Source organism: Phocoena phocoena, chromosome 18, assembly GCF_963924675.1.
Source record: "Phocoena phocoena chromosome 18, mPhoPho1.1, whole genome shotgun sequence".
Taxonomy (NCBI): Eukaryota; Metazoa; Chordata; class Mammalia; order Artiodactyla; family Phocoenidae; genus Phocoena; species Phocoena phocoena.
This window is the reverse complement of record NC_089236.1, coordinates 75,217,444-75,361,622: the sequence shown is the minus strand read 5'-3', so window position 1 is coordinate 75,361,622 and position 144,179 is coordinate 75,217,444. Positions and strand designations below refer to the sequence as shown.

The 144,179-nt window shown below is 42.8% G+C and overlaps 2 protein-coding genes across 4 annotated transcripts; both read left to right on the top strand.

The window, feature by feature from the left end:
* Positions 1-54,342: 54,342 nt before the first annotated feature.
* On the top strand, positions 54,343-79,928 carry ARGLU1 (arginine and glutamate rich 1). Its single transcript, XM_065896207.1, has 4 exons — positions 54,343-54,915; positions 63,048-63,273; positions 65,555-65,638; positions 79,091-79,928. Exons 1-4 carry the CDS (start codon positions 54,569-54,571, stop codon positions 79,253-79,255), a joined length of 822 nt encoding a protein of 273 aa, XP_065752279.1. The 5' UTR covers positions 54,343-54,568; the 3' UTR covers positions 79,256-79,928.
* A 6,940-nt stretch (positions 79,929-86,868) lies between these two features.
* On the top strand, positions 86,869-130,198 carry EFNB2 (ephrin B2). 3 transcript variants are annotated; one of them, XM_065895962.1, is made up of 5 exons: positions 86,869-87,070; positions 109,812-110,095; positions 126,320-126,412; positions 127,138-127,251; positions 128,973-130,198. In XM_065895962.1, exons 1-5 carry the CDS (start codon positions 86,949-86,951, stop codon positions 129,359-129,361), a joined length of 1,002 nt encoding a protein of 333 aa, XP_065752034.1. In that variant the 5' UTR covers positions 86,869-86,948; the 3' UTR covers positions 129,362-130,198. The 3 variants fall into 3 exon arrangements, with proteins under 3 accessions (XP_065752034.1, XP_065752035.1, XP_065752036.1); XM_065895963.1 differs by lacking the exon at positions 126,320-126,412 and having other exon boundaries at positions 86,949-87,070; positions 128,973-129,361; XM_065895964.1 differs by lacking the exon at positions 127,138-127,251 and having other exon boundaries at positions 86,949-87,070; positions 128,973-129,361.
* The last annotated feature ends 13,981 nt before the right edge of the window (positions 130,199-144,179 follow it).

Genomic DNA, 144,179 nt, shown 5'->3' with positions numbered 1-144,179 from the left:
CGCACCCCGTCCCTGCCTAAGGCTGCCCCACGTGCTTCTCCTAATGAGTCTGGCCAAGCTGAATGCAACCTTTTAGAATGGGTCCTCCCTCAGTTTTTGAAGCACCAAATCTTACTTTCTGAAGCAACTGTGAAGACGCTACCCTTCCCCAACCCTTTATTTTGAGCCCTTCAAGCCAGCTTAACCAGCATTTCATGGAGTCCTGTGGCCCCAGATCTGAATCCTGACCTTTTCACTTTCTGCCCAGGTGATTTGGGGCAAGTTATTTAAGCTTGCTGGGCCTCAGTTTTCCTATTTAAAATTGGGGCTGATAATAACAACCATGCAGGGATGTTATAAGAATTAAAAAGCGTGTACAGGGCTTCCCTGGTGGTGCAGTGGTTGAGAATCTGCCTGCTAATGCAGGGGACACAGGTTCGAGCCCTGGTCTGGGAGGATCCCACATGCTGTGGAGCAACTAAGCCTTTGAACCACAACTACTGAGCCTGCGCGTCTGGAGCCTGTGCTCCACAACGGGAGAAGCCGCGATAGCGAGAGGCCCGCGCACCACAATGAAGAGTGGCCCCCGCTTGCCACAACTAGAGAAAGCCCTCGCACAGAAACGAAGACCCAACACAGCAAAGATAAATAAATTAATTTAAAAAAAAAGTATGTACAAGCAGCTGGCACACTGTAGAATGGCTGTTATTAAATAATAAGAAAATAAGAAGAGTAAAACGGTGTTTTGTTCTTACTATGACCCATACAGAAGTAAATGTTCTCAACCTGACTATTCCTGAGTTGCCCTCTAACCACAGATAAATCATACTGCTCTTTCATCCATCACAGGAAGACCCAGACACATAAGGGCTCAGGTAATTCGAGTGTCACTCTCACGGTTACGATCCCAAACTCCCCCAGGCATGAACATGCCCGTGAATTTAGTTTATCTTTTTTTCAAAACCAAGTGAATTTAGCCCAAACCGGTTTAATAAAGAGAATTTTAAAATAGTAGTGTATCATAACTCTTTTTAAACAATTAAGTTACTATTTAGCCTTTGAGTAAGTAAAAAAAAAAAACGGAAAAATGTGAATCTACTCTTTCAAAATAATAAAACTCTGCCTTTGTTTTGTTTGTTAAATTAACTCCCTTCTTCTCAAACCCTGGGTCAGCTCCTCCTGGCATTTGGGAGAGTCCTATGTATCATTCTGTAGCACAAGCAGCCCATTTTCCAACGGGCCCATTTCTGAAAATAGACTTTAACGTAAACACACAGCTTTCCCAGAAATCAGAACTTAAATAAGAAAAACAAGACTGGTAGAATTTCTTCAGCTCCTCAGCTTTTCCTTCTCCCTTCCTGCTCATTTGAGGAAATGAGTTGACTGCAGGGAAACCACAATGGCCTAGTGTTCATTTACCTTCACTGAGGAAAATGAAGAAAAACTCAACGTGGTGACTTTCTGTCATTTATTTACATAAACAGTGTAAGAGGGGTGGGGGCTTTGTTTATGATGCTGACGGTCATTTCTATATTGGCGCTAAACTTGTGATTTGGGTTCACTCTACACTTGTAAAACCCCCTTTAAAAGTCATCTTACTGCGTATAGCTTTTTACCCCTGGCTAAACAGAAAGCTTTCTTCCTCATCAAAGTCTGAATCTTTTGATTTCCCTAATCTCCTGCTTGTTCACGGTCTCTGCATACACAAGTAAGTGACGTTCTCTCGTGTCTATTGAATCTCTTCAAACTCCAGGAAATGTGCTTTTTTATTTCATTCTTTGTCCCTAGGGACCACTGATAGTGATTGAATTCTGAAGCAATTTGGGTGATGTAGATGATTCAGGCCCATTTTTATTACTGCTTAAAATTTGAACTAAAGATTCGATAGCTCAGAAAAACAGCTTGATATATGCATCTGACCTGAATGTTTATGGTGTCTTTTTACTGCCTTATTCTCGGCAACTCTGTTGAGCCCTTCAAGCCCAGCCGAACGTTGGTGACAAGTTTCTGAGGAGCCTCTTCAGCCCTGATCTTCGGACATCTTTCAACGTGATTATTGGTGGTCTATTAGGTTTTGCAGAGAAATGTTGTGATAGTAGTCTTATTAAGGTTATGTATCAGTTTTAATTAAATGCTGATGTTGAATATTAATCCATTTTGTACAGTAGAAAAATGGGAAAATATATCATCCCATTCCTCAGAAATAACCAGCCTTCGCATACGGGCATAATTTATTCTAATCTTATTTGTCTATGTTTCCTACATGCTTGAGGTCGTTCTTTATATACAATTTTATATCCTACTTTTGTTTTGCTTAAAAATCATATCATTAGGTAGGTCATTAAACATTCTGCACAAACTTTTTAATGGTTACATGGTATTTCCTCGTATGGATATACCTTACGTTAATTATCCAAAGTGGATGCTTGGGTCATTTCTTACTTATATTAATACTGCCATAAATATCACTATTCATACGTCTCCATCTGCACTTCTAAATATTTCCCTAGGATATCATCCTAGACGCATAACTTCAGGATCAAGGGATTTTGGATTTTAAGGGTATTTCCCCCCCACATTTAAAAATCTGAATGACTTCTGAGGTTTGATAGAATGTGGTATTTCACAGTTGTGAGGGAGAATACACAGCCCTGCCAGTTTGAATGTGAAAACACTTAGACTCTATTGTAAAACATTATAAAGTTCTATCTAGGGAGTATCCAGTCTCTGTGTATATTTCTCTCATCTACATGTGTCTCTTCATTTCTCATTGTCATTCTGTTTGCACAATTGTTCAAAATTTTCTAAAAACTCAAGTTAAAATACATATAATTTTTTTTTAACCATCTGGTAAATTTAATGAGGAAAAAAAACACAAAAGAAGCAAAATTAGGAGTGGAAACCACAGAAACAAAAATGTAGAAAGTAAAAAGGGCATTCATGTCTTTTGGCATTCTGGGATCCACCACATTATCCATCTCCATCCTGCTTTGGGGGACTCAGTGCAGAAAAGCCAAGGCTTCATGAGCCACACAGGCCTTCCCACTGACCTAAAGACCATCCCCATCTTAGCTCAGCCGGGGAGATTTGCTTCCTAGATATTGCTGGTTAGCGGATCCTTCCAAGGCAGAGGTCGCTGTTGGAAGGAAGATGGAAATTTGCATAATCCTGGGATGTTGTAGACACAACAGTCCAGGAGTGGACTATAAATCCATATAATTTTTGTTAAAGCATTTTTGCATGATATGGAAGAAGCTTAAAGTGGTCATCTCTGAATAGATGAACAGAGGAGGGTGAAAAAGTGAGAACCGGACTTTTAATTTACATCTTTCTGTATTATTTGAACTTTCTAACTAAGTGCATGTATTAGATTCTTTAAATATCAACGGGGTGATGACTACAAGTTTCTTTTCATTCTTTCTTTTGGCTTTTTTATTTATTTTTTTTGGCTGCGCCATGTGGTTTATGGGATCTTAGTTCCCCGACCAGGGATCAAACCCAGGCCCTTGGCAGTGTAAGTGTGGAGTCCTAACCACTGGACTGCCAGGGAATTCCCTTCTTTTTTATGATTTAAATAAAAGATAAATTTTGAAGAAATAAACAAAATTTTCTATCATCCAATTCATAATGAAAATTATTAGTAGAAAAAGTCAACAAAATGTTAAACTGTTGACAGTTAAAATTGTTCATGGAAAAATATATTATTGGATAAAAATATAAATATAAAATATAGAATCTTCTTAGTTAAATGAGATGAACAAAATTTGGCAGCAGAAATCTGTACTTAGTTGAATAAATGGCCAAGAAATAAAACTCTAAGTGTATAACTGGTAAAATTTTATTTTTTTTTATATCTATGTAGCTGAACATCTTCATGTTTATTAGTTTTTATATTTCCACTTTTAAAAGTTGTTCATGCCTTCTGTTATTTACATATTAGGATCGATGTCTTTTCTTATTGATTTGCCTTATTTTTCATATTACAAAACTATGAACTATTCATTTGAAATGTTTATTGCAAATATTTTTAGCCAGCTTGCTTACGAAGTACTAAAATGACTGCTTTGCCTATTGCATCATTGTCACAGCTATTCCTCCTAAAAGTTCCAAGACTTTCAGCCACATTCATTAATTCATTCACAACTCAGGATATTTATTTAGCATCTATCTCGTCCTATGTAGATATATGGTACCTTTAAGCAGTGGGCATCTGAACGCCCCTCCAACTCTGGCTACAGTCCATTTCCCAAACATAACAGAGTGTCAAGTGTGTCTTAGTTGCCTAGGGCTGCCATAACAAGGTACCACAAACTAGGTGATTTAAACAACAGAAATGTCTTGTCTCACAGCTCTGGAGGCTAGAAGTTCGAAATCAAGGTGTTGGTGGAGTGGCTTCCTTCTGAAGGCTGTGAGGGAGAATCTGGTCCATGCCTCTCTCTTAGCTTCTGGTGGTTTCTTGCCAATCCTTGACTTGTAGAGGCATCACCCCAATCACTGCCTTCATCTTCACATGGCGTTCTCTCTCTCTGCATGTAGTCTCTGTGTCCAAATTTCCCTTTTTATAAGGACACCAGTCGTACTGTATTGGGATCTAACCTAATGACCTACTTCTCATAAGGTCACGTTCTGAGAGTGTCCATTGTTATGGAAAGAACAAAATACGCGTGCATGTACAAGCCATGAAACATAAACTGTGTAATTTCGGTGATTCTGCATACACATTAATGCTCTTAAGTTACATGTGAAACTGGCATTACGGAATATTGAGATAATGATAAAGTTCATGTTACTGATTTAACATTTAATCTTTACTTAGAAGGGTATTAAATAGCAAATTAAAAAGTCACAATAAGTTGGAAGAGAGGATGAAAAAGTGTTATATTTTAATACACTAAACAACACCATTTTCAGACATTTTTAACAAGGGCTGACATTTCTATTTTGCACTGAGCCCCACAAATTATGCAGCCTGTCTAGCAGAACAGCCCCATCCACCACAAATGGTCCCAACATATACCCTCCACCACCACAATGGGACACCCAGCACCAGTGGCTCCAAACGCCGAACGTTTGAGCTGCAGCTCAGATGCACTGGGTTTCTATCAGCGCCCTAACAAATTACCACATGCACAGTGACCTGAACACCCCAGTGTATTATCTTAGATCCTGGAGATCAGAAGTTCGACATGAGTCTCACTGGGTTAAAATCAAGGTGTCAGCAGGGCCAGGTTCCTTGCTGGCAGATGGAGCGGAATCGGTTCTCTTGCTTCTTGCAGCTTCTAGAAGCTGCCTGCATTTCCTCACTATGGCCTCTTTCTCCATCTCCAAAGTCAGCGATGGAGGATCAAGTTCCTCTCGTGTATCAAATCTCTCCTCCTCCTTCTTCTGTCTCTTCTTTCTAACCCCGTCAGCAAAGTCTCTCTGATTTTAAGGACTCATGTGGTGAGATTGGATCACCCCAGATAATCCGGGATAATCATGGCCCACATGGTATCCAGGGACCTAACCTCCCAGGCATATCCACCTCCAGTGTTCATGGAAGGGCAGCTGCTTGGCAGGACTTAGAGAACACCTTACAACAGGAGAGTTAAGGAGACGAGGGCTTTCCTTTTCCTGACTGGGTCATACAGGAAGACAAAGCAGGTGCCGAGAAAATATACGGTATCTGCAACAGCATGTGAGTTGGTGGAGGGAGAGGACAGAGAGAGAAGCAAGAATTACACATGATCCTGGTTCCAAAGCAACATCATATAACACAGCAGGAAAACAGGTTGAAGAGACATGGCCCACCATCCCTACACTGTTGCCACCAACCCTCACAGTTCACTGCATTTGTAATCTCTTGCCATACTCTCAGTGGAGCAATTAACTTGGTTGCCTTATTTTCCCCAGTGTCAGATTTATTTTTCTTTTGCCTTGTTAGACACAATAATCATGTCAGAGAGAGATTAAGACACTACAGAAAACATAAATTCACATACAGCTTTTGATTTAAGGCAAAATGGAATTTTAAAATCTGGATATTATTGACGGGGATATTAAATTTGGTGGTTGTTTTCAATGCAGTTTAAATTGCTATGGAGGCATAAACAACAACAACACAACCAAAAAGAAAAAAGATTTTCATAACACCTAAAAAACAGGCTTGTGATCTAGGCTTGTAGCCTAAAACTTAATTAACTCTGCTGTAATATAGCAAAGGCCATGCACCATGCGCTAAAGAAATCAAAAAGAAAGGGGAAAATTTTTATGCCTACAATAGCAATAGCATGTTTATACTGGTAATTTCTGAGTAAGCAAAGCGTGAGAATCAGAGAGTATATTCACTTTTAGTTGGCACATATTTTTTGAAGAAATAGAATATTTTCAGCTAGAAAAAATAGCATGCGACGATTGAAAAAGAAAATGACTCTAAATGCTTTCATCCAAAGCTCTAATTTTCACACAACCTAGATGAGCTACACATATGATAACAAATGTTCTATTGGGGAAGCTGGTGAAGGCAGAAAGAGAGAGACAACTGGACAGCATGGGGAGTTTGGTTTGCTGTTCAGTAAGCAGATATGCGAAATAAAATATCAGGATTAAGAAAGAGAAGAATGGAAGATGGCCATCCTACTATCCTTAGGCCACCAGGAATTCATGGGAGTAGATTTTATTTATATGTAAAGGTGGACTCTTTCCTGGGCTCCAATCAGTAAGTCAACATAAAGCCTTGCATTATGCCAAAGTTCTCTCATCCTGCCTGGGGTGAAAGAAACCCTGCTCTCCGGTTTCGTTTCTGACCCGCCTGGTGCAGCCTCCCCAAGATGAAGGCCAGTGTGGGAGGCTGGAGGAAAGTGGATGCAGAGACCAGCCTGGGCTGTTCCAGCCCCACAAGTTCTTCCCAGCTGAGCTTTGACTGGACGCTACATGTTCAGCGTCCATGAAAGCCCTTGACTGGCAATAACACCATCAGGACCAAAGTTGTTATATTAATAAGGTGGCGCTGTGGGGATTCCCAAGAAGGGGCTGGAGAAGAGAATGGCGTTCAACCCTTTTCTCTTCGTGGGATGTGTCCCAGAGTCATGACCGAGCACACACATGGGTCCGAACAAGGGAGATGCTCCCAATCAGCGTGGACGCCGGCACATCACAGCACCAAGAAGGGGCCCTGAGACCCGCTTTATGTGGGATACTTTCTGATTTATTCCTTCTTGCGAACTTGACTTCCCTTACCCCCTTTTCCCAGAGGACTGCTCTCCCCAGGAGACAATGAATAATAAAATGCTGTCCCTCCCAGGACTTATGTGGACAACCAGGTAAAAGGTTAAGTCTCCAGAAGGTTGTAGGAGGTGCGCCCATAGCAGAATTTCAGGTAACAGATCATTTTCATCAGGTGGTCTTTTCAGCACCCCTTCAGATGATACTGTCTAGTAATCATCGCCATCATTTTGTCTTGTTTTGCCGCTTGTGATCCATTTATACACACACGATTTTGTTTGATCAGATATTAATCTAGCAGGTCTTTTTAAAGCAACTACAGGGCGATGGAAAAAAATAGGACACCGTTCCCTCCTCCAAGGATCTGACAGTCGTACAGGGGAAACAGGTGTGGGCTGTGATACCAGGCTCGTTGTAAAACACGCATATTTTAGGTCCACTGTGGAACTGGTGCCAAGGAAGCCCTTCCTTCAGACTGGGGCACGTATGATGGGGAGGAGAGAAAACATGGGGGTGGAAAGCTTGGTGCCAAGAAAATGCAATAGCCCAGGGTGGAGAAGCAGAGTCACATGGTGTGTCTGGGGAAAGGCAAGTAGCCCTAGGTGCTTGCAACATAGATAGAGGCATAAAGTCAAAGATGGCATGACAAAGGTGGTCTGGAGCCTAATTAGGAAGACTTGACTACGACGCCAAGCAACATGATTTGACCCACTCCACAAATATCTTATCTGCGTGGGCGAGACCCCAGCATTCCCTCTTCCAGACGGCGAACCTGAGGGCCAAGCCACACAGCTGGAGCGGCAGGCGTGGCCCTCAAAGCTAGGCCTCCCTTCTTCTCACAGGCTGGCCAGGCCTGGGGCCTTCTGTGCCGCTTACCCTCTGGGCCAGTCAACTCAACTTCACATTTGTCTGCTGTGGGGTGAATTGAGTCCCCCCAAAAGATACGTTGAGGTTCAAGCCCCCGTACCTGTGAATGTGACCTGATTCGGAAATAGGGTCTTTGCAGATATAATTCAGGTGGAAGTTAACATGAGGTCTTGCTGGCATAGGACAGGCTGTTAATCCAATACGACCGGTGTCCTTTTAAGAGGAGACACAGAGACCAACACAGAGGGGACAACGCCACGTGAGGAGAGGCACAGAGAGGGGGCCACGAGCGAGGACAGAGGCAGAGGTGGAGCGACGCAGCTGCCGGCTGAGGAACACCCGGGGTGCTTCACCATCAGAAGCCCGGACGTGGCTCTGTGGCGCTCTGATTCCAACGGCTCACCTCCAGAACTGTGAGATGAGGCATTTCTGCTGTTTGAAGCCATCCCGTTTCTGGCAACAACTTGTTACAGCAGCCCTAGGAAATCAATACCACGTCCAGAGCAACTCTGGTGCAAACGTACAGCTCACTGAGTGTCTGGCTTAGTTCAAGGAGAGAATTTATAGAGAACCTGTAAGGATGGACAGGCTTCCCTACCCCCAGGTAATTCAAATCCGGATTCACCTCGCCTTGCAAAAGGGCCAGAGTTTAATGCTCACCCTTTCCCGGCTCCAGTGGCCGTGGACTGGCTTTGCTTCCCCAGCTGTTCCCATCCAGAGTGGGATAAATGTCAGTGAAGCACTCTCCAAGAGGGTAAAATTGGGCCAATCCCAGGCTCATATAATTTGTGAGAGCATTTGAAACCAGACAGAGAAATGCTTGACTCAAACATTTGAAAAGAGACTAAAAGGTTCACCTTTCTCTGCCCCTCTCCCTCCTCCAGTGAAACGGAGAATCAGTGATTCCAACTGCCTGCTGTTTACACATAAACTTTATCCCAGAAACACATTTTGGAGTTAGTAAAGCTATGAAGATGCCAGGACAGAAATTTAGAAGGCAGAAAGTCAAAAAAAAAAAAAAAGAAGAAGAAGGCTGACTTTCTAAAAAAAATACAGAAACCAATAACAAGGTTTGTTCTAGAATTCAAAACAGCTTGGGAGAAAGCGTCTTTGCCAACAGTGGAAAACTCAGTAAAGAGACGGAACAGAAGAAAACTCTAACCAGATGAAGAAAAGAAGGACAAACGGGAGAGAGGAAGGACACATGGATCAAGTATGTGCTGCATCCAGCAACACCCAAGACGCTCCCAATTGGTCACTTATTTCACTCTCAGGAGATCAATATTATAGACTTCACTTTACAGGTGAGAAAACAGAGACAGAGTTGGACTTCTCCATCCCAGTCACAGAGCTAATGAATGGAAGAGGTGCATTTCAAACTCCTGACTGAAAATCTAGTGTTTTCGTTTGTTTTTTGTTCTTCATTTTTAGGGTTTTTTTTTTTTCCCCTCAGAATTACCCAGGCAAGGCAAGAAGAGTGGAATTTGGCATCCTGGTTGAAACACATCAGTACATGAGATGAAAACTCAGAGGAATTAAACTGAAGACTGTATACATTGGTTTTGTTTTTCTTAAATATGGATGATGAGAAATGAGAGCTTCCAGTAAAAAACAGAAAACTTAGTTTTGTCCAGATATCATTGTTCTAAGGCAAGCGTGCATAAACCAGGCAGTAATGCAAAAGGGGAAAATCTGCTGAGGAAAACAAGTTTTTTTGCCTGCCTTTGAATCTTAAAATATTTGGCACAAACCTTGAGAATAGTTCAAAGATATTTCCTACCAGCTGTAAGTTAAATATTAGAAGTGAATGTCCTCATTGTGAATACAAACATAAAGGAAGAACATAAAACTGTCAGTTTCAAGGAAGATTGTATTTCTCGTGCAGCTGGTACCTTATGAAAGAAGCATGAACCCCGTCCTTTTCTTCGTCCTCATATGTGACCCTTGTGTCGGGGTGCCCATGGCTCAAGCAAGATGATACTTTCTAGGTTTGGAACAGTTTGCCTAACTCAGAGCCTGGCGAGAGGGCAGGACATGAGCCGGCAGGTCATAAACACCGGTATTTGAATCTTCACGCTGCCACGCTCTGGGCTGAGGTAGCCACAACCTCTTTTTCTAAGCACCCTCATCCACGAAATGAACATACTGTAGTGCTGCTATAAAGACTAAACTAGAGACTTTGTGTAAAATACTTGCTGTCCTTGCTTGGATGGTGCCCTCCCAAAAAGCTACGTTCACTTCTGACCCCCAGAACCTGTGAGTGTGACCTTATTTGAAAAAGGGGTCTTTACAGATGTAATTAAGTTAGGAATCTTGAGATGAGATGACCCTGTTTTACCTGGGCAGGCCTTAAATCCGATGACAAGTGTCCACCTAGAGGCAGAAGATGAGAAGTCACGGACGCGGGGGAGAAGCCCAAGGGAAGACGGGGGCAGAGACGAGCGATGCAGCCAAGGAATGCCTGGGGACCACCAGAAGCTGGAGAAAGCAAGGCACGATGGTCCCCTGGAGCCTCCAGAGGGAATGCTGCCCTGCTGCCGCCTTGATTTCAGACTTCTAGCCTCCAGAAGTAGGAGAGAATACATTTCTGTTATTTTAAGTCACCCAGTTTCTGTTAGTTTGTTAAGGCAGCCCTAGGAAACTAATACACCTGGAAACTTCTCAGTAAAATGTTTACTCTGTCCTCCCCTTCCTTCCCTTCCAGCCTGCGTGGGGCCCACCCGTGCAACTAGGACACAGTCCCCTAGTGGACAGCCTGCCATGCTCCCCACTTGCATGAGAGAGGAGAAATCAATAGCGCCCCGTTGTACCGGGGCATCACCACAACGAGCAGAAGCCCCGTCATGCCTTCAGGAGTACTTCCCACCGTGATGTGTGGTCCTGTGGGGCAGGGGGCGGGGGGAGGGAGTGTGCAGCCTGTGACACACACTGCAGACAACCCGTAGGAGAGAGTTCTGCCCGGCATCCAGCACTATCTACACACATGCAACGCCTGCGTCAACACTTTTTAATCTTTCTAAGAAGTTTACGAGGCACATCCAGCCCCATCTTACAGAGGAGAAAACTGAGGCCCAGAGAAGGTGAATAACTTGCTCACAGAGACAAAGCCAGTGAATGCCAAAGCTAGGCAGTTTGTGGCCAGCCATTCTGATTCTGGAATTCATGCTTTTAACCACTATATTCGTTTCCTGTGGCTGCCCTAACACACTGGGTGGCTTACGCAACAGAGATTTACTGTCTCACAGCTCTGGAGGCCAGAAGTCCGAAATGAAGATGTCAGCAGAGTCGGTCCCTTCTGAGGGCCATCTTTTCCCCATCTCTTCATGCTGTCTTCCTGCTGAGCATGCCTTTGGGTCCAGATTTCCCCTTTTAATAAGGACACCAGTCATCTTGGATTAGAGCCTGCTCTAATGACCTCATTCTACCCTGACTACCTCTGTAAATGTATAGGATCACACTCTGACGTACTGGGGGTTAAGATTTCAACATAGGAATTTTGGGAGAACATAATCCAGCGCATCACAGCCTTGACACCGTACTGGCTCTCATAACCGAAAAATGAATGGATGAGAAGGTGAACCGCCATCTTTCCTGGCAGAAGTCACCAGCTCCGACGCACACCTCCCTGCTCATTCTGCGCTTACTGCACTGCGGTCCAAGCGGCTGCTAAACCAGCAGATGAGCCAAGAGCATTCGGTGGATGTGAGTACAGACCACTGGAATCAAATCCTCCTGGCTCTGACATTTCTTTAGTGTGGGACTTTGGGGGAAGTTTTCAATTTCTGAGTTGAGCCTCTGTTTCCTCTTCTGATGAGAAAAAAATATAGTCCCCACCTCATAGGGCAGCAAGAGGATGAAATAAGAGAGCCCAAGGAAAGCAGAGCGCCTGCGGGGCTCCGTGATGCTGGTCCTGTCCCTAGCCACCGCCACCTCCCGCTTTCTTCTGTAGCACACTCTGCTCGTGTCCTTTGCTGTCCTCTTCCCTGGGTGGGTCTTAGAACTCGCCACGGGATGAGGGTGCCCAGCCTGGATTTCGCACAACACGTCTTCCTCATCCTTTTCCTCCCTTTTTACATCAGTGGGAATTAAGACTTTCCCAGGAACCAGTCTTGATGGATCAGAGTAATGGCAGGTCTGGGCATGAGCAGGGCTGAGCAACCAAAGGCCAGCTGTCAAATTACAGGGTCGAGGAAAGCAGAGAGAACTCAGACTTGACTCGAGCCAGTGTCTCCATCCAAAGGGACACAACTCAGCTGTACTTTCTAGGCTCCTCATTTGATATTTACAAATCCTGTGAGATTCACAAACCAGATACTGTGATCTTCAGCTTAGAGAGAGTTTTAAGTGACTCATCCAGGGCTGGTCCAAAGGCAGTGGCCAAAGTCAACAATAGGACGAATGCCACGGGAATGGGGAGACAGAGGGCAACACTCAGCTTGGTTCAGTTGGTTTCACACACATTCACTGAGAATCAAGGAATCATTAGACCCAGTGCCAGAAAACAAGGGCCCGGAGTAGCAACAGAGAGGTGTCTCTCCCTGCTCCCAGGAAGAGGGAGCAGATGTGCGGGAATTTCGGGAGGGAAGTGAGCACAGGGTTCAGTGGGTGACCTGGAGTGGGAGTGACTGACCCAATCCAGGGGTCAAGGGAAACTGCACGGAACCACTGGCAACGTGGTAGAAATGTGAGGAATGCAAGAATTTCCAAGCAGAAAGTGGAAGAGGGAAATGGAGACAATAGTGTGGTCAGTCTTTGAAAAGAAAGGAAAGAGCCACAGACCCTGAAAAACCATTCGTTTCTGCTAACTGGGGAGCAAGGCGGTAGAACCCAAGCTGTCATGGGAGCGGGGGGCCAGACGACAGAGGTTGCCTGCCTATCGCCTGCCCCAAGTGAGTGTTATCTGGGGGTCACAGGAGCCAAAGGTGAGTGATGGGCAAGGAGGTCCTGGGAGGCCAAACAGGGGAAACCAGGAGAGGCTTCAAACATCTTGCATCGGACAGCGTTTCCTAGAAATGGGCAGAGCTCTCTAATTTGGAGCTCAAGGAAGGATCCTGCACTGGAGAGTAGCTTGGTTTTATAGCCATCTTAGTGACTCATTCCTGTAGCCTTTATTTCATCAGTCAGGCAATCAATTAGAAAATTTCGATCTGTGTTATTTGCTTTAGAATAATATGGTAGATTATCAATACCTCTTAGCATGTGTTTTAAACATCAACTATCCATAGTCCAGAAAAGTGCAAAATAAGTACTCTAAATTTTACATTAATTTTCAAATCACCTTCTGAAAATATTATTTACCAATGATTTTGAAATACCTACAATGTGGTCTGTTTTATGTACGCGGGCTTTATCTTAGGGAATAATCTAGGTCATCTACTTTAAGCACCACAGTAGGAAATGTATAATTTGTATTTTATTGTTTTATTAATAAGTCTATTCTCCATAAATTGTTTTATTAGATCTTACAGTAAAGGGAAGTTGCGACAAGCATCATTTCTCACTGTTCTCTACCGACAACATTTTAAGTCTTATTTCTCTCTACTATGATTAAAAATATACAAATGATTTCATTTATTGAAAAACTAAACTATGAAATCTAAATAAGTAAAAAACTTTCAATTATTATCATGCTAAGTTTGGCAAATATCAATCCCAATGTGACATCTATTACTCGGATTAATACGTTGTGTCTATTTCTGAAATTGTCTGTTGTATCAGATTATAATCGAGCAAATCTTTGAGAGAAAGGTTTGTGTGTGCTGTGTCTTCTTGATGAGAAAGGCATGCTCCAGAGACTCACTTTGGGATGTTTTAGCAACGCAGGTTTTGCCATCCCATGAAGGGCTCTGTTCAGATGACCCCAGAGGCGCCCCTTTCTCCTGGGTGGCCTGGTGGTGTGCGGCTCAGTGCTCCTCCAGGAAAGACTTCCCAGGTGGACTGTGGAGAGTGTGGACAGCAGCCTGGAGACCTGCAGGACCCACTGCTGCTTTGACTGTGGCCCCGCTCCTGCAGTAGCCCTCAGCCAGTGGGCAAGCCCCCCATAGGGATACCAAGCCCCACTAGTAAGAAATCTTTGCTCCAGGGTTCCATACGTGTTAATATGTTTTCACTTCTTTCTTACCGCGAGTTTGTAAACTCCACGAAAACAGGAACCACACCAATTTTATTCACCCGTTTTCGCAGCAGGAGCACAGCTCTTGGCACCTAGCGAGTGTTATGGACTGAATGTTTGTGTCCCCGCCAACACATAAAAATTCATATGTTGAAGCCCTAGCCCCCGCTCCTGCCACAATGTGGTGGTATTTGGAGGTGAGGCCATTGGGAGGTGATTAGGTTCTGATGAGATCATGAGGGTGGGGCCTCCACAGTGGGATTAGTGCCCTTATAAAGCCTTTCCCTGTCCCTCTCCCTTTCCGTGCGCTTGCACCAGGGAAAGGCCTTGTGGGACATAAAGAGGAAGAGGGATGGCACCAGAACCAAACCTTGTCTGCACTCTGATCTCGGACCTCTAGGCTCCAGGACCGTGAGAAATAAATTTTTGCTGTTTAAGCCACCCCGTCTATGTCGTTCCAATAGCAGCCAGAGTGGACAGCTCCGCACTGGATCATCTGACGACTGTCACAGCTCCATTGTGGTCTGCAGCTCTTCCTGCCCCACCCTGCTTGCCCCCTCTTACGCAAGTAACAGAGCTCACTGCAGTGCAGAGGCCTGCCTGTCCAACCCTGCACAAGTGGTGTCCCTCCCCCAATAAACCTAACGGCACTTCTCACAGCACCCTTGAAAATATTCCAGCAGCTTTCGGTCAGGATGACGATCAAAGTCAAAGCATGGCGGGGTCTGGCATCCCTGCCCTCCAGCCTCACCCCTCTCACCCCGTTTCTGTCTATCTGTGCTGCTGTATGCGCCACCCGGTGTTGGCACACATGGCTCCTTCTCCTGCACTCCTCTGCTTCTCGTCACTCCCTCTTCCTGCAGTTAAACTTTCACTCTCCCTTCAGAGCTCAGCTCAAATTATCCCCCCTCAAGAAAGCTCACCCTGACTTTGCTGATGAAGCAAATTCTCCTATTATTCATTCTCTTTTTTAAAAGTTTTTTTTTAACCTGTGTTAACTAATTTTGTTTAACTTTTTATTTTCTTTTGGAATATACCTGATTAACAGTGTTGTGATAGTTTCAGGTGTACAGCACAGTGATTCAGTTATACATTTTCCCACTTAGGTGGGAATACAGAATACTGAGCAGAGTTCCCCGTGCTGTACACTAGGTCCTTGTTGGTTATGCATCTTAAATATAGCAGGGTGTACGTGTCGATCCCAGATGCCCTAACTACCCCTTCCCCCACACCCCCAACCATAAGTTTGTTCTCTAAGTCTGTGAGTCTGTTTCTGCTTTGTATCATTTCTTTTTAGATTCCGCATATAAAGGAACCAGTATCTCTTCTTAGAAACACTCCAGTTGTTACTTTGATGTTCATCATTACAATCAGTTCCCTTAGCATTTGTTTCTCCCACTAAGTTGTAAGCTCCCAGAGGGCCAAGGGCAGGGCTGCTTGGTCCTGCCGTTGCTGGTTTGCTCACCATGTCGTCTCCAGCATGAGGAGCGATAGCTGATCCTAATTAGATGCTCAAACAGCATTTGCTGAATAAGTGAACGAATAAAATTGTATAATAATCATGAAAAGGCTGAGGTTCCTCCATGCCAAGTGCCATGATTAAAAGATGAGAAAATGTTGTTTGGTTTCCTTTCTGTGCTTTTGCAAGTCTTTTTCCCAGTTTCTCTTCCTGGAATCAGTTAATAAAATGAACGAGTATGAGAGCTGAACTCTGAGATCCAGCCCTAAACAAAGTGCAGTATTTGTAAACATTTAACCCAGGACACCATCCCAAAGAGCCAACGTTGGCGTGAATCGCAGCCATGTGGTATGGACCTGTGGGGAGCTTCTTTGTGGGTTTTAATTGAATTGGGAGTTGGCGGTCCCTCCCTACCACAAATAGAAATGTTTTTAAACCTCCAGAAAACTTCCACGTTTGAACCAACTCTCAACTTTCACCCCTTCCTACTGCCAAGTTCAGAAGTGAGAAAGTGCCTCATGCTTGACCCCCAAAACTCAATTCTGTCCTAAACTGGGCTTTTCTATCCAGTACGGTGGCTAAATAGGTCAGCCATTGACTTAAATTTCCCATCCCCAAGTCAGCAGTATTGAACTCATAAATCCGCAAGGAAGTATTAGCAATTCAGAAAGAATGAACCATTTCAATAGGAACGCATTTCTTTCTTCAGCCTCAATGAGGAATCAGAAATGCCTAACATCAGCAAGGCTAGTGAGGCCCATAAGCCCATAACCTGCACATCTTTTCAACATATGAGGAGCATGTGATGTGAAGAAAAGGATGAAACTTGTAAAGATCTTTATGGCTTCATGCCCCTAATAATAAGCTCCATGCAGGCAAATATTTTCACCTGGGTTATCCATAGCCTAAAACAGTTCCTGGCACATAACTCAATAAATATTTCTGGAATGATGAATGAGTGAATGGGCAAATGAATCAAACACTTAGTAAGTTCCAGACATTTTTTCTAAGTACCTGACATGTAGCAACTCACTTTATCCCGACGACCACTTTATAAGGCGGCCACTATTGCTCTGTCCATTTTCGGATGAAGAAACCAGAGAGAGAGGGGAAATACCTTGTGCAAGGCCATCAAGCTTGAAGGTCGCTTTAAAGGGTGGGCCTGGTCCCTGCTATGGCCAGACCACAAAGCCAATGCTCTCCCAGGCAATGGGCCCAATTCACACCATCAATGACACCCTATAGCTCCAAGTCTATGTTTCCACGCCATTCTGACACCCAGTCCCATACGTCTTCCCAGATTTCTAGGCGTGGAGGACACTAGCCTGGCACATCCTACTACCACCCAGTAAAAGGAAAGTTTGTCTACTAACGTATTTTCTCTGCTGAGCTGAGTTACCCACCTGCGAAGAGTTCTATTATGCAGAGCAGGTAGGGGCGACAGGTCCTCGAGGCTGAAGGAGGAGCAGCTGCCTTTGCCGAGGTCTGTTTTACATATTTGATGGCTTCACTAGGTTGTGCCTGTGAAATGGGATCACTGCTTCTTTTTAAGACCTGAGTAGTTATGGCAAAGCCCCGGGGCCTTCATCCTGATCTTGCATCCATGCCATTGTCTCCGCTCTTCAGGATAAAGCATCTCCCAAAGACAAATGCCCTGTGTTACCCCACCCCTTCTTGTAAAAGGACTTCTGCCCTCCTAATCTCCCCAGCACAGATGACAGCAATGGTGACCTTTAACAAGAACGTACAGAAGGTTCACGGTCAGCAGAGAGATGGAACCATGTGTCACAGTCACTCCTGGAACTGGGCACTCAGACCTGCAGGCCCCACCAGACCTCAGCATTCCTGCCCAACCCGGGGTGCCCAGCTGAGGGCAGTCACTTCTACCTCCATCAGTGGAAACTTTGGTGGCTCCAAACCTCCGAGTCCCAGAGAGGTTTCGCTCTCCCAGTCTCAGGCTCTCCTCAGTGAGAGCAGCCACAGCTATTTCCCCCATGGTGGACCCCGTGGCCCACCCGCTAGTGTCTACCTCAGAAGGCCTGTACCAAACAATGACAATAATTCACAGAGCAATACCCAAAGTCTGTCTGATTCAGTTTTAAATAACACCACGTGTGGGAACCCGCCAGCCCAATTCCAGAAACTGTGCTGAGCCCAGTTCCATGGTTTCCATGCCATACAAGGGGAGAAAACACCAGGCCTGCTGGTCGCTCACACCAGGGTCCAGTTTTGCAACGTACCACCTAAGCGCTTAGGGAAGAACTCTCTCTCACTCTCTCTCTCTCTCACACACACACACACACACACACACACACACACACACACACCCTCTAAGAACAAGCAAGGATTTTCAGATATAGAGCACTTTAAATCATGGTTCAAGAGGGAGGAAGAACATTATATATGATTCTGCAACAACACAGTCTTGGTAAAGCCTACAATTGACATTACTCAGCAGAACAGTGATCCACCCGCACAACACACCTGCCTTCACCTTGTGCTGGGCGCTCAGCGCTGTCCAGATATCGCACCCCCTCCCCCTCCCAGCTCACTGGGCTCTCTGCTCTCTGACCTGTTTGGTGTACAGTGGCCTCTGAATTCCAGTTTGGCTTGGCCAGTGAGGAGTCCAGAGGGAGACTGGGAAGAAAGTTAAGATTTTTATCCCTCCAGCCCCCTCCCCATGGGGTCCCCTGGAGCTGGCTGTATCCCTCCATCCTCCAAAGGCTATTGTCTTTTCATGATTCTCCCAGGTCCCCGTAACTACCTCTCCCCTTGTCCCTCTGGGTCCAGGGGTGGTGACAGATCTGTTTTATCAGCACTCCCAAACAACCCACCCACACCTTTGTAAATGGTCCCTTTAGTCAACCCTTCCTGAATCACCCTAACTTGAGATGCCAGCCGTCTCCTGGCAGGACCACTGACTGACACAAGGGCTTTTCCGGAATAGAGCTGTATGACTGAAAGAGCTGGACATATTCAAGCAAACGACGAGTCTTCTAGTAGTTTCTGAAACTACCAAGTGCTTTAAGTTCCTGGAGGGTAGCATTCCTACACCCTATCCTTTCTCCCCTTCTGTCTCCACCCAACACTTGCTTCCTCGTGCTATAGCTCGGCTTTTGTTCCCAAACACAAGAAAGAAAAGTGTCTGAAAGTGAACAAGTCTTGGCACCTACAGGCAAAATATATTATTATACTTGTTTTCCTATGAGCTGGAAAAGAAACAACATGAAAAGAAGAGGAATGTTATTATGAGCTGGACAACCTCCATCCTGGCCTTTCTAGGCTGATGTTTAGGACTTATTGCTTTAGAGTTTCTGTTTCATAGAGAACATTGGCTACAGGCGTATTTCTTTCCTTTCTAACCACTTTCTTTTTATATATTATTAAACACTTACCCCTAGGCCAAGGTTCTATTGCATTTTTAAATTTTAAGATTTCTCAAATGATTTGAAAATGTCCATTTACAGCAATGTTAAAAGGGCCTATAGATATTATAATTATGGTACTCTTAACCAAGGAATGGTAATTGGCTGTCTTGTGAAATACCCTTTTGGGATTAGGGAGCTACATGCTGTATTGAGGAAATAGTCAAGAGAATCAGGAGTAAACAGTGAGATAGATGCAGAGCAGAAGTTTGGGACAGGGTTGGGGAGGGAGGGTTCTAGGCTCTCTGTGGGTCTGGTGATCTGGAAGCAGACTTGGGCTCGGTGTCTGGGATAACTGTCTGCTCTGACCGAACGTGGTCTGCAAGTATACGTCTCCCCGTTTGTCTCTCGGTGGGAAGGACAAGCTGGTGGCGGACACAGCGGGGAGGAGCCTTCTGCTTCCCTCTGGGGGTCTTCCGTTCTCCGGAGAAGGTTTATGCAGGTGAGTGTCCAGAGCGCCCAGGGCATTGATTTCCCACTGCCTGGAAACCATGTCTACCCTACTATTTTCTGTGCTGATTGATTGGGTTCAATCATCAGAATGGCCTCAGAAGTCACTAACATGATCTTTGCCTCCTTAGTTTTCAAGAGACTGATATCACCTCACTCAGTGATAGGGTCCCTCAAACCTCCCGGTTCTACTGGGCCCTGTATGGAGCGGAGGTGGCATCAAAGCCTTCACCACCACCACTGCCACTTTCCCTTCCCACTAAGGCAGAGGAGCAGGGTGGGAGGCAGCGAGGAGGAGATGGAAATACTAGGATGGCAGGATGAAAAGCGGTCTGGAGTGTTCATCCCACCGACGGACTTGGAGAAGGGCCCTGGTTCCTAGTAAGAGGACCTAAGTTCAAGTCTGCAATACTTAAATTCTCCAGACTGTCTCTCAGTAGGAAAGTAAGAGACACTGTCGACATCCCCGGGCTGATGTGAAGAGTAAAAGCAAGAGGAGAAATACACAGGTGTCTGGCACAAGGACCAACAGGTAAGGAACATGCTGCAATTTAACAGAATAACGTTAGAGAGTGTGAATTTGAGTCTCGCAACTCTTTCTTTTTCTTATCCCGTGAAATGCCTATCATTTCCTCAACAGGGGTTTTCTGGACGTTTGGTCTCTGAAGGAAAGGACTAGAATACAGCACCCTCTGTGGACACCAATGCGGTTTCAGCGGCCAGTGATGTGGCTCCCAGGAAATGCTCCAGCTCTGCTCTCTGGCAACTGCCATGCATAAAAAAGGACAGAAATGCACTGGGCAAGACGAGAACGACTGGGAAGATGGAGAGGCCCCAAACCACAAAATATGAAAAACGGATGAAACACAGAGGCTAATTAGCCTAAAGAAAGGGAAACTCTAGAGGAGATTACTAGGCACCTTCGATAGTAATAATAATGATAATCCGTTACTGAGTCACCTCTGTATGTCTTATACACATTTCCTCGAATATTCACAACCACCCTGTAAGTCAGGTTTTATAATCAGCATTTCACAGAAGAGAAGACCGAGGGTCCGAGAGAATAGGACCCTGTCTGCCCACAAATCCTTCTCACTCTACCCACTGCCTCCCTCTGAGAGCTGACTGCTGTCATAGAATGGAAAATAGGCCTGTTTCTTTTCAGGTCTGAGGCATATAACTAGGAACAATGGGTGGAAATTACAGGAAGACAGATTTCAGTTCGATAGCAGGAAGAACTCTGTAACCCTGGGGTTGTTCACAGGCGGAAGGCGCTGACTTTGGAGACTCAATTTCCCATCGCTGGAGAAATCTGACCATTGTTTGGAAGGGGGTTTCTGGAGAGGAGAATGGAGTAGCAAAAGCACATCTACATTAGATGACTTTTAAGGATCCTTTCCACTCTCCAAAATGTGGTCAGCCCATGAAACAATCAATTCCCAAGATCAGAGGAGAGAGGGCATCTTTGCTTTCCCCGTCATGTTCTCTCACAATGACTGAGCATTAGCTCTGATATTCCAGGGCTCTGGGGAAGAGCTCCCCCATGTCCGCCACCTCCAGCTCATCCCATACACTGAAGTACCCTCGATTCATGAGATTTCAAGTCCTGAAACTGAGCCCACTATCTCAGCTCGTGTGTGATCTTAGCTGGGAGGTGTCCTGAGCCCTCAACCCCGAGAGCAGTTACCACCTTCCAGGCTCTTTAATCCTTACAATCATGCATTTGGGCCAAGTAATTTAATATCTCACAAAACCTTAGCAAAATAAGGTGAAATATAACATGTAATATAGAACAACTTTCTTGCACACAAAGCTTTCTAAAGAAGGCCAGCAAACGTGTTCTAGACATCTCACAAAGTTCACATTGTATTGTGAAACTCTTTTGCGGTACGTGGGCCTCTCACTGTTGTGGCCTCTCCCGTTGCGGAGCACAGGCTCCGGACGCGCAGGCTCAGCAGCCATGGCTCACGGGCCTAGCCGCTCCGCAGCATGTGGGATCTTCCCGGACCAGGGCACGAACCCGTATCCCCTGCATCGGCAGGCGGACTCTTAACCATTGCACCACCAGGGAAGCCCTGAAACTCTTTTTAATGAAGCTGTTATTATGCTACAAGAATGCAATAAAACATCTGAAACCTGAAATTTCCTATTTTTATCACCGCCTGTAAAATTTTCGAAAGGGCCAAAACGATTTGTTTCAAAATGTGTACAGAAATAATTGGATTGAGAGTTTTCATGCCAATTTTCCATTTGGAATGAAATCTAGAGACTGTTACTTCATAAACCACTGCAACTATGAGCACAAAATGAAAAGGGTAAAATATTATGGAACACAAGTATAATCAAACATAACATATCCTGGAAGGAACCACTGATTTACCATCTCCCAGTGTGGGGTTCAGCACAGGGACCTCTTTTATATCACAAAAGTGTTCACAAATAATTGGTTTTAATGGAATCCCCTAATTACTTCTGGAAAGAGAAATGCTATATACATGAACCTCTGTATGTGAACACATAATACTAAAATACTAAAGTGCTAATCCTACATTGGTTCATTTTTAACCACAATAGCATTCTGGATTGTTCAGAAGGATGATATACCAGCACCCTTAATTTTCTCTTTGCAACACAAATACTTATTCCCTTTTATAAAACTCTGGCAAAAATCTAACCCTTGGATGCCAAGCAAATACATTTTAGCGTACAAATTGAATATAAGAAGTTTGTTTCAGATTGTGATTTGTTATAACAGTCCTGCCAAATGGCCAGAAATTAATCGTGTGCCCAAACGTGTAAGTATTCAGGAAGATGTTACTTATCTCGTGATTTCAGATTTAATCTTAATTTCAAACCTTTCTTAAAGTCATTCTTGAAGATCAGTCGCTTAGGAAACAGACAACCCCCCCCCCTCAGTTGCAAATCAAGTCTCTGGTTTTGGTGGGAGTCCTTTCCAAAGCATTCATCTCTGTCAGTGTATCCAGTGCACTGTCTTTCATGAATCGCTTCCAGAATGAAGTAGAGCAATTCTGTTTACCATCTGGCTCTCTGAGCAGAAAAGTTTTTTTCTGTGTGAAAATATAAAACTGATCTGCCCCCTAGTCTAGACATATATCTTTCCCAGGGCATCATCCATCTTCTCATCCATTCCAAATGGATAGAATTTTAGATGGACCAGTATCAGAGGTGAAAGGAAGAGAATCTTATTTCATGTGTTTACTTAAGTTGTTTTCAAAGAACATAGGAATTGGAATCACTTTTTTTTAATTTTTGCGGTATGCGGGCCTCTCACTGTTGTGGCCTCTCCTGCTGTGGAGCACAGGCTCCGGACGCGCAGGCTCAGCGGCCATGGCTGACGGGCCCAGCCGCTCCGCAGCATGTGGGATCTTCCTGGAACGGGGCACGAACCCGTGTCCCCTGCATCGGTAGGCGGACTCTCAACCACTGCGCCACCGGGGAAGCCCTGGAATTACCTTTTTAAGAGCACCACCATCCCTGGGAACCGGCCCAATATTTATTTTTTACTATGTGACAATTGAGCATATTTCCAGAAATACAGTAGAAAACACTGCATAGCGGAGGCGTCAAGGGTCTTATTTAGCTGTTGCAGATGTCGGTGGTTAAAACTACCCAGGCTTTCACTGGCTGATCTGGAATTAGATCTCCTTCCCTTGGTAACAGTTCTAACCACACAGGTTTATGCTAACATGCTAGATAAAATCGCAGTTGGAAAAAAAAAAAAAAGCCCCTACAACAAGAGTGAGTTTGATCTCTCTTTAATTGCTCTTTTTTTTTTTTTTTTTTTTTTGCGGTTCGCGGGCCTCTCACTGTTGTGGCCTCTCCCGTTGCGGAGCACAGGCTCCGGACGCGCAGGCTCAGCGGCCGTGGCTCCCGGGCCCAGCCGCTCCGCGGCATGCGGGATCTTCCCGGACCGGGGCACGAACCCGCGTCCCCTGCATCGGCAGGCGGACTCTCAACCACTGCGCCACCAGGGAAGCCCAGCCCTCTTTAATTGCTCTTTCAATTCAATGGACTGTCTGCATGTACAAAGTGAGTGTGGGTTTCAGTCGTGGACTGGGTTTTTTCCTCCATCTTTCTTTGGTCCCCCCAGAACAATACGCTGTGCAGTGACAAGCACAGTCAAGGTCACAGAGCATGAGTCTTCCAGCTCCTACTGCTGTGAAATTTTTAGATTGGTCATTTTTAAACACTTAAACCACCAAGAAAAAGCTTTCTTAAAGAAATCTTGTCTTTGTTCTAAAAATAGTAATTGATAAAATTGGTGTCCATTGGGGGGTAAAGAGTATTCTTATCTCTATCATGCAAACTCAAAAAAATTGAGGCCACCCAGATTCCACCTAACTCATCTGCTTAGAATCCTGAAGGATAAGGTAGCATTCTGTGTGCTAAATCAAGCTTCAGTGAAAGACTATCCTTTTAGGATTGACTGATAATCAACGGGCCCTAAAAGGTCATGGTCGACCCACTGCAAGGATCTGATCGGCTCACGCTTCCGAAGCCCAGACGTGCGCTCCTCCAGCTGGAAGGGCAGCTCCAGAACGTGTGCTAAGGTGCCTGCCAGGCTGGAATCTGTCCCCTTGCTTACTCTAGGCGAGTCACTTAACCTCTCTGAGCCTCCGTTTATCTGTGCAGTGAATATTATAACAGTGCCTACCACGTAACGCTGTTGGGAGGATTTAGCGCGTTGACACTTAGGTAAATTGAAGAATAAACGTTCTTTCCTGAAAGACTTGGACTGCTGACGTTTTGGAGAGAGAAATTTTCATAGAGACTCATGAAATAGAAACTTTTAAAAGTGGTGCCTGAGGACAGCTGAAGGGAAAGCTATGAGCTCCTATTCACCCCCTCTTTCCATCTCCTAGGAGGCTCCCCCAGCCTCTGTCCCCACTTCTCATTCTGTTCTCTAGTTTCCCCGAGGCATGAAAATAGACCCAGCTCCTTACAGAACCCTTTCCCCACCTCTTCCCAGTGGCTCAGAGTTAGGCTTTTAGAGATTTAACAATGGAAAGGAAAAAGAGCTGATAATTCATTGATTCTAATGACATCTGCCTATTGATATGAGCGTTGCTCAAGGTAAGTGTATCATTCAGACCTCGTGACACAAGGAAAAACTTTTAGCCACAGAAGGGTCTTCCTAATCTTCTTCATACCATACGGCTCACCCCACTTAAGACTGTCAGCCTCAGAAATACAGACATAACCCTAGTGTTAACAGTTCTCTTTCAGTAAACTACTTGATTGCACTCAAAAGGGCAGTCAGTATGATCAATATCAGTCTTACAGAACCAATTTCATTCACATCGCAATTCAGATATAAACGTTCAGATAAAAATGTTTTTATTTTTCATCACTTGTGTTGAAAAAACACCTAAGAGGCTCCACTGCATAAGTTACAAAGTCTGATTTATATAGCTGTAATTTTTCGTGTGTTATTTTTTTGTGTGTAATCAAACAATAAAGAACAAATATCTCACGATTTCCGACGGGACTGTCTGTCTGGTTCAAATAAAAGTTGGACCTCCTCTGAGTGGTAAATGTTTGTCTTTCTCTCGTTTCAGTATCTTTTCAGTCTGCCTTGGAGCAGGGGCTGTTGTAACCAGGGCTCGGTTACAAGCACGGGTGATTTACCGTGCTTGCCGCTAGGGGGAGCCGAAGGGAAGACAGTGACCAGGTCTGCGAAGGAGGGAGGTGAGCCGCAGGTGATGGAAGCTGTGCCCAAGCCAAGGGGAGAAGGGGCGGCGCCAGGAGGGGCAGGAGCCCCGGCTGGACATCAGGGGCACTTAGGAAATCATTAATCCGTGTCTTCGGGTTAATGATCAGGTGCCCCCATAAGTAGGAAAAGCAAGGCTGCCAGGGGCTTCCGTTTCTGAGCCGAGGGGGAAATCCCTCTTCCCACTTTCATCCGTGCTGACCAGCGAGGGGCGCAGGGAAATGCGGTCACGGGCTCCTGATAAGAACGGGGATTTTCGAGCAATCATCAGCCACGACGTGGAACCCGCCGAGAACATGCTTGGTTTCGTTTTGGTGGTGTTTAGTGTTCCTCCTTAGCACAGGTTCCTTCCATAGCCTCAGTGAGGTGGAACTGGGGACGGGGTGCCGGGCTGGGAGGGGACAAGGCTAAATGTAGAGCTGCAAATCAGCCCCAGCAATGGGTTCAATAGGAACCTGCACCTGTGGCTTCAAACAAACGAACACAAAAATCTCTCCTCCCAAAGGTCATGTCCTAGTCAGCCTTTCCCCAAAATCACGGCAGAAGCTGCTGTTGAAAGGGATCGTTAACCGTCTGGGTTCAGTCGTTGATATGAACAAACTCGCTGAGGCCAGCTGGGCTTTTGTCACTGTGGCTCACAAGGGACATTGTTCCAGCACAGGAGGTCCCAGGGGGATAAGGGAAGGCAGAGGAGACAGGGAAGGAGGAACCTAGGCAGCCGGCCGGGCCCTGCAGGAAAAACCGACCCCAAACAACTAAGTCCAAGGGCAGGAAGGCCGTCCTCCCCGCCACACATCCCCCAGTCAGCCTTCACGGGGAGGGGCGGGGAGCGGTGGGCAGAACTTGTCTCCACGGAGTCTTTTGTGCCATATTAGAATCTGAATCGTACCCATAAGACAATGGGAGACCTTTGCTAGCTCTGCCATCATTCTATCACATTATTCTAATTCTTGGCATTGCATTTACCACTATCTCATATTGACTTATCGGTTCGCTCAATCCTTTATTCATTTCTGTGCCGTAATTGCCTGTATCTCCCCACTGAAATGTAAGCTCCACGAGAGCAGAAACTTTATTTGCACCACTCAACCACGGCAGCCCCAGAATATAATGTAGGCAGGACACTGCAAGTGTTCAGTAACTATTCCTGTGTGAATCAAAATGTGTATTTGAGGAACTGTCCCCCAGCAGCAGTGTGGGTGATGGATTGTGATTTGGGGGATAGAAGGATGGAGCAAAATTGGAAACTGAGACAGGAAACATGCATGTAATGTACCCCATGTCCATTCCCAGGTGGGCTGAGACATCCATGCTGGGAGGCGGAGCCTCGGTCCACAGCGTGCAGGGCAGGGAGGCACTTAAGGCCGAGTGGGAGGAGAATCAGGCAATGCAAAAAGTGGGCAGTCCAGAGGGGCCAGGTGCAAACAGAAGTATAAACCAGGGGGCAGGGAACCCTGGGGACCCAGGCACGGGGCTAGCTAAAGCCAGGGCACTAGATGTCATGCATCTCCCCTTCCCCCAGAGAAATGTAAGTCAAAGAAGAAAAAGCCTGAGTGGAGCCTGGGGAGAAGCAATGCTTAATAAGGGCTGGACGGGTCAACAGGCGTTTAAAAGGGGACAGTGGTGGCTACAGTGATGCCAGGTCCCCCGCATCGTCCCCCAGCTACTGGGAGTGTTGGTGGCTCTGGGCCCTCTGCTGAGCCCCTCTCTGGGAATTGGCCCCAGTGAAGGGAGCCGCCCTGCCCAGGCTCACGGCATCCAGTGACTGGTCCATGGAAGGAGACAGCGGCCTGGAGCTCCCTCGTGGTAGGCCAGTTCTAAAAGGCCGCCCCAGGGCTTCCCTGGTTGTGCAGTAGTTGAGAATCTGCCTGCTAATGCAGGGGACACGGGTTCGAGCCCTGGTCTGGGAGGATCCCACATGCCGCGGAGCAACTAGGCCTGTGAGCCACAACTACTGAGCCTGCGCGTCTGGAGCCTGTGCTCCTCAACAAGAGAGGCTGCGATAGTGAAAGGCCCGCGCACCGCGATTAAGAGTGGCCCCTGCTTGCCACAAATAGAGAAAGCCCTCGCACAGAAACGAAGACGCAACACAGCAAAAATTAATTAATTAATTAATTCCATAAAGACAGGAACCATATCTATGCACTGTTCACAGTGGTATCTTTGTTACCTAGAACTGTGCTAGGCATTATCTATGAATGAGTAAAAATGGAGCCAAATTAATTACAGTTTATATTATTACCATGCTTTCATTCCAACAAATAGGTCTTGTTTTGAATTCAAATAGTTAAATGAAAGAAAGAAAAAATGGAAAGGCTGTCCCAGCTCAGGCTCCAGTGGGACCGCCGCCGGAGGCCCTGTTACAGCCACAGCAAAAGTTCAACTTCTGCTGCTCAGGGTTACTTCTGTTATTCCTCTCTAGGCAAAGACACCACGGTCACTCCTCAGGAAACTTGTTTCACACAAATCTTCATCTCCACATCTGTTTCCCAGAGAACCTAACCTCAGAGAGTTGGTGCCAGGAGTGATCCAAGGAAATAAACTCTAAAACAGAATTGTAGCACTGGATCATCCACCTGCCAGCTGGAAACAAAGCCCCATCCCTGGAGGTGGGTGAGGCCCTGACAGTCCTCGGCTTGCTGGAGAAGCACTGCTGTTAAAACCTTCACTGGTGATGTTGGTGATGAACTGGGAGACAGGTGTACATGAAACTGAATTGGCTATGACAATGGTGAAGCTGGGTAATGGGTACGAGGAGATGCATCTATGTATTCTCTATTTTGCATATATTTAAATTTTTTCCATAACAAAAAGTTAAAAAACAGAAAGGGAGTGGATATCAATGAATACTATTTAGGCAGCAAATATAGAAAACCAGGAAACCAACCTTTTCTGCTTCTCTCAGCAGCTCTGTCCGAGGCATTGGGGATGCAGCATTGAACAAAACAGGTGAAAATTCTTGCCCTTATGAAGATTCCATTCTAATGGGGGAAACAGACAATAAACAAAATAATTGGTACTGGGAAACTGTTTTTGTGCACCTGTGTGTTGACCCCCGCTTTCTCTTCCCTCCCCTAAGGGCACAGGTTGTAGCCTTGAAAACAACATAACTGGTTCAGAGATCAAGGCAGTGCAGTGAAAGTATTCTATGAAAGTACGAAGATCACAGATTACACAAATAAGTTTCTCTCTGGCCATGCTGTTATGTACCCCTTAACCCCTAAAGTAGAAATACAGTTTCCTTGTCCTCAAATCTAGCAGTACTTACAGCCTGGAAAGAATCACCTGCAGGGAACCCAGTGCCAATGATGCATTCCACTGGGTTAATTTCTACTATAGCTCTACAAGATGCAGAGTGACTACAGCAGCTCCACACCCTACAACCTCTGTCATTCAAGTTGGCTGGAAAGACCACAGTCTCCTTCCCCAGATACTAAGCAAAAGCTCCGTTCTGTGTCATCAGCTCTGACTGGGTCACGTACCCTAAACCAATGATTGGCATCTGATGAATAGAACGCACCGATTGACTTTAGCTGTCTTATGCTCCCTTCCCGAGCTGCGGGTGGAGCCTTGCTCTAGGACTAATCGCACTACGAATGGCAGGGTTTGTTTTGACAGTTGCGTTGACAGGACTTGATGATGAGTTTTAAAGAAATAATAGAGCAGTGATTTTTCAATGGGGGTGCCACCACTCAGAAGGGAGTTTTAAAAATTTGTGGGAGTGTTTCTGATTGTCACAATTATTAAAGGGAACTACTGGCATTTACTAGGCAAGAGCCAGGGATGTCAGATATCCTGCCTTGCACAGGGTAGTTTGCAAAAATAAGATAGCTCTGAATCCTGCATAATTTCCACGTATCTCAACCAAAATTATGCCTGACTATATGCTCTACAGCAACATGGGTTGCAAAGAGATTTGTTTTCTATAACACTATCGCCACCCTGATCCATATCACAACAAAGAAAATTATTTTGTCCCAACACTTACAAATAGCAAATAACGCTGAGCTCACTTATAAGATTACCATACTTCCTCATTTTTCCACTTTAACAGTCTGAGTCTGTAACTTGTCTTGACATGTTATCAACTTTCCCAGTTCAGTTTAGGATATTTCCCTTATCCTCTTAGTTTACACCCTTGTGAGAAAAAAACTACAGACTATGAAGCCCCTCCAAGGTTTTCCCTGCTGTCGTCAGGGAAGAAGGGGCCTCATACAATCAAATAGGGAAGACAGGACATACTGATTCCCAGCAGAGAAGGAAAAAATGCAGCTATAGTCAAAGATTAGCACATATTTAAGGGGAAAAAAATTATTTCAAAGTATTGATAATGTGCATTTTTAAAAGATTTTAGCATTTGTCCAGGAAAACATTTAGGTTCTATAAACAAACCACTGTGCTTGTCCAGGGAAGTAAAACATCAAGGATCTCATTGGTCATTAAGTTTTTAAACTTAGAATATATGGTGTGATGATCACTGGGCTATAAAAGGGATGATTTTTGTCAACATTGGAGTCTTTCTGGTTTTCCTAAAACTAGTTTGTAATCTAACATTGGTTATAATCGGTGTGTCCACTCACATCTCTGCTCTTTTCCACTCCTGAACTTTCTGTTCTGAACAACTTCTGATCTTACTTCTCTTAAATCCAAACGATTCCCTAGAAACAGATGCAAAGCATCTGACCACTTCATCATGGAGTGTTAGTTTCTACTAATGAGTAGCTCATTACCCTGAAATTTAGTGGCTTAGAACAACATTTATTATTTCACATTTCTCTGGGTCAGGAGTACAGGTACAGCTCTGCCAGTTCCTCTGGCTCAGGGTCTCTGATAAGGCTGCAATCAAGGTATCTACTGGGGCTGCCGCCTCATATGGAGGCTCAACTGGGGATGGATCCACTTCTAAGCTCACTCATGTAGTTGTTGCAGGATTCAGTTCCATGCAGGCTTTTGGACTGAGGGCCTCAGGTCCTCACTGGCAATGGGCCAGAGGTTGTATACATAATTTGTTTCAACACGGTCCTCTCTATATGGCTGCCTTGGAAGTAGCATCCCATCAGTTTGCTGTATTCCATTCATTAGAAGCAAGTCACTTGGTCCACCCCATGCTCAAGGGGAAGGGATGAAACAAAGGGATAATTTAACTGGAAGCCACTTAAGAAGCTACCTACCACACAGCCCAAGTATTTACATATAGAAATAAATGTCCCCATTATAATTGCATTCCTTTTATTTCTCTAATTTTTTATGGCTAACACATCTTATTAAGACTCAACTAGGTATAAATTGTATTGTCAATGAATTCCATTGTTGAAGGGAAAGAGAGGACTGCAAAATATTTGCTATAAAAAGGGGGGATGTCGAGTGTGCCAGAGTTGGGAAATACTATCCCAGATTATGTATAGTTCTAACAGGAACGAAGCATTAGGCAGGGAGAGATTGACAATGGAGCAGAGAGAGGGAACAGAAACCCCTGAGAAGACAGACGAGATGGGAATCAGAGCATGTCAAATGGGTTGGATTTTGGTAAGTACAGAAAGATATGTGTCAAAGAAACTCAGAGGAAATAGGATGATTACTTTCAAATATCTGAATGGGCAACCTGTGAAAGAGGAGTTAGATGTTTAATATTGCCCCAATCGGTAGAATTTAGACCAGTGAATGGGAATGAGAAGGTACAACAATACATGAATAGAAAAGAAGTGATGTTTACCAATCAGAGCCATCCAGAGATCAACTAGGCTGCCAGAAAGTGGGCTTAACAAACCTTACTGCATGTTTGCATTGGATCCATGCCACATGATGGAAAGATTAGAACAGGAAGTGGCTGCAATAAATGTCCATTAAGATTTCTTCTAACCACAGGTTCTTGGACACTCTGAAGTGTCATGTGCTAAGAGACTGTTTTGTGAAGACATCTGTGCTAGGCCCTTTGTGCATTCTCAAGGAGCGTGTTGTTTAGAAGAAGAGAAGCTTCATCTTTTTAGTTTATGTCCTGCTTCTATGGAGGCAGAAGTCAGCATCTACTCAACGCTCCAGATGTTAGAGGGCAGAAGGTACTGACTAGCCCAGCAACGATACGAGACAAATGGACTGAGTCCATCGGAGGCCTAAAGTAAGTGATTCCTTCATTCGAAGGTGTGTACTGAATACCTTCCATGTGCCAGATCTGTGTTAATTTTTGGCCACTGTGCTAGAAGCTAGTTTCAATTTTCATAGCAAGCTATCCTCATCTGAGTGAAACTAGGTCAGGGAGACAGGAGGACCTAAGCAGAACCTCTTAACTAGCTCCGAAAATATCAGACACATGACAGACTGGCATCTTGGCAAAGGCTAATTATGACAGTAGGAAAAGTCTCATATTTGACACAGATGTGACAGCTTTCCTTTGAACATCCAGTGATGAGGCATGTTGGGCTGCTAGGAGCTGAGCCTGAGAAAGGATATCTGTTCAAGAAGTTTATTTAGAGCGTAACCTTGGGAGAAGGGTTAGGGTTAGTACAGGAAGCAGGACACAGCAGGAGGAAAAGCTAAGCAAGAATGTCCCTCCGCTGGAGATGAGCCCACAAGGAGGCTTAGCGGGTGGAGACACACACAGTCTGTCCTACCTTGAGGCCATTAATGCCCCTGTGTCGCTAGGTCAGGGGCCACAGTCCATGTGGGTTTAGAAACAAGAATATCACTCATGACCTTAATCAAAGCAGGCTGGGTGGTGAGGTAGGAGCACAGACTTACTGAGTGTATTCAAGAAAGAGAATGGGAAGGGAGGAATTGCAGACAGTGGGGGTGGACAGCTCTTCCAAGAAGCACTACTGCAAATGGGAGCAGAGAAATGGAGTCGTAGCTGGACAGGTACACAGGGTCAAGGGGGTCTTTTTTAATGGAAAAATTATGTCCTGTTCTATGCTGATAGGGATAGTCGAATAGAGTAGAACACATGAGGATGCCAAGAGAAAGGTGAGGTTGGAGGGAATCAAGGGAGGGGCAGCGGGAGCACAAGTGGAGGGTGTGGCCTTAGGGGTAATTCACCTCTGGGAACAGGGGAAAAGCTAGACTATAAGGGCATATATTCATATGAACAGGAGAGAAGGGATGGTGATGGGAGCCTCTGGAAGTCCTCTTCTGATTGCTTTTAGTTTTCCCTGAACTAGAAACCATGGTCGTGAAGGAAAATGAGGAGGACAGAAAAGGTGTTGGAGGTTTGAGGAGAGAGGAGAAGGGGTGAGGCAGTCACCTGGAGAGTGAGAAAGTAAATAGGGTGAGGAAATTCACGGTTACTAAGTAACTTTACTAATTCAAGTCGTTTTCAGTCGATGACTTGAGATTCCCTAGGTATACAGTCTGAAATCACGACTTATTGTATTCTTTCCATAACACAGTATGTCCTTTATGTCTGTTCTGTTCTTGTTGTACTCGCCAGAACTTCCAAAACACAAAGTTCTCTTGGTTTTCATCTCCTAAGTGTCTCTCATTCTCCTCCCTTCTCTTCAACTCAACAACCGCCACCTTAGGACAAGCTAACATGTCTCGCCTGGACACTACAGTAGCCTCTTAATTTACTCCTGACATCTTCTCTGGCCTTCATTCAATGCATCCTCTGTCCCAAAGGCTGAGTGAGTTTTCCAGCACACAAATCTGACCCTGTCACCATCGCTATCTCCCCACGATGGTTCCCACTGCTTTTTAGCTGAAGACCCTGAACCAGCTTCTCCTCATGTCCCCAGCTTCATCCCACTCCTCTCCCCTCACTCTGTGAGCTTCAGCCACACCAGCCTTCTCTCGGCTTTCCTCAAGCAACCCCACACCCTTCCTTCTGAAACACTCTTGCACCTTCCCAACTTTGCTCAGTTAATGCCGATGCATCTTTCATTTCTTGTAAAACATGAACGGGAAGTAAAGAGAAATGGGAAAGACACTGAGAAGATTAATATATGATGCATTAGAGTTTTATAAGTAATCGAGAGAGAAAGAGTGAAGAACAAGCAATGTTTGGAGATGGATTAACTGAGAACTTTCCACAAAGACATCAGTGCATATGTTCCAGTATGCAGCAAATACCAACCATGGTAAAAAAAAAAAAAAGAAATCCAGACCTGGTCACACTATAGAAAAATTGAAGAACACCAATGACCAAGAGAAAAACAGATTTCAAAAGAGGGAGAAAACCCAGACAAATAAAGACAGATCACCCTTAATGGAGTGGCAATTAGACTTGTAGGTGATTTCTCAATAGCAACAATGGAGACCAGAAGACAAAAGAATGATACTGTCAAATAAGAGCCATCAGCCTAAAATCGCAATCCAGTGAAACTATCTTTTAAGAACAGGGGCAAAGTAAAAGCATTTTCAAAGACTGAGAATTTGCCACTGGCAGTCCCTCACGACAGGAAAGCCTAAAGGCAAAAGAAAGTGATTCAGATGAAACATCTGAGATAAAGAAGAAATGAAGAGCAGAGTGGTAATAAATAAGTGAATAGGAAAACTGGCAACATAAAACAACACTAGTGATGACAGATAGTTGGAAAAAGAGGTTAGAGAATGAATCTTCTAAGTCCTTATATTTTGCAGGTGTAGGATAAAGTTATTGATTAATTTTAGACTTTGACAATTTAAGCATGTAACTGACAATTTAAGCATTTAATTGGACCTCTAAAATTTCAATCTTTGTATTTTAACTGGAGCATTTGTCTCATTTGCATTTGAGTAATAAATTAAAGCTTAGGACTTCCCTGGTGGCTCAGTGGTTAAGAATCCGCCTGCCAATGCAGGGGACATGGGTTCGAGCCCTGGTCTGGGAAGATCCCACATGCCGCGGAGCAACTAAGCCCATGCGCCACAACTACTGAGCCCGCACTCTAGAGCCCGCGAGCCACAACTACTGAGCCCATGCGCTGCAACTACTGAAGCCTGTGCGCTCTAGGGCCCCGTGCTGAAACTACTGAACCTGCACACCTAGAGCCCGTGCTCCACAAGAGAAGCCACCTCAATGAGAAGCCCTCGCACTGCAATGAAGAGTAGCCCCCGCTCGTCACAACTAGAGAAAGCCCGCACGCAGCAACGAAGACCTGACGCAGCCAAAAATAAATTAATTAATTAATTTAATTAAAGCTTAGCTGTGAAATGCAAAATTTTGAAACATTAAGGGAAATATGGAAGATGTTTATGACCTCGAGGTAAGCAAAGATTTTTTTAAAACAGGTAACAAAGACCTATCATAAAAGACATGATTGGTAAATTTGGTTATATTAAAATTAAGGACATTTGTGCATCAACAGATGCCACAAGGAAGGTACAAGTATAAGACATAAAGTGGCTGAAGTTATTTACAATACATATAATACCATCAGCACCATAGGCTATAAAGAAAAAACTCCCATTACTCAATAAGAAAAGACAAACAAAAAGATGTAAACAGGAATTTTACCAAAGAGGAAAGTCAAATGGTCAATAAACATTTTAAAAGGTGATTAACCTTATTAGCAATATGGTAAATGCAAATTACAACCACAGTGAACCAGCATCTCATATTCAACAGCTGGAAAAAGTAAGAAGTCTGATAATGCTAAGATTGTGAAGGGTATGACCACTGTCCTGTGGGGTAGGTAAGGGAATGTGGCTTAGAAACATCACACAGGGGACTGCTGAGGTGCTAGACACAGATTTCTAAATATATCTTATATTTATATAGATAAAATATATAAATATACATATAAACAAACATTTGTTTTACATACTCTTGAATGCATATTTCACAATATAGCTCACATTTTAAGAAGTGAAAAGTAGATACAAACTATCAATACTATATATAAACTAGATAAACAACAAGGTCCTATTGTATAGCACAGGGTACTATATTCAATATCTTGTAATACTTATAATGAAAAAATATGAAAAAGAATATATATGTATAACTGAATCACTTTGCTGTACACCAGAAACTAACACAACACTGTAAATCAACCATACTTCAATTTAAAAAAAAGTTTTAAAAGTGAAAAGTAAATAGCAACTGAGAAAGGTACAGCAATACATGTGGACAACATTTTTGTTTCAAAAAGTTTTGCTATGAAACCACAGAGAAATGGCGTTGCAGCTAGAAGAGCATGACAGGTCCATAAACAGTCCTTTTAAAGATGGGCAACAAAATAGCTAGTTTGAGTGCCCGTGGGAATGAGCCAGTAACACAGGAGAAACAGACGATGCAAAGCAGAGAGACAGAGTAACTGCAGAAATAAAAGCCTGGAACAGGCAGGAGTGGGTAGATGGTGCAGATCGTAAAGGAAAGAGCTTGCCCTTGAAAAACAGCAGCCGTGTCTTCCTCTCGTAACAGGATGCAGGGACAGATAGGCTTGTAGCTTTGGTGAAGGGAAGATGAGGGATTTCCCATCCATCCAGTAGCTTGGAAGTCAAGGTTGGAGGCTAAGAGAGAGGGAAGCAAAGAGGAGGGGGTGTAAGAATTTCAAGAAGAGTTGAAAAGTAGGAAACATTTTGGAGAATGTAGCAGAACCATGAGGGAGTGTTGAGGGCTCAAGCTGTGGGGCTTGTGGTCATGAATTTTCATTGAAACCCTTCCACGTGATATGTAATTTTCCCAGGTAACTTGTAACTCCTGGTAGGTGAAGGTGCAGAAGAGCTGGAGAGTTGGGTCCATGGATTAACCAGGGTTGAGGGTGGCTGTAATCAGAGTCAGAAGTTTGTCATAAATTACAATAGAGGCAAAAGGATAAGAGAATCGAGCATGTTAGCAAGAGAAGAAGGAACTGAAAATGGAGTGATATGGGCGTGGGAAGGTCAAAGAAGTGGAGTTCTCGTGTGGTTCGAAAATTGTTGGAGAAGATGCCAGAGCAAGTGAGCTTGAAGGAGGTGAGGTGGTACATATGATGCCTGAATGAATGAACCCATTGCAAACTGTCCTCTAGCTTGTAAGCTGCTAGAGGGGGTTGGTGAAGAGGCCCCACGATCACCCCATGAGAGCATCCTTAGGGATTATGTGCTAAACGGCCTCTGGGAGGCCAGAGACTCATCAGGAGAACTGCCAGGTGGGCTAAGTCAAAGGTGGGCCTCAGAGCTGCAGACGGATGGACAGGGGAGGTGGCTAGAGCTCTGAGGAGCAGAGAGAGTCAAACGGTCGATGCAGAGTCCTGCTGGGGTTCACGCAGTAATGATGCCCGGGATGGGACAGAAACAGGAGTGGAGCCAAAGGGGCAGGAGCTGAGCACACAAAGAACGAAGCAGATGCTCGGAAGGAAGGAGGGAACGCGGCAGGAGTCTGACGTTTTGCATGAAAGGTGTTGGATGCCTCTTACTGCAAGTGTCAGCCTAGGTGCAAGGCACAAGGTCAGCGTGAGCACTCATTCCCTCAAAGCAACTTCTACTGGAATCTCAAGACACTGAGAACTGCTCTGGAAAAGTAAGGTTTGGAAAAGGTAAATAGTAGCTCACCTAAAGTGGAAAAGGGGCATCTGTTCAGACGTGGGCAGAGGGGAGGATTTGCACGAGGGGCTTTGTGAAGGTCAGGGAGCATCTATGGCAAAAAGAAAATAAGTCCTGAGTTTTCTTTTTACTTTTCAGATTCAAAAAGAGTGAAAGAAGTTAATATTTATGATTTAGTAAAGTTGTAAAGCAATGAGCATTTCTGTGTGTGTGTGTGTGTGTGTGTGTGTGTGTGTGTGTGTGTGTGTTTGCCACTGAAATCGATCTACATCAGTTAACATTAATGGAGTAAGTCAAACAAGAAGCCAAAGGAAGTGTCATTTATACTCTAGGGCTCACTGCTGAGCCTTGTTTACTCCTGATGCTTGAGATCTGAAGGTTTTCGCAGGCTCAGTGTCTCCCTGCCTTATCATCTCCTTCTGCTCTCACTGTTCATCTCCCCAGCCCTGTGTGCCCCCTCCAGTCCACAGCTCCCCTGGGTGGTCTCCTCCAAAGCTATGATCTTTGCTAACACCTGCCTCTTTATGATTCTTACATCCTAACTCCAGCCCCAAACTCACCCCTGAGTCCCAACCTCCTGGGTATTAAACTACCTACTGAAAATCTCCATTCATGTGTCCACCAAGCATCTCAGACTCACTCTGGCCCAAAGGAGGACCTTCACTTCCAACATCTCCCAAAGACTGCTCACGCATTTTTCTATCATTGTTCCTCGAGATTCCAACCCCCAGAGCCTAGCTCCCCAAACCCCTGAAGTCTTTTCCCGCTCAACATCCTGTCATTCGTCAAGGCTCATGAATTTCTCTTACTTAACATCTGATATTAATTTATTGAACATTAAAAAGTATTCACCCTCACTACTAATCAAAAATGCAAATCAATGGAGAAGGAAAAACAGACCACATTCTCATCACCCAGTTTGAAAACATGAAAAAGATAGTCTCTGACGTGGTTAACAGGCAGTGAAATGAACGCTTTCAAGTGCCACTGATGGGAAGGCACCTGGCAAGTGCATCACACATCTTTAAAAACACACCCCTTCACTCAGTCACTTCACTTCTTGAAATCTACACCAAGGAAAGAAACTGGCGGAAAAATGTAAGTATTCAACTACAATTAGCTTTACTACATTTCTGAAACAGTAAAAACTTATAAATAGCATAAAAGCCTAAACAGCCTAAATGAGGGATTTGTTAAATAAACTGTGGTACATGTGTGATTTCTTCACAGCCATTAAGAATAACTATATAGGTGTGCATTTTATTGACACAAATGATACCCACATATATTTGAGACATGAGGAAAGGTTGCAAAATAATATATAGTTTCCATCTTAGTTTAAAAATATATTAATGTATATATCTAAACAGAAAAAGATACTCTAGGTACTGTGTGCAGCTCTTACGTAAATTATTTCAAAATAAAACTGCTAAAGAAAAAAATCTGATCTGTTGACGACTTCTCTGCTAAAAAAGCATATGAACTCCCCAAAGTTAAATCTCATTATCAGCACATAAATATGTAAACTATGAGACCATAAAAGGACGAATGTAAAACTGTAATACCTATGATTCTGGGGTCAGCACCTGCCTCCTAAAAAAGAGGTAACTGCCTCCAACCCTTTTCTATAACCAAGTTGTTGTAACGTCAGGTAAAATAAATATGGCTCACCTACTTATGCAGAAATAAGTAAAACAAAACAAAAGTTAAGAAGTAGAACACAGGGCTTCCCTGGTGGCACAGCGGTTAAGAATCCGCCTGCCAATGCAAGGGACACGGGTTTGATCCCTGGTTGGGGAAGATCCCACGTGCCACAGAGCAACTAAGCCCGTGCACCACAACTATTGAGCCTGCGCTCTACAGCCCGCGAGCCACAACTACCGAGCCTGCGCTCTAGAGCCCATGCTCCACAAGAGAAGCCACTGCAATGAGAAGCCCACACCCTGCAACCAAGACCCAACGTAGCCAAAAATAAATAAAAAAATAAAATTGATTCTTTAAAAAAAAAAGAAGTAGGACACAAGTTCAAGTTGGACAAAATCTAAACAACAATCTGAGGCAACATATGCTAACTGCCAGAGCAGTACAGGCTAAAGGTGCAGAAGACAAGGACGGGTATGGTCAAGGAGGATGTCATGGGAAGGGCAGGCTTGAGTCTGACTTAAGTGACAGGAAGAAAGAATGAAAAGTATATTTCAATCAAGATACATATTAAGAAACTGAAATCGTGGATACTGCATTTAGGAAAAACTAGAAGACTGATTAAAATGAAAAGAATGACCTTGTGGAAGAGCTATGAGAGATAAGAGTGGCAGGGTTTAGAGGCCATACATGTGCACAACACACATACAATATACACAATACACTCACACACACACCCCACACACACTCATACAACATACATATTCACACGCACGACATACATAATACACTCACTACTCACACATACACCATATACACAATACACACAATACAAACACACCACACCACAAATATACACAAACACACTACAGCATACAAAACACACCACACACACACAATACACACACACAACACACATACAATACACCCAACATACCTCGCATGCAGAAAACAGGAGTAAACACCTAATTCCTTGATCCAAAAAAGTTGTATTACAGAGAAAATTACATTTGGTGTAATGCAACTTATTCATATTTCTGTCTTACAAAATCTGTCTCCGCCTTTCATGTTTCGCCCTCCCACCCCTCCACCCCACTGGCTTTGCCTCCTGCAAACATCTGGGCGCCAGTCTCCTGGGGGCAGATGTGACTACTCTTTATCAGACGTTTTCCACCCAGGCTGTCCCCTGTTTGCCACCACACTTGGCACTTCCATTGGTTCACTTCTTGATACCCCCTTCTCGACTCGTTTAGAAAGATTCCAGCTTCTGTCCCTCTCCAAACACAGCTAGTGGCTTCCACGTTCCAACTTGTAATAGGGCTCTGAAGTCCCCACTCATCTGATGTTGTCTCTTCTGTTATTTGTGTGTGTGTGTGTTTATTGCTTCTACCTTTGTATTAAGATGATTTTTCTATCATTCTGTTGGGGTTTGGGAAGGGTATGGAGATTGTTAATCACATGTGTTCATTCTGTGTTTAAAGGAAAGTCCCTATAATAAGTTCTAATTGTGGAAATCAGAAAGGGGTCTGGCTAATAGTAATGATAAAAACTTATTCGGAGAACAAGTTTTTACCTTTGGAGACCAACCAAGGAACCCCACGTTTAAAAAATAAAATGATCTCAGACTCTTGGCGGTGGGAGTGCCCAGCATTATATACAGCCTGTTTAGGCAAAAATAATAATGACTTTCCCCACATATAAAAATTGACTCTAAGCATGCATGACTTTGCATTTCAATCGCGGTACGTGGGCCTCTCACCGTTGTGGCCTCTCCCGTTGCGGAGCACAGGCTCACTGGGCCATGGCTCACGGGCCCAGCCGCTCCGCGGCAGGTGGGATCTTCCCGGACCGGGGCACGAACTCGTGTCCCCTGCATCGGCAGGCGGACTCTCAACCACTGCACCACCAGGGAAGCCCCGGAAGCAATTTTTATGAAACAAACTTAAGCAATGGAAAGAAAACTCAGTTATTTAAAAATGAGCTGGAGTCCATATTCATTCAAACAAATAAGAGAATCATAGACTTAAATTTCTGGATGGCCTCAGGTTTTCCTCGACCTTCAGACGTCATGCAGGTGAACCTCTAAAGCAGTGTTTCCTGCCACGCGCCAGGCTTTCAAAGGCCCCCGATGCTGCCATTTTTATTCGGATCCTTCCTGCCTTTCTCCCTGACCCCATCCGGCAGCCTTCACTCCCTCTGCAAACACACATCCCATTCAGCAATACCAGAAAGAAGGTGCTGATGAGCCAACGGCATTGCTTTTAGTTGTTTTAGTGGTGATCGGAGATGTAAAAGCTGTTAAAACAAGGCAGGATTAGTATGAGAAGGGGTCTTGCAGAGATAGTTTCCAGGGGGTTGGACAAAAAAAAAAACACTTTAATTTTTTTGGGAAAAGATGATGAACTTGAAGAAGGACTCTGGGATCCTCCAACTCTAGCCCCAAAATGGAACTCCCTAAGTAGAATGGCTTCTGAGGCCAGGCGCTTTGTCCTTCTTGTCATTGCTTTGTCTACAGGATCTAGTGCAGTGCAGGCACATACATTTTTGTTGGGTAAATAAATAGAATTATTAAAGGAAAATGGCTCAGTAACAATCCTGTACATGTACTCTGGAATATTATGCAGCATTTTTAAAAAGTGTTAAATCTCTATATACTGAAAGGCAAAAATTCTAAGACATATGGTTCAGTCATTTAAAAAAGTAAACAAAATAATGTATTTGATAAGTATAGGAAAAAGTCTAGAGGTATATGCAATAAATATTACAGACGTTATCTCTGGGAAAGAATACTAACGGAGACTGTTTTATCCATATTATTTGAATATCCTCAACAAGAGTATATTTATATATTACTTGCATAGATAAAGCAAATGTACCAATTAACCAACTGATATGTTTTCTGAATTTTTATTCATTCATTTTTTATGTCTTGGGCACTTGTGGTAAATTTTCATATTTTTGTTTATCTTTTAAATGTCCTGTTTACATTTCACTTTTTTAATTTAAAAATTGTAAATTACTGCTTAGTAATTCCTATTTTTCCTATTGATAATACAATTTTTTATTGTAACAACAAGTTTATTTTTTAAGTTATGATCTCACATAATAAACATGTAAACAAACACACACTTATTAACAATTAACAAAAATTAAGCCATACTACTTTTCAACTGACATATTTTTTTTACTATACATTAGATATTTCCATATGACTATTATACAACTACGTCAGTATTCATAGTGATTTCATTCTATTCCTTTGTATGGATATATATCATAATCTTATAACCTTCTTTTTGGATATTTATGCTATATTCCAATTTTTTTACTATTATAAACAACAATTCCAAGAAGTATAAAGTTGAGTTTGATTGGTTTGCATTTGTAATAAAAGTTTAGTAGTGCCAGTTACTATCCAGAAAGGTTGCACTATTTTAAACTTGTAGTGTGCAGGAATTCATTTCTCCCTACCAATACAAAAATTGACTTTAGTGTTTAAAAAAATTTCATTATATGATAAGAGGAAAAATAGAATCATATTGTTTAAATGTACGAGTCTTTAATTATTAGTGAAAATGTTAATATTTGTCTTTAATTCTTTAGTGAAGTATCTGTTCATGCCCTTTGTCTTTGCTTACTGGGATATTCACTTTTCTTATTGACTTATAAACTCTCTTTATATATTAAGGCTATTTGGTCTTTACAACATGTGTTGAAATCTTTTTTACCAGGTCATTTAATTTTAAATATTGTTTCTAAAACTTTTTATCATGACCCTTTAAGTTCTTACTTATTAAAATTTAGTAATATTTTCTCTTACCACTTTTTCCTCAGGGTCATGTTTAAACAATCACCCAAAATATACATGTAAGAAAATATAAATCCTTAAAGCACTAGTATAGTTTCATTTTTTTTACCGTTAAAATATTTAAAATATAAGTAAAAAAGAAAACATGTGCCGAGGTGCACAAAACATTAAATTTAAAACTTTAATTCACATTTTATTTATTGATTTATTTATATGCAAACAGGTAGAACATGAAATTTATTTTTTCCCAAATGGTTAGTTAGCTAATTATCCCAATACCAATAAATAAATATCAACTATTTATCCACTGTTATATAATACCACCTTCATTACATAATATAATAAAATTGGAAATAAACATGGGTTTGTTTCTGAATTTTTATTCATTCATTCATTTATTCATTCAACCAACCTTGACTAAGTGAATACTATGCTCTGGGAACTGTTTAGCACTGAATGAGAGGGACATGGTCCCTGCCTTTTGCAGCTTTTGATGAAGTAGTAGGCACAGACACCAACCCAACTGTGATCAGCACAAACAACACAAAGCAGAGCAGCAGAGTGACAGCACGGAAAGAAGGAGGACAGGAGAGCTATTGTAGCAAAAGCGATCAGTGGAGGCGTCTGGAAGGACTTGATAGTTGAGCCAACACCTGAAAGAAGCAAAAGGAACATGAACACCACAAAGGAGCCCCAAATGGGGCTTTTCTGGTGGCACAATGGTTGAGAATCTGCCTGCTAATGCAGGGGACACGGGTTCGAGCCTTGGTCTGGGAGGATCCCACATGCCGCAGAGCAACTAGGCCCGTGAGCCACGACTACTGAGCCTGCGCTCCGCAACAAGAGAGGCCGCGATAGTGAGAGGCCCGCGCACCGCGATGAAGAGTGGCCCCCGCTAGCCACAACTGGAGAAAGCCCTCGCACAGAAACGAAGATCCAACACAGCAAAAATAAATAAATATCCTTCTTTTTTTTAAAAAAAAAAAGGAGCCCCAAATGTAGTAAGGAAATAAACTTGTGAAAGTTTGGGGGTAGAGAAACAGCAAGTGCAAAGACCCCGGGGCAGGAACAGATTTACTGTTTGCGGGGGAAGAGCAAAAAGGCCAAAGCAGCTGGACCAAAACAAACGAGCAGAAGTTCAGAGATTTAGACGGGGGCTCTTTGCAGGCCATGGATGAAGATTCTTTACTTAGGGAGTGTGGTCTGATTTCCATCACTTAAATGAGCGCCTTTGTAGCTGTGTGGAAAACTGACCAAGTGAGCCTGTGATGGGACTAGGAGTCCAGGTAAGAAGCACCTGGAGCCACATCCAAGAGAGACTAGGGTGGGAGGTACCAAGACGGCGAGAAGGGATCAGATTCAAGCTATGACACTAAGTTAGAGCTCACAGGACTTGGTGATTTGCTGGACATAAGGGAAAGGAAGGAATTTGGAGACGGCCCGAACAACTGAGATGGGAAAAACTGGAGGTGCAGAAATTTCCGTAGGGAACATCGAGAGTTTTATTTTGAACATGTTCAGGTTCAAATTCTTGTGACCTATCCAAGTGGTGATATTAAGTGGGTGGCTGGATATACAAGTCTGGACCTCAGGGGGAAAGTTCGGGCTGGAAATACAAGTTTGGGAGAGTCACTGGTATCCAGGTGGCGTGCAGGGCCTGCAGATCTCCTGGGGAGACAGCGTGAGGGCAGATAATCAGAGGGCCCAGGGGAAGAGAAGGAGAATGCGGAGGAATGACCAGTGAGGGAGGAGAGCACGTGGTGCCCTGAGATGGAGCCAGGACAGGGTTTTAAGAAGGATGGCGGGATCTGCTCCCTCAGGCTGCTGAGGGGTGACCGAGGTCAAGACTGCAAATGGACGGCTGCGTTGGGTGAGCTCAAGGCCATTGGCAACACAGACAAGAGCTGCTGCAGTGGAGGAGTACAGCTCCCAGCTGAAGAGAGTTCGGGGCAAAAAGAATAAGGGCGAAGTGCAGAAACAGAAATAGACGTTTGGAGGCTGCTTGGAGAAGTGTGTACAATCAGGGACTCACATTTTTTTTAAGGGAAGCTAATTCAGCATGTTTTGCACACTGATGAAGTAACCCAGGAGAAAGAAAAAATTAACCATGAAGGTGAGGGGGATAAAGGCAGGAACAAGAGGAAATAGAATCCAGACCCAGTTTGGGGGTCGAACTTTGTTTGGGCCAAGGATGGTTCTTCCATTCATCTGTCTCACTAACCTTGGCCTAAACCCACTTAATTCTAGAAATCTATGGAGCATTTTAATGTCTGATAAAGCAAGGGACCTCTTGCTAACAGTTTTTATCCTTATTTTTAAAATTTATCATGGGCTTCCCTGGTGGCGCAGTGGTTGAGAATCCGCCTGCCGATGCAGGGGACATGGGTTCGTGTCCCGGTCCGGGAGGATCCCACATGCCGTGGAGCGGCTGGGCCTGTGAGCCATGGCCCCTGAGCCTGCGCATCCGGAGCCTGTGCTCCACAACGGGTGAGGCCACAACATGAGAGGCCCGCGTACCGCAAAAAAAAAAAAAAAAAATCTATCATGAGTAGTTGAGCACATATGTATTTCCAGCTGACCTAAGTTTTTCACATCAAGTTGTTTTCATTTGAAGTGATAATACTTTTATACGGTTCGAAATTCAAAAGTTACAAAAGGCATACAATGAAAAAAATCTTCCTTTTACTAGTATTTCCCAAACAGGCATTCCCCCCACCTGAAGGCCAGTAATGTCACCATTTCCTGGATATTCTATCTGAGAATATTTTATGCACATACAAACACATTTATAGTTCTTTCTTTCCCCCTTTTTATACGATTAGTGACACAGCTCTGTTTTTTGTTTTCACTTACAATGTATCAGAGATTATTTGATATCTCTAAGTAACTAAGAAATATTCTCATTCTTAAAAAAAAAAAAAGAAATCTAATAAGGAAAAAGCCTCTGTGAAGAAAGACACCACAAGAGAAACACAAGGACGCAAGTTAGAAATAGCAAGATGAGACAAAAATAAAAGAAAAAATCAGATAAAGAAAATAAATTGGAAGGCAAACAAGGGATAAGAGATACTGTTGAAACATAGTGAGGGAAGTAGAAGACAGAAATGAGAAAAAACGAACAATGGAAATTAAAAATTTTAAAGGATTAGAGGGAAGACAAAAGCTACCAGAGACTGCAAAGGCAAACAAGGTATGCATGGTTAAAATCTCCCACGTACAATGACAATAATAATATTATTAGCAATGGGATAGAACATATATTTAAATACATAATTAAAAGCAAACTTTCCTGACATAAAAGAAGACATGATTCTAAGTGAGAAAAGCACACACTACGTCTGAGAAACTGATCAGTATCATCAATGCAGATGCATATTCTAGTAAGGTTATCGGACCTTAAAGATAAAGAAAGACTCCTTTGGGCAGGTAGGCAAAAAGATCAGCCTGGCTTCTGATTCCCTCCCAGCAACAGTCAACCCCAGAAGACAATGGAGCAATAACTCTAAGATTAGAAACAAAGCAACAACCCCATGACCTAAGGATTTTATATCCAACCAAACTGTCCGTTAAACACAAAGGTGACAGAGAGTTTTGAAGTTGCACAAACTCAGGGGCCACAACTCCTGAGAGACGCTCTTGAGGAAGTCCCGGGGGTGAACTTCAGTCAAGCAAAACCACCACAGAAGGACTAAAGGTGCTGTGGTGACGAATGGGAAGAAGAGCGTAAAGGCCACCTACGCTAAGGATGCAGAGATGACACAAGTAACAAATGGGGGCAGTGGGAGAAAATGGCAGATAGGGTCCATCTGCCCATTGTCATAGGGAGAGGATGTTATTTAAAGCTGACACATCAAGTACGGGAAGTGTGAGCAGATTACCCTGCGCAAATAAAAATACTGGGCTGGGGAGGTACAAACTATTGGGTATAAGATTGGCTCAAGGATGTATTGTACAACACGGGGAATATAACCAATAGTAATGACTGTAAATGGAAAGTAACCTTTAAAAATTGTGTAAAAATTTTTTAAAATGTAAATACTGAGAAATATATTATTACTGATTAAAATCAGGTTATAGAAGAAAAAGAGGCCAGGGGAAGGATCTAATACCATCACTGCCATCTAAAAAAGTAAAGAGTAAAAGTAAGTGTAATATTATATTTATAAAAGTAGCCAATAAAACAAGAATATGTACATTAAATATAAAGACTCTATACAAAAAGCAAAGAAAACAGATCATGTAAGTGAAAGACTTTTTAAAAATATTCTAAAAGTGGAAATCCAGCATAAAATAATGTGACAGATAAACATCAGCTGTAAAATTCAAACTAGAACCTCTAACACTTCAGTTGGTACAATTACAGTTAGAACTGTAAGATCACAGCTCTGCAAAGGAGCTGGGGACCCATACAGCCTTTCATCCTGCAGTTGAGGAAAGTGAGGACTAAAGAGATGCAACATCTAACTCAAAATCAAACAGAAACTCGAGTCTCTTACACCTAGAATTCAGCACCATTTTCGTTACCTGTTCTCAGAAACATTTGTTCACAAAGGATATTGTGATGATTTCTAAACCCACCTGCACATTCTGTGAACCCTCAGGAAGTGGTGGGGTCTGTCTCCTCCCCTAAAATCTGGGCCAACCTTAGTGACTCACTGGTAACTTACAGAATGTAGCAGAAGTTCGTCACACAGCTTCTGGAGGCACGTTAGAAAAGGCTGGGTAGTTTCTGTCTCACTTGTTTTCTTGCGTCACTTGTATTTGGAGCACTGAGCTCCACGAGGCCACCATGTTGTGAGGAAGCCCAGGCCACGTGTAGATGATACAGCCGAGGTTCCAGACAACGGTCCCCTGGCCATTGAGTCATAGTTCCCCTTCTGCTTTCTGCCACTGAGTCTTCCTAGCTGCTTCCAGACACCGTGAAGCAGAGACAAGCCATTCCCACTGTACAGTGCCTGAATTCCTGACCCACAGAATCTCTGCACATAACAAAACGGTTGTTTTATGCCACTAAGTTTTGGGGTGGTCTGTTACAGCAGCATGAAAATGAACACTATTTTTTCCCTACTACGAAGGACTTTTAAAAGGGGAGCCAAGAGGAAGGCCAACTAAAGCCAAAAGACCATACGTGATTTGAGAAGAGAAAAGAAATAAAACTTGGTTCTGAATTTTAACTTTCTGCAACACAGATTTTTTTTTTTTGAGGAACCAATATAAGGCAATACCAAGAGGTTTTTCATTTTTAAATGTCATGAGATTTTTCAGATGATAAACACTTGCTTAGCAGTACAGCTCTGAAGCAAATATCTAGGCAATTAATCACATGTATACAGGATTTTTTTTTCCTGTGGAGAAATTTTTTGTTGTTGAAAAATAGAGCTTTATTTTAAAACTATTTGAAAACAAAAGCAAACCAGAGGCTTCTCTGCTCTAAAGTACAATATGGCTGATTTACTTTCATAATGTAAACATTATTATTTTTTTCTAATTTTCTTAAGCCAAGTAAACAAAGGGTGTTGAGAGCTTGTGTTGGTATCAAGTGTGTGCCTGATGACAAGCCAGCCTGGCAGTTAGACACATTCAGAGACCTGGAAAACCAAAGTGTTGTATTAAGTGCTTCTATTAGTTTCCTATGGCTGCTGTAAACAAATTACCTCAAAATTGGAGGCTTAAAACAACAAAATTGTTTTGTTTCAGTTTTGGAGGTTAGAAGTCCTAAGTCAAGGGGTTAGCATAGCCACATCCTCTCTGAAGCCTCTAGGGAGAATCCTTCCCTGCCTTTGAGACAGGCTGGGACTTGGGACCTGGCACCCTTTGCTGCAATGCTTGCACCCGGACAAACGTGGCCTGGAGCTACAAAATACAAAGAAACTATAAGGGCCTAAAAATAACTGTGTGCATGCACAGCTGGGGCAAATTCTGCACAAAGAGACCAAAAAGCCCAACTGCCACTTCTGAAGAGCCCAGAGCAAAAGCAGGGAAGGGGGTCGGGAACAAAAGCAGGGTACTGCGCATGCCCCCTGCACACACCACCACTGAAGGGGTGGGCAAATCACCTAAGCCACCCCTCCCGCCTGACCCCTGTACACACCCCTACCCTCAGCCCGTATAAGGAATCAGCTAATAGGGGAGTAAGGCTGCAAGGAAATGTTACTTATTCTCTCTCCCTCCTACGCAGCAAGGGGCCCAGCAAAGCCTTGCCTGAGTTTATTGTCTGGCCTCTGATCAATTTCCATTGATTAAGGAGGCCAAGAACCCTGATGGGTAACACCGTTTCCAGCTTCCAGTGGTGGCTACCAATCCTTGGGGTGCCTTGGCTTGTGGCTGCATCTCTGCCTCAGTCTTCACAAGGCCTTGTCCTCTCTGTGTCTGTCACCCTCCTCTTCTTATAAGGACACCCGTCATACTGAATTTAGGGCCCCTACTCCAGTTTCATCCCATCTTAACCAGATTATATCTGTAAAGACCCTCTTTCCAAATAAGGTCACACTCACCGGTACAGGGGTCAGGGTTAGGACTTGAATATATGTTTTGGGGGGACACAGCTCAACTAACAACAGTGTCCAAAACAGAGGTCTAAATAAAGGGCTGTGATTGTGGGTAAGATGGGATACTTAACCGCAGGGATCCCTTTGCCACTTCCTTTGAAGCCAAGAACCTGGATTTAAATACTGACTAGCTGTGAAGCTGTGCAAAAGCCCTTTCACCTCTCCAGTCTCAGAACACTTATCCGTGAGCGGGGATTAACTGAGGCAAGTGTGGTCATAGACCAGCGACCTGGGCATCACCCTGTGAGAAATGCTGACACTCAGGCCGGACCCTGGACCAACTGAGCCATAATTTGCATTTAAGTTGGAGCTCGAGCTGCTTCTGAGGCACATTAAAGCTTGAGGAGCACTTAGCACAGTCCTTGGGGCATGATAATTTGCCAATAAATGCTAATCCCCCCTGCTCATAAACCCCACAAAGGCACTTAAATAAAAGAGCTGAGTTTACGTTTAACTTAATAACTGTGGACTAAAATGAAAGAAGGGAGGAGTGTAGGCCGTTCTCAAAATCTCTCATTCAGAAAAACTTGGCTACCTAGAAACAGGCTGCTAGTGAAACACTTAACTTCTGGGACTCTTTGGAATATATTGACTTTTTTTTTTTAATTTAAGAAAAGATTGCTCACACTATGTGGGGAAAAGAAATCCAGAGATGGGACACAGCTCAGCCACAGTTTTTAAGGTTGTGTTATCTGAAATGGGTGAACTCATGGGTTACTGGTGTGTAATTCTTATGGAAATGAAAACAATTATTTAAGTGTAAAAACATAACAAAAAGCTTGGAAGTCATGCCTCCATCTCTCAGAACGAGAAAAGAGCTGCACAAACTGAAAGCCAATGACTTTTCTTAGCTCCGTGAGAGAACTGAGGTCCCAGGATAAACCACCACCCTGAAAACTGGAGAGACAGGTGAGGACAGAGAACACAGGACCACACGGCGGAAGCCTCTGCAGCCAGAAGCAGGTAGGGACACACCCATGGTACCTGCAGCAAGGTGCCAGCGGAAGCTGACCTTGGACTAACAGTCTAAGCAAGGACCCCCATGTTTTCATGCAGTTTACCTCTGGCACTCCCACCAGGTTCTCACGGTGAAGATGGGAGAAAAGCCCCTTGTTTGGCTGGGGTGAGGGGAGTAGCCGTTTCGAAATACGTCACAACAAATGCCAACCAACCCAGCAAGAGGAAAGACCTCAGTAAATGAGAAACAAATCCTGACTTAGGAAGGGGGGGTTTTGTTCAAAGGGATGATTGCAAGGGGGAGAGAGAGAGGGGGGAGAGGGGGTGATGGAAACCATAAGATCTGCAAGTATCTCCAGACTTAGGCAAAAAGGGGGTTTCTTTTGTAAAAGGAGTGGGGGGAGTTGGGGGAAAGGGGAACACGATCAGATAGGAGATCAGAGGATGTTCCACTCAGAGGCCAGCCTGTTCTCAGCAGGGGCTGTCTGTGGGCTCAGGCAGAGGATGGGCAAAGTTCAGGCCCCTGGGGCAGGATGGACGTTTAACCAAAGTTTGACTAACACACATTTTGTTCCCATTGATCAGTGGGGACATAACAGTTCAGCTCATTTCAGAGGTAAAGAATGGGAATTTAGAGGGACTGTGTCTGGCCTTTTCATAAGTAATCAAGGGGCTCCTGTGAGTCTCGCCTAGTCATATGGGGCTGGGGCGGGGATGGGGAACGATGAGCCTTTTCTCTGAACACAAAGTGTGGGAGATCTCTTAACCTTCACTGTTTTCCAGGAGCATAGAGTTCAGGTAACAGTCAGCACTGTCAACAGTAAGGGCTTCCAGGACAATCTAAGACGCTTCACTTAGGGACTTCCCTGTTGGTCCAGTGGTTAAGACTACGCCTTCTAATGCAAGGGGTGCAGGTTCGATATCTGGTTGGGGAGCTAAGATCCCACATGCCTTGCAGTCAAAAAACCAAAACGGAAAATAGAAGCAATATTGTAACAAATTCAAGAGACTTTAAAAATGGTCCATGTCAAAAAAAAAAGAGAAGAAAAAATAAGACTCTTCACTTATTTCTCCTTTGACTCTTCCTTTCTTTACTTTGATTTGAGCTTCTGACCCTTACCCTTGTCCTTCTCTCTGAAGAACTTTTAAATATTTCTTGCAAGGCAGGTCTACTGGTGACAAATTTTCTGTTTTTCTTTATCTGAGGAAGTCTGTATTTCTCCTTTACTTTCAAAGGATAATTGTGCTGGGTACAAAATTCTAGGTCAGTGTATTTTTTTCTTTCAAAACTCTGAACATTTCACCCCACTGTCTTCTACCTTGCATGGCTTCTAGTGAGAAGTCTGATGTGATGCTGACCTTTGTTTCTCCACCGGTAAGTTCATGCAGTGTGCAATGCTGAGACTTTTATAATTATAAAGTGGAGAAGTGAAGTGTGTGTGTCCCTCATTGTTTCAGTGCATCCTCAGAAATAATCCCCAGTAATTTGAGTGGCTTTGATGCACTTTTTTTTCCAGGTTTTTTTTCCCCCCGGGGGCAGCAAAAATATATGGCTTGAGTGGGATAAATGCCATCCTCCTTTAAAAGTTCCATAATTATCTTAAAACCAACCCCAATATACATACAATCTAAATAAAACAGATTACTTGCTTTGTGAGCAACTTCAGACTAAATTCCCCAGCTTACTCCTTCAATTCTAGATCTTTCTATGTAATATGTAGCTACTGTTCAGAGATAAATATAAACACACAAATATGCTTTTAGAAACAAAAACGAGATTGCAACCTGCACACTCTTCTACAACTTTCTTTTCTCACGTAATGGCCTAATTATACTAAGGGCATATTTGCGAATCAGTCCATATAGATCTGTATTGTGCTACATTTGTGGATGCATCACAAACTTTTTGTTCTTTAACATTTAGATTGTTTTCAATTGCCTGCCATCCAAACAATACACAATGAATATTCTTGTACACTGTTATATCACATAGATTGTGCTGTTACATCCGTGGGACAAATTCTGGGAAGTAAGATTGCTGGGTCATGGGATATAAAAGTTAAAATGCAGGTAGACATGGCCAAATTACACTCTAAAAAGGTTGTAATAAACTATTACTGACAGTATATACGGGTGTTTGTCTTAACTCCTCTCCCCTTCATCTTAACACTTTATTAGTAATTGTTTAAATAATTGTCAGTCTTACAAGAAAACACACACATACTTGTTATTAAATTTAAATTTGCATTTCTCGAGTAATTAGAGAGATTTAGATTCTTTTACTAGTGTTTTTTTTTGGATCAGTTGTATTTGTTCTGTATATTGCTTGTTTATATCCTTTGCTTATTTTTCTATTGAGTTGTCTTTCTCTTACTGATTATTAGAAACTCTTTCTATACTAGAGATATTAATGCCCTGCTTGCTAAATATTGCAAACATTTTCTCCCAAAGTTTTGTCTTTTATTTACATACACATATATATTAACCTATTCATTTACACCACTGTTTCTCAAACTGTCGTTGATGGAGTGCCTGTAAGATAATCATGTGGGGTGCTCACTAGAAATGGAGATTCTGGGGCCCAAGCACTCTATGAGAATCTCTTGGAAAAGGACACAGGATTTTGTATTTAAAACAAATATCTAGATGGTAGAACTACTGTTTCATAGCCACTTATTTTTATGACTTAGATAATTATTAAATACATGACATTTTATGTTTTTGCATATATTTAGTCTTCAATCCATCTTAATTTGCTTCCTGTTATGATGCAAAAATCTAAATTAACTGTATTTTTTAATGTCTTTAATTATGCCAGCATTTATTAATAAACCATTCTTTTCCCACTAAATTAAAGCATCACCCTTATATTAGATTGTAGACTTTCTCACATTTCCATACTTTTAAAAAGACACATCCCTTTATTCTTTTTGTAAAATATTATGTATTTATAATAGAGAATTCATGACATGCAGAATAAGAAGAAATTTTAAAAATCCAGCTGTAGTAGATTGAATAGTATCTCTCCAAAATTCATGTCTACCTGCACATGTAACATTTGGAAATTGGGTCTTTGCAGATGTAATTAAGATGAGATCATACAGGATTAGGGTGGGTCCTAATTAAAGAATTAGTATCTATACAAGAAGAGGACAGATGCACAGTGAATGCCATGTGAAGACAGAGGCTGAAGCCACAGAACATCAAGGAAAGCCAAGGCTTACCCGCAACCACCAGAAGGTACGACAGGGGCATGGAACAGATCCTCCCTCAGAGCCTCCAAAAGAACCAACCTTGTCGCATATTGATTTTGGACTGCTGGACCCCAGAGCTGCAAGTGAATAAGTTTCTGTTGTTTTATGCCATCAGTTTGTGGTGCTCTAGGAAAACAATATACCAACTAATCAGAAACAACTAGCTTTAACATTAGATGGTCCTCATTACAGATGTTGTGTACGTATGTATATATACATGTGTACATGTAATAGATTGACAGAAATACTTCCAGTATAATGAGGTAATTCTGTACATTCTGCATTATTAAACATTATTTTACTTGAATTTATCTGAAGAAAAAGAATAGATTTGTCCTATTAGTCCAGTGATGGTTTTTCCTATTTCTGTGCTAATATCTTGGTGTTTAATTCTTTATAGGACAAACGCTTATCACTCTTCTTTTTCAAGGTCTTTTTTTTTTTGGCCTCACCGCACAGCTTGCGGGATCTTAGTTCCCTATCAGGGATCAAACCCAGGGCTCTGGGCAGTGAAAGCGTGGAGTCCTAACCACTGGACCACCAAGGAGTTCCCTTCAAGGTTTTCTTCATCATTTACAACAATGTGATCTTCCCTTCAAAATTTAAAATTAGTCAGTTCTAACTTATCCTCAAGAGAATCTGCAATTCTGATGGGAATTGTGCTAATTTGCAAATTCGGCTTGGGAAGAATTGGCATATTTTTGGTACTGATTTCTCATCCACAGATATGGCAGGTTTTTCTTTTTTTCTGGTCTTGTTTCCGCCTTTCAGCAAAGGGCAAGGGATTTCCTCATCAGGATCTTGTAACTCGTTAAACTTTATTCCCAATTATTTTATAGTTTTTGACGCTGTTGCAGATAAAATATTTTTATTTTTAATAGGTTATTGTTTTTCAAAAGGAAAATTGCTAGTTTTTCCTCTGCTTCTCTCTCTTGAGTTTTAAGCCTTTTACTGAACTCAGATTTAAAACGGAGGCATGAGTTTTTGCACTCGGCCGCTGAAGCCCTACATAAGCACTGGCTTCCATGTATCTCAGTCCCCTTTGTACCCTGTAAGCTTCACAACCACGTCATAAAGCGTGGTGTCTGGTGTCTCCACTGGGCAAATGAGGGAGCTCAGCTCAGAGAGGCAAGTGATCTGCCCAGGGTCTCTCTGACACCATTTTGGCCTACCTGACGAAACCAGTTCCTGGGATATAATGCGGTCAGGAAGTTGGTACCGAGGCACGATTTCATTCGCACCAAAACGGGAAAGTTCCATGCTTACGGTGTCAGCATCTTACCAGAAAGCAAAACTGCTCTGGTGAGGAGGCGAAGGACTCCCGCGCCCGCGCGGCACGCCGGCTCGAGGCTGGCGGAAAAAGCCGAGCGCGCTCGGAAGCGCTCGCCACGCCTTCCGCAGGGAGCGTCAGGGGGCGGGGCTCGCATGACGGCGCGTTGCGCGCGGGGCCTTGTGGGAGGGGCGGCCGGTGCAGCCGCGGCTGCCATCTTAGCAATTCCTGGCGTTGCGGCCTTGTCGTTGGCGGCGGCCTTCGTGGCGGCCGTCGGCCTCAGGGGGAGGCAGAAAGTCAGCTCTTTGATAGCTCTCCTTCCCCCAGCCTCGACAAGATTGCCAGCCCGCTTCCGGAAGCGGAGGCGAGGACAGCCGGGCACGTGCGGGGCCCGAAGCCAGCGGTTAGTCCCAGCGTCGCCCGGAAGGATGGGCCGGTCTCGGAGCCGGAGCTCGTCCCGCTCCAAACACACCAAGAGCAGCAAACACAACAAGAAGCGGAGCCGGTCCCGGTCGCGGTCTCGGGACAAGGAGCGCGTGCGAAAGCGCTCCAAGTCCCGGGAAAGTAAACGGAACCGGCGGCGGGAGTCGCGGTCCCGCTCGCGCTCCACCAACACGGCCGTGTCCCGGCGCGAGCGGGACCGGGAGCGCGCCTCGTCCCCGCCCGACCGCATCGACATCTTCGGGCGCACGGTGAGCAAGCGCAGCAGCCTGGACGAGAAGCAGAAACGAGAGGAGGAGGAGAAGAAAGCAGAGTTCGAGCGGCAACGAAAAATGTGAGTGCCCGCGGGGGGAGGGGCCGGGAGCCGGGGAGGCGGCGGGTGCGGGGTGGCGGGGAGGGGGGAGCTGATTGGCCCTGGGTGGAGTGAAGGAGGTTAGCGGGGTCGCAGGGACCGGCCCCGAGCGGCTGCAACCCTGGCCTGTGGAAAGCCTGGGGCAGGACAGACCCACGAGTTGGCTGGGAAGGGCAGTAGTGGGGATGGAGCTGGAAGGGCTTGGAGCAGGGCAAGCATTTTGGCGCGAGAGGAGGAGGAGCGTCCCGGAAGTAGAGGGTGGAGTTCCGTGTGGGGTTGGAGCAGGCTGGCCCCGGAAAGTGGACGGAGGACGTTTGGGGGCCCCTGCAGAAGACCTTCTTGCCTTGCACCCTAAACGCGGGACAGGGATTCGCGGAGGTGAACCGCTTCAGGTGGTTGAAACGTACACGCACCCAATATAAGTCCTTATACTTTAGTGTACTCCTGCTGGTAGAGACGTCGTGGTCGCTTTTCCTGTCTCGGGCCTGCTCTTTTTGTTTTCTGAGGTGTAAAAACAGAATGCGCGCAGCTTAGGTGTGCAGTGAGGTAAATGAATCTTGACGCTTGAGTTCACCTGTGTAACCAATCGAAGCCTGCTCCGTCTTTTCACTCTTTACTAGTTATGGGCTGTAGGTCTCCGTAGCACACTTCGGTGCAAGACTGTAACTCGTTTCCCTTTTTGGTGTATACGTGCTGTTCAGAAGATAGAATATTCGCTTTTACTTTTGCATTGATCATATGCAGAAGAGTCACTTCTCAAGTACCTTTTGGTCTAAGAGTAGGTGCAAATGATTCCAAACGAATGAAATTTTGGTTTTAAAGTGTAGAGTTGTGTTTTGGTTCAAGACCCTGGTACTCTGATGCGCTGGGTATTCTTTCCCAAAGCCACGTTGAAAGGTAGAGAGATTTGCTAACTCTCCCTGTTTAACCAGCCATCTTCCTCAGTTCTTCAGTGCATGTTTAGAAAGTGCTCATAAGGCAGGAGAGTTACTGAATATAGAATTTTCCTGAGACAGATTTATGAGTGCTGAACTGTGTAGGCGTTTTCAGTCTTTCTGCAGTGTAGTTTGTGTTATGTTCCAGCAAAGCTTGTTTCTGAAAGGAAATCATTAAGAAGTAGGGGACTGGAAAACTAACTATTACTACTGGAGGAAGCAGTACCTGGAGATCTCTTTCACTGCGTTTCTTTAAAACATGCACAACGCTTGCATTTTTCCTTTACTTAGAACTATTGGTGGGAAGTATGAACACCGAGTACGAATAATTGTGTCACAAGAAACCGTGATTATATAGAATCCAGTTTTTTTGGTCTGGAACAAGATCCTTAACTGTGAAGATGTAGCTCTCAAATAACTCAACAGATGAACATTTAAAAAAATTAGCTAAGATAATTCTGAGATAGTATTTCCATGTGAAAACAAAGGATACCCCAAAGAGTAATGATTTGCCATTCATTAGAGAGCTGAAACTTACGGGGAAGAGTGAAAGGAAACGTGGTATGCAAGGAATAGATAGAAGCATTTAGCAAGCTACACACGAATAGCAGAGAAGAAATCCAGGGACGAAATGAGAAAATAGAGCAGTTATATTGTCCCAAGTTGATAGAGGAAGCACATGGCCGTTAGCATTTATGAAGGGAGGAGGGGGCAGAGCTAGCAGCCACCTGTCCACTGAATCCCTGTGTGTTGTGCAGTAGGCACTACTTAGTACGCTCTAATGCCTAATAATGCAGAGGAGACGATTGAAAGATCCAGGTTTTGCAGTCATGGGAATGGGCAGAAGTAGCTGTTTATTTACAAATCCTGTTGGTTAGTTCATTCACCTGATACTTATGGAGCATCTTAATAAGTGCCAGACACTATGCTAGGAGCTGTTACTCTGAAGATGATTGACCCCTCCAAGGTCTCCATCTAGCTTGAAGACAGGTAGGTAGATAATAATACAGTGTGGTAAATTCAGTGATGGTGATGTGACTGTAAAAAGGAAGCATCCTGGATGGATAAACACCTTAGTGCTCCTCAGGAGTGAGTGGCAGGTAAAAATAGGATTCTGTCAGGCTAAGCATAGGAGGATACTGTGGACCAAGGGAGGGAGCCCCCTCCACCCCTGCCAGAATAAAGGGAGGGGTGCAGTATGGTCTTAGGTGGAGTAAAGAGGTGAATATTGACTGGAACATGAATTTCTGTAAGTATTCAAGTCATGGAGTGGCTGGAGAGGTAGATAGAGGCAGGGAATCATGGGAAGGGTCTTGCCATATTAAGGAGCTTGGATTTCATCATAGAAACCAGAAGGGTTTTAAGCAGGCAAATGGCGTGGAATTGTAGGTTTGGTTTTCAATGGAGCGTGTACTGCTGTGTAGGATAGAAAGTTACAGTAAGTCCACATAGGAGTAGTGAGGGAGCAGTTGTTAGAATGGAAGAGAGGGGCAGATTTAAGAAGCATTTAGGGCAAAGAAAATTGGATGTGAAACATAGGGGAAATATAGCATTGTTTTGGCTCTCATGTTTACATTGTGGCTGTTGCATCTCAGCCACCAAATGTTTAAGTAACTGCTGTGGGTCAAACACTAGTTAAAATGTCAGAAACCTGCACTTGGCACTTCCAATGTAGGCACTCGATTTTGGACATAGTGAGTTCATCCAAGGTTGACACGGGAGACTGAAGCCTGGGGGAAACCTTGAGAGTAGATAGAATGGCCCAGGCAGAGAGTGGAGGGAGAAGAGCAGTTGATTCATGGGACTGAAAGAACCTTAGGGAATGTCTGGATGTACAGTTGGACAAAGGGAGACAAGTGTGTGGTGTAGTAGACAGCAGAGGAGGTAACACAGGAACACGCACTGTCAAGTGTACCTTCTAGAGGTCCAGTGTGAGATGGAGAGAGACAGCAAAATTAAAATCTCTTGGGCTTAACCGATTAGAAAGTCTCCTTAAGGTTGGAAACCAGATTGTTTTGCCATTTACAATTCTGAGGCCTTGAATAAACTACCTACCTGTGAGCTTGATTTCTTATCTGTAAAATGGAGATACCTGTCTCGCTTATTGTGTAGATTAAAAGTACTTAGGTGATACTTGGCATGTATGTAATGAGACTCAGTAAATAATGTTATTTAATGTAATTTTTTTACATGTAGGCAGATTGAACCTGGTGATTTTAAGAAGTGATCTTACAAGTTACGATCTTGATGCAGTAAAAGGCAGACCTTAAAATTAAAAAAAAAATTTTTTCCTCACTGTTGAAAAGTTCATTCCTGTGGTTGAAAATTCAGTTCAAAAGATTTCCTTCTCCTTATGTCCCAGTCATTCAGTGTTGCTCTCTCTTTCCTCCTCTGCACCCTTATCATTTTTCCTATGTATTATTTTGAGACGCTTTATGCCTGTTGTGATAACTGTTGGAAAAAATGAGTGGCTGAAAATGACTTGCAGCAGATCAGGATAATATTAATGGCATAGTAACTTACTGTAGCCTGTGGTATCTAGGGTCGCATATACGTGGTGTTCAATTGCGTGGCATATCGAGAGTCTCCTAAATCCGAGTGTCTAAAGTGAACTGGGATCTATATGAGTGATTCTTAGAAGAATGCTCATTGTGAGAGCAAATGCGTTATATTGGAACTACGTACCTCAGGGAGGTTAGGGCTTTGAGACAAAAACATTAGGGCATAAGATCAAGCTGATGTTGGTAAGAATTTTATCAATTTTTTAGGTAATTATTTTGGTAGCTAAATTTTTGTGCATACCTTTTGCCTTTAATGTTTGTCGTGGAGAAACAGTGCAGGGTAGTAGCATGCTTAAGATCGTTATCTTTGGAGTTGCCTAGGTTGAGGGTCACCTCTCAGTCACCTGTTTAGCCTCAGGAGCCATCAGAGATGCACATTATACCGTGGAGTATAAAGCTTTTGGCAGAGTAGTTAGTGTCTATTCAGTACTGAGTAAATACTGTTTGCTAATATTATGAAGCAGTTCCTAGAAGGACGCTACTAGGGTTGAGTTTGTACATTTTAAAGACTTAAAAGTAATATTAACCGATGCTCTGTACAAAGTCACACTTGCATCTAATATTATGAAGCAGTTCCTAGAAGGACGCTACTAGGGTTGAGTTTGTACATTTTAAAGACTTAAAAGTAATATTAACCGATGCTCTGTACAAAGTCACACTCGCATTTAACGATGGGCCCTTGCTGTTTGTTTTAATAGTTGCCATTTTAAAGTTGATTGTGATTAGTGTTATGAGAGCATGGAGAAAATGAGGACCTACTCTTATCTATTGAAAAACTTCAAGGTTTTCATTCAACCCTTTCATCAGGGTCAGAGATTGTTTGTTTTTCGCTGCTGCACGTTGGCTTTCTCTAGTTGCAACGAGCAGGGGCCACTCTTCCTTGTGGCACGCAGGCTTCTCATTGCAGTGGACTCTCCCGTTGCGGAGCACGGGCTCCAGGCACGCGGGCTTCAGTAGTTGTGGCACGTGGGCTCAGTAGATGTGGTGCACAGGCTGAGTTGCTCCACGGCATGTGGGATCTTCCTGGACCAGGGCTCAAACCCGTGTCCCCTGCATTGGCAGGCGGACTCCCAACCACTGCACCATCAGAGAAGCTCTCACAGATTCTTAGCAAGGGGATGGATTCAGCAGAGGAGCCTGAGGAAAAGATTAGAGAGAGAAAAAGAATATCAAGAGAGTGACAACTCCTATGACAACAGTTTCAAGGAATGGCTAGGCAGTCATTTTAGGTGAAGGATCTTTCCTAAGATACTAATGGCAAAAATGGGTTGTTGGGTTTTTTTTCTTTTCTGAGAAAGTTTCAGGGCTTCTTAGGAAAGTTAGCCCAGTTGCTGCCTTATCATTGATTATGATAATAAGTTTGTCATCAATAAGAATGAACTTTTTAAAATTTTAAGAGCCACCTATCCCTCCCACCCTCCTTCGGCTAACTGGTAGAGGAAGGCTATGTTGTACTAAGTTTCATTCAGTTCTATACCTTATATGTTTGTGCTTTTGTGGGAAAAGACAAGACAAATGAAGAAAAACACAGGAATACAGAGATTGCTGAGACGTGCGGAGAATTTTTACTTATCATGTATGTTAATACTTATATTTAGCTGTAGAACAGAGTCGCAGAAGTATAGGCTCTATAAGTAGGTATTAGCGGGGTTCAGGTTTCTAGCACAGCATCTAGTGCATAGTAGGTTGTTCAATAAAGACTTGTTGTATCTCTCAAATGCTTAATTCTGTTGTTCGTGTGCCCTTGGTTTTCTCGATTCAGGTGTGTGGGGGGAAGGGGATTAAAGCAATATCCGGCTCTTAACTTTTTCAGCACTGGATCTAAAAATTGATTTAAATTTTTTTCTGAGTGCTGAAGTAGCAATTTTAACCTTACCGAAAATAACAGTGACAGCAAAAATTATATCCTTGATCATGCTTGTAGAGGAACAGCTCTGCTCTGGTGCCCTGACCTTGCCTGTCTCCTTGTGTAGGGCGCAGCAGCAAGGCTTAATTACAGTCCTGGGGGTGTGCGTGGTGCCTTCAGGAACAAAGGGGGATGAGCAGCCTTGTAAGAAACTCCACTAGGCCGTTTCTCATCCTCTGGGTTTCAGTTGAGCTTGGGAGGTTCCGCTTGCCCTCCCCTTTAGGCTGGAAAACTGCTGAGCTGTACTTAGAACGGACTCCTTAGCAGCAGCCACCTATTGCTACCTTGCTTGTCACCCTGTACGGCCTGTCACCTGGCCTCTCTGGTTTGGTGTCCATCAGTGGGAGCAGAGACACAGGGAGCTGACAGCATGCTGATCTGGCTCCTGCTGTAAGTAAGGAACTGGATTGGTTTGAGCTCTTTTCTCCTTGCTGACCAGATCTGTCGAGGTGTGGTCCCACTGGCCATTGTGCCATATTGCTGTCCTTTAGGGACTGTTTGCCTGACAGAAACCCTGAGCATGTGTCAGGTCTCTTCCACCTTTACCAAATTCCTGAGTTAATTAGGCAGCTTTTCTACTGATAAACAAACCCAAAGCCTTATCCAATTCTTTTCCCTCATCTTTTACTTTGTTTGTGTGGAAAGTTTTAACTGGAACTTGGTTTACAGCGTTCTGCTTTAAGAGTTGTACCATTTTTGAAATTTTAAAATGAGGTTTCTTTGTAGACGTTGCTACATTTACTAATTTTATAAGAACCAACTAACAGAAGAAAGCGTGGGGCGGGGTGTGTACGCTTCTGAAACTTCGTGTCATGAAAGCTTTCCAATTCAGCAAAATAGGGTATTAATCCTCATACAGCTGTCATCCAGGTTCAGCAGTTGTTAGCTTGCTTGTTTCATTTCATATTTCTGTCTTTCTCTTTGGATGAAGTAGAGAAACAATATTTTTATGTTTGGAATGTAGTTTAATTTCTCTTGAAATCGCTGCCCGATTTCTTTTAGGTATTCCTGGCCATTCTAGCGTTGGGGTGGATATCTCTTCTCTTTTACTAAGCTGCTATAGCTAAAGGCTTATTGAAACTACCCTAATACTATATTTCGTTCAAAGTTAAAAAAGGAAAAGGAGTATAGATAGAGAGTACATGTTAGGCTTTTGTGGGGGATTTTTCCCCCAGTGAAAATCACCAATAATTTAGCGTTGGGGAGGAGATATTTAAGAAACAAGAATGGTTATTGCAGATATCTAGAACCTAACAGAAATTATGACTTCTCAAGTAGTTACTATCTCCCTGACAGAAGTATGTAGGGATTATAAATGCAGAAACAGATATGAATCAGAATATTAGATACATTGGTGTCAGTATGGTAACACTGTGAATAAATAACAGGAGTTGAGAATGAAAGCACTTCAGTGGGAATTGAATCACCCCCCAAAGTAGAGTTGGGTTGAAGTGGATTGGGTAGTTAAAGGTCACTTAGAAACTGTAAAGCCTTTACTAAACAGATAAATTGAATGACTCATACATATGTATGAGTCATCAAAAGATAGAAGGGTTACAGATTTTGTTTAATTTTGTGGATTGTGAGAAATATGCAGCATTAATAGATTGACCTCTTAGGATTTAGGTATACGTTCAGTCTCTGCATTCATTCCAGCACAAATTATTGTCTCAAGTAATGCCGTTCAAGAGAAATACAGTGTGAGCCACATTAAAAAGGAACTAGTGAAATTAATTTTAATATATTCCCAGTCTGTCTCAAAATACTGTCATTTTAACATGTAATCAAATAAAAATACTTGAGATCTTATATATCTTTTCTTCTTACTGATCTTCAGTTCAAACCAGACACACCTGGCTAGTGGCTATCATATTGGAGACTATTTTGTATAAAATGTGCAAGGTTTCCACCATAGTGCCTTGATAAATGTCAATATCTTCAGCACAGAATTTCATTTTGAGTGAATAAGTTCATTTATAATACCTAACTGGGGTTAAAATAATTAAACGATCTCATGCTTCGTTGAACTTTTTAGAAGTGATACTAATATATTTCATCCACTTTCCCATATCTAGAAGAGCTTTGCATTGAAAGTCAGTTAACGAAAGAAAAGGTGCAGTAAAGGGCAAAAGTTTAGAACCTGAATAAGTTTGTCTGTATTTTTGCTAAAAACCACAGTATGTTGCTTTAGCAGTCTGAACCTCTTTGAGTCTGTCTTTATTCTGATCTTGCTTGGGGTGGGGGAGGGGAGAATGAATTTAGCTGGTCTGAACTGCTTGCTGCATAATAGTTTCTCCTGACTTGTCTGTAGCTCAACCCTTAGACTGAATGGATTGACAGATGAGCAAATTATATATTTAATAGCTTGTCTTTTCCTTATGAAGCTGGTAACGAAAGTAGATTTCCTGTTTCAGATTCACTCTACAGTTCCTAAAACTACTGCGTTAATAAGCTGTTTGTATATACTAGTCTTTGTGTATTTACTTTAGAAAGTGACAAAAGAAAAAAACATGATTTTATATTTATTTGAATTTCTGTATCACTTAATCTTTTGGTATCTATCATTTCCTTGAATGTTACATGAAAATGAGTTGTAAAATCTTAGAAATATGTAAGCAGACTCAGTGTTTTACAGACTCACAACTAGTTCTATTTCAGTTCTTAGGTTTATTTCTTACATTATCTAAGTCCTTTCCCCACTTTGTTTGCTAGTCGGCAGCAGGAAATAGAAGAAAAACTCATCGAGGAAGAAACGGCACGAAGAGTGGAAGAATTGGTGGCAAAAAGGGTGGAGGAAGAATTGGAGAAAAGGAAGGACGAGATTGAGCGAGAAGTGCTCCGAAGGGTCGAGGAGGCCAAGCGCATCATGGAAAAGCAGTTGCTCGAAGAACTCGAGCGACAGAGACAAGCTGAGCTTGCAGCGCAAAAAGCCAGAGAGGTAACGCTCGGTCGTTTGGAAAGTAGAGACAGTCCATGGCAAAACTTTCAGTGTCGGGCGTGCCTGCTGCGCAGTTCAGAAAGAGATGGAATGCAGACAATTCCTTTCTCACCTAAACTACCTTGCTGCGAAAGTTAATCTTTTAGCCTATTCACACGTGCTGACGGATATTTAAAAGCTATTTTCACAAAACTATCCGAGGAGACTTTTTGATTTAATGGAGCTGGCTTACATATTTGAGAAGTGTTTGAAACTTTTGCCATGGCTGCAGGACTTACATTCTTTTTTTGGGAGGGTGGGGGGAGACAGGGAGTGGTAAAGGGAAAAGGTTAAAAATCCACCTGTGGTTACGTGTTCTTCTTTTCTGTTTATCTCTCTTATTGCCTAGACTGTGAGAGGCTTTTTGCCTTCAGTCAGATTAAAAAGAGCAGGGCCTAACATTGAGTGATAGCACCTGCTTTTGATAAGTAGGTTTTCTTGCTCTTCTTTTTTTCCTTCTTTTATCCCTCACCCCCCTACCCCAAATCCTGCCTCAACACAACGGACTAATTCTAGCATTCTGATCATAAGGCCCTCCATTTTCCTAATGTGTTTCAAAGATCTTTTTAGGAAAAATGTCCAGATTATTCGTCCACTTTTTTAGTATCTACTAACAACTCCTTTTTTTCTCTAGAGAGTTATGAAGGAACAGGTTGTCCTTGTCTGGAGTCAAGCTAAACACATGATTTGTTTTATCAGCAGCTGGAGCAGAAGTTGAAAATGTCTTTCTGTGAGACAGTAATTTGCTACTGAAGCTTTATGGCTTATTTGCACTGATTACTCCAGGATCCTAAAACTTGTTGAAAGTCACTGGAACACTCAAGGCAAATTACCTTAGAGCACTGAGTGTCCCTCAACATAGTTTGCATAGTGACTGTGAATTCCATTGGTGTGTGCCATAGGAAATCCCGTGGTTATATTTTCTTGAACTTCAACGTTTGACTCAAAATATGTGACTCATTGTCATTTTTAATCTTGGCATTATTGTGGACAAGTTGACATCTTATTAAATCTCTTGTTTCCCAGTAAGCTTAGTTTTTTAAATGCATTTTCCCTTGTGCTGTCTAGATATACATGTCTATATTTGGTGGATATCCCAAACTCTGTGCCATTGAGTATATGAAATTTTTGTTAGTGCCTTTAATAATGAAGATACTTTTGGAGTAATGGTGCTGTCTTGTAGCGAGTTATTAATCATAGGAAGATTTTTTTCTCTTCATTTGCTTTTTGTTTCATATTAACAATTTTTTTTTACACGGACACAACCCTCTGACAGTCTTTCCAAATATTAAAATCATTTGAATATGTATGCTGTGATCTCAACACTGCCCAAACCATCAAGCAATCTTCATATAGCTTGCATTATAAAATCTCATGAAGTTCTCCAAGAAAAAATAAATTACAGAATTTTATTTCCTGACCATGCACCCCCTGGATTCCTGAATTTCAGTTCAGATTGTAGATGACAAGATAAGCTGCCTTTAGAAATTGTCAACATCTGAATGTTAAGTCCATTCTCCCCATGGAAGAAGCCCTTAGTTCCATGAAGTATGGATTACCATTTGTATTTTTCACTAACAGTAAATGTATTTTTCTTATTAATTGTTTGCCTTAGGAATGATGAATTACATTTTTTGTTCCTTCTTACCATAAACATCTGCATTCCTCAGCTCAGCCTTCCTTGTATGTTGTTTCTTTATAAATGGTTGAGCTGCTGATGCAGGTATTGCCAAGCTAACAGTACAAATCATTTTAAAGAGGAAGCTGGCGCGTATGGCAGCCGAGGAGCACACTCTGCAGGACACTGGACAAGACAGTAAATATTCAACTTTTAATGCTGATTAAAGGAGTATAGGTAAAGAATACGTAGGTATACATAATTGGTGAGACAAATATTCACTTTATTTATATTTTATATATTATTTTTTTAATTTGGTAAATACTATCCAGTTTTGTAGTTGTCCTTGTTGATTTGTGTGATATTAAAGTATTAGTAATAATTGCCAGGAAACTGTCATTAGGGAGGGTTTAGTTGGTTGCTGTTTGGACTGGGAGGGATGATTTAAATTTAGTACTAGAAACAAATTTTAGTGGCTGCACAGTTTATCATTTGTCAGACAGAAGGTAGCTATAAAGCTACCCTGTTTAGTCAGATCGAAATAATTCAGAGGAAGATTAGTGAATATTTTATCAATAAAAAAAAATTTATTTTTCTAACATCTTAACATGTCCTCCCCTTTAGGAGGAAGAACGTGCAAAACGTGAGGAGCTAGAGCGAATACTAGAAGAGAATAACCGAAAAATTGCAGAAGCACAAGCCAAACTGGTATGTATGAAGCATTCATGAAAAACATTTTAGAGTTCTCGGGACTATTTTAAGGGATTTGAGGGAACAGTAGGAATAGTTGACTAGATTTTAGCTACTGTCTTCTAGAGGAATCTGTTTGGGGCAAGCCAGAAATTCTGATTAATCTGGAGAAAGTTCCAAAATTCACAGTGGTTTAAAACAGCTTTCCTAGGGGAAATTGTACTATCCCCATCCCTAATTTCTTCTGTACCTAAAAAGACAAAAACAAAAACTTGAACGTTAAGTTCTTAATTAAGCCTACTAATACGCAGCGTTTCACTTGGCATTAGTTGCTTTGTTACCAATTACTAGACAGAATAAGTAGAGAGTATATATTTGATACTAAGTGTACCAGATGAATAAATTTTTTTCATATTTCATGTTTATAATCTAACAAGGAACACAGAGACTTAAAGAATTACAATATGAGATACAGGTGTAAAAGGATATACAATTTTTACATTTTAATAAAGAAGTCAGTATAAGAATATTGAAGTAAATTTTTTAAATAGAAAAATGAATACATATCGCTTCTATTTTTCTTTCCCATTTTGTATTTTAGTACTTCTATTTGTTTGTTTGTAGCATATGCTAACATTTAAAATAGAATTTGAAAATAGATACAGTTTTTGGTGTAGTAGCGTTTTCCCAATTAAGAGTATGAATATATATTATATATATATTTTTAAACCCCACATTTGTTTATTCTTGGCTGTGTTGGGTCTTCGTTTCTGTGCGAGGGCTTTCTCTAGTTGTGGCAAGCGGGGGCTACTCTTCATCGCGGTGCGCGGGCCTCTCACTGTCGCAACCTCTCTTGTTGCGGAGCACAGGCTCCAGACACGCAGGCTCAGTAGTTGTGGCTCACGGGCCTAGTTGCTCCGTGGCACGTGGGATCTTCCCAGACCAGGGCTCGAACCCGTGTCCCCTGCATTAGCAGGCAGATTCTCAACCACTGCGCCACCAGGGAAGCCCAAGAGTATGAATATATTTTGAAGCATTCTCAGTATGATGTAAAAGAAAGCTAGAATTAAAGGACTATGGATATAAATAAATCAAAAAATGAAGAAGGATAGTCATACATTATAAGGGAAAATTTTCTTTTCCTTATGAAGATGGCATATAGGAATTCTACTTCAAAGTAAGAATATAAATCAGAGATAGAGGGAAATTTACTTAGAATGAATGAGGATTAGTGGTATTTACTGCCCAGGAATGAAGACATGACCCTAGAGGGACTCTTGGTTTTAGACAAGTTTTGTCTAGTTAGAAATATGTTGAGAATAATGCAGCCATAGGAAGACGTTTGCTGCTAAGTCACACTCTTGACTGGGGGAGGAAGGCAAGGTGGAAGCTCCAGTTAAGCGATTCAGAAAAAAAAAATTCTGTGACTGTGTTTATAAAGGCACAGAAAAAGATCTGGGAGGATCTAAGTAATTAACAGTGAATCCCACTGGGGGGTTGGTGAAGGAGGACTGTAAATAATTGTTTTATAGTGAATAAGAATGTGAAAGTTAAAACCACCAGCAGTTGGTTCTAGAGTATGATCTTTTAAAAGATAATCTGCCCCAGATAAGAGCCAAACTAGAAATACCCTAAACAACTTACTGAAAACGACACAAGGGATTCTTAATATCACTGTCCTGGTTACTGTGAAAGCCACAAGGAAAGGGGAAGACCTACTCATGCTTTACCAATGAAAAGGCCTTAAAATCTGCTTAGGTGGAAGAAGCACCATGAATATGAGGTGGGTGAGAAGTCATAATAAGATGTATCAATACATTGCTGACTAATACATATGTGATAACGCTTTTTTCTTTTAGTGATTCCACATAAGGAGAAAATCTCAGTGCAAGTGCGAGAGAAAGTAAGAGGGGAAGTGTGCATCTTCATTGTAGTTTTGAAGGTTGAGCTTTGAAAGGTAGATATAGTCTTGTTTGTGAGGCCATGGGTATTTGCAGGAGAGATGAACAGTATAGTTGGTGCTAGAAACATTGAACCAGAATTACCCAGTACGTGGGATAGAACTCCTCTTAGCACGTGGTGTAAGAGACTGTATAGGGAGTTCAGTTTGCGGATGTCCTGAAAGGCCAGATTGTGACTTCTAGAGCAAAGGTTCTAAACTTGGTATACCCTGCCAAGGTCTTGAGCCCTTCTGACCCTGGGGTAGCTGTCTGAGTGCCTGGGGACAGCTTGGCCTCCTTATGTTCCTCTAATAGCCTTCTTTGTTTACCCAAATGAACCATAAAAATAGGAGATTAGCAAAGCATATTCTAAAGCAGTGCTTTTCAAGTGGTGGTAAAGTTGCTCAGGTTTTGTCTTTGTCTTTTAATCCCAGTTTGTCTCAGACCTCTACTTTTGCAAAATACAGTTAAGATGAATTATTAGAATAATGAGGTCAAATTGCTATAGAAGTTTCTAAAATGCTTATTCTTGGCTTCTGCATATCTTATTGTGGGTCAGTTAGTGTGCACTGTCGTTGGTCCATGGGCCATCCTTAGAGTAGCACTGCTCTAGAACCCTTGAGTTTGACTTCGTATTAGACTGCAGTGACGCTGCTCTGACTGCATGTTATCAATAAAACTTCAGTGAAAGGGTATCTTAGGGAAGAAGAAGCTTGAATTTGAGGAAAATCGGTAAAAATCTGGACATAACTAATTTGCTTCTTGTTTTCAGTAATGTTGGAAGCATAAAAAATTATTGTTCCTGTTGGAGAGAATTAATTTTTATTTGGTTCTATTGGTGGCCATGTCCTTGCAGGGAAAGTAGAGTACCCTTTGTGTAGGAAGAGACAAGAAAATGTTACCGTATAAACATGCAAGGCACACTATTGCAGTTTCTCTCATTTTTATCGTCCTTTCCCCTTCCTCTCAATTTTGAGCACAGTTCTTTAATCTTTATACACGTTTCCTAGTATTTACACTAGGAAATACTACATAGACTATATTGAAAGTCTTGTTAAAATAATAGACATATGAATAAAAAGCAATTTGGAGATAAAAGTAGCCAAGATATTAAGTTCTCTTAAAGGCTTTAGTGTATTAATTGTGGAGACAAGGACAACTCCAAGAAAAGTCGGCTAATGATATGGAACTATTTGGTAAGTGGTATGAGTTACATGAGGTAACTGACATAATTGCCCTGGGAACCTTCCTGGAAGAGATACCACTGCTCTGGACCTTGATGGACAGTTAGAAATTGAATTTCGGGTGAGGACAGGAGGGTGAGGAAATGAAGTAGGGCAAAGACCTTTAGGGAAGTACAATTAGAAAAAAAGCAAGAATGTATGGGATCTCTTGGGATAAGCAGTAGTAGTTGTAGTAAACCCACTTCATGTGTAGTCAGAAGTTCAGGTTTCGAAAGCAGATTAGACAGGTTGGAAAAGAGTGTACCCTGGGGGAGATTTCTTGTCTATAACCATGAAAGAATAACACAGTGATCTCTTGTAAATCAGTAAAGGAGACCAACTTCCTGAAAGGGGGGGGGGGGGGACTACTTCGAGAGGTAACTTCACACAAGTAAAATGAAAAGTAGCTGTAGTAAATTCCTGAAAATAAATCCCAGCCTTAATGGGAAAGCAAAGAAATGCCCCCTCTCTTTTCCTTTTTCTCTAATACTATATACCAAATTTGAAAAGACTTTTTTTTCCCCGTTAGTACCAAATGTTGGCAAGAATATGGTATAAAGAGACCCTTTATATAGTGCACTATTCTGGGAGTTTAAATGGATGTGACCGTTTTAGAAAATAACAATAAATCAGTATATACCAGGAACCTTAAATTTTAATTCTGCGCCTAAGAACTTACCTAATGGAAACTGAATCCAGTACAAATCAATTCACACACAAAAATGTTTTCCCCTTATTTGAATAGTGAAAATTGCCCAGGTTTTTAGATAAATTATAACACATACATACAGTGGATTTTTCTGTAGTCAAAAAGCATCTGATAATACAGGGGAAGTATGATTTTCCTAATTTGAAATGTATATTTGTACATTTAATAGAAAAATATGCCAAAGTACTGAGAATAGTTATCTCTAATTGGTAAGCCTATAAGTAATTTTATACTTTTCTCCAGTTTCTACTTTTTTTTTTTTACAAGTAATGTGTATCACCATTATGATCAGGTAAGAATAACTAGTAAATAAAGTAAATTTAAGCCACACTTAGACTAACTTTTAAGTAAGCCCTCGTGACAAAACTTCAAAGATTGCTCCCAGTAATGTCTGTAATAAGGAACAGATTAGCTAAGCCATACGGACTCTCATATATGATACATGTTAAGTGGTCTAGACCAAGAGTAGTTTTTGCTCATTTTAGTTCCAAGTTGTTTATCAAGATACTTGATTTTATCTGTCCATAAGGAGGCAAGAAAATATTAGCGAACATACGTATTTGATTTATAAAATCAAACAAAAATTAATCCACAAGTGGATTAGCTTGATTTGGTTTTTTGGCAGATTGGTTCCTAGTTCTTGGGTTAGTATTGGCATTGCACAGCTATCATCAGACATTTGAAAGGCTGTTGTTAGTACGATGGAGAATTTTAAGTTTCTTTAAAATGTTAAAAGTAGTACTTAAAATTTTTCAAAGTCCTCTTCACACAGTTTTTAGTGATGCATCTGGGGCCCAGATACTATTCTGAAATGTGTATGAATCTTATTTATTCAGAACAGGAAACAGACTAAGTGAAGGTGGTGGGTGTTGCCATGGAATGAAATGTTCTAGGAGGTTATGTCAGTAGGAAAAACAACCCCTCAAACTGTCTCCTGAAATTCTGGGTCTATAGTAGATTTCCTCTCTTTAATATTGAAATAATCTTCCTCTTCTCCCTTGCCAGTTAGGGAGATTTGGCGTGCTCATTGTGCTATATAACACGTGGTATCTCACCAGTGTGAGAGATGAAAAGATAGTACCATGTTTACAAGCTGACTATATATGAAATATATTCCACATACTTAAGTTTCAAGTAAACCAGATCTCACTTTGAAATTAAGAGATAGCTCTGAAAAGAGTTCTTAGGGAGATGTAAGAAAGAATTTTTTAATGTTCGTGTAGTAGACAGAAAAATGTCTCCTGCCCCCCAAAAAAGAGATCCATGTTCTAATCCCTAGAACCTGCGAGTGTTACCTTATATGACAGTTAAAGAGTCTACACAGATGTGAATAAGTTAAGGATCTTGAGGTGGGGAGTTTATCCTGGATTATTACTGTGCCCTAAATGCCTTTACATATATCCTTATAAGAGGGAGGTGGAAGGAGATTCTACCACAAAACACAGGCAGGAGAAGCCAAAGACAGAACAGAGAGAGATTTGAAGATCCTGGCCTTGAAGACTGGAGTGATGTGGTCAGAAGACAAGGAATCCTCTTAGCAGCCACCAGGAATTGGAAGAAGCAAGGAGCAGACTCCCTTTAGATCCTTGAGAGGGAGCACACCCTGCTGACACCTTGATTTGGGCCCAGTAATCCTGATGTCGGACTTCCGGCCCTCAGACTAATCATGTGCTATTTGGAGCCTACCTAGTTTGTGATAACTTGTTACCTAAAAATTTGCAAGTGTTTTTTGTATTGGATAGTGGGTAGAGACTGGAAGAATTTTGAGGTACATGATAGAAAATGCCTAGACTGTTAGTAGGAATATGGGCTTTAAGTGCACGTCTGGGGACTTCCCTGGTGGTCCAGTAGTTAAGAATCCGCCTTGCAATGCAGGGGACGCGTGTTTGATCCCTGGTCGGGTAACTAACTAAGATCCACATGTCGCAGGGCAGCTAAGCCCACTCGCAGCAACTAGAGAGCCTGCGTGCCGCAACTACAGAGCCCACGCAGTCTGGAGCCCATGCGCCACAACTAGAGAGGAGCCCGGGTGCTGCTACTAAGACCCAACACAGCCAAAAATAAAGAAAGAAATCCCTTTTTTAAAAAGGCACTTGTGGTTAGGGTTAGAAAGAAAATGAAAGCGTGTTATGCACACTGGAGGGAAGGAATTCCTTGTTGTATGGTGGAAGAAAACCCAACTGAACTGTGACCTACAGTTGTGTGAAAGGGAGAACTTACCTAAGCGATGAAGTTCATGTACAGCTGAAGATATTTCTAAGTAAAGTGCAATCTGGTTTCTTCTGAATATTTATGTAAAATGCAAGAGGAGAGTAATTGAGGGAAGAACCAAGAAGTAAAATAAATGAGAGCTTCATGTTTGGGGAAATATTTAGCCTATTTAGATTGCAAAAGATGCTAAAATTAGATTCACTATTAGAAAAACTTGTTCTGGAAAGAAGGCTGAGGGTATGATTGGGCATCCTTTTGCTAATGCTGAAGAGTTTATGCCTGTGACTCATAGGTTACCTCAGCCATTTTAGCAAAAGCCAGGATTAGATGAGATTATCCAGAAAAGACCTGTGGAAGAGCCTGTTGTCTAGTGGCCTGATATACATGGGAGACTCACAGTGTTTTTGAGGATGTTATATCAGCAGAAACACTGCCAACATGGACTGAAAGGGAGAGAAGACCTAATGATGAAAGGCTTTCAGACTCCACTAACATAGGAAAAGGTGATGTGAAGTCAGAACAGAGATAGGAAGGTACTGGCCGAAGGAATGTGGCTCTGGAATATCAGCACCTTGGTTTTGTTGCAGTGATACTGATTTTGGACTTCTTGCCTTCAGAATAAACTTCTGCTGTTTTAAGCTATCCAGTTTGTGGTAATTTGTTACAGTGGCTACAGGAAACTAACATAGTTGGAAAGAGAATGGGGCATTTATGCTAGAGTGAGTGTATTATGTAAGTTGAAACAGCACAGTACTTAGGATGGCTCATAATGACATATTTATACATTTTAAGAGATAGGAAAATATGGTATGCCATCAAATGTAAATGTCAATTAAATATTTTAATTTGAAAGAGTGGGCAAATTAGGTAAGGATTTTAAATCACTGAGAGGCTTGTTCCCAGTTGGTAAGGTAGAAGGTTGATTTAATGATGTTCATGTATTCTTGGCAACGATTTTTTAAAAACTTTCTGGACATTAATGTATTGCTGTCGTGTGGGGTGGTGTGAAGGATGGAGACTAGAAACGAGAAAGCCACTGAGGTCAGTGAAAAAGATGGGCACTTGATCAGGTGGGAGTAGAAACAGTAATGAGAATAGTTGAACTTGGTGAGTGATAAGGGTGTACAAAGGGAGGGAGAAGAAGAAAAAGGAAGGAAGGTAAAAGTCTATTGTGGGAACCAGGGAAGACCTGATGTAATCGTGCTAAGAGCCAAGGATCACCAGGCATTGAAGGAGAGCTTTCACAAAAAGGAATGAATGCTGAATAAGACAAACAAAAGAACTGAGTAAAAGAACAGAGAATTTAGGCTACAGAATATTAAAGAACCACATCTAGAAGAGTACAGTTTTTTTGTTATGTTTATAGGACATGAATGGTAAAATCCTGAAGGTATCAGATTTCTCTTTTGGCAGTAACACAGAGCACTCTCTCCAGAGGTCTGGAAGGCAGTGAGTTTTGTACCCAATGTTTCTTTTCAAACCAAGCTCAACTATCAGTCAGTTCCTTCTTGAAGCAATTATTTGTACTTTAAGTAAAAGGGGGCTAGAAGGAGTGTGGTGGTATGATTTCTCTTTAGATGAGTAGCTAATGATATCCCGTAATGATTGTTAGTATATATCCTAAGGAGGTAACTCTCAGAATAACTAAATTGCCATGGCCCCTGGAGGAAAAGAGGGAATTGCTTTTTTCAGTCCTTCTTTGTTATTTTCTTTTTTAAACCTTGTACATGAATAACATCATAATAGTTCGCTAAGGGTCAAAACTAATTACATTAACTTTCTTTTTATAATTTTTTTTACTCATTGTTTATCTAAAAGGGGACATACATTATAGTTTTTATGGAGGGGAGGGTGCATTAAAGAAACAAAATTGCAGAATGGCAGAGTGAAACAGGAGGTATGTTTTGGGAGTTTAAAATGCAGAAATTCACATTTCCCAGTAGGGGCATGATTCCTAATTGTAAGATTTTTTAAGTTCTTCCCATCATCCCAGTAATCACTCCTGATAAATATTTCTATCTTTAGATTTTTGCAGTAGGACCTCTAGGTAAAGTGGGAGGGGAAGACAAAGATACTGGGAAGGGGGTTAAGTAGACCCTTCTACTGTAATGGTATGTTTTGCTCTTGTGTATTTCATCTCAGCAATCATTCTTTTTGCATGGGGTGCAGGGTTGAAAGCCTTTTTGAGACCAAACAGGGTCCTGGGTGTAGTGGCTGGAAAGGACTGCCCCACTGTAATGGCTCTAGTATGGTGGGTGTGTTACCTTTCTCTTTGGCCTCCCTGATGTCCGCCACGTCGGTCTTGTAGGAGAATTTAGTGTTGTTCACCTGTATCAATACGAATGTGCATACCCTCCCCCATTTGGAATAATGCTTTCTTTTGCATACATTTGAAGCGAGGGGAGAGGAACAGTGTATATGTGCCAGCAGATGGGACCATCAGGAACAAAGCAGCCTTTCAGTCAGTTAATTGCAGAGGGAGGTGGGAGGCAAGGCTTTAGAAGAATACCTAGCAAGTAAGGTGTAGAGTCATATCACACTTACAGATGGATAGGCAGTTTTTCATCACTTGAAAGCCACTGTATTAAAATGAGAGACAGGTTTGGTTTTTCTCAACTAGCCTGTTTTTTTTTTTCTTTTTTTTTGCGGTACGCGGGCCTCTCACTGCTGCGGCCTCACCCGCCGCGGAGCACAGGCTCAGCGGCCACAGCTCACGGGCCCAGCCGCTCCGCGGCACGTGGGATCCTCCCGGACCAGGGCACGAACCCGCGTCCCCTACATGGCAGGCGGACTCCCAACCACTACGCCACCAGGGAAGCCCATAGCCTGCTTTTTTTTAATATATAAAATTTACTTTTATTGTCAAGATTTAGCAGTTTATCAAGACATTCATTAACTTCCAGTTGAAAAAGTTTTTGTAACTTTCAGTTCAACATAGTTTTCTTATTTTCTTATTTATTTATTTATTTTTGGCTGCATTGGGTCTTTGTTGCTGCGCGCGGGCTTTCTCTAGTTGCGGCGAGCGGGGGCTACTCTTTGTTGCGGTCCATGGGCTTCTCATTGCTGTGGCTTCTCTTGTTGCGGAGCACGGGCCCTAGGCGCGCGGGCTTCAGTAGTTGTGGCTCACGGGCTTAGTTGCTCCGTGGCATGTAGGATCTTCCCGGACCAGGGCTCAAACCCGTGTCCCCTTCATTGGCAGGTGGATTCTTAACCATTGCACCACCAGGGAAGCCCCAGTTTTCTTACTTTAGAGCTAAAATAATTGTTTTCCTTCTCTGGTCACTGTACTTAGGCTCTCAAATATTTTTTGTTTGGTTTAAAAGATAATTTCCAGCATTTTACAGTATTGCACTTTACAGTGTGTTCTCTCATAATTATCTTATTTCATCTCATAATTACCCTGTCATAATTTCATGGTTATTGTCATTGTTTTTAGAGCCATTCTTTTTATATATAGTAAGGGTCAAAAAAATAAGATTTTCCCAGGATTATTGAAGTACTGAAACTTAAAGACCAACTATGCATGTCATAAAATTCTTCTTTGTTTTACAAAAGCCTTATGAGTGTTAGTTTTACAAATAGGGAGTCCTCCCCTGATGTGTTAGAATTGTTGAAAACTTATTACAGGCCACATTTTAGGATACATGTTTTTTTACATAAAGTAAATACACTTGTATCTGTATCATTCTTTTTATTTGAAAATGTCTTTTTTTGTTATTTCTGCAGTTTTATTGAGATATAATTGACATAACAGCACTGTATAGCATAAAGATTTAACATATGATTACCATGATAAGTTTAGTGAAAATCCATCATCTTTTTTTTTTCTTTGCCAAGGTGTAATTGAATATGCTTAGTTTAAAGCTGTAATAGAACAAAATACAAATATTTATACATAAAGACGGGAAGGGCCTGCTTGGTTTCATTTTTTAAAACCATTCCATTGTCAGGTACTTGTAATAGGCACTATGTGCTTAGCACTGGGGATAACACTGTTAGCTATCACTCCTGGTTAATTACAGCTTTCCCTCTGTACACACACACACACACACACACACACACACACACACACACACATACATATGCTTTTGTCTCCTGTATTTGTAGACTTCAATGAAACTGAACCTTTTCTTTCTCTTCACTCAAATCTAAAGATAATTTCAGTGCAGTAGAAGTAATATTTTCTGTCTGTGAAGGAAGTTACTTTTTAAATCTTGTTTAATTTTTTGATTAGGTAATATGATCACATGACTCAAGATTTAACAGCCACACAGTATTTTTTAAAATATACTTTCCATAATATATTTAATAGTCCATATTGATGAATATTTGGGTTTTTCCAGTCTTTTATAAACCACGTTGCAATAAACTTGTTCAATTTTGCATGTATGCAAGTATGTTTATAGTATAAAATCTAGAAAATTAAATTGCTGGATATAAAAGTACTGCGAAATGTAGTTTGGGGTGGATAGTGCCGAAGTAGTTTTCATAAATTTCTCAAATGGGTTGAAGTTGTGATGTTCAAACCCGTTAGTCCCTAAGCTTCTTTCTAATCTGCTTTCCTAGGGGCTGAGTTAGAACCTTACGGAAAAGCGAGTCTGTGGTGTTTATCCTGCAAAGAGTTTCCAAAGCACAAGCGTGCCCCCTAAGAGTCTTTATTAAGTCTTGATTCAGTTGCATGTGCCATGCTCTTACCCCAAATGTGGGATGAATTTGCATATGAATTTACTAATGGTGATCAGAAGCAGATGATTGTTTCTCTTGTAATTATCATTGAAAGTCTAAACAAGAGAATGGTGATTTGCAGTGGACTTTGACACACAGGTAGGATTGTCCTAGGAAAGAATGGCATGAGCTGAGCTGGTGGAGGGCAGATAGAAAGGATATGGAAAGTCACAAATAGTATGCTAATCTAGGAAGTTAGGCCATGTCTGTGCACAGTGAAAATCATTGGAAGTCTGAGGGCAGGAGAGCACAGTGCTCAGGAAAGGTGAAGCCAGCAGCATTGTGTAGGGTGGATTGAAGGGCAGAGACTGGAAACAAGACCATTTTAGGTCTGCGAGAGATCTGGGGCCCTGAACTGGCACGGTGGCAGAGGGAAGGGACAGAGCTCTAGGGGAGAGAATATAAAGGAAGAGAGGATATAAGGGGGGAATTGACAAACCTGAGGGCTGTTTGGTTGTGTCGAGGGAAGAGGGAGGAGGGGAAGGAAATAAGCCATACTAGATGCGTGGCAGGAGGGAGGCCAGAAAGGGCTGGTTCATTTTAGGGTTAGGCTTGAAGAATTTAAATCTTGAACATGTGGAGTTTTGAAGGTATTGAAGAGGTTTCCCAGTTGGATGTTCCTCAGCCAGCTGGAAATGTAGCTTAGGAGAAAGGTATGGGAGAGGTACTTCAGCTCTCTGTTGGGTTTCCACCTTATGAGAATATAAAGATACAGAAGTTTGTGAAAATCCACTTGCCCATCTTGCCTGCCCACCTAATTCCCACTCCTTCAGTCTTGGGTCTTCCTCACCTCTGACCGTACTTGGTAACAGTAGATTTGGCCCACTGTCTTCCACCTTTTAGGGTCATGATCCTTCCCCTTACTTGCTCCCCACCCCACCGGCCTCCATCTTAAAGTAAAACAAACCTCTTTCTGGTGTGACTTATGTATTTAAAAGTTGGTTTGTTTTTTTTTTACCTACAAGATAAAATTTAAACGTTTTATTAAGTTGAATACTAGAACTTGTTACCTTTTCCATCTTCTGCTGTAAAGCCTATAATTCAGTCACATTGACTTTTAGTATTCCTGAAAAGAAAAACCTATCCATGGAGGACCTTAGCCTTTTGAAGCTTAGTGTTTCATTTATGGGAGGAGAGAAAATTTTTAAAAGACAAGTTCAAGTGAACAGAAGAATGAGTAAAGGGAAAGGCCACTAAACTTATTGTTAGTTTTTGACCATCTAAAAAACAATTTCAGTAGAATAATGGAGATGTAAGCAGTGAATTTTTAAAATTTGACTTTGAATGGAAATAAGGCATTCGAAGGATGCAGTGTGTATTTTAAGATCAGGGTCAGATGCGGGGGTGGGGGGGGAAAGGACAACTCAGTGATGATAGCTGAGATTTAAAAGTCAAGAGTTAGAGCAGGTTTCCTAAACCTTGGCACTGTTCATCTTTGGAGTTAGATAATTCTTTGTTGTCGGGGAGGGGGGCTGTCCTGTGCCTTGTAGGACATCTGGTGGCCTGTTCTCTACCCACTGGGTGCAAGGAGGGCCACCCACACACACGGCACACACACACACACACACACACACACACACACACACACACGCCACGCACACACCACACGCCACACACACGAGACACATGACACACACGACACGCACACACACGCACACGACACACTACACACACCCGGCATGCACTCACACGACACACATGCACACAACACGGCACACACATGGACACAGCACACGAGACACGTGGCACACACGGCACACACACATGACACATGTGCGTGCACACGGCACACATGCACGCATGCGCACACACACACTATACACACAACACACACGCCCATTATGACAACCAACCACACACTTCCTAATGTCCCCTGGGAGAGGAATAAAACTACAGCTGGTTGAGAATTACGGGAGTGGACATGGAATCTTTGGGGAGAGGGAGCAACTTGATGAGGACGGAGCTCGTGAGAATGACTTGATTTTCTTGGTGCAGAGGGGAGTCCTCTGTAGAGAGCACAGGAAGGAAGTCGGTTGCTTGAGACTGAAGGAGTTGTGAAGGAGTCAAAGGCATTGCAGGAATTTGATTGGTATCTATTTGAAATTAGATGGCGTTTTATAGTTAGCCAGGTCAAAAGGTCTCATTTTTCTCTCCAGAAAAAACTTACTATTTCATGGTTGTATATTGACAATATAATTTAGTTCTGTTGGGGATTTTTGTATGCCTTTCTAATTATAAATTTAGTTATAGTAATTGGTAATAACATACTCTGAAAAATTCATGCCTTGATTCGTATTTGACAGTTTGTTAATCTGGTGCACCGAGGGTGTAGATAAAATAAAAATAGGTAATAGGACAAAAATGTATACTGATCTCGACATGATTTGTAGAAACTTCTTTTCATTTTCAAAATGTTCAAGTGCTTTCCTACAATTTGTTCATATATTTTTCATTAAAAAAAATCAGAAAATGTTGGAATAATTAATAAGGAGTTCTTTTTTCTAATTCCTAGGTATTTTTTCCTGATACTTTCTATGTGATCTTAGGCAAGATTTTTTAAACATACACTTTTGTGTGCTCCTGTTGATGAATTTGTCACCCAATTTCTGGAATATTACTAATAGAAGACATGAAATTCTAGTTTTTTACTTTTACCTTTCAGGCTGAAGAACAGTTGAGAATTGTTGAAGAACAAAGAAAGATTCATGAGGAAAGGATGAAACTAGAACAAGAGCGACAGCGTCAACAAAAAGAAGAACAAAAAATTATCTTGGGCAAGGGGAAGTCCAGGCCAAAACTGTCCTTCTCATTAAAAACCCAGGATTAAATTGCAAACTCTGAACTTTTTACAAAGAAAAATGGAAAAACTTTGTATGGTAGCTTCATGTTGAAGTGGTTTTTTTTTTTGTTTGTTTTGTTTTTTTTTTAATTTGGAAAATCTGGAAAGTTAGCTTGTTCTAATAGGGGCTATGCTCTGCAATTCCTTTTTTTTCCCTCCACCCCTTTAATGTCCATTAAGTCAAATCCTTATCAGATCATTGTTATCTTCCACAAAGCGATATTTTTTCACCTGTTGGATTCTGTATTAGTGATCTGAAGAAGAGCAGATCACTTTGTAAACTATGGATGGTCTGATAAGGTTTTTACTGACCCACTGACTTCACCGTTATACTCTGTTTACTACATCATAATGCTGGTTTTGCTGACTTTTTGTTTTTTTATATATTTATAAAAAAAGAAAAAGTTGGTAATTGCATCGGAAGCGCCCAGGGTGTTGCCGGACCTTTGTGGTGTATTGTTAACCAGTGTCCTCGTGGTACTGTTACTCTTGATGTTCCTGACACAGGTAAGGAAACAGTTGGTCAGCTCTGATACAACATATACATACAGTTCAGTATTGTCTCTGTTCAACTTGTTTTTATTTCATTGATGAAATCAAACCAGCATTCCCCATTGTGTAAATAAATGATTTTGCTGAATAAAGTAAAGTCTTAAATTCATATGTTGAAGCAATTTTTTTTAAAGTTCTGTTAAGTCTTAAAAGAGGGTGGTTTACTTTTTGATGGTCAACAATCTAGAAATCCTAGGACTATGCTGTATATTTCTTTTCACTTTTAACATAGGATTTATATGTACATTAAATATACTTGAGAATTAGTATTTAATGGCTATTTTACAGATACCTAATTTATGCTGATACAAATTATGACAACAGTATTACCGTTAAGAAAGACTAAGCACCCAGAAAAAGATTTAAATTCTCAATCCTGTGCCTCTATTTTAGGATATAAGTATTATTACCACAAATTATACTTAATAAAGACTAGAAGAATGATTCTAAAAAGTTATACTGTTTTAGATTATTTTCAAAGTGGGCCATCAGAAAGAACTTAGCTTTGTACTTTTATAGAAGGCTAAGGTAGTCAAATCATCTTCAGTGTAGGGTACCTGCACGTTTTTTGGGGGGACAAACACATTTAAACTTACAGGCTTTTGTTTTGTTTTTGCATGTTATATCTTATGGATGACTTTGCTACACTAAAATCTGCCTCATTTATCTTTACATATGTTTAAGTGAACTGGTATTAAAACATTTATTCAAGAAAAGGATATGGATATAAAAATGCTACCTGAGATGCATAGATATGTCATCAAAGTAGAGAAACTTTCCAGTATTTTTGAGACAGTTTTGCTCAGTCTTTTAAACGTGAAAACATAACTTCATGAGATGCCTAAATGGTAGATTATTTTGTGCATGCTAAGAAAAATGCTGTTGCTTTAGTTTGAGCTCTTCCATAAGTCTCATTGTGGTAAGGAACAATAAAATAGGTTTACATATCTTTAAAGATAGGATTTTAAATAGGCATGAACTCGTGAGAACTGACTTTTAGTAAACATGATACTATTACTCGAAAACATTCACTTTATTTACCTGAAGAATTTAGGTTAGCCTTAATTATTTCATGATTCTTACACTTTTTTTTTTTTTAATGTAACCTTTTTTTTTTGGTGCCAGATCCATTGTACCTAAGTTGTATATGCAAGTTTTTGGAAATGTTCATTTAAAAGTTGTTTTGGTATACAAGTGTTCTAAACATTGTATCTAAGAGAGTAGCCTGGACTTAAAAATATTAGAAATCAGCTTATGCCTGCCTTTTCGTTTTTAAAAACTTTCTTCCTGCCACATACAGTGTGAAATCACAGTAAGTTGCTTAGTAACGTGCTGCAGTATCTGCTTGCTGTTGGAGGCTCACATCAGATAATGGAACTGTTCCTGTGTCAGGCTGCAGGAAAGAGGATGTCATTGTTAATAAAACGCACCCAATCCTTTCTGTGCTACAGCAATGTGTAGTAATTTGTTCTCTTCATTTGTTTCCACTGGTTTTGTAAAAAGTTCAAATTCTTTCCCAAACTATTAGCAGTTCAGATGTTCCCTAATTTATTAAGTATGCCTTTATTCACAATTTGTTTTTTAAAGTTGCTCTTAATGCATTATAGAATTAACTAATGACTGTTTATTTTTATTACAGTATTTAATATATGTAGTTATTGCCATTTATATTGTGGAGTTTGCAGAATTAAATCAATTGTATAAACTAAACCTTTAAATTAGCTATGTGTGAGGACTCTTTAATGCTTGCAAAGAGGGGAAGGGGTTTGTAGTTAAGGGTTTACTGCTCAGCTTCTCTTACGAAGATGTAGCAAATTAGGCTCTCTGTGTCCTCAGTTAATTTCTGAGTTAGTTGTGCTAGTAACATATGTTCATAGCTTTTCTGTATGGCCACCAGTACTTCAAGAATTTCCCCCCAAAATAACAATAGTTTACAAAAAAAAAATTGCAAAAGGAAGTTTGTACTTTTTAATTTTCTGAGGTAAAATAAGTACAGAATCCTGGCCAATTGAACTCTATATGTTGTTTCTAATGCCTTGTTTTATATTCGGGTCCTTCTTAACTAAAATTTCTCCAAAGCTGTTAATAAAACCAGAGCTTCTGTTATCATTTGTCCCAATTTTCTGCTCCTTTACCCCAGAACCATCCATCTGTTTTGTATTGGCCGTAAGAAATTCTGAAAACAGTATATCTTAATTTTTGAGACTTGCCAGTCCATCCAGGAGTCTTATAAACAAATACCAGAGTGTTATTAATTAGCAGAAGGACCACTGAAGGTAAAAAATCTAGAACAGGTGTTGAAGCCCAAGCAGGAGGCCCCATTCTTTCATTTGTTGAATTGCCAGTTTTGATTCTTCACCATCACCTTTGTTATTTGTAATGTTTCTTGTTTACTCTTATGTTTTGAGGGTGGGTTTGGTTTTTTTTTAACGTTCTGTTGTCCATAGGGAGTTGCCAGTGGTGCAGTAATTTGCTAATAACACTGCACTGTATGTTTTGTAGCAGATTTGCCATAGTTGGTTTTTAGATGATTAGATGGCATTGTCTGATCTATTATATATGGTGTATCTATAATTAATAGAGTAACTGACTTGTAGCTAGGAAGCAATGGAAGGGGGATACAGAGGGCCCAATAGAAATTAAAGTTGGTGTGTGTATGATTGAAATTCATTTTAAAAGAAGATTTTTCCTTACTTGAGCCTCCAGGAACAGTCTTGTTTTTTATACATATTTGTTTATATTTCCACATCTAAAGCCATATGCTGAGAGCAGAATTTAACTTTATTATAACATACAGTATGTGTATATCATATCAGTCCGAAAAGTGGGAGTCACAGAAATGCTAAAGTTAATGAGTGATAAAAGTGCACAGCTAGCTGTTACCTGCGTGTTTATCTCCACCGAACTACCTAGGCCAATTTGGAATGGTGACTAGAAATGGCTGGCCCTCTCAACTGGTTGGATTACATATAAGGAAATGAGGTCTTGAGCCAGGTACCCTACCTAGTTGGAGCCAAACCTGTATTCTTTCCACATAGGCTGCTTTTGCATTAATAACATTATAAAAGCAATGATAATTTGAGCTAGAGATTTAAATTACTGTAGTGGAAAATAATGGTTATTTTGATTCCATAAAGAATAGGTATGGTCTGTAAGGTATGAGTTAAGAAACTTCCCAAAGGGAAAAATGATTCTTTTGACCAAGAGCCCCATGTAATGACTAATACTTTTCCTACCAAACTAATAAGTAGATACTAACGTGCTACAATGTGTAATAGGAATTTTAGAAGCAGATGGACAGAAATGTATGGCGAAGTTGATCTAAAGAGTTTTACTCTTGTTTTGAAAGGTCTTCCCGTGGAATAAACCAAGCAAAGTGTCATTTGTGGGAGAGTTCTAAAAATTTCAGTGACTTGTATGAGGTAAACTGCATGCAGTTTAGTAGAGTCTTCCAGCTATGTAGAAAGATCATGGCTTGGACAAGATTTAATCAACATACATAAAGCAGAATAATCTTTGTGTAACGTTACATTTAGATAAGGCTTTTGTTCTTTGTTTTTATAGGAGTTAAAGATGTCTTTCGAAGTACATCTTAGAATCAGTGGATTACTGTACAAGGAATATGTAAGAAACAACTATAAGTTCTAAAGACCAAAGCTTGCGTATGGGTTCAAAAGGGGCAGAAACCTGACTAGTAAGGCACACTTACTTGGGCAAAATTCATTGCCCTCTTATTTTTTTTATATTTTTTGCGGTACACGGGCCTCTCACTGTGGTGGCCTCTCCCGTTGCGGAGCACAGGCTCCGGACGCGCAGGCTCAGCGGCCATGGCTCATAGGCCCAGCTGCTCCGCGGCATGTGGGATCTTCCCGGACCGGGGCACGAACCCGTGTCCCCTGCATCGGCAGGCGGACTCTCAACCACTGCACCACCAGGGAAGCCCTGCCCTCTTATTTTTAAAACTGGAACTATCCAACTTTTATAATTGCCACCTCATTCTACATTTATTCAAATTTATATCCATCAACATTTATACTTGGCTATGTCTTTGAAATCCCCCCAATTTTTATTAATTAGGCTTTTAGAAATTTCTTCCTTAACTCTGGAAACAGTTGAAGTAACTTTCTTTGCTGAAATAAAATCTCATTTTTTGATGTCGGGTTAAATATGTGATGGTAGAATTACAGATTTGCAAAAATAACCACGTTTCTCCAACAATTGTAAAACAAAAATACAAAGAGGTATTCAACTGATGTGACTGAGGATTTAAAGTTTCAACTTTGTCTTGTACACGCAGATCGATGTTGCTGATTTTTTTTCCTCGTATGATATATGTACAATAGATACAAGTGGCTTGAGGTGATGCTTTTAATTACTGAAATTACTCTAAAGAGCAGTGGAGTTGCTACTGCTGATACTTTTCACATAGTTTCTACAGCTAATTATATTTACTGAAAGTAAGTTAATACATATTCACACACTTAAGTTATACAATAGGAATCTTTGTGTAGGGATTTATTTTTTGGTCAAATACACACTTTGTTTTAAAAAGAAGCAGTTTAAACATGTACATTTTCATTTTTCCCAAGGTAAAGGGCTTTGGATTTGAGAGTATCAGATTTACTAAAAATGGGAGCCAGGGTTATTTTCAGACAATGCAGATTTCCTTTATTTCCTCTAGTTTACTTGGCGAGAGAGCATGTAGGTGCTAAGAGTTCACAACTTAAATTTCACAATATAGGTTTGCTAAATGTGAAACAGCTACTGAGATACACCCAGTTTTAGTTCTTTTAAAAGAGTATATTAAACTAGGTTTATATTAAATTTCAAATGAATCCCTTAAATGTTGTAAGCTTATTAGAAAACGACTCTTTTGCCTTTGTGAAATAATACCGCCTGCTCCTTCCTGGTTTTTCAGTCCTGGGAATCGGACGATGACTTCGAATCGGTTTACTGTCTTTGAGCCTTTAAAGAAAAATGTTTCTTCAAAGTGGAGGCTTTCATTTAAAACTAGAAACTGCAGAAAATAAAGTTGTTTTCTTCGTTCACATACTTGGAATAATATGAATGTATTCGGTGCCTCGCGTGCCTCAGTGTTTTCGGTCTTAACAAACTAGTCTTCACAAGTATGTAACATTCCCAGTTAAAATGTACATTAACGTTTAATGTTCAAAAAACGAATACTTAACTCACCCATAAAGCCCTACAAAAGTTATTACAAAGAAGAGTGAAAAGAAAACATAAGTATCTAAACGAGATGTTTTTACCATATATATTTTCTCTTTTAAATTCGTGGATAATTTGCCTTAAAAACAAAAAGAATTTGTAGGAATACTGGCCGGTTCTTTGCTTTTAAAACATTAAAGATGAGAACTGTTACATTTGTACTGTGTCTGATTTGTGCCGAGCTCTCCCTGCTGTTGGTCAGGTCATTTCTGCCGACCCTCCTTCGGACCCTCTACGCGGTTAGCTGCGCGGGGTCTGGGTCCGGGTGGCCCGAAGAGTCGTGCTCTCGCCGGCAGAGCGCGCAGGCCGGCCGCTAGTGGGCGCTGTGGGTCCGCGGAAGCGGCGGCGCGGTGGCGCTCGTCCCAGAGGCTCTTAGGCAGGCGCTTCGCCGGGAATCCAATGGAAGAATTCCTGCCGCCTCCCTGTTTCGGCGCTATTCGTCACGGTCACCCCTAAATTCCCGGTCACTCTGGGGAGGTATGAGCGCGGCCCGGAGGCTAATTAAGGAGAAGATCCCGCGGCGGGCGCGGGTGTGCCGCCGTGCACTCGGGGGAGAGGTGCTGCCTTCGCGGGAAGCGAGGTGCGGAGGGAGCGGGGCCCGGGCGGCCGCGCCCCGGGAGTCGGCTGCCTCGCTGGCGCCGCGTCCCCGGGAGTCGTTTTGCGTCTCCCGGCCCCACTGACTTAGCTCGGGCCCCAGCCGACGTTCGGTACCGAAACCAGGTGTGAGACACATCACTGAGAGGCCTGGTGGGCGCGGCGAAGGGCTGCGCAAGCGGGGTGTGAGCCAGTCTACGCAGAGGGGGCTCTGCAGTGAAGGAGGGAGACCCACGGGAAGCCCACTGCCTTCCGCTCCGCAGGGAAAGTTTCGCCCTCGACGTTGTACCTCTGCTGAAGTTTGGACACTTGCCGGGCAATGAGAGCGCGTGCTGGGCGCGGGGACAGGTGCCCCGGGCTGTCCCGCTCCCCACTCGCCCGGCCCTACCATCTCGGGGGTGCGCCGGGTGCACGCGCAGGCCCGACTCCTTCGCGGGCTCCCCCGCGCGCCGCTCGCGCCGCCGCCCGGGACAGGGGGCGGGGCTCACCTGTCAGCCCGCGCCCCGCCTCGCGGCGCCCAATGTCGGGTGGGGGGCTGCTGACGGACCGGCCGGCCGCCCAACCGGCTAGCGGCTGCCGAGCGGCGGGCCAATGGGCTGCGCGGTGTGGGGCGGGGCCCCGCGTTTATAGTGCTCTGACAGCGCGCTGGCCGAGCTGACTCTCCTCGGCGGGGACGGCGGCGCCGGCTGAGGCGAGGAGACGCGCGCGGAGCTGGTCCCGGCGCCCTCCCCGCACACAAAGGCCCGCGCGCATCCGGCGCCCGCGGCGAGCACCGAGCCCCTCCTGCCTGCTCCGCGGGCTGGGAGCCGCGAGGACTGTGGAGGCTCCTGTGCGCCCGGAGACGCCCCTCGCCGCCCGCGCACCGCGTTCCGCGCTCCGGGACATGGAACCGCGCCGAAGCGGCGCCCGCGCGCTCGGGCCGCTGCCCGCCCCCCTGGATCTATAGTGCGAGGCGGCCCGCCGCCTCCGCCGAGCCGTCTCTTGGCCTTTGTGTCCCGGCCGAGCGCCCTCCCTGACGCCCCGCGCCCGGCACCCTGGAGCCGCACGGGAGCCGGCTGTCCGAGCTGCGTCCGGCGCGGCGACCCGGAGCCCCGAGCCCGCCGCGCCGCCGCGCCCCTCGCGTGCGCTCCCGCCCCGCGCTCTGAGGGCCCCGAGGGGAGCGCCACCGGCCTCGGCGCCCGCTGGAGCTGCTCGGCGCGCCCCGGAACTGCCTGCAGTCTCTCCCTTGTCTGCCCAGAGGATTGGGGCTCCCGGCCCGCACCTTGTCCCTCCGACGCCAGGAGTGCGCGGAGCTGGGAGCGGCTTGGCCATGGCCGTGAGGAGGGACTCCGTGTGGAAGTACTGCTGGGGAGTTTTGATGGTTTTATGCAGAACTGCGATTTCCAGATCGATAGTTTTAGAGCCCATCTATTGGAATTCCTCGAACTCCAAGTAAGTCGCGTCCACGACCCCCCTCGATCGCCGCCCCGAGGTCCGCCGCGTCGCGCTGTCCCGGCGGGAGGAAGGGTCGGGCTGCGGAGCCTCGGAGCCTGTTTCTGGACCCTCGATTCCTCGCGCCCCCGGGTCCCCCACCACCACATTTTACTTCGTGGAGACTCCGCTCGGCCTTCCAGCCGGAGCGCCGGCCCTAAGGGGCGCTCTCCTCGTCCTCCTTCCCCCTGGGAGCTCCCCGGCGCTTAAAAAAAAAAAAAAAAAAAAAAATGCCCTGTTGACTCGGGTGTCGCGTCCGGGAAGGTGTCCGATGGCGAGGCCTGACCCTCACTTCCTCCAGAGGACGGGAAGCCGGGCCACCAACAGGCTGAGCGGCACGCAGGGGCTGGCGGGCTCCGGAGAGGCAGGGATGCTGCGCTCCTGAGGAGCGGCGGAGCGCGGGCCGGGGGCAGTGAAGCGCACCGCGGAGAAGGGAGCCTGTGCTCCCTTGGCACGCCCGGAGCTCGCGCGCCTGGGCGCTGCGCCGCCTGCCCGGGGTTGCGCGGGGAGCTCGCCTGCTCGGGACAACTCGGGCAGCGGGCCCTTTTCTCCTCGCGCGGGAGACGGGCCTTAGGCTGCTCCCGGGGAACCCTCTGCACGTCGGCCTCTCCCTTTGCTTCTGAACCGATGGCCCCGAATGCTGTGGTCCCGACAGCTAACTTGATTTTTTTTAGGGACGCTGTCTGCAAAAGCTTAATTAAGGCCCTGCCCAGTCGACGCAGTTCCTGAAGCCTTCGCGCTTGGGGAGCCTGGGCGGGAATGGGATCCTTGGATCCGACTTGCTTTTATCAAACAGTGCAGCCGGGAGAAAGCCAGGCCTTGCGGAGGTTTTCAGTCCGAGCAACCAGAGTACATTTAGAATTTAGAAGAGGCGATCCATCCATAAATATATATGGCCGTGACTCGTAGTCGTCTGTGCGTTCAGGGTTGTATATTACCTCATTCTGGGGATACATTTCGAATCCTAGCCAAAAATATTTTACAGAATCATGGAATTTTAACCTTGGGAAGCTTGGGGAAAGTATGAAAACACTGGCTGTTCCTACTTTGTCAGAAGCAAAGTCAATGACCTATTTGAAGTTGAGTAAATCGGCCATGGATTTAGAAATAAAGGGATGGGGGATCGATTTAAAGATCACATCGTAATTAAATAATTACATCCACTCTTAAGAGTGGTCAGTTTCAGATTCACCAACATGTTAACCAAGAATTCCCTATTAAAGGGCGAAAGACGTCACCGCTGTAAATGGGATGAAACAGAGATTCTTGCAGGATGCTGGTTGGCACTTACCAACACTGCTCCTGTGTAGAAGTTACTTAATGCAGCCTCCTTCCCTGGAGCCTGATCTTGGATGGACTTCTTTTTTTTCCCTGGGTGTAAGATCATCGTAATTGCTGAGAAAGCCGCGGCAGTGACGGCTCTCGTCCACCACCGCAGCGTGAGACGCCGGGTGGTGCGGGAAAGCGCGGGGCTGGGACCTGCGGCCCGGGAGTCGGGCCGGGGGCCGGCGGAGCCGCCGGCTTCGCTTTCTGCCTCCAGGGGTCACTCTTTCCTGCGCGATGCTCGCCGCGCCGGCCGCGCCTCTGCCCCCCAGGCCTCCTGCTCTGCCCCGCTTGGCGCTTTCGCTCGCCGACCGTCTTCGGGAGCCGGTTTTTGGTTTGGCGTTTCCCTCCCCGCCCCCCAACAGGATTTAATTTTTACATTTCTATCTTGTTTAAAGAAATTCCCATTAATCCCTTCAGCTCAGTAGACGTTATCTGGTTTGTAGGATCACAAATACCTACTTGGGGGAAAAAAAAAGGTAGAGCAGTCATTATTTCAGCCTAAGGTTTCGACACGAATGTCTTCTTTCCCTCGTGCGCTGGGGGAAGGGAGTGACTTATATTTCCTCACTGATATTTACTCACTAGCCTCCTGTGAGGGTCGGGCTGTTTTTCTGAGCTGTGGCCACTGATTTAGACCCTCCTGGAGGCCTGCTTTTGGAGAAGCCTCCCTCCCCGTACAGACGATGTTGCTGTTGACGTGACTGCTCCTGCCCTCAAGAGTAGAATTTCTTGTAAAATTCGCACGTAATGGCTGGCCTAGAGGAAGGGGTCATTTGTCCCCTGGAAAAGGTCTGCTTAACAAAGTTATGCAGCTGGATCCTAGCTTGAAAGATCAGAAAGATTTCTTCCTGGAGGAATGATATGAAAGAGCCTTTTCTCAGTTTGAGAATGAATTAGAAAAACCCAGAAAAACCCGGTGCCAAGGAGTTGCCTGTTTGTTGGGGAAGTTTCATGTTTATTTCCAGGGAAAAGTTTCCGTCAGTAAATGGGATGTGGCAGGAAGGTAATCAAAGGCATTGAAGTTGCACATCAGTTCCTCGGGACTGTGGAACAATTCATTTGTAATGAAGCAGCCATCAGTAATTAGATTTGTTTCATTCCGAGGTCAGCTTTTTTAGCAGGTGGTGGACAGAGGGAGCGTGCAGCAGCTGTTTGGATACAGGGTCCAGAAAATCCTTTGTAAATTCACCGTCTCCATAACTACTTTAATCACACTGTCTGCCTCTCCCACCCCCGAGAGTTTTTGCAGTAGTGGGAAGAAGTTCCAAATACTGAAACGGTAATCACTGCACCCATAGGTTCCGGAAGAGTTGTGTCAGTTGTAGCCATTCAGGTTGTGTAGTTTGTTGGTTTTTTTCTGTTTTTTGGTTCTTTTTTTTTTAACTCTGGAGAGAAAAGCAAAGCCTGGCTTAGCATTTCAGTAGAACAATTTTCTTCCAGCACGATGTTTTTGCCAAAGTAAAAGGGTTGGCTCTTTTTTAAAAAAGTATCGGTATGGTATTCTAGAGTGAGTTACACTGACTTTGTTGAAAATTTCAGCAGAGCATTCATATCTTACGTCTAGGGGTGCGATTCCCTAGGCACCATATACTAGTTAACCAAGCGTTTTGCTTTTCCCAGGTTATTTTCCCCTACATAATGGTGAATTCCTGGTATTGATTGCCTTGATACAAAAGAATGGCTGGATAATATCCAGATAACCTATAATACATGGGTCCACCACAGTCAGGCTCTGAATAAATACGGATCTGTCAGAGATTGATAAAATAAACTACAATGGATAGTGCTGTTTAAACAGTCCATTCAGTACCATATATAAGCCAGCCTGCCTTCCATTGTGTCTGAAATTCTTATTTTTGTAGGTAAACAAATGCACATTCAGCACGGATTGAATAGCTCCTTGAACTGTGCTCCCCGGTTTGCGTTTGGGTTAATCTTGTCGATTTTAATATAGAGAGGAAAAAAAGCCCAAAGCACCAAGGGGTGGAATTGTTAGTGCTTTCACATCTACATTCCTCACATTTTGTCAGGATGATAAACTGTAGGCAATGGACTGTCGCTGTTCCACGGGATGACTGAGAAGGGAGAGCACAAAGACGGGGCTGCCGGGAGGTCGCACAACATGTTTGGGAGCCGTCTTTTCAGATGAGGACAGAATTTATTTGGGAATCGTGTGTCCAGGGACTGTACTTTGTAACCTCAGCAATTACAGCTTCGAGCCTCAGAAACGGGAGCTGGAGGTTAAGATGATTCTGTTTAGCACTTGCTTCTAAATCTTTCACAAAGCGCAGCTCTTGACACTTGTCCCAGGATGCAAAGAAATGCAAATGACTCCAGCATTCCGAAGTGTCCCTGACTCCCAGGCTGAAGCAGGGAGACAGGTAAATTAGCTCTCAAGCCCCAGACCAGCTGAGAACTGCCGATGGGCATGGTTTCTCCATACAGAGTCAGCTGGAGAGTAAATGGTATGTTTAGAATAATTATCGGTAAACCCTCTTATCTGGAAATTTACAGAGAGGAATCCTCTGGTTGGTGGGTCAGCGAGATAATTACCCGCAGAGGGGCATCGCTACCTGGCCTTGCACTGAAATGCTTCAGGTAGCGCCGGGGAGGTTGAGGGTGACACCCACCATCTGGCAACGGTTCCCAGCGAGGTCACCTAATGGGAAATGATTTGAGATCCCAGCATGACTGCAGTGACGCGTCACAGGAATAGGAGTGGCGGGGGAAGGAAATACAGACTGGAGACCCTCTTCAGAAAAGAAAAAAAAAAATCTAAGAAGGACATTACTTGAGCATTTCATGAAAACTTTATTCTTAAATTCTCCCACTGCAAATTAGACAAAAAGAAGGAGGGCTCTTGTAAGGAAAATAATCGTTGAAATGATACTCGGGCCCACCCAATCTCCGCCTTCGCTGGCTGCTGACCTAAAGAGCCTGTTTTTCAGGTCATTTATCATATATCTACATAGATTTGCTTATGAGCTCGCCCTTTGTGTGGTGGAGTAGAGCCTTAAATAGGAGTGTTCAACTGTTTAAAATATTTTGGTTAAAATATGCAGAACCCATAGAACTAGAAGCTTCTAGTCGGGAATTAGTTCTTTCAGGGAAGAGCTGCCCCCCATCCCAGTTTTTATTTATTTATTTATTTTTAATTTTTTTTGGTGGGGGGGAGGAATTAGAATGAGGCTGGGAGAAGGGTAGAAGAAAAGCAAAGAGGGAAGGGTAGGGTATGGGACAGGGTTCCGAACAGCTTGGAAAAACTCCTGTGGCTTCATTGTCTCTCTAAAGCCAAAGAACACAAAGACATAAGCAGTTCAGCCCTTCTCCCATGATGGAAAATGTAAACCGTGGACATGGCTCTCCTGTTTGACTTGTTTAATTCTCATTTTAAATTCAGTACTATACGAGCCGTGTGAACTCTGAAGATTTCTTTAGTAATCCATTTTGTAGTTCCGAATCAAAAACAAAGTGAAAGGGTCTGACACAATTTGCTTTTATTTTTAGGCAAATCAACCCTGGTCATAGTTAATAAGGGGATTACAACCCAGACTGGGTCTTTACAGATGTAATGTAAATCAAGGGCAGAGTATAAAGAAACTGATCCCTTTTGATTGAAGTATGGTAAAAAGGCATAGAGAAACTAGCAGCGGTAATCTGATTGTATGGCAATAAAACCACCATTTTCTGTCTTTCAGATAAAAATAATGTGGTAAATCCATGCAGTTCATAAGATGTAAAGGCAGATAAAGGGTGAAGCCATGGCAACATATAGATTAGCTGGATGTCGGCAATGACATGTCTCTGAAAAGGGTGTAGAAAGGAAGGCCCTTGCTCCAGGCTGTTGGCTATTATGTGTGAGCCACACAGACTTGGAAACTCGGATTAGAAAGTATGAAAGCCCCACTTGTGGCCTGGGATGGTTGAAGCCGGGAAGAAAAGATGCTCAGTTCTTGCTCATTGGTGGCGGATAATATGGCAAAGGTAGATTCCATTGACTCCCTTTTCCAGAGATTGAGATTGGGGGCTGATTAAAACTTCAGATCACTGCAGTTAGTTCAGGCCTGCAAGGTTTTCCTTTTTAGCTCCTGGCCTAACAGTGGCGGCCGTTCTGTAGGATTAGCTGCAGTTGGCGGTGCTCGCCTTCATCTCTTTAGGCTCCAGGCAGGGACCTGCTGGGAAGGAACAGAGCCCAGAGGGGCTAGGTAGGCCCAGAGGGATCCGAAAAGAAAACACAGACCTTTTGATTTCAGCCATCTTTCAGCCCCGGAGAAGCCGGGGTAAACATTATACATTGTCCCCCTCCCTCTTCCGGAGAGCTCTCCTCTGAGTTTTGTCTCTCCCACCCTGGAAAAAAACATATAATAAAAAAATAACAGGGGGAATTGAGTTTTCATTCAAATTGGTAGTAATCCAATATGCCCAAACCAACGGGCCCAATGGAGATGGTGTTTCACTCCTGTGAGTTGAGCTGAATGGGACAGGCCCCCTTCGTGTAAACGATAGGATTATAAAAGTGTGAGTGCTGCCAGCTTGAAAGTTAAAAACAGCAGAAGCTCGCCAGGCTGTTGAATCTTATTGCCCCCTGTCCTGAACAACCTTGTAAATAAGCTGGGCTTTTGTTTTGGCCGTCCACACTTTCCATTTTAGTCGTTACCCAAAATCAGTCATTGAAGCTGTGATTGGGGGGCAGAGTGGCATCGCAGTTGCGTCAAGCCGGAAAGGAGATTTGTGCTTTATTGCCCCCTATTCGGGGCCTTAGAAAAGTCCCAGCATTTCTTTAGGAAAGTCTGAACTCTTAAGACGCTGACAATACTGAAAGCTTACAAACACCCCAAGTGTCTGTCTTGCTGGCGTGGATGGAGGGGATTCAGGGCTGGTCTCTGAACATGGGAACTTTCTAGAGGAACACGTTCTGTGTCTGAAGATCTTCACTACATCCTAAATATTCTATTTCAGACCCATTTCGTGGATTTTGTTGCTAATTCTCAGAGAGCTGACTCAGCTGTTTGGAGCTATGGATTTATTGCATTTGTTGCCTATTTTTCTGGTCATCACTGTGTCGCTTTCACCACTTAAAAACATTTAAAACATTGCACAGAGACCTGCCCTACCCAGTGCCAGCTACTTTACCTTCCTTTCTAATTTAATTCAGAAAACATATCAAAAGATCCAGTACATTTGTCCAGATTCATCAAAGAGAACGGACACTCCCTAATTTACAAGCTGGTCACATCCCAGCACCTTGCATTCTACATCTGACAATGATTGCTAATGGTCCATTCAGCCAAAGTATTTGCTTGTTAGCAGGGAACAGAGCATGATAAATGTCCAGCAAGCTTGCGGCCTCCTTCCGCCTTTCAGATGCAGACTGGTGCATATTTATGGTAGGCAAAGGACAAAAGGAGGGGCTGAATTGCCCTGGCCTCCAGCTTTCTATGAGGAACAGGGTTAAAATGATTAAAGAAATGATATAGGAAAGTCCTGCCACTTATTTACAAACCAGCGTCCAACACGTAGCTTTGCGTTCTACCTGCAAGAGCCTATTGCAGGAGCATTAGGGATAAGGATGGTTGGATCCGGCGACCCAGTGAAAAGAGTAGGTGATAAATTATGAAATGTTTTCCATGCACACTGAACGCCAGGTGCACCAATTTCTGTGGCTCCTGCAGAGAATCAGCAGAGGCTCTTTATTTCCCTTTTGATGTATAGATATCAAATATGTAATTCTAGTCCAAAGCATTTTGTGGCTTTGGACACAGACATGCTGTTTTCAAATGAAAAACCATAGTAGGAGAAAGCTCCATTGAAGGGAAACAAGTTGTTTCTGCTCTTAGTAATCCTCCAAACAAAATATGAAGAAAAAATTGGCAGTAGTGAAGTGTTAATAGTTTGCTGTTTCCATTCTCGAGAGCATGAGTAGGTAAACGTTCTAACTACTCAGTGGTGGGCAAGCATTCAGAAGGCTACGCGTGATCTGTGCTTTGAAAACTTCATTTGCTTCATGTTTTCTATATGAAACTCTTAAACAATCCAGTTCATTTTCTCAATTCACGTTTGGTTGCATCCAGTTTTAATTACAGTCCTTGGATCCTTCTACCAGTACTTGCTAGTTAAGCCTCTCTTGCCTCTGAGGCGTTACTCTGTGCTTTTCACATACTGATGACTCCCGTATCCCGCCAGAGTAGTTATGAGTGCTACCCACATATCCCTGTGCGCATCAGAAGCTCTGACCTGCGGAGCCAGTGTCTGAAATGCCACCTTCCAGCCTCTCTGCAGCCTCTCGTGTTCCAGCTGAGGAACCCGAGGTCCAGCGTGACACCACCACCTGCTGAAATGCTTCTGAACTCGGTCCTTGCTTTTTCCCCCTGTTAAGGTGGCTCACTGTGGTCTGAAACATTTGTCCTGAATGAGAACTGTCTTATGAGTGAGTGGGGCTGAGCCAGTTACGTTCAAGTCCCGCTCAGAATGCATCTACCTGCAGAAGAAGTTAGAAAATGCCAGTTTTCCCTTAGCTTACCAGAACTATATTTGGGGTACATTTTAGATAAAAACAGACTCTCCTAAGCCCTGCATCCCCCTTTGTCTATGGGAAAATGGATCTTCATGAGAATGGACTGTCCTTAAAGTTCACGATTTCCCTGAAATGACTGCTCTCTCCTTATGGTGTAGACCAAACATAACTTCTTTAAATCTTTTCTCTGTAATCCCAGAGCACTTTAGTTAAATACCGAGGGCACTGGAGGAACATAGTACATGGCACTGTCATGATTCATATGCAAGTCTTAATCCCCTTCACCACCCCGCCTATCCCTAAGAGGCAGGCACCAGAATGCTTTCATGTCCTCAGTCTCTTGCCGGCGAGCATTGACATCCAATGAGTATTAGTCGGAAGAGCAGACACAGCCCAGATGTCTGTTTCTGGCCGCTCCCATTAACAAATGACCTGCTACTGGAGATCTACCTCCAGCCCCGCGGCTCTAGAACTTTAGGGCATCAGAATCACTTGTTAAAACAGGCTTGCCGCCCGCCCCCAGAGATCCAGATTCCTGAGGTCTGGGTGGGACTTGAAATTCGCATTTCTAACAGGCTCTCGCTGATGCTGCTCTGAGACCACACCTTGAGAACTGTTGCCCTGGATGGAATTCTTTGGGGTAACAGCTTTTTTTGGGTAACAGCACAAGATTAGATGATCATCCTCTTAGAGGCTGCTGTGGATCCCTGAAGAAATCCGTGGCCCTTGCCTCCCTACTCTCGGCCTCCGTTCTTGCTTGGTTGATTGTAGATGGTAGATAATTCGTTGATTTGTTGGACAAGCATTTACGAACTGTGAGGTCTGTTACACTAAGCTCTGAGAATACAGTGAAGAGCAGTCTCTACCCTCAAGAGACTTCAATCCTAAGGGAGTAGGGGGACTCCCTGGTGCAAGAAACACGTTCTGTGCCGTGGTGCATGGCAAGTGTGGCCGTGAGAACAGAGGAAGGAAGGGGGTGGTGTTCCTTCCGGGGGAGGGGAAACTGAGGCAGGAGAGACAGCGGTCCAGGGAGAGCTCCGAAACAAAAACCACAGTGAGCAAGTCAAAGAAACACATTTCAGGTAAGAGAGGCGAGTATCTACATTGTACTTCTGTAATCTACATTGTTTCCTACGTCTGAGCAGAGCTCAAAGACAGATTCCCGCAAATGAACAAATGAACAGCTCTCTTGTGGGAGAGCTACCCCAGCGATTTCAGCCGCCTTATCCTCATGAGAATTAGCAGTGCCTTTTGATTTTCAGAAGGCCTGTGCTGATAATGGGAAAGGTCAGGCAGTTCAGTTGAGCAAAGCGAGCCGGGCCAGTGCTATTTTAGTTTAGTGAAGAGGACTGCCGTGGAATCTGGCTGTATGAGTCTACTCCCAGGTTTGTCATTTTTTAGCTGTGTAACTTTGGGAGCAGAATCCTCCGTGTCTCTCACTTGTTCCGTCTCTAAAATGGGGACAGTAATCTAACAGGACTGAAGAAAAGCAATAAAACTGTGGTCAGGATTTAAAGACCTTAGCTCTGGACTTAGTACAACGAACCAATAAACGTCAGCTCTTGCTGTTGAAAGTTAATTGAGCATCTACTGTGTGCCTGTCTCTGGCTCAGTTTGCCTTCTACATACAAATGCAGAATAAATAAAATGCTAGTAAAGATTATGCCACGGCGCCTGCACCTTTTCAAGCCCCTGATGTTATATGGTACCTTGCTCAGCTGCCAGACTTCCACTCATTCTTGCAGGCCTCTCTGCTACAAGAGGCACCTTTTTATTTCCCTTCAGCTGCCAAGTTAGATGCTCTCTCCTCTGCTTCCTACCCTGATGCTTTGTTGTAACATTTGTAACCCTGAATTCATTCAGCTTCTCCACCGAGGATGGGGGAGGGCCTGGGCTGAATCCCCTTTATGTGCAGGGTACAGTAAGGGATTGGGTTGTTCAGTGAATACACAAAGGCAACCCATAGGCATGAGCAGTGTAGCCTTTTTGCATTAATGTTACATGCTGTTTCTTATTAAGAAACCTCCTCACCCGGTGGACACAGTTTGTTTCATTTAACAATGGTGGTATAGAGCACGTACTAGGGACCAGTGGCTGTTCCAGCTGCTCCACAAATACTGACTCATTAAACCTTCATAATAACCATCTGAGGGAGATACTTTCATGATCCCCAATGGGGAAACCAAGGCAGAGACTGGTTCATTATCTTGCCCAAAGTCATATAGCTAATAAGTGGGTACCGTCTGCATTTGAACCTGAGTATGCTGTTTCCGGGATCTTTCCTCGTAATTCTCCAGTTCTCTTTCTTAGGCTGTTCCATAGAGTGATTAGAAATCACATAATTAAATGAAGCATGTGTCTGCTCAAAGCAGTCCATATGAGGTGGATTAAAAGAAGGTTTGGCGTATAATTCTTCCCTTGTCCACCTTGATTTATAATCTTTCCTATGATGGACATGCGATTCTAAATGGATCCTTTGAATCTTTGATAACGAGGTTCTACCCGGTGGAAACTAGATAGTTATGAAAGTCTATCATATTAATGCATTTATTGCATGCTATTCCTTTGACTCTTAACATTTTCCTTTATAAAATGGAAACATCCGATTGTTTCTTTGCTGGGAGAAGACAAGGTCAGGTTTCAGAGGAGAGTTCCATGAGGTTCGATGCCACGCGCGTGTCAAGCTAAGGAGATAGCATGACATCTTTTTTAGAGTCCAGTCACAATTAAATGCCATTTTATTTTGGATTTGGGGATCTGTGCCAGCTTCCAGCTTGTCAGAGCTGAGAAGACTCAAATCAAGTCCAGGCCTATTTCTACAGCAAACTGGGCTTCTGGCTCCCTGCCTGTGGATTCACTCAGTGTAGCCCATCTGGCTTTTGATGTTCTGCGCGTTTGGAGCAGCTAGTTTCAGGAAGCAGGGCCAGAGGATCGGTGGGCCTGGGGTGCTCTTGATTCCTGAGCAGCCTGTGGCTCCCCAGGGCTTCGGGTCTGCTCACCTGCAGCCCTCGGGGGTCTCACACCACCAGGTCCTCCTTCCTTTCAGAGCTCAGGGCCTCAGGCATCCTCTCACCTCTTCACGGTCCAGTTCCCGTCCCTGAGTTCAGTAGCAGCCTGAATAACTCAGGGTGTTTAACGTTGTGTATGTTTTTTGGTCAAGCTCATTCCAGGCTGCTTGTGGCGACTGAGCAGGAAATGTATTGTCCCCAAAGTTACAGTGGCGTGCCATTCACATTCCGCCCCCCCCCCCCCACCCACCCAGTACGCGGGCCTCTCTCTGTTGTGGCCTCTCTAGTTGCGGAGCACAGTCTCCGGACGCGCAGGCCCAGCGGCCATGGCTCACGGACCCAGCCGCTCCACGGCATGTGGGATCTTCCCGGACCGGGGCACGAACCCGTGTCCCCTGCATCGGCAGGTGGACTCTCAACCACTGCGCCACCAGGGAAGCCCCCATTCACAATTTTCTTTTTTTTTTTCTGCTTTATGCAGTTTGGGGACGATCTGTGTAGGAGTCAGTCTCCCAGTCCGGGGTTTCCTCCTTTTTGACGTTCACAGCGCAGACCTGACTTGAGAGGCCCAGGGGAACGGCTGCTGTCACCCGCCCACAGCAGACCCGTCCCTGACCCTCTCTGGAGCCATGAAGAAGGAAGTGTCCAGGAGGCAACCGTGTAGGTCGCTGTGAAGGGCTAGTGCACAGCCGTATAAATTGTGTCGGTAGATTATGCTTGCCTGGCAAGGGGGATCTCTGCTTATACCAAGAGAGAACTAGAGTCTTGTCTCTTTTTTAAACCTTACTTATGAACGTGCTCCTTCTATGATTACACAAACACCCGTTCTCGGGGGTGTGGGGTTCCCGGGGTCCAGCGGGGAACACGACAGGCTCAGTCCTGGGGTCACACTCCAGCCTGGAGAGCGGGCATCACATCCCCTTGGTGTGTACTTTCTTTCAGGGCTGTTTTCCCCACCAAAAGGAGAGGTGTCATTCACCCATAAAACATGGGTGAATGGTCTCTCTAAATAGGCAAGATTCTTTGAAGTTAAGAGGAAAAAAAAAAAAAAGTGTTGATGGAAATGAAAGGGATGAGCAGGGTTTATGGAAAAGATGCTCCTGAGCGCTCGATTGTAATACCACGCTAAGATCTGAAGTCCATCCCTTCAGGTTCTTAAAATGCCAGTCCGCTTCTTTCTGTATGATGTCCACGTGCGTTGCTTCCCTGCAGCGCTCCCACTCAGGTAGACAAGCACAGGGAGGTCCACACTTAGGTCTAAAAGAGCAGAGAACCAGCTCTTTCTATAGGAAAGCCAGTTTTCTTTCTGGGGCCTCACCTATGAATAATGAGAGTTCCAGCTTCCTTTGTAGACGCTTGCTAAGAGCATGGTTTGGAATAAGACAGTACAGGTGCAAACAAATTACACTTGGGAAAGAAGCTTGCACCGTCTCTTGCCTCCGAGGGTTATGAAATCCCCATTTGGATGATGGGGGTGCGTGGTCAGGCCAGCATGACAAAGGTTGGCCTCCGGGATTCACTCCCCAGCCGCTTTCCCACTGCATATCTCGGCATCCCAGACCTCCTTTTCCAGCACCGCCGCCTCCCCCTGCCCCCCCCACCGCCCACCGCCGACTTTTGCCTCAGCTAGCTACGACATTCATGGCATGATTTTTTTTTTTTTGCAAAGTTTTGAGGGAGGAGATGTTTGGATCACTTTCATAAATAAAGACCTTGATTTTTTTGTGTTTTTTTTGTTTTGAGTTAGGCGCTTGATTTTTGTTTTTAATTCCGTGCCAGAGATTAACTAGTCTCTGTGAACCTGGGCAAAGAAAACCATGATCTCTGCCCATCACATGCTTAAAGTCTGACTTAGCAATGAAGATATCTATTCCAGCGTCAGCTCGTTACAGGCAAACCTTCTGTGAATTGGAGGGTTTTGTTACAGTGGAAATTATGGTACGGATAAAAAATTAAATACATACTTGTGTTATTTTTCTGAACGAAAATTTAAACGGTGAGCATCTCATTTATCTTTGAGCATTGGAAAATGAAATTTACTTTAGCCCCCAGTGTTTTGAGCATTATATCGCAAATAACAAACAAGATTAACATCACAAGGAGTCAGCTTCCATTCCATTGTGCAGCATCGTAGGCTGTGAAATTTGATATTATTTTGACTTGTATGGTAATTGTAGAATGACAGAGGGAAATGGATTAAGTTGAAATAGAAGGATACAGCACAGCGCACACAGACTGCCCAGTGCAGGTGGAGGTTGTTGGGCCAAGAGTGGGGCCCCTGAGCACTGTCCCTGCAGATCAGAATTTTATAAATAAAACTTTGCTTCATTCTGCACTTTACGGTTCTTTCAAGTGTCTACATAGATGAAGAGGCCACCTCCCCAGGAAGAGTTGCAAAACCGGCCCAGGGACCTAGAGGCTCACCACACCTGTGAATTTCAGTGCTTCTCATCTTTCCTTGCCTTGAAAAGATGCTGCTTGTCCTTGGTGTGAAGTCTGAAATGCACCCTGCCCCCCACTCTCAGATTTGGAACCCAGTAATGGTCTAAATTGTAGAGCCTGCTTTTAGGCACCTCTTCTTTTCCTTGAATACATCAGTTTCATGTTGCAGATGATATTTGTTTTTAGAAAAGTGTGAAAGAAGGGGCACCTGTGAAAACAGACAATTGTCCCAACACCCATCCAGCAGAAAATGCCAATTAAAGCCTCCAATTACTACCTTATTTCTTGGAGCTTTAAAGCCACTGAGAAGATAGTGGTGCATTTACTTGAAGTTTTAAGGTAATTACTTGTTCCTCCAAGCGTGGTGTCTGGTAACCTAATTCTGTATCAGCCTGACACCCTATAGCGACACCCCACTATCTCTCTGGTTTCAGAATAAGTTTGGGCAGAAACTTGTTCTGATATGAAAGTGCAAAAGGGGGCAGTAAAGTGCTATCCACAAAAACAGAAAAATTGTTTCCCCCGGTATTTCTTATGGTCGACATTACCTGAGTCTTTCTTGGGCCCCAGTTTTATTCATTTATGACAAACTCCTCTGTTTGGGGCATTTGGAGTTGATCTTATTAAGCCATAGCAGCAATCTAACATAAAACGGAAGTAAGGCAAGCCCAGATATCCTGCCTGTTGATGAAATATGCCATCAAATTCACATACTCGTGAATTTAAGTCCTTTTTTTTTTTTCTGGGGGATTTATGTTCCCAAGTGTACAGAGCATTTCTGAAAGGAATGTCGGGCTTCTGTGTTAATGCTGTGTTAGCTCCACATAGAGCTGGAAGGCCTCAAGTGCATGGGGAGGTTATGGGGTCAAGGCTTTGGGCTCATCCCTAGCAGCGAGCATCTTTTGTCAGGAAGGACCTGGGAAGATGAGCCTCAGTGACAGCAAAGCAGCAGTGGCTTGTCCTCATTCACAGTTTCAGACGAACCGGTTTACAAACTGACTGCTCTTCCTCCGCAGCCTTTGACATTTAATTAAAACTAAAAGCATTTTCTGGGAAAAGTGCATGTTTTCCAAAATGTGGTAAACTCGACGTGTACTCAATACGGAACTCTGGTTTGAGAATAAACTTATTCTGTGGTATGATTTGGGGTGTGCCAACTGCTAGGGTAATAAACTTGTTCCTAAAGCTGGGATTCAGGGTCCCTGAAATGTTAGCCAACTCCCAGATCTATGCAGCTGAATGATTAAGCATAAACTGTACCCCATATTTTTCATCTATTTGAATAAACTGGTTGTGTGTTACTACAGCTTTTGTAGACTCAGGAATTGATTTGTTAAATAGACCACAATTCAGAGAAGAATAATTTTATTTCGTTGCATTCTCAGAAAATACATTACAAAACAGTCTGAAAAGTCTACAGGCCTTGAATATTCTGTTTTAAATCAGAGTGAGGAAAGATTGCTCAAGAACATGAGTTTGTTCCTTGAAACTGTACATTGAAACGTAATGTTCCAATCCGATCGCAAAAGCATTTGACATTTATTGCGGAAAATTATGAAAAATACAGAAAGCTAAAAATTACCCCAAGTCCACCATCCAGTAGCCCAAAGCAGCCGCAGATGAAGGCCCCATGTTTGACCAAATCTGTGTCTGTATCGCCAGCGAAATGAGCAGAAGAACACACCACCTACTGTGTATGTGTGTATATTTTCAACTGAACTTAGCCATTTACTTAAAATAATCATGTACTCTAATGATGTAGTTTTGAAACGAAAGGAAAAATCAGTTCTCCATGGAAAAGTAAAGTCTGTTCACTCAGACATTGAGTCTTCTTTTGCTTAGCAGTTTGCTTCAGAGGGAGAAGAGTATCACCTGTAGGTCTCTTTCCCCCCAGATTGCACATTGGCAGGATTTGCGTCGGTCCTGTTACGTGAGTAAGATGGTCCTGTTTCTCAGGCGGATGATAGCGGCCATAGTGTGCAGAAAGATTAGGTATTTAAATAGATATTACAGTTGTACGTGTACGACAGTACACAGCAGTGGCTCTGGGTCTGAGCTGACGCTCTTTAAATGAGAAGCACTGTGATCATGGCTGTCTGCAGGGGGTTTGCGTGACCCGGTCATTTGTTTGGACAGAGAAAGTGGCCATTCCTGTCTACATCCTTTCATTCTGATCTCCTTCCTTCTGTGCCAGTTTGATAGTTTTGCATTTGGCTACAATATATTGATTTGCCCTTGTTTATATGGTAGTTTGGCATATCCTTCAATTATATGCCTCCACGTAGTATTTCCCTCAGGAGAACGAGGACTTCTTACTTCAAATCTCCTTTCACAGACTCTTTCAGCATCAAGGGACCGTAGTGCTTTGGCTGTTCTTCTAGGGTCACCTGCTTATTTTTGGCAACCTTGAAGACAAGTGTAAGAAGTCGTTGCACGTTCGTCCTGAGGTGCACGTGTTGTGGGCAGGTGCAGATGCAGCAGCGGGAAGGGGAAAAAAGAGAAGCAAGGAGAACGGGGCATCCATGGGGGGCTGGGGAGAGCAGCTGTGGCTCCACTACCCAGCGGGCCCCAAGCATCTCAGCTCCTTGCTCCCGTGGATCTTGCTGTTCCGTCGGGCCAGGTTCAGGAGTCAATCAAGCAACCACTGCCCCCATCTGATTTACCCTGTGACACCTGGGGATGCGATGCTGGTTGACAGAAGGGTCCAGACTTGAGATCAAAACATGTGATGTTATGATCAGTCAGAGACAGTTGTGTGTCATGACCCCTGAACTCTTAAGTGGCAGGTTTTGGCTTTAAATGCATATTATGCTAGTTTTTTCAACGAGCGTGTGTTCCTAGAGTGGGTTAAAACATGAAAGAATATTGTGTCGCCAGGGAACTCTAGTCAATATCCTGTGATAAACCAAAATGGAAAAGAATCTGAAAAAGAATGTATATGTATGTATAACTGGATCACTTTGCTGTACAGCAGAAATGAACACATGGTAAATCAACTCCAACAAAGTAGATTTTTTAAAAAAGAATGTTGTGTCACATATGGCTGTATTATTTTAGAAGTTCCTACAATGATGACTATGAAGTATAAATGTCTAATTGAGATTATTAGAGATCCAATTTAGATTATTAAAGATTAAAGTCTAATGTGTGTTATTAGATTGATTCCCTGTGGAAGTATTAGAATCTAGTTTGGTGAATAACCTTTAAGAACTTGGATTCAGGTTGATAGGTAATCAGAAGGTAAAAACAGATTCTAATATCAAATCATTTCATTTCAGGGACTTCCCTGGCAGTCCAGTGGTTAGGACTCCGAGCTTCCACTGCAGGGGGCGCAGGTTCGATCCCTGGTCGGGGAACTAAGATCCTGCCTGCCACATGGTGTGGCCAAAAAAAACAAAAAAACAATCACTTCATTTTGGGCAGGGAAACTTTGGAAACCCTACTCAGAGTTTCCATTTTATTCCATGTTATACCGTCTCTGGATTTAGTTCAGAGTCATCACGTCTTATTGTCTTGCTTGGGAATGATTCACTGGGAAAAACCATAGGAGTTGCCTATTTCTGCTCAGCACACCCCACTGCTGTGGCATCCCAGGGAAGCCCTCCAGTGAGAGACACAAAACCACAGCACCAATGCCCAGGAAGCAGTCCTGACCCCAGACTCTCTTGATGGGGAGGAGATGCAGCTTCCCCGTCCCAGGAGCACAGCAGGGTGGCTTGCTCAGACTTTGAGTACCTGGCCCAGAAAGGGATCTGGCCTCCTGTGTTCGCTCTCCTGTATAAGACAAGAGGCACTGTGAGTCTCCTTTGTTTTTTGTTTTGAATTAAAAATCAGCAGATACTATTAAAGAAGACTTCTGACCACTTTTTTTTTTTTTTTTTTTTTGGATGTGGTTTAACAGAAACAACTTCACCTCTGTGGTATGGGTTACAAACATGGGGATTTTCCTCTAGGTGTCTTTGGCCACAAAAATGGACATAATCTCATCATACAAAAAGAAATCTGCATTTCATATTCACTAGGCAGAGTCAGTGTAGTAATTTAAAATTAGCTAGTTGTCACCACCCTAATTATTCTTTAAAAAAAAAAAAAAGGAAAACATTTCCAAAGTCAATAATAAGACAAGTCTTATTGACTATTACCAAATATTCAGGGCATAGATGTGCTATGTGGTCCGACTTGTTAAAGTCTCTGAGCAATCCTGAGGTAACCAAATCCAAATATAAGTGACCTGGCTTCAAAAATAGAACTCTCTAGTTACTGGCTTGATTATAACCTATAGGACGCATTGCTTTCCATTCGAAAATGATATTATTAAAAAATTCACCCCGTTTCCTTTCCATGTACATTCTGCAATTCTCATGCATCGTCTGGATCCATCTGTAATATTACATTTAAAACACAAGTTCCATGTGTGGTAAGTTTCTTCCTCACCCTTTGGTCCTTGGCTTCCCAGGACATGGCATGGCAGGGGTAGCAGATGGCCGCCCTTGTGATGGACAAGAAGATGGATCCATCTGGCTGCTGAGTATCCTGATCTCTGAAGCCTGGGCAGATGCCTGCACGTGGATGGACTTTCTCTTAATTTCCCTTAACTTCATGGCTTGTCTATGAAAAGCTCAATTTAGAAAAAGCTGCATTTCCCCAAACCAGATTTATGCTTTAATGTGAGGCAGCGAGACCTGAGAAGTGTGCAGGCAAAGGGGCTTTTCCCGTCGCATCTCACCTTTGGCCTGGCGTGTCTTCATCTGGTTTGTGTGTCAAGCACGTGTACAGGGACTGAATGAAGACAGTGGTGGAAGGTGCTTTGATCAGTGCTTAGCGAAGAATAAGTGCTCAAAAGCAGCAGTGCTTCTGTTATTAGTGCTTCTGGAGGTGGTGAATTGCCTTGCATTTCAACTAGGAAGGGATTCCGGAAAACTGCCAATATTCATAAATCCTGAGAGAACGGGTCCAAAACTCCATCCACAGTGCTCCTTGCCGTCCAGAAGCACCATCATACCAGAGGTGATCCTGCTGTGCTCTCAGCAACCCCCATCCCAACTCGAGCTCATCCTAGCTCATCCTATCTTCAGAATTCCTTCCGTGCCTGTGATCTGCAAATATCGATAGTTCGTGGCACTAAATTTGACTTAAATTTATTGTGTGTATCTTAGCTGCCATTTGTTCTTTCATATTTTAAGCATCTACCAGATGTCAGGCCTTGGGCATTCAGTACTGAGTCAGCCACACGTGGGACCTGCCTGCCCTCAGGAAGCTAGATTGTAAAGTCCTGGCGACCCTGATCCTAGTTTTCTGTCACTCAGAGCATCTGGTGTGGAGGTGCCTTAGTTGTTACACTCACGTTACTCTGTTTGCTCCCATGTTGTGAAGCACATGGATGGACCTGGAGGGTATCATGCTTAGTGAAATAAGTCAGACAGAGGCAAATGCTGTGTGTGATCACTTATATGTGGAATCTAAAGAACAAAGCAAACTCGTGAATGTAACGAAAAAGAAATGGGCTCACGGATATAGAGAACAAACTAGTGGTTACAGTGGGGGGGGGAGGGGCAAATCAGGGCAGGGGATTAAGAGGAACAAACTGTTATGTATAAAATAAGCTGCAAGGATAATTGTGCGGCACAGGGCATATAGCCAATACTTTATAATAACATATATAATGTAATCAATTATATGTATAATTAATTATATAACAATTGATATTAATATTATTATATTATATATAATAACATTGATTTTTATATATAATAATTATAAATTATTGAATTTATATTTTGAACCTTAAAATTTTTGAATCATTATGTTGTACACCTAAAACTAATATAGTGTTCTAAATCAGCTCTATCTCAATTAAAAAAAAAAAACTGTGAAGGCCCCAGGGGAGCAAAGAGACTCCTGGGCTTGATGTACTTAGTGATAAGTAAGAAACTTACCATTTGGGCTCTCAGCTCAACCACAGCCTTTGTCTACTGAGAAACCATAATGTCAGCAATTAAAGAGACTGGTGTGCTAACCAGCTTGTATATCTGTATACCTATATACGCTTAAAAAGTAAAGCTCTAAAGCACTCCAATATTGGGTTCTTTTATATGAATTTAAATAAGGAAGCAAAAAAAAATTTTTTGTTTTTAGTTATCTGTTTTACAGCTATCAGTGTATATATGTCAACCCCAATCTCCCAATTCATCCCACCCCCGCTGCCCCTGCTTTCCCCCCTTGGTGTCCATACGTTTGTTCTCTTGAAACCATTTTTCACGGTGAAGGAGCAAATCCTTGCCTAACTTTTTGCCACAGTGTCTTCTGAAAAGTGAGCTAATGCTTTTCAAAGCATTAGGAATAGTGGGTTTTATCAGGATTCACTTTTTATGAGTGTATCAAATACGCTTATTGAAATTGAGATTCCTCCCTTTCTCTTTTATTTTGAAAAGCCATCCCATGGGTTGACCCCTCCGCATACATTGCTCCCCTGTCACTGACCGTTAAAGCTTTTTGAGTGATTAGTACCTTCTGAAAATACAGACTGAAGTGCAGAGATCCTTGTAGCCAAACCAGCCCATGTGTCCTCTGTTCTTGACCCCATCAGCCCCAGCAAAAACTAGAACTTGGATTTGGTGAGTGAAGAGTGAGTCATGAGGTTCTCACATGGGCAGGGAGGAAATCAACAGTGAGTCTTTGGTTAAGCAGGAAAAAATAATCTTCATGAAGGAGACGGGATCTTGGGAGCATTTTGAATGAAGAAAGAGCTTGGTGAGCCCAGCTTCAGACGTAGGCGTAATGTGGGAGAATTCTAAGATGTGCAAAGATGATACACAGCTTGGGGGTGAGGGTAGGTCTGATGCATTCTCTTAAAGGAATTGAACTGATGGACAAGAGGATGGATCCATCTGGCTGCTCAGGATCCTGATGTCTGAAGCCTAGGTGGGCCCCCGGAGGAGGTGGTCCAGGGTGAAACTCGCTCAGTGTGGAGATCAGAGCTGAGAAGAGGCAGGTACCGGTGTCCAGGCTGCAGACTTCTGTTGTGATTCAGGAATACTTTTCACTACAGCTAACGTGGGGCTTGCTCTGTGTCGGCTGGTAAAGAAGCCGGTTTAGGAGAGAAGATGTTTGGAACGGGGGTGGGAAACCCCAGACAGGAGCTGGCCTCTGGTTCTCGGGTGCAGTGAAGATTTCCTAAGAAGGTCGAAGAATAAAACATGAGGAGAAGGATGTGTCAGGAAGGTGAGCCTTGTAACCATATCTAACTTATGTCGACTGCCAGGCACTTTGCCCCTGCTTCCCAAGCCCAGCAGAATCACTGAGGCACGGGGGCGTGGGGCAAAGACTTAAGCCTCAGACATTCAGATTCAGCCTTCAGTCTGTTCATCAGAAACCAGAGCTGTGTTTCAACCACAAAGATGATGGAGACCACTGGCCTTCAGAGGGGGGGCAGGGAGAAGACCCTGGAGGCCTTCAGTCCCCTGGAGTTGAATTTCCCATGCGCCTCCCCAGGAAACTGCAGAAATGGCCAAGAAGTTCACAGAGAGGCTCTTACTAAATGGTGATCTACATTTGTCAACAGTTCTAGAGAATTCTATAAGGGTGCACACATGATGGTCTGAAATTTGTCATTGTTATAAAAAATAGTCATTTTGAGTTCTACTTCACAGAAATATTTTGTTAGGTGATTCTCATTCACTTTTCTTTTTCAACTTTTTTTTTTTAAATAAATGTCATATATCCTTGCTTTAGCAAGCTCAGTTTAAAAAAAAATAAGAAAGAAAGGGGGCCGCCCTCCCTTTGGGATTGTAAAAGAACACATTCCCAAGGAAGAGTGACAAGCCACTGTGTTCAACATGTATTTTTTTTCCCTGCTGTAAAGAGTATTGGTTTTTGATATAAATCTGTAATGTAATTTCTGTTATGTTCTATGATGCTTCATAATCAACCTCATGCACTTTTCAGAAAAATTAATACCGTTCATTAACATTCATCATCATCTGTTCCCTCAGTATCAATTTGAAATTGGTGATGCCCATCATCCTGGTTTTCTCGCTCGCTCTCCCTCCCTCTCTCTCTCTCTCTCTCTCTCTCTCTCTCTCTTCCCCCCCCCCGCCCCCCCCCGTGTCTGTCTGTCTCTCCCTCTCTCTTTCTCTCTCTCTCACCGACTCTGTCTCTCTCTCTCTCTCTCTCTCTCTCTCACACCGTGTCTGTCTGTCTGTCTCTCTCTCACCGTGACTGTCTCTGTCTCTCACCATGTCTGTCTGTCTGTCTCTCTCTCTCTCCCTCCCTCCCTCCCTCCCTCTCTCTCCTCTCTCTCTGAGTTATGACCCATTCATCGTCATGGCTGGTGGGCCTCCCTGGTTCAATAAGAGGTTGGATTGGAAGGACCCAGACGTGATGCTTTGTTCTCCGGCTTCAGTATTTTAATGAGCCTGCAGGCTTGGCTCCTTCGGAAGGAACAAGAGGGGATTTCTAAGTGTGTTTTTAGTGTTAGCACTTGTAGAAGGATGTTCATTACGAAGCTCTTGTTTCAGTTTCTCCGAGAAACTCCCCATTAGGAAAGATCTTTCCGCAGCATGGCTGGGAGAAAAGAGAAAGGGGAGGAGGGCGCTGTGGTCTGTGAGCACCAAGGGGATATAGTGTGTCAGTGGTTTGGGTTCTAAAGATTTGCTTCTAAGGATTAACTGAAGCAAATACATCTCAAGGGAGGGGGGAAAAAAGGTTTGTGGGGCAAGGACAGGGACAGTAGTTGCTGTCTTCCCCAGTCGAGGACTTTTCATCTTGCAGCTGAATCAATACTCCAGCTAATTATTTCTGGTTATTTTTTATGGGTTTGTAAGATGTTTCTTTTGTTTGGGGTAATAAAAAAACCCATTATTTGATCAGTGACTGACTAATTATGATCAGTAATTTGAAACATTCTTGATGAAATGTGTCTGTTAATTAGCATCAACAGCAAATGGAAACTAACAGAACAACAAAGTCTTAGCGCATCCACTGCTCCCTGGAATTGCTGCCCTCTTTCTGTGGCGTGCCCAATAAACTGAGGCTGCCAGTGGTTAAAAAATAATGAGCAGATGGGAAGGTCTGACTCACCACCAAGGAAAAGTCATTGTGAAGTTACACAAAGGAACACTGAAATATTACAAGCGAGGAGGCGGTAAAGAAATGTCAGTAGGTTGCCTTGATCCTACTGGGTAAAGTCAGGAGTGTGGTTTCTTTTTTTTTCTTATTTTTTTTTTTCTTTAAAGCTTAATTCCTAAATACATTCATCCCATGCTGATCTGAACTCAGATATGTTTGGTCAGTAAAAGTGTGGCTCTATAAAATTGTGGTTTGGAATTCTTTATGTTGTCTGGCCATATTGTCATGATCATTAATACTGTTAATTTTTTATCAACTCAGTGGTGCTTTTTTTTTATGCTTTTAGATTTCTGCCTGGACAAGGACTGGTTCTATACCCACAGATAGGAGACAAATTGGATATTATTTGCCCCAAAGTGGACTCTAAAACTGTTGGCCAGTATGAATATTATAAAGTTTATATGGTGGATAAAGACCAAGCAGACAGATGCACTATTAAGAAGGAAAATACGCCTCTTCTCAACTGTGCCAGACCAGACCAAGATGTAAAATTCACTATCAAGTTCCAAGAATTCAGCCCTAACCTCTGGGGTCTAGAATTTCAGAAGAACAGAGATTATTACATTATATGTAAGTATAATTCTATTCATTTATTTTATAGAAATTAGGAATTTTTGTTTCCTTAAAATTATCACAGTGGCAAACAATTGGGTGGGAACCTTTGCTGAAAAGTTTTTTAAAGAAGCCCTAGTTGAATGAGGGACCCCTGTACTAGTACTACTCATTAACATAGATACCCAAAGAGAAAAAGCCTCCTAGAGTTTTTGTAGTATTGAAATAAGTGGATATATATGAATATATTCAGCATCTCTACTGACAAAACCATTTTTAAGAACCATTGGTGAGATTTTGATAGGTGAATCTTGTGCAATGACTTTTCTCTTCATCCATCCATTCATCCATCCATCCATCCACGCGTCCATCCATTCACTCATTCATTTAGTATTTACTCTGTGCCAGAAACTGCATAAATGCTAGGTGTTCAACAGTGAACAAGATGGTAAAGTGGTACCCATTCCTCATGGAGCTTGTAGGTTCCAAGAATGGGAGTTACAGGCAACCCACACTAGTATATGGGCGCCATTAAAACCAGGTTTGGAAGAATAAGAAAAAACTTGGGTTTGTTTAATGAATTACTTTTTTATCTACCTGTACAATAATTTGACACATGGTTTTAGGAACAGATACTGTGTATCCTTTGGGTCCTATCTGAGCTACTGTTCACTCCTGAGGCTGTGAAATCTGATGAAACACGTGCCTACTAGGTGCAGGTTACCAGCTGGTACAGAGTTAGGATTGTTCCAGGCCCAGGGTCTGTCACAGTGCAGTCTGGGTGACTAGGATAGCTGTTCACATCAGGCAAGCAATGAAATGGTTTTTCTTGGTTTCTCTGGTGGGAGTCCGCACTCACTCGTCATGGTGAGCTCCAGGTCGTCAGAGGTACTGAGCTGCTGTCTGCTGGGTGTGCTCTCCCATCTCTGAGTGATCAGGTTGAAACTCTGGCTTTCTGTACCTCCTAGCTGCTCTTGAGAATGCAAAATCAATAATTCATTGACTACTTATTAAATACTCAACAATATACTATCTTCTGTTTTTTATTACACTCATTAGTAATTAAAACAAAGGTGGTCATAGCCATCTAATCCTTGTTCTTTGCTGTGAACCTGAAATGCCACAGAGGCTGAAAACGTAGTTTTAAACCAACGTGATACACATAGAGTGGCTTAGTGAGAATAAGTAACAAAAAGAGAAAGTGGTGAATTATAGATTTTAAAGCACAATGATCATAAAATGAAAATAAAAGCATTTTGAGGGCTGGGACAAGCAGATGGGGTGGTAAAGTGTATGAAGTAAGAGGGAAATCTTTGAAAATATAAAATAGTCATTAGACGAAATAAATGGAAACCTGAAGCTTTTGGAAGTCCAACAGTGTCTTAAAAAAAAAAAGTCTTTTTAAGTAGGACTGTTTACCAGGATGTTTTTAGCATAGCATTTATAGGGACCCACCCTACTGAATTCATTTAGCAGATTAAGACCCCTGAATAGGGTGGGAAAAAGGACGAGGGGGTGCCTTGAAGATAGATGTTCCTCAGAGCGAAATACGTCAGAGCGAAATACGTCTCTAAAACTGCAGCCCTAGCTGCTGACTGGCTCTTCAGGGAGGGAAGCCACCAGACCCGGAAAAGCACGTGGTAGCCCGGGATACAAGAACTGTTCGGAAAATAGAGATGAGGGTTTCAAGTTTGAATGCTGCTGGTTGGGTGGTTGTTACAGGCTGGGCGGGGAAGGGCCCAGGGCTCAGAGGGTGGCCGGGAGCCCAGGGAGACTCAGAGCACAGAGTTGAAAGACTCGCACCACGTCACAGACATAGGAAGACACTTCAGATACTTCGGGAAACGCAGGCCCCGTTTCCCTCCCATCCTCCAGCAAAGCCAGTGGATGGACAGCTTTCCCTGAAAGGGAAATGAAGGATGAGAAGTACAACTCTCAAAAGAGTTGAAAAAGTTAATGTTGACTTTCCATTGCTTCTTCGAGAATCACAAGGCACCCAGACAATTAAGAGATTTTTCAGAGTCAGTGCTTTCCACAGCCAGTGATCACTCACACATACACACAGAGTCACACTCCACTTGAAACAGTACTACGCTAGGCGGCATGATGGAACACTGCCCTTAACACTGCAAATCACCACTTCAACTTTGAGAGAGTTAACAATGTTGGTATTTCTGAGTTGCTACAAAGTATATGACATGTGTTTAACTCCAAATCTTCCTGTCTAGCTAGTAAGCACCTTCATAACCAAGAGTATTAGTATGAACAGCATCGTTATTGTGTCCTGGTTTCTTTCCATGGGAGGGAAGAAGAGAAGTGATAGTTTGGGGCAGTGCTTCATAACCCCAGAGGGGAACAGTCCAAGTTGCCAATGGACTGACTTGGAATTGATGTTGTTCGGTCATTCCCTAGATGAACCGATTCCAGGAGCGCTGGGCCAGGAGCCCAGAGACCTGGATTCTAGGCGTGCTGTGTGAGCTTAACGAGAAAGTCACTTCATTTCTTTGAATTTTGATTTCTTCTCTAGAAACTGCTTTTACTGTTGTTGTTGTTGTTATTCTGGCTAATGATGGAAGTCTCTAGTTCCAAACCGTTTTATAGTTAGACATACACATCCAGTATGGGATCTCTCATCAGGGTGGCTCTTCTCCAGTTGAAGGGACAGGATCTGCTGTAAACTCTTTAAAGACATTGAATTTGATTTGTAGTGTTACCAGGTTTAAAATACAGGCATCACACTTTTAAGTTCTAGAAGTCAACATTACTTTTAAATGGGGATTGTACTTTTAAACCTACCGAGTATCCACTAAATTCCCCTAGGAAATGACACGACAAAATGATATGCATCCTCATTAGTTTTTCTCCTAGATGATTATTTGCTTTGACATGTGGCAAAATGATATATATGGGTTTTCTTAATGTTGAGAATTGACTTTTTCAGGTGACCTGTTTCAGTCGTTAGACTTGGGTTTAATTTGCATAATAAAATCTCTTAATATTAAATGATCCAGAGGTGGGGATGTTACAACCATTTGGTCTGTTTGTCATTACATTCAGATTCTTAATTGCCTTAAAAAGAAAGTAAACATTTTATATAACCTACAGTTGTTTTGATCATGTCTTTAAAAATTTTTTTAAGTTTATAAAAGAACTATCTGTTCTGAGGTGGCCCGTCGTCAAGGGAAGCTCTGTCTTAGAAAAACACACCAGTTAATACGAGGCAAGCATTCCTAACTGTGTTCTCAGCCTTCATACATAATTGTGTCCAAAACTTTTCTTGTAGACACTTTCTGTGCTTGGTTTCCAGTTTCTTTTTAGAAGTGATAACCCGGAGCTGAATGAGTCAGAAATTCTGGTGTGGAGGCCCTTTGCAGTATCTACCCTTACGAAGGTTCCATGGCTTGGTCATCCAGCCTCAGCATAAAACCTTGCAAAATACCTACAAAGAGGTTTTCATCACACTACCAAAATCATGTGAGTCAGAGATGGATGAAAATGAATGCCACTGTGTGGATACTTTTTAAGTGAACGATGGGCACAGCCCAGCTGTTAGAAAGAACAGCTTATGCCCGAGGTACCTCCCAATTTAGCTTTGTGTGGTTTTTTACATTATTTTACCTCAAATCTGTAGCCAAGACATGGATTTGTGGAATAGTCTAAAAGTCATCATTTCTAATGACTGTTCGATGAAACGTTGCTCTGAAACTACACCCTGCTGTGTTCACAGTGGTCCTTCCAAAAGCCACTCCTTGCTTTCCTTGCCTGGGAAAGTCTTCCTTGAGAAACACTGAATGAATTTGAATGAGTCACCATTTCTTGGGCCCTTCACTGGTTTCATTCTCCAAAGCAATTTTTAAAAAAAATTTTATCAGAGCATATAAAATTAGGAAACTCCTCAGTCAGCTTTGCTGTTTTTCAGACATAAACTCCACTTCTGAGCAAAAATGCAAAATAAATTAAAATGCTTGCACACAAATATAAGGAAACACTATTCTTAAAGAATCAAAACAGCAGATTCCATTCCTGTATTTTTGTTGAGTGTTTGTTTTCCTTTTTTTGTTTGTGTTTTTCTTTTCTGTTTTTGATTTACTTATTTCTGGGAGTAAGTGTAACAAGTGGCACTAGAATATACTGAATGTACTGTAAGCCCTTTCCCTAGCAAAATGGTTATGGGAGGTTTCAAATATACTTTTACATATAGATATCTTTTTTTTTAATTATTTTTTAAAAATTTATTTATTTTTGGCTGCGTTGGGTCTTCATTGCTGCGCGAGGGCTTTCTCTAGTTGTGGTGAATGGAGGCTACTCTTTGTTGCAGTGCATGGGCTTCTCATTGCGGTGGCTTCTCTTGTTGTGGAGCACGGGCTCTAGGCGCGCGGGCTTCAGTAGTTGTGGTGCACGGGCTCTAGAGTGCAGGCTCAGTAGTTGTGGCACATGGGCTTAGTTGTTCTGCGGCATGTGGGATTTTCCCAGACCAGGGCTCGAACCCGTGTCCCCTGCGGTGGCAGGTGGATTCTTAACCACTGCGCCACCAGGGAAGCCCTAGATTTATTTTAGAATATATGTGTGGCCTCTGTAACGTGATTATGTGCTTTGATTGATGAATTATTTATAGGATAAAGGTAGCAAAATCTACATTTCCATCACTAAACATCATCAAGTTCAAGGATGTGACAACATCAGCCTGTCACTTATCTGACTTTGAGGTAGGGATTTACGTTCCATACCTTGCATACCATTGGTGAATTCAAGCATTTAAACACATTTTTATTTTTAACCTACGACGGTTGGCTTTGTAATAGAATGGTCATCAGAATCTTGGGTGTTTGGAGGATACACACACACAGCACTTAGAGCGAAGATGAACATGGTAGTTAGCTGAGAGTCCCAAGTCAGGCAGACCTGGGTTCTTGAATGTCCTTCGGCAAGTAACTTACCCAGTCTGCCTCAGTCTCTTCATCTGTCAGCTGGGGATGATGTGCATTTAGATGGGGTGATGTATGTAAAGTGCTTGCCTCCATGGCTGGCACCAAATAAGGACAACTGAGAGTCTCTTTGTGGGGAGGCGAGGTGGGGGGCTGGTGTGAGACAGCCTGTGCTCTCCTGAGAGCTGGCGGGCGGGGAAGATGGGCTCAAAAAGTGTCACTTATTTGAAATGCCGTCCACAAAATGAAATTCCAGAGATCGTCCAAATTTCAGTAATGCTGCGTAACTTAATTATAAGATCTTCCCTCTTTTTTGTCTTTTTGGAGTGTTATAAAAGTTCTTTTGTCCTTGGGCTTTCCTTACCAAGAAACACGCATTTATGGATTTTTTTTTGTTGGTGGAATTGCCCAAGCTTGTTAGCAGATCCTCCCTAAGTCTCAAAAGAGACAGACTGGGAGGAGGGTTCTACACATATAATCATCCCCCACTTTACCATCTCACCAGCCTTGCCAGGGCCTTTTCTCTGTTCCTTGTTACACAAAGGAAAGGCTTATTATTATTGATCATTTCAGCAACATTCCAATGTAGTATAAATATTCTTTTAGAGAAAAACGTACATGTCAGGGTTGCCTTGTCACTGAGACAAGCTGGGACACTACATCATTTCACTAGTCTGGTAATGAAAAGCATCATTTCTTTTTCTTTTTCTTTTTTTTTTTTTTTTTTTTCAGCCGTGCCACGCAGCTTGTGGGATTTTAGTTCCCTGACCAGGGACTGAACCCGCACCCCTGCAGTGGGAGCACGCAGTCTTAACCACTGGACCACCAGGGAAGTCCCCCGAATTTCTATTATTTTTTAACTTAACATAAAATCCTTTTCTGACCATATTGAAGGCTCTCTCCTAGAGTATATCAGTAAAGCTCCTTGTTCAATTTCATATGAATACAGCTTAAATTCTTTATACTTTAAGGAATAAAATCTCAACTTCTGCTCAGTTGCAGCTTGTGCTGAGAAGCTTCTGGCTCGCGGGTCTTATGGAGCCATGGTCATTGGGGTATTTATCCCGTATCTGCCAGGGTTTAGGAGGATTAGGCTATTGTAGATTGAGACTCTGTTCATATTCAACGGCATCACCTAGGCAGTAGTGACAGCTTATCTCATTTAAAGCTAGACAGAGATTGCCCTGTGAGCACTGTTCCTTATTCCCAAAATAACTCATGAACGGACAAGATGACTGGTTCTTAAAGCAATGGGGAGAGACTGAAAACCTCCTATGTAAAATAAGAGCAGATGAGAAATGAAGGCGATTCCTTGGAAAAAAAGGATTATTTAGGAATTGCTCAGAGTAAAACTGCCTTTACTATTTCATAAAATACGTCTTAATATCTCTAGCACCTGTATTTATAGCTTTTGCAAAGTTTACTTAGACTTGTAAATAACTGAACAGTCCTGGAGACTTCTTTGTACAAGCATGAGAATGAGTTCTTTCTTAATAGCCTTTAAATATGTATCATCAAAATTTAAAGCAAAATAAAGTACTTTAAGAAATAGCCAAGAGGCATTAGACAGACATGAAAAGATTACTTGGCGAAAACTTATTTATATAGTTTTTAAGAGTCCCACGTTTGTTCCTAACAGTCTGAAATCTCAGGCTGGGTGTTTGATCACTTAGAGGGAAGTGTTATGGCCTCACACACTCTTTGAGACTGTCACTTTACAGTCTCAAAGGACAGGTGACAGAGGAATTTTTATCACTGTGAGAAAACAGAACTTGGAAAGTGTGAGTAGTTTAGTTCAGTTCACACAGCCATTGAAATGTCAGGGGCAAAACTCAAACTGGGCTGTCAGACCCTTCGACCAACATCATTACTTTATGACAGTGTCTCCTGGGTCACCAAGCATATACATGTACACAAAGCAAGAGGAAAGATGGTCTAGTCCAAAGCACACTACTTACAGAGTATGGTAAAGAGAGTACGAGTACATACACGACACATACACAGTGACAGTAAAGAGAGCATATGTACATACCTAGTGCATACATAGCAATGCAAGGATGCTACTCGAACTGGATATCAGACAACTCTGTGTTTGTATCAGACGTGTTGGGCCAGAGGCCCTGTCCTTTGTTGTAACGTATAACTAACTTCAGTCATGTGCCCCAAAGTTGACCTAAGAAATTCTACAGAGCAGTAGGAAAGGAGAAAGGGCCGTTGGTTAATGGTGGTTGTAATAGAAATTTGTCGGGTCTCCTGAATTTCCTTTTTTCTTTTTAGAGCTACTATCAATCAATTCCATTTCGTCAATAAGACTGTGCTTTGTGTTTTATCGAGTACAGTTGACCCTTGAACAACACAGGTTTGAGCTGCTTGGGTCCACTTACATGCAGATTTTTTTCAGTAGTAAATCCTCAAGCACTGCACTGTCTGCTGTTGGTTGAATCCGTGGATATGGAGTAACTGTGGGTACGGAGGGCTGACTATAAATTGTACTCAGATTTTCGACTAGGTAGGGGTTGGTGCCCCTAACCCCCATGTTGTTCAGGGGTCAAATGTACTTTGAGCCCCTCAATGGGAAGTGGCTAAATAGTAAAATTAAAAATAATAAAAATCTCTCAAATGTACAAAAGAGGTAGTAAGAAACTTCAAATTTCCTTAGCCAAGTATACAAGTGCTACGGTTTGTGTGGATGGATGGGTGGATGAGTGGACAAGGTGGATGGATGGATGGAGGGAGGGAGGGATGGATGGATGGGTAGATGGGTGGATGGATGGATGAGTGGATAAATGTATAGATGGATGGATGGGCAGATGGATGGACAGGCAGAACCTCTGTCAGGAGCGTAACTGATCACTTCACAGAGGAGCTAGGCTGTGTGTTGCTAAAAGACAGTCCTGCTTTGCAAATGGCTTTTTGCATTAGTGGAGTAACCCAGTTTCCTTGTTCCCGATGTTAAACCAGGAGATGAAGGTATTCTTTTATTGAAGCAAACATGTGGAAAATTGCTTTGGCTTCTTGGAGCATAGAACACATCCCCTGAACGGAATTAGGTTCATGTGTAGGGCAAATTCAGACAGGGCACTTTACTGGGGTTACCACTGGTCTCTAGATGGTCAAAGCAAATAACATCATGTCCATCTAAGCTATTATGCCATCAGAGTGGTGCATTTTCTCATCTACAGTGTTATGTTCTAAACTGTCAGCAAACATTAATTCAGTCACTGGTGAAGCCCTACCACCCAGAGGTGAACCCTGCCTCAGATGGAGGTTTTCCACTTCAGTGCCGCAGTCTCCCAATTACTGGGTCATTAATATCATTGCAGGCGATTAGTGACAGCAGACTGAGCACGAGGCTTCTGGGATGTGTGCCCTCCCCACTGTGAACTTTTCACTCTGACCCTTCACTCTCTAGACATTTCCACATCTCCACAAAGATATGTCAATGATGAAGACCGTCAAAAACTCGGGATGGGCTAGAAATTGTGTGCTAGAAATAATTCATGCAAATACATGTTTTTTCATGGCTCAGAATATTTTTATTAGATGTTATCACTATCTCTTGACCAGGAAGTCTCATATTTTAAAAAAAATCAGAATGCTTAAGTAAAGCTAATATAGACAATAGGGAATTATGTTTTATCTTTAGAACTCTGACATCATCCTTTTTTTTTTTAACGTGAGTTTGATCATTATATTGAAGTGGTCATCTGGCCCCCTATTTTTAACACATGATTCTTCTTCCTTAGTAGGTTTCAGCCCATAGTAAGGTTGACTCTCATGTATAAAGGTAAATTATGCTTTAACCATTGACTATCACATTCTCACAATTCATTCTGAATCATTGTGACACTAAGATTAACTCCCTGAAAGCACGCTAGATGTAAAGTTTTTTAATGAAATCTTGTTGAAAATTTTTTTGCCTGATGAGAGATACTACCTGCATAAATCATCATAACTTTAGCAATAAAATTTTAGACTCAGAAAGAGATGTTTTCCCGCAACAGAATTTATGAAAAATCAAGACATCAAGGTGTTTCAAGCAGTATTTTGAGGGGAAAGAAAGTAAGCCACTCATAAATGATCTCGTGTGTTTAAGCATGCCTCTTGTAAAAAGAGGGGACAGGTGATTTATTACCAGGCCTATTTGATCTTTCTCAGGATAGTGTCAGAGCATCCACTGAGCCTGGAAGGTATTTCTGTCACTGACATATCCCCGCTATGTGTGCACATACTTGCACACTCACATTTACCGCCTGTTCTTTTCCACTCCGGTTGTGTATAGTCAGTGGCTTTTCAGGACTATCTCGTCAAAGATGACTATGGCTCTTAGCATCTTCAGTGATTGTCACTACCTTAATTTTTGTATACACTTCTTAATGGTGAAGAGGTTTAATGAGTAAGCTGTGATGGAATTTCTTATGTTCTAGGGATGGTGTTTACTACCGTTCTCTCTATAGGCTGACCTCCCTCAACGTCCAAGTCTCCCATAACACGGGAGATAGGAAATATACTAACATATATTGGCACCTTTAGACTCAGTTCTTTGTATCTTCCCTCTTCCCAAAAGAGTGAAGGTGGCAAAGTAATATGTCATCCAATCTTTCAGTGAATACAGAAACAAAAGCAGTTTACAAAAGTGTTTCAAGGTTACATGTCTCAAAACTCTCATTTCTAAGCTGTCAGTAAAATATCCTATCATTGCTCATGGTGAACATTTAACATTGAGGAAATAAAATTATACCATTTTATTCAAGAACATCCATTTACACGGGATACTTGGTATCTTTACTCATATTTTAATATGGGAGGATGGGCTAAATTGTGACTCTGGTTTTTTAACTCATTTTTCCAAATCGTTCTGTCTAGTGGAGAAACTAATTAATTGTGCTGTAAAGAAGTCACTGGGGCTAAGCTAGTTACCTCTTAATGCCTGACTTACTGCTTTCAAATTTCAAAACACAACCAGAATGATGTGGGTTTACTTCAGGTGATTCATCCCATTGTTCTGGAACACTGTTTCCTAGGGTGAAAAACACACACATCGTGTAACTTCCTTTGTATTTTTCTTTTGTCAAATCGAGGCCATTTTAAGAAGAATCTATAAAACTTTTACTCTAAGGTCAGGCATTCTGGGATAAACTGCCGTATGTGTTGAAATACTGCTGAACTTTTTTTGATATTACACCAAGCAAAATAGTGAGGCCTTTGGAAAATCATGGTGGTATATTCTCATTTCTTTGACTATAAATCCACAGAGAAAAGCATATAAAAAGGAAGAAGTTAGAAGAAGTGATTTTTTTCATTGTCCTTTCGGCACATTATACAGATGTTTTTGCTTCAGAAGTTTTTATTAATTAAAGAAAAGGGCATTTATTTTTGGCAGTCAGGGGTTGTTGTCATTTCCATGGTTAGAATTTTTCTTCTAAGTTGGTATCTTAAAGGAAAACCATGATACCCAAGGCACTGAACTACACTGAGTTCTAGAAATTGAATTCCTGTCTCTTTAGTACATTTTTTGAACGTGCATCATATATTTTGAATTTGAATTCGTGTCAGGGTGTGAAGTAGGGTAGATCTTAGCTTCCTGAGTTGTATATTCACATTAGGTAGTTATATTTTTATCAGCCTTCTGGTTTTCAACTTACATATCTCAGTTAATTTTTTGTTTTTAGACACTCAAAAATTTGTCAGCCCTGCTAGAAGAAAACAGTAACCTAGTTTATGTGTCATATTTATTTTAATGTCATGGCTTTACTTTTCACGTTTCTCACTTGGTTCTGCTTCTTTTATTTCCTAAGTTTGCCAGGTAATAGGCATTTAGTTCTTCTAGTTCTTGAGTTGAGTTTCAGGAGACTGATATGTTGAAAGGCTGCCCTAAGAAATCAGAATTAGCAGGGCCAGTGTATGATGACATGAGGGACAAGAGTAGTGCCAAGAAGATGACAGAGGATTTTCATAAAATGCTCTTTGTTTTGTAATCAAATAAGAGCAAATTTTGTCATGTGTAGTTTATATGAACACGAAGTTTTCATTCTTACTAAAAAATTGAACTCTCTCGTTTTCCTGACCCTGTATGCTTATTATCTGTGTCTCTTTGGTGGACCTCTTTGATGAAGTTCATAAAAACTATTTGCTTTGGAGTGTCCATCAACCCCCCACCCCATCCCAGCCCCATCCCAGTAAGCCACATTTAGTATAGGGACTTCCCTGGCGGTCCAGTGGTTAAGACTCCACACTTCCAACGCAGGGGGTGTGGGTTTGATCCCTGGTCGGGGAGCTAAGATCCCACATGCCGTGTCACACAGCCAAATAAATAAATAAACAAACAAACAAATAGAATAGTATAAAATGTCCTCAGTAGTATATTTTGATGTTTCATTCTTTCCATGATAACCTAAGAATATTCCTTCATAGGGATGCATTTACTCCGTAGAATTTGTTTCTGCTGCCCTCATTCCTAACCTCTTTGTGCATGGGACCCATATTTCGGCACACATCCAGCAGTTAATTCTCCATCTGACTACCGAAGTGATAGACTGAAATAAAAACAGCCAAGATCCAGGGCAGCAGCTTACCCTTCCTGGTGTGCAGAGCAGTAACAACCAAATGAAGACGCATTAAAATGCGATAGGACTTCCTCTCCGTGGGCACAGTCTAAGAAACACAGCCAGAAATATTCCTGCCCTTTCAGTCTGCTTTACCCGCTGGTTCTTCCTTTTTCTACTCAGATAACCAGCACACTGTAGATAAGTTCGTGTACAAATAAATGGGAACGCCCGGATGTTGGCGGAGTAGTTTTCGGATGTGAAGAGAACTTTCAGGCATTGTGAACTCAGGGTACTTTTTGCTGAGCAATGATTTCCACCCACTTAAAATCAGGCCCTGGGGGAACAGTCTAGTGTTTTCAGTGCACTCACTACATGCAGGTAGATCCCTGAAGCAAAAGCTTTTAAAAGCACGCTATAAAATGCCCATGTATCTTTATTAAACCTCTTTTCTAACTAGATATACTTTTCTAGTAATTTTTAATTTTATAAAGTCTATTTTTTTCCCTGGGCCAAGGAAAAAAAAAAGGCCTGGCACTAAAAGCTTAGATATAACAGTGTTAGTTTTTCTATCTCTAAATGATTAAATGCAGCTTCATACAGCTAGTACAGTAATACTGTGATTGTGGTGGCATTAGATGCTACTGCTAGAGAGACGCAAAGGAGAACTAAGTAGAATGAGGTTAACCGTTTGTTTTCACTTTCTCCAAGTTAAAAATTCCCAATACATTCAAATCAACAATAAGAATAATTGCAAAACCGTCTCCTGAAATGGAAGTAGATTTTGTTCCCAAGCGTTAGCAATTTCTTGTTGTATTTCAAAGTCAGCCACTAAGGCTTTTAAAGCTTCTTGGTGACTGGCTGTTGCAGCAGAAATCAGAATATTAATTTGAGGCTTTATTGCAGAATTCGCTGCCAGTAAAGAGGCGCCATGAGGACAGAAGACTTTGAGCTGTGCCATTTCTCAAGGTGGTGAGGTGGGCAGGCAGCTCTAGAATTAGGCCCACGCTCTCCACTCTCCATGTTAAGCAGATCGTGGGGAAGAGACATTAATTTTTACTAGGAGATCAAATATAAAGTAAGTTGAAGTTACTCTGAGTTATTTTATAATTGAACTTGCTATGAAGTTGACCTTCTGAAGTTTCCGTTGGTGCTCACATCTTAAAACAGGGTTTTCTGAAATCAAGTTATTTGTAGTGAGGTGGATGGACCTAGAGCCTGTCATACAGAGTGAAGTAAGTCAGAAAGAGAAAAACAAATACCGTACGCTAACACATATATATGGAATCTAAAAAAAAAAAAGGTTCTGATGAACCTAGGGGCAGGACAGGAATAAAGACACAGACGTAGAGAATGGACTTGAGGACATGGGGAGCGGGAGGGGTAAGCTGGGACGAAGTGAGAGAGTGGCATGGACACATATACACTACCAAACGTAAAATAGATAGCTAGTGGGAAGCAGCCTCATAGCACAGGGAGATCAGCTGGGTGCTCTGTGACCACCTAGAGGGGTGGGATGGGTAGGGTGGGAGAGAGACACAAGAGGGAGGAGATACGGGGATGTATGTATATGTATAGCTGATAAACTTTGTTATACAGCAGAAACTAACACACCATTGTAAAGCAATTATACTCCAAGAAAGATGTTAAAAAAAAGCAAAAACAAAAACCAGGATTTTCCCTGACTGCTTATTACATCATACCTAACTTGGGGCAAAAATCTTTCCTGGCAGAGCATCTAACCGTATTTTTTTGGGGGGGGGGGGGGGCTGCACCACTCGGCTTTCGGGGATCTTAGTTCCCCAACCAGGGATCGAACCCCAGGCCCCAGCAGTGAGAGCACCGAGTCCTAACCACTGGACCGCCAGGGGATTTCCTCTGAATTTTAAAGTTTAGCCCCCCTTTAAGCAGCCTTAAGCATTCCTAACATGCTGTTTTGATGTTAGGAATGAATTTTTCAGTATCTTCCAGTAGCCTTTGCACCTTCCAGGCTGACTTAAAGGGGAAAGATGCAGAGCCCAGAATGTAGCAGAAGAGCCCTCCTCACTCCCAAAGTTCTGCCTCTTGGCCTGCCCTCCCCCTTCTCCCCTCATCCTCCCCCATCCCAGCAGTGGCCTCGGCCTCCAAGAACTCAGCAAAGGCAGCATTTTCAGGTGCCTTCTGTGCACCTCCAGGGCTTGAGGGGTTTTTTCCTCCCCAAGGCATAAAAAAAGTTTCCACTGTGAAAGATGCAAAGCCGTTTCATCTCACACTACCCAATTTTCTTCCTACCATGTATAGTTTGTGGATGTTAAATTATACATTGCAGTTTAATTTGAATACTTTTGGAGTTCTTTACATTTGGGAGTTCTTCAGATATCACTTTGAGTAAACCAAAGGGAGCTCTCCACAAAGGCATTGGTATTCAGAAAAGGCACTGACCTACGAATTAAAATCAGAAGAAAAAGTCACTCAGATTATGTGCACCTCTTGCACTTCCAGACTGACAAAGTAGAAGTCATCTGTAGTTTCTGCCTCTGCAGATGCAGTTCTGAATTCTGTTTACCAGGGACAGTTCTCTGCCATGCCTTGGCTATCCTTTCTCATGCTCCTTTATTTTTTTGTTTTAGACCTGAACCTTTTACCTTTTTACCTCAAGGTTAAAATAAATATTCAGTAAATCTATATTCCTCCCCCCACACACCTTTTTTCTTTCTGGGTACCACCCTTCAGATCTTATTTTTATCATTTGTTAACTTAGTGTTCAACTTTTAGCAAGAAAAACTTAGGCATTGAACTTTGCATTGGGGTGCATTTACGTGTATATTAATTAGAAAACATGGCGATTCCACTTGAATTAAGTAAACTAAACCTTTGAAACTGTCAGCCAAATAAAGACATCAGCTTTCCACTGTTTTTTTTCTATATAAAAGCATATCCTACATCTTGAGAAAGATCAGATGAGAAAACTGTGAATAAGTGAAGATTATAGCACTGCTCTGAAATTGGCCAGAAAGAGTGCCTGCTTGTAGATATCCATACTGTTCTAAGCCTTTAGGAGGAAAGGCTACTTTGAAATTTAGGTACATGTTTGGAAGAAACAAAAGGGAAAGAAGATGGAGAAAATGGGGGAAAAAAAAAAGATGATTTTTTTTTTTTAAGAGTCGCAGAAGCATGCAGAGTTAGTTCTTAGGTATTTGTTCTAATTTATCTGCCAAGCATTTTCTCAACAATCTACAAGAGGATACTATCTACTTTTCACCCTAAAAAGAAAAAAAAACTGATGGCAATTTTTGCCCAGTTTCCCAGGAGAAACTCAGTGTCAGCAATAGAAGAAGAGTGAGATATGATTGTGAGGCTGGACTTTAAGGAAACACTCAGATAAGCAAAGAGATATTTTTGCACACAAGAGGCAGTGATTATTATTAAGGAAAACAGAGAAAGTAAAAGTCGCTAACTTGAGAACACAAAGACAAGTCAATCCTGGCCTTGTTTTCCAGCCAAGATAATTACCCACAGCATGCATATTTCCATGCATGCTTGTCCAACTTGTCTGCTGCCCCACCATTTGGAAAACAAACAGCCCATTAAAGGAATGTCTTTGGATGTTTTTTTTTTTTCAGAAAATCTGTCCCTTTTTCAGTGCTTTTAAAAGTATAGAGTTAGTTGACAAAACTTTGGTAATTAAAGTAGAGAAGGATTTACCTGGCAGAATTGTTTATGAAACATTTACGTTCCCTGCCCCTTGAACTGTGGAGGAATGAAAACGTCTCATTCCCCACCTCCTTTTCTCTTCTGGAACTTGACCTGTAATTTAAATCCTGTCCCTCAGCAAGGTACCTGGCAGCCTATCTTTTTACAGCTTTAGTTACAGCGCTCTTCAGAGAACTCACCATCCTAAAGAGATAGAACAATGGGTTGAAACAGAGTAGGGCATAGGCTGTTGGTAAAAAACAGACACTGAAACTGGTCAGATGTTCTGTCTTTTCCTCCTCCTTCTCACGGTGAGAAGGGCATCAAGCTGGTGGACCTGAACCAAGTCCTCACCTTAGGTCCTGAGCCGTCCCAGGCCCCTCAGAGAGCAGCGGGTACCTGTGAGTCCCTCTGTGCATTCAGAGTTCTTCTGCACCAGGGAGCTCGGTTGAAGAGTTTGACCAAGGTCGATGGTGGTGGCAATAACACATCCGTTCTTTCGGGTCGAGTACAAAATGATGGAGGAGAACTCCAGAATTGGAAGACTTGCATTCTAGTACAACCTTTTAAGCTCAAGCAAAGCTGAGGAAAGAAAAGGGGCGTGGGAGTCTCCTCTCCAAGTGTTTATAGAACTTGGATGCTTGACAAACAGGGAGCATCAAGGTAATTGTTCTTGAGGCAGGAAATCTATAGTAGAGGAAGCAGGTGCTGTGTGATGATTACCACGTTTTGAAATTACTGTATTTACTATTCTGCTTTTAGGAGGTTAACTCCAAAATAGTCAGGTTTTTGGAAGATGCTGTCCCTTTTATCTGTAGAATCAGACAAATCCGTTAATTATAAAGGGAGGAGAAGGCACTTAAGTACATTGGAAACCAGAGGTCATACGTGCGGCAGTGTGGACGATATCCATCTTTCTTTATTTCTTTATTTTTTTCGTTTTGCCTTTCAGCATCTCATACTTTAAGAAAACTTGTGACTAAGGGTGAATTCTTATTTTCCAAATTGTTTTCAGACATTTCATGTTCATGTAAACTTGGCTTATTGATTTCCTGATTTTTTCTTTATTTTTTTGTTTTGTCCATTTTATTTTTAATCAGCTACATCAAATGGGTCTTTGGAGGGCCTGGATAACCAGGAGGGAGGGGTGTGCCAGACAAGAGCCATGAAGATCCTCATGAAAGTTGGACAAGGTAAAGACCGTCTGCTGCTTCACGGAGCCACTGATCTGGTCGAGCCCCCAGCTAGTATGGCGCCAGCGTTGCCCACACGTGCCTTCACTCACTCTGCAGTTTAGTTTCCAAAGTAAACTTTTCTCTGCACCTTGAGCCACTGACAGATTTCCTCAAGTTGTTGCAACCCACTTCTTTTACTGGAGATACTTCTAAAAGTTGAGGTCAGCCAGGTACAATGTCTATTGCCATGTCTGTATCTGCAGATATATTTTTCCTTCTTAAAAGCAAAACACCTCTTTGGTTCACCATTAAAATATCCAGAATACAAACTAAGCTTCTGCCATTTTGCCCACTTCTGCATCTTGACTACAGAAGACTCGTGTTCACTGAGCCTTTTCACACAGAGATGACCTCTTGTGCAGAAAGAAATATTCTTCTAATTAGAAATTGGGATAGTAGTCAGTCAACTCACTCAGTTAAATTAAAATGTCATCTGCAGTGCTCTGCCTGCCAAATGCAAGAATCCCCACGGTTTCCACAGATGGCCTCACCATCTAAACCTCTGAAATAACTAGCAGAACCGTTTGTTTTCAAAGGAAAATTATATTCTTACATCTCACAGTACTTTGCATAAAGAATCTTATGTTCATTTCTATTTGTGCCTCTTGAGATATAGATCCAGCTCCTAAAGCTAGAGCCCATCAGATGTCTGTGCTGTAAGTAATCGCTTGTTTTTCATATAGATGCGAGTTCCGCTGGGTCAACCAGGCATAATGATCCAACAAGACGGCCAGAACTTGAAGCTGGTACAAATGGAAGAAGTTCAACCACAAGTCCTTTTGTCAAACCAAATCCAGGTATAGCAGCGTGACCCATGTGTGCCTAGGTCTGTGTGTTCCACACTGCTCGTATCACAGCAGGTAGAACAGAGTCCAAGTACTTCTGCACCAGGAGGATGAACTTGTAGCTCCCGCAGTCAGTAATCTTTGCTCTCGGTCAGTTGTTGCCAATTACTCAACCAGAATAAAATAATTAATTCCCACAAAAGTCTTACATTCAAAAGAGTAGAATTCATCAGCTGTAAGTGCCAATTATTAGCACTGCTCTTTCAGACCAAAGCTATTTTCATTGGCTGACACTTTATCGTGCTGTTTACAAACCTAGCTTCAAGCCAGTGTTAATGTATATATAACTGTACCAGTGCTTCATCTAGTTACAGCTAATCCACAGAGAGCCTGATTGATCCTCTTCTACATTCAAGATGGTAACATCTTAAAATGTTGCCTAATGCCACATTTTTCAGGTGGTTTCGTCAAAATTTTTTTTTCACATTTTCAGTGTAGAATAAAATATTAAACGGGTTCCTGGCAGAAGTTTAGAATACTGGATAAAATTGACTGCCGTTTAACTTTGGTTTTTTAGCGGTCTTTGAACAAATAGCTGTGTGTTTGTTACCACGGGAATGAATCTTTTATATGGTGGTCGCTGAGCAGACGTCAGCAGCTCCATATTAGGGATCCGCATGCCTAGTTGGTAGTCGTGCGAATTTAGCATCTGTAGCAATATCCCATCTCTTTCCAAGCTTCAAGGAGGAAAGTTGTTATTTCTAACTTTCAATGACAAGATGTGTCGAATTCTTATGGCAAACTGATAAATGGATATAATGATGCCAGGCAGATTTTTAGTGCTTGACATTTGGGTTGGCAGTCTGTTCCGTGCGAGAGTTTTCTGCTGCCTTCCAGATATATTTTAAGTGTAAATCAAATAATACAAACGAGTTACGGGTTGAACGTTTTCCCAGGCCCCATCCCTCTTTGCAAGCTCTCCACCCAGCCGTCGGCAGGGCTTGTCTTTAAAGGCAGGCGGTTTGGATATTCCCATGAAGCCACGGTAGCCAGAGAGGGCACGAGAACAGCATGGCCTGGGCGGCAGATGCTGACCTGGAGAATCGGCCACTTCCCTTCTTCCTCCTGGTGGTGGCCGCAGGCTGGCTGACCTGGGTTAAGACGTGGGGCAAGATCAAGGGCTGGCTGTCACAACCTGTCCACGCAGCTGATGGATGATGATGTATAGAAGGGAAGCAATGAGGTCTGGGAGCAGCATCAAAGTCCCACCTGGAGTCCCATCTCCCCGATGGCTGGCTTCTGCCGTTTGCATTTAGCTATTTTTTTAAATTGAAGTATAACTGATTTACAATGCCGTGTTAGTTTTGGTGTATGGCACACTGATTCAGATATATATATATATATATATATTCAGTTATGTATAGATATATTAGATATTCAGTTATATATACACACACATATTCTTTTTCCGATTCTTTTCCCTTATAAGTTATTACAAAATATTGAGTAGAGTTCCCGGTGCTCTACAGTAGGTCCTTGTTGGTTATCTCTTTTATATATAGTAGTGTGTATCTGGTAATTCCCAACCTCCTAAATCTATCCCTGCATTTAGCTATTAAACGAGGCGCTTGGTTTGCCAGTCTAGCTGCCAGGGAAGTCTCTGGCCAGCCAGCAGCCGGCCAGCCCCGGCGAGAGCGGTGACTCTTCCGGCTGCTCTTTCCCACCCCCTGCAGGTTCCAGCACAGACGGCAACAGCGCCGGACATTCTGGGAACAATATCCTGGGTTCCGAAGTGGCCTTATTCGCAGGGATTGCTTCAGGGTGCATCATCTTCATCGTCATCATCATCACGCTGGTGGTCCTGTTGCTCAAGTACCGGAGACGGCACCGCAAGCACTCGCCGCAGCACACGGCCACGCTGTCGCTCAGCACGCTGGCCACGCCCAAGCGCGGCGGCAACAACAACGGCTCGGAGCCCAGCGACATCATCATCCCGCTGCGGACTGCGGACAGTGTCTTCTGCCCTCACTACGAGAAGGTCAGCGGGGACTACGGGCATCCCGTGTACATAGTCCAGGAGATGCCACCGCAGAGCCCGGCGAACATTTACTACAAGGTCTGAGCCTCGGCGGTGCCTTCGCTTTCCTGGAGGAAACTTACTGTCCCGCTGCCGCCCGCGGAGGGTCCGAGGCCCCCTGTGTCTGCGAAGGACTGGCGCACAGCGGGGAGAGGGGACACTCCTTCTCGGGAGAGCCCTGTGGAGTCGGACAGCTTACTAGTCTGTAGCGTTTCGGCCACGGTGACGAAGGATGCGCCCCGGCAGCTGGAAGACTCGCGTGGAAGATGCGTGTGGGGACCGCGTGCGCCCCGCCCCTCTCCTCTTCCGGGTACCACGGGCGTTCGGGCCTCCGCAGGAGCTGAGGGGAGACAGAGCGGTCGGTGGGCGGGAGCATCCCGGGCAGGTGTCCCGGGTCCCCCAGGCTGCTGGGCCTGGAAAGGCCGTCCTCCGCCACGGGCGTGGCCCTTCCCCCCCCCCCCCCCCCCACCCCGAGCTGCACCCCGGACTTGTCTTGTCGCACAGACTCTGGCCGCGTGAGGCTCTCGGAGAGCGCTAGCTTTTAGTCCTCACTGTTGCACACACTCCTGTCATCCAGGGCGCTGCAGGCCTTCACATGAGATTTCTTCTCACGCCACACTCCGTATCACTAATGAGACATTAATAACGTTTGGCGTCTCCTGCTTCATCTGTTTGCAGCAGCTACCGCCGAATGGGCGATACAAGGATAGAAATTTTGTTTGCTAATAAGGAGCCTTCCAGTCAGATACTAGGCTGTCAGCCCGGGAAGGTGAGGAGTTCACGGGAGGGAGGGCGGGGGGAAAGGCCGTCTGCAAAGGCAGTTCAGCGCTGCCACCTCTGAAACAGAGTTGGGAGGGAAAACTCCAATTAGATAGCACAGCACTTTGGTTTCGCTAAGATTTTAAGAGGCAAGTAGGAGACACAACGACACACACGGTAGATTAGGGTGCATTTGAAGGAATTCACTCTTATCAAAGAGCAATGCACAGGGAAAAAAGAAAAAGAAATAGTCCCTCTACGCTGGGTGGAACAAAGGGGCATTGTTGGTAGAGGGCCAGGCTTGGATGGACACCGGCAGGACTCGTGGTACTGGCAATAGGATGTACAGCGGTGAAGCTGTAGGAAAGTCGTCGGTCTGCTTTGGGTGATGTTTAAGGCAGACTCAGCTGCTATACTTATCACATTTTATTCAACACAGGGAGAGCATTTAGGAGATTAGCAGAGAGCCAAATCTGACCTAGAAGTTTAAAAGCCAAAGGTCACACAGGCTGTAATTCCATCATCATCGACGTTATTAAGGCATTCTCATATATAAAAGGTAGGTCAGACTCCCCGGCCCCCCCAATGCCCCTTCCCCGCCGCTCCCCTCCCCACTGCGCCTTAGGACACTTTGGTTTATGGCGGTGCTGTCCTGGCCGCGAGGGCCAAGGGGTAGGTACTGAGCGAGGCCACAGCTCGGGACCCTGTATCAAGGTGAGGCACACATGGCAAACCTCTTAAGAGTCCCGAGGACCGAAATAAATTATGATGTCGAGGGGGAGAAGGAAGGTAGGATGTATTTATAATAGATATATAGAACACAAGGGATATAAAGTGAAAGATTTTTACTAATATATATTTTAAGATTGCACACAATCCACACCAGAAGATGGGAAATTCATTTGTGGCGATTAAGTGGTCCCAATGCTCCATGCTTTAAAAAAAAAAAATTGGACAGCTACTTCTGGGAAAAACAACATCACTCCAAAAATAACAATAATGGGAGCAAACACAAAAATAACCCAGTCCTCTGAAGGCATCTTGCGTCACCGTAGATTAGGAAATGCAAGCCCCAAATACCAGGAAATCGGTGTTACTGCATCGTTTTCGACAATGACAAGATGTACCGGCATTTATTTTCTGTGCTGTGTTTTCCCTTGCCCTGTGGGCTGAAGTGTTCGCCAGAATCCACCGGGTCACATCGAGGGGGTTTCAGCTGAAAGTTCACCCTGACCCCCTTCCTTCCTCTCTCCCCCTGCCCTCACCCCCTCCCTTCTGGGAAAAGAAGTGAGTAAACAGGAAACCTACTTTTTATGTGCTATGCAAAATAGACATCTTTTAACATAGTCCTGTTACTATGGTAACACTTTGCTTTCTGAATTGGGAGAAAAGAATAAACGTAGCAACAGCATTTTAAGGTTCTCGAACCTCCAGTGAATACCTGCAAAAATGAGTTGTCACAGAAATTCTTCTCTATTTCCTGAACCTGAAAATGATGTTGGTCCAAAGTGCGTGTGTGTATGTGTGAGTGGGTGTGTGGTATACGTGTATATATATGTATAATATATATCTACAATATATATTATATATATCTATATCATATTTCTGTGGAAGGTTGCCATGGTGATCGGCCACAGTACATATGTAATTCTTTCCATCACCCTAACCTCTCCTGTACGTGCGTTCATACAAGATTTTCTTGTGAGCCATCAAAAATTACCTTTAGGATGGGGGAGAGGGGCAAGAAGGGGGAAAATGGGAAATAGTCTGATTTTAATGAAATCAAAGGTGTGTATCATCGGTTGGCTACATTTTGGGTATATGCTAAACTGTGAAAAATCAGATGAATTGTTGAAGAGTTACCTGCAAGCAATTGACCAGTGTTCTGTGCGTCTGTTTTGTGTGTGGTGCAGAATATGACAATCTACCAACTGTCCCTTTATTTGAAGTTGGTTCAGCTTTGGAAAGTTACTGTAAATGCCTTCCTTGTATTCTCATCCCTAGTCATCCGACTTTGGAGTTTGCACCATAATGTTTAAGTGAAGATGCTGTAAATAGGTTCAGATTTTACTGTATATGGATTTGGGGTGTTACAGTAGCCTTATTCACCTTTTTAATAAAAATACACATGAAAACGAGACAGAAATGGCTTTTCTTACCCAGATTGTGTACATAGAGCAATGTTGGTTTTTTATAAAGTCTAAGCAAGATGTTTTGTATAAAATCTGAATTTTGCAATGTATTTAGCTACAGCTTGTTAAACGGCAGTGTCATTCCCCTTTGCACTGTAATGAGGAAAAAAAATGGTATAAAAGGTTGCCAAATTGCTGCATATTTGTGCCGTAATTATGTACCATGAATATTTATTTAAAATTTCGTTGTCCAATTTGTAAGTAACGCAGTATTATGCTTGAGTTATAAATATTTTTTCTTTTCTTTGTTTTATTTTGATAGCCTGTCATAAGTTTTTGATCTGCTTTAGTTCCACATTGCAGTTAGCCCCCCGAAAATGAAATCCATGAGGTCACATTCCAAATCTGTTTCAAACTGAATTTGTTCTTAAAAAAATAAAATACTTTTTTCCTATGGAAAAAGCGCCTTCAAAGTATTTTCCTTTCCTTCTTGTTTTCTTTTCCTTTTCCTTTCTTTTTCGTTTGTTATTTTAATTTGCCTTCTCTGTTTCTCTGTGATTACAGTTATCAAGACCCTTCTGCCCACGGGCACGTGTATGCCCATTTTTCAAATCAGGCCGTGCACACACGTGAAGGGTAATCTTGCGGTGTTGCAGTATGAGCCCACTGGTTTCCCCGTAAATCTTCTGAACTCACGTTTTAGCATAAAGTTTTATAAAATCCTCTTCATCCTGAGCAGTTTGACCTGCACTGAGAGAAAGTAGCCAGGAGAAGAAGAGGGACTTTTATCCCGACGCTTAGTTCAAGATGATCTAGTTTCCATTCAAGCAGAGCAGTTTGCTATCGACTGCTTTACTTTTCTTCGCAAAATAATCCCAGGAGGAAGGAAAAAGTCCTAACGTACCGTAACACGGGTGAAAGCGTGTGTTGTGATACTGGATTGAGGCAAGTCAGGGGCCAGTGGTGAATTTAACCACCCTTTTCATTGTTGCCTTCCTGGGGAAAGTGACCAGGTGCCCTGAGTGTTTTCCCCACTCTTGTTGTCTTTGAGGTCTTAAGATTGATCATCGGACACCCGCCCTCATCTTCCTATGAGGTCTGAGGGCAGAGCTGTGGTCACGGCAGAAGCAACTACTAGTCACCATGAAGTGCTCAGATCTCTAGCTGCATTAACTCTGGTTAATCCTTACCTTAAGGAGTGAAGTATTTTAGGTTGGGAGGATGAGAAAGGGCCCCTGAAGCAAGGAGCCAGAGATTGTTCCCGCCCAGACTGATTTGCCCAAGATCACAGCCCCAGTAAATGAAGAATCTGTGTGTTTCAAAAGCCCCTCAGGAGATTCTCATGAAAGACTGCATCTCTGCAGCACTGGCCCAGCAGACTTGTACTAAAGGAATGTTTGTCGAACAAATGCCCTCCTTCCAAAAACCGAAAACAAAATTCTCCAGAGGCCCGCAGTTTCAGCTGATGCTTGAATAGTAGTTTCATTTTCTCCATCACATTATTTCACTGTCCCTAACCGCCCCTTTCGCTGCAAATCCAAGTTTCGGGGCACAGTATACAGCCACGCCACTAAGCTGAATGCTGGACCCCACCTACCAGGGTCACAAATGATTAGTCTGAGTAAACGAAAACAATGACGAAATACTGCATTTACAACTTTGACTTCGTGACCCCGTTACGATTTAAGTGTCATCTTTTCCACCTTGTTTTTGAAACCAGACTTTCCCAACTGAATAAGCCAACCTCAACTGAGAAGAATAAAATGTGCCCGGTGTTCATTCTTTTCAACCGGCGAGAAGGAATCTCACGTACAGAAACTTCTCGCAAAGGTTGTAAAAGCAGCCGCTCCTCGTTTTGTTTGAAAAGTGGCCCTGCTGTTGAAACATCCCTGCCCTGCGTTGCTAAGTGTTGACCGGCCAGCTGGTAACTCTTCGGAACATCTCTCACTGTTGTCCATTTCCTTTTCGGTGAAAACATTTTGCCCGTTCAAACACTGTGATAAAGGTTCACAATGGAAATGAGAAAAAAAAATCAATAAAATATCAGTGTCAGGACTCTGCAGCTTGCTGTCAGTCTCTGGACGCAACCCAGAGAAGAATCAGCGAAAGAAGAAAACGAATAAAACCCAGGGGCTTCCCTGGTGGCGCAGTGGTTGAGAGTCCGCCTGCCGATGCAGGGGATGCGGATTCGTGCCCCGGTCCGGGAAGATCCCACGTGCCGCGGAGCGGCTGGGCCCGTGAGCCATGGCCGCTGAGCCTGCGCGTCCGGAGCCTGTGCTCCGCAACGGGAGAGGCCACAACGGTGAGAGGCCCACGTACTGCAAAAAATAATAAAATAAAATAAAAACCAGAGGAGTAAAACTGACTTCCTATTATATGCAGAAAAGGATAATTACCCCACTTTTTGGTTGGGTAGCAAATAGGTCTTCAGGTGGTCCAAAAGGAGACATAATTGCTTCTGTAGTACAGAGGACCTGGATGTTCTTTTGTTTCTGTTTTTAATGAATTTGGGATTATGTTTGTGATATTTACACAATAGACGTCCTCGAAGGCAAATGTTCTGTGTTGTAATAGAAGAGTATTTCCTACCCCTCATTTTTCCAGGTAGAGAATGATTTATCAAAGATTGGGGGGATATTAAAATATTGTATTTTTGTAGTAAAATATAGCATACCAGGGAGACGAATCAATTTTTTAGTGATTAAACTGTGCCCCCAAAGCTGAAGATATATTCATCTCAAGATTTTTATACTGTGGTAAACGGACTGACTAATGGAACCTCTTAGAAACAATTCTTCATATGAAGTTAATTATATTTTATTTTATTAAATATCTTTATTAGAATATAATTGCCCTACGATGTTGTGTTAGTTCCTGCTGTACAGCAAAGTGAATCAGCCATATGTACACATATATCCCCATATCCCCTCCCTCTTGAGCCTCCCTCCCACCCTCCCTATCCCACCCCTCTAGGTGGTCACAAAGCAGCAAGCTGAGTTGATAGTGTATATATGTCAATGCTACTCTCTCACTTTGTCCCAGCTTCCCCTTAATTATATTTTAAGAAACAGCCAACCTCCTCATAAGAAATCTCCAGAGACATAAGTACACAGCATGAGAAATAATGATACCCACACAGTTTATGGACAATCATAAATTGTTGATAAATGTGTCCAATGAATGAAAGTGAGACCTGGCTTCCTGCTCTCTTCCTGCTACTGTTGTCTCCATGGCCTTTCAGCAAATTGCTTTGTGTTCTGCACCCCAGATCCTCACCTATAAAGCGAGAGGGTGGGCCTCCAACACACTGAAGGTTACTTTCAACTTTTTATAGGATTTGAAGCAAAGCCATCAGTCTTTTCAGCTGTTCAAAAGCATCTCGATGCAAGCTTCTATTTGTCCTGGCATCCTACGGGCAAAGCTCTGAAGACTGTCCACAGCCAAACCCCACCCCGCTTTGGGTTGCACTTGACCGTTCACCCCCTCCGCATCAAGAGCCCGCATCCGGACTCTGAGCTCTGCTGTTCTCCACCCCTTCCTTGCATTAAATCTCAGAAAGATCCGATAACTAAGCATCTACACATACTGATTGAACTGGGAGCCCTGTTCTTGTGTTTTCAGTCTTTTATCCATAATTTTTAAGTACAGGCGCACCTCAGAGATATTTCGGGTTTGGGTCCAAACCAAAACAAAGCAAATACCGCAATAAAGCGAGTCACATGAATTGTTTGAGTTTCCAGTGCATATAAACGTTATATTTACACTATACTGTAGTCTAGTAAGTGTGCAATAGCATTATGTCTTAAAAAATGTATAGACCTTAATTTAAAAATTGCTTTATGGCTAAAAAAAAAAACGGCCGACACAATTATAATAGTAACATCAAAGATCACTGACCACAAATCACCATAACAAATACAACAATAATGAAAAAGTTTGAAATATTGTGAGAATTACCAAAATGTAACATAGAGACATGAAGTGAGCAAATGCTGTTAGAAAAATGGCTCCGATAGACTTGCTTGACTCAGGGTTGCCCCAAACCTTCAGTTTGTAAAACAGGCAAGCCAAGCGCAGTAAAACGAGGCATGCCTGTAACTCTTTTGTCTTTATTTAAAAACATTGTCAGGACACTGCAAGCAGGCCCCCAGCTTCTATTTAAACATTTCTCGAGGGTCCACCAGGGGCCAGGCAATGTGTTAGCTGTTGGCAATGTTCTCTTCCACCAGTTAAGTGAGCCCAAGTTTGCTTTGTCTTCCCTGCACTTGAGATTCATTTGTTTACTAGTCATTCTTTCCACACTGGTATCTGGAACACATCCTTATTATTTATACCTCCTTTATTATTTACACCTCTGAATCTGTAGTCTGTGGCAAAGAACTGCCTGACTGAAAAAACATCCTTTGCTTGATAATGGAACTATTATTTCCTAAGTGCCATTCATGCTTAATAAAGAGATTAGAGTTTTTGTGTGTGTTTTGTTGTTAAAGCCATCGTGGCTCTATCTTAAAAAGTTCAAGAACAGTAGAGGAGATACATGTCATCAAAGAAAACTGCTTAAAATCGACTGAAACCTTAAGCCAAACACAAGACGCCTCTGAGGTATATCATTTTTGTATAGTAGCTTCATTAATGCAACATGAAAGGAAAACCAAAACAGTAGTGGAGATGAATGTCTAGCTCCGGGATCTCTCAAGTGGGAAAAACAACAACGCTACAGGAAAAGCTCCCAACTTGCTACATCCTTCACTGGAGCCTGTAAGTTATTTGGTCCGTTAGTTTTTATCACCTGGGAAATCTGCGTATCACTCAGGATGCTGAGAAAGGTGTAAGAGGTTTCTGTAAACATAACCCCAAATGTCTTTGTTTTACATGTGTAATTTACTGTATTTGGACTCCTTTGCATCCTTTTGATGAAGTGTCATCTGCCTGAGAGAAAGCACACACCCCACGGAACCGGGGACCCCTGTCTGGAACTTCCAGCTCCTTGTATGACCCCCAGGCAAACTGCATAGCTGCCCCTCCCCCGAGGCCAATCATCTGTACTTGGATTCTTTGCGACACTCACGGAGACTTCCTAAGGTTAAACTCAGTTACATGCATCTAATTTTGAAGTGTAGCTTATAAAACACAGCAACAAATCAAAAACTATTATGTCTGTAGCTCATCTGCAGTGAACACTTAAGACACAAAGGCAGGAGTACCACTGGCTTCAGCCATTCTCAGTGAGAGCCTTTTCATCAGACTCTGGTCCAAGACACTAACAAGAGGCCCACCCAGGGCTTCCCTGGTGGTGCAGTGGTTGGGAATCCGCCTGCCGATGCAGGGGACGCGGGTTCGTGCCCCGGTCCGGGAAGATCCCACATGCCGCAGAGCGGCTGGGCCCGTGAGCCATGGCCGCTAAGCCTGCATGTCCGGAGCCTGTGCTCTGCAATGGGAGAGGCCACAACAGTGAGAGGCCCGCGTACCGCAAAAAAAAGAGGCCCATCCAAGCAGACCCTACACAAGTCTAGAAGCTTCTGTCCAGTGAACACCCACACACACTTAATTTGTTCACTTACCCATCATGCGTCTATTTAGCACTTAATATACGCCAGCCAGCAGCCTAAGCCTTGGAGAGGGCAACATGAAAGACAAGATTCCTCCTATCAGGGACCTCACGGTCCATTCGGCAATTCAAAACTTTCATGAATAAAAATGAAGCATCTCAAACGTGTAAAGAAAAGAAGTAATAACGATAATAACCAGTCTATGTGTTATTCCTGGAGCACCTTTTTTAAAACGTATTTGTCCAGTAGTAACCTATGTCTTTGTTACTGTGGTTTGCATTTCTTTCCTTTTAAATCTTTCATTACATATATGCCAAATGGCTGGTTCAGACGCTAAATTTAGTATAACGGTTCTTCAAAACATCTTTGGAGTTTGCTTAAGTGCCTGCCTCTGGCCTTAAAGGGCAAATCAAAACGTTTCCAATTGGTTTCCAGCCCACATTACAAAGTGTATGTGTATTTGAAAGACTGTTTCTTGGCTATAATTGGTAGTTCTCTTGTAGCTAGGTCTGAGGAAAGAATTGCAGTGAGCTTTACGTCTGCTAACAGTAGTGAGCACTGAGCTCAAAAACAGCAGGAAAAAAAATGAAGTGTGAGCATCTGGGATGTTTGCCAGACTGACCTCCAAGTTGCGTGCCGTAGAAGAATTCCAGCCAAGCAGACACAGGGCCCTTCCTGCTGAGACCTGGGTCTCTGCCGTTTAACTTTTCTCCTTATAAAGGAGAGAGGAAAAGATAAGGGGTGCCTACCAACTCCCTTAACTACCTTAGATAAAAATAATGACGGTGTTAATCTCACTGTAATTGACACACACGGCTTCCACCATACTGTTGTCTGAGTGTCAGAAAAAGACAAGGACACGCCACATGTGTTCCTTCCAGGAGCACGTGTGTCAGGTTCATTAAAAGGGTCTCCAGCACGTGGTAGAAGCACCACTCACCACCCAAAGAGGAAGCTACGATTCACTTTGTCAGATGATGGAAAATACCCCTTGATGGTTCCTTTTCTCTGGCCACCTCGGCTCTGCGACATGGGGACAGGGTTTGGCTGCAGCGAAATGAATGTGGGAAATATCAGGGTTTGCATGGAACTCAACGGGCAGGACTCATAAACCTCTGTGTGCAGCATCATCAAGGATGCAGTGAGAGTCAGCTGTCAACTCTGATGGTGGCATCCCTGCCTCCCCGAGAATGACCTGGAGGGACATACCTTCTCTGTGAGTCACCACCACCCCAAGGACGCAGGAGAGGATGGATTACAGTCCTATGGCTTTTCATCCCCCACACATTTGTTTTTAAGAGTTTCCTTTACATTAACTTGAAGATCAGTTTCCAGAAAAGTGTTTGAAACAGGGCAACTGAGTTTTTCAAACAGCAGCTCCAGCCAAGCAGGTACCATGTTTATGACAGCAATGAAGCAGTTTGAAGGGTCTGGTTTCGCTTAACAAGGTTGCCCAGCTTTTTATAGGCCTGAACAGAAATCCTTTTAGGGAACTCCTTCCACTAGACCGTTGTCACCACTGTTTCCTGTGGTATGTCTTGCTTTCAGATTTTGATGCCTGATTTCTGACGTTTTAATATGGCAACCTCTAAACTCCATCTACCTCAGAAAGATAGGAGATTCGTGAAGCTCTCTGTTCTTAGGTGCTAAGCTTTTTATCATTTCATTTCATTTTCCTTAACTTTTTACTTTGAAAATGTTCAGATATCCAGAAAAGTTGGAAGAGCAGAGTTATAGGTCATAAGTTATATGCAGATATTTGCCTGTGTAGAGGGCCAGTGCCCCTAACCCCTATGTTGTTCAAGGGTCAACTGTACTAACTTGGGGGCTTTAAATGCTTAGAAGTATTTAAGTAATAATGTTTAAATGCTTGAGGACTCGTCTAAGTGGTTACACCTGAGAGTTTTCATTTATTAGTCGTTAAAACAATTTGTATATATTCAGAAAAGTGTTCATCACTTACCATCTGAAGAACTATTCATGTGATAAATTTAAAAAAGGAATTAGTACTGTGCTTGCATCTGGGAAAAATTATATTTCCTTTCCCATTCCTTCCTCCATTCCTTAAAGCAACCGTCATAACCAGAATATTGTCTACCTGTTTCGAAAGATATTGTATGTACATACTTGCATCTATCTATCTATCTATTTTTAAATGATGTCTCTAGAGATCACACTGTTCCTGCTTTTTTTGGTAAATAATACATCAAGGGGATCTTTCCTCATTGGGACATTCAGATTCACTTTTTTTCAAGCACCACACTTCATTTAAGTCATAACCCACTAGCAAAATTTGGTTTTTAAGCTCCTACACACAATACATCATGAGTAATCTCATGGTTAATGGCAGAGACAGTGGGGCTCATCAGGTAATTACATACTCCTCTGTTTTCCTCAGGTTCACTTGCAATTAGGTTGAGGGCAATGGGCCACGATGGGGATGTCGTGTGAAGGACAAAAGAGCAGGTGTGGGATCCCAGGCTCCCTGCCCCCTGCTGCTTCGATGAGGATGTCACGAGTTCTGGAGGGCACAGCTCAGGGGCGGTGAAAGCTCAGCTGCCTGGGTCCCGAGTCATTGTATGGAGCAGAGCCTCCTGCTGGTCTGCCTTACTTACTGTGCTCTGTGTGTGACGACTCCAATTTACGCGGTAAGCCAAGAAGATCCTGGGCGCTGTCTGTTATCGCAGCGTGTGCTAACCTGCCCTACTTTATACATGCTCACCATTGTGAGGTAGTTTTCCAAGGATATCCTTAAGGTAAATTCCTAGTGGTGAAATTGCTGTCCAAAAGGAAATGCACATTTGAAATTTTGATAAATACTACTGGGTTGCCTTCCAATTTCCTTCCTCTTTTCCTTTTTTTTTTTTTTTTTTTTTTTTTTAATGGTGTATCACGTTGATTGATTTGCGTATATTGAAGAATCCTTGCATTCCCGGAATAAACCCCACTTGATCATGGTGTATGATCCGTTTAATGTGCTGTTGGATTCTGTTTGCTAGTATTTTGTTGAGGGCTTTTGCATCTATGTTCATCAGTGATATTGGCCTGTAGTTTTCTTTTTTTGTTACATCTTTGTCTGGTTTTGGTATCAGGGTGATGGTGGCCTCGTAGAATGCGTTTGGGAGTGTTCCTCCCTCTGCTATATTTTGGAAGAGTTTGAGAAGGATAGGTGTTAGCTCTTCTCTATATGTTTGATAGAATTCGCCTGTGAAGCCATCTGGTCCGGGGCTTTTGTTTGTTGGAAGATTTTAAATCACAGTCTCAATTTCAGTGCTTGTGATTGGTCTGTTCATATTTTCTATTTCTTCCTGATTCAGTCTTGGCAGGTTGTGCATTTCTAAGAATTTGTCCACTTCTTCCAGGTTGTCCATTTTATTGGCATAGAGTTGCTTGTAGTAATCTCTCATGATCCTTTGTATTTCTGCAGTGTCAGTTGTTACTTCTCCTTTTTCATTTCTAATTCTATAGATTTGTCTTGTCCTTTTTTTTTCTTGATGAGTCTGGCTAATGGTTTAGCAATTTTGTTTATCTTCTCAAAGAACCAGCTTTTAGTTTTATTGATCTTTGCTATTGTTTCCTTCATTTCTTTTTCATTTATTTCTGATCTGATTTTTATGATTTCTTTCCTTCTGCTAACTTTGGGAATTCTTTGTTCTTCTTTCTCTAATTGCTTTAGGTGCAAGGTTAGGTTGTTTATTCGAGATGTTTCCTGTTTCGTAAGGTAGGACTGTATTGCTATAAACTTCCCTCTTAGAACTGCTTTTGCTGCATGCCATAGATTTTGGGTCATTGTGTCTCCATTGTCATTTGTTTCTAGGTATTTTTTTATTTCCTCTTTGATTTCTTCAGTGATCACTTCGTTATTAAGTAGTGTATTGTTTAGCCTCCTTGTGTTTGTATTTTTTACAGATCTTTTCCTGTAATTGATATCTAGTCTCATAGCGTTGTGGTCGGAAAAGGTACTTGATACAATCTCAATTTTCTTAAATTTACCAAGGCTTGATTTGTGACCCAAGATATGATCTACCCTGGAAAATGTTCCATGAGCACTTGAGAAAAATGTGTATTCTGTTGTTTTTGGATGGAATGTCCTATAAATATCAATTAAGTCCATCTTGTTTAATGTATCATTTAAAGGTTGTGTTTCCTTATTTATTTTCATTTTGGATGATCTGTCCATTGGTGAAGGTGGGGTGTTAAAGTCCCCTACTATGAATGTGTTACTGTTGATTTCCCCTTTTATGGCTGCTAGTATTTGTCTTATGTATTGAGGTGCTCCTATGTTGAGTGTATAAATATTTACAATTGTTATATCTTCTTCTTGGATTGATCCCTTGATCATTTTGTAGTGTCCTTCTTTGTCTCTTATAATAGTCTTTATTTTAAAGTCCACTTTGTCTGATATGAGAATTGCTACTCCAGCTTTCTTTTGATTTCCATTTGCATGAAATATCTTTTTCCATCCCCTCACTTTCAGTCTGTATGTGTCCCTAGGTCTGAAGTGGGTCTCTTGTAGACAGCAAATATATGGGTCTTGTTTTTGTATCCATTCAGCGAATCTGTGTCTTTTGGTGGGAGCATTTAGTCCATTTACATTTAAGGTAATTATTGATATGTATGTTCCTATTCCCATTTTCTTAATTGTTTTGGGTTCGTTATTGTAGGTCTTTTCCTTCTCTTTTGTTTCTTGCCTAGAGAAGTTTCTTTAGCAGTTGTTGTAGAGCTGGTTTGGTGGTGCTGAACTCTCTCAGCTTTTGCTTGTCTGTAAAGATTTTAATTTCTCCATCAAATCTGAATGAGATCCTTGCTGGGTAGAGTGATCTTGGTTGCAGGTTTTTCTCCTTCATCACTTTAAATATGTCCTGCCAGTCCCTTCTGGCTTGCAGAGTTTCTGTTGAAAGATCAGCTGTTAACCTTATGGGGATTCCCTTGTGTGTTATTTGTTGTTTTTCCTTTGCTGCTTTTAATATGTTTTCTTTGTATTTAATTTTTGACAGTTTGATTAATATGTGTCTTGGCATATTTCTCCTTGGATTTATCTTGTATGGGACTCTCTGTGCTTCCTGGACTTGATTAACTATTTCCTTTCCCATGTTAGGGAAGTTTTCAACTATAATCTCTTCAAATATTTTCTCAGTCCCTTTCTTTTTCTCTCCTTCTTCTGGAACCCCTATAATTCGAATGTTGGTGCGTTTAATGTTGTCCCAGAGGTCTCTGAGACTGTCCTCAGTTCTTTTCATTCTTTTTTCTTTACTCTGCTCTGCAGTAGTTATTTCCACTATTTTATCTTCCAGGTCACTTATCCGTTCTTCTGCCTCAGTTATTCTGCTATTGATCCCATCTAGAGTATTTTTCATTTCATTTATTGTGTTGTTCATCGTTGTTTGTTTCATCTTTAGTTCTTCTAGGTCCTTGTTAAATGTTTCTCACATTTTGTCTATTCTATTTCCAAGATTTTGGATCATCTTTACTATCATTATTCTGAATTCTTTTTCAGGTAGATTGCCTATTTCCTCTTCATTTATTAGGTCTGGTGGGTTTTTATCTTGCTCCTTCATCTGCTGTGTGTTTTTCTGTCTTCTCATTTTGCTTATCTTACTGTGTTTGGGGTCTCCTTTTTGCAGGCTGCAGGTTCGTAGTTCCCATTGTTTTTGGTGTCTGTCCCCAGTGGCTAAGGTTGGTTCAGTGGGTTGTGTAGGCTTCCTGGTGGAGGGGACTAGTGCCTGTGTTCTGGTGGATGAGGCTGGATCTTGTCTTTCTGGTGGGCAGGTCCACGTCTGGTGGTGTGTTTTGGGGTGTCTGTGGACTTATTATGATTTTAGGCAGCCTCTCTGCTAATGGATGGGGTTGTGTTCCTGTTTTGCTAGTTGTTTGGTATAGGATGTCCAGCACTGTGGCTTGCTGGTCGTTGAGTGAAGCTGGGTGCTGGTGTTGAGATGGAGATCTCTGGGAGATTTTTGCCGTTTGATATTACGTGGAGCTGGGAGGTCTCTTGTGGACCAGTGTCCTGAAGTTGGCTCTCCCTCCTCAGAGGAACAGCATTGACTCCTGACTGCAGCACCAAGAGCCTTTCATCCACACGGCTCAGAATAAAAGGGAGAAAAAGTAGAAAGAAAGAATTAGTAAAAGTAGAAAGAGAAAGAAAGAAAGAAAGGAGGGAGGAAGGAAGGAAGGAGGGAAGGAAGGAAAAAAAGAGAGGAGCTAAAGTAAAATAAAATAAGATAAAATATAATAAAGTTATTAAAATAAAAAATAATTATTAAGGAAAAAAATTTAAAAAAAGAAAAACGGACGGATAGAACCCTAGGACAAATGGTGGAAGCAAAGCTTTACAGACAAAATCTCACACAGAAGCATATACATACACACTCACAAAAAGAGGAAAAGGGGGAAAAATCATAAATTTTGCTCTCAAAGTCCACC

Coding starts and splice junctions, on each gene's coding strand:
- EFNB2 (XM_065895962.1), top strand. CDS start 86,949: ATGGCCGTGAGGAGGGACTCCGTGTGGAAGTACTGCTGGGGAGTTTTG. Junction 110,096..126,319: donor CAGAGATTATTACATTATAT/GTAAGTATAATT, acceptor ATTTTTAATCAG/CTACATCAAATGGGTCTTTG. Junction 126,413..127,137: donor CCTCATGAAAGTTGGACAAG/GTAAAGACCGTC, acceptor TTTTTCATATAG/ATGCGAGTTCCGCTGGGTCA.
- ARGLU1 (XM_065896207.1), top strand. CDS start 54,569: ATGGGCCGGTCTCGGAGCCGGAGCTCGTCCCGCTCCAAACACACCAAG. Junction 54,916..63,047: donor TTCGAGCGGCAACGAAAAAT/GTGAGTGCCCGC, acceptor TTTGTTTGCTAG/TCGGCAGCAGGAAATAGAAG. Junction 63,274..65,554: donor CAGCGCAAAAAGCCAGAGAG/GTAACGCTCGGT, acceptor CCTCCCCTTTAG/GAGGAAGAACGTGCAAAACG.